The sequence below is a fragment of the Brassica napus genome, chromosome C6, assembly GCF_020379485.1.
Source record: "Brassica napus cultivar Da-Ae chromosome C6, Da-Ae, whole genome shotgun sequence".
Taxonomy (NCBI): Eukaryota; Viridiplantae; Streptophyta; class Magnoliopsida; order Brassicales; family Brassicaceae; genus Brassica; species Brassica napus.
The window spans coordinates 34,234,384-34,364,090 of NC_063449.1; the positions used below are offsets into that span (position 1 = coordinate 34,234,384).

At 38.3% G+C, this 129,707-nt stretch overlaps 15 protein-coding genes, 1 long non-coding RNA gene and 1 other non-coding gene across 22 annotated transcripts in view; 9 read left to right on the top strand and 8 right to left on the bottom strand.

Annotated features, from left to right (window-relative positions):
- Positions 1-2,635, top strand: part of LOC106403770 (protein STRICTOSIDINE SYNTHASE-LIKE 12-like) — a 3,863-nt gene extending 1,228 nt beyond the window's left edge. The window contains exons 2-3 of the mRNA XM_013844560.3: positions 1-104; positions 486-2,635. The exon at positions 1-104 is cut by the window's left edge and continues 166 nt beyond it. Of these exons, the coding sequence (XP_013700014.2) occupies positions 1-104; positions 486-954 (573 nt within the window). The 3' untranslated portion in view covers positions 955-2,635. The remainder of the gene's footprint in view (positions 105-485) is intronic.
- Positions 2,636-6,317: 3,682 nt separating this feature from the next.
- On the bottom strand, positions 6,318-7,517 carry LOC106404977. Its single transcript, XR_001281206.3, has 4 exons — positions 7,183-7,517; positions 7,077-7,112; positions 6,928-7,002; positions 6,318-6,618 (listed from the first exon to the last, which is right to left on the bottom strand). It is a non-coding gene; the product is annotated as an uncharacterized LOC106404977 (long non-coding RNA).
- A 28,992-nt stretch (positions 7,518-36,509) lies between these two features.
- On the top strand, positions 36,510-37,464 carry BNACNNG41560D. Its single transcript, XM_013844561.2, has 2 exons — positions 36,510-36,761; positions 36,904-37,464. Exons 1-2 carry the CDS (start codon positions 36,510-36,512, stop codon positions 37,129-37,131), a joined length of 480 nt encoding a protein of 159 aa, XP_013700015.1. The 3' UTR covers positions 37,132-37,464.
- A 15,460-nt stretch (positions 37,465-52,924) lies between these two features.
- On the top strand, positions 52,925-54,896 carry LOC106403773 (protein STRICTOSIDINE SYNTHASE-LIKE 12-like). The gene is made up of 2 exons (XM_048760025.1): positions 52,925-53,218; positions 53,392-54,896. The coding sequence occupies exon 2, from the start codon at positions 53,471-53,473 to the stop codon at positions 53,876-53,878; it is 408 nt and encodes a 135-aa protein (XP_048615982.1). The 5' UTR covers positions 52,925-53,218; positions 53,392-53,470; the 3' UTR covers positions 53,879-54,896.
- Positions 54,897-61,720: 6,824 nt separating this feature from the next.
- On the bottom strand, positions 61,721-65,309 carry LOC106406362 (lipase member M). Of its 2 annotated transcripts, none has more exons than XM_013846997.3 (8): positions 64,792-65,309; positions 64,452-64,625; positions 63,684-64,373; positions 63,536-63,604; positions 63,385-63,441; positions 63,165-63,217; positions 63,010-63,085; positions 61,721-62,863 (listed from the first exon to the last, which is right to left on the bottom strand). In XM_013846997.3, the coding sequence occupies exons 1-8, from the start codon at positions 64,830-64,832 to the stop codon at positions 61,906-61,908; spliced, it is 2,118 nt and encodes a 705-aa protein (XP_013702451.2). In that variant the 5' UTR covers positions 64,833-65,309; the 3' UTR covers positions 61,721-61,905. The 2 variants fall into 2 exon arrangements, with proteins under 2 accessions (XP_013702451.2, XP_013702453.2); XM_013846999.3 differs by having other exon boundaries at positions 64,452-64,630; positions 64,792-65,308.
- A 3,572-nt stretch (positions 65,310-68,881) lies between these two features.
- TRNAD-GUC lies at positions 68,882-68,953 on the bottom strand. The gene has a single exon. It is a non-coding gene; the product is annotated as a tRNA-Asp (tRNA).
- Positions 68,954-69,880: 927 nt separating this feature from the next.
- On the bottom strand, positions 69,881-70,719 carry BNAC06G23320D. The gene is made up of 2 exons (XM_013847273.3): positions 70,257-70,719; positions 69,881-70,179 (listed from the first exon to the last, which is right to left on the bottom strand). Exons 1-2 carry the CDS (start codon positions 70,710-70,712, stop codon positions 70,003-70,005), a joined length of 633 nt encoding a protein of 210 aa, XP_013702727.1. The 5' UTR covers positions 70,713-70,719; the 3' UTR covers positions 69,881-70,002.
- LOC106402610 (flavonol 3-O-glucosyltransferase UGT89B1) lies at positions 69,881-73,291 on the bottom strand. The gene is made up of 2 exons (XM_048760026.1): positions 70,257-73,291; positions 69,881-70,179 (listed from the first exon to the last, which is right to left on the bottom strand). The coding sequence occupies exon 1, from the start codon at positions 72,881-72,883 to the stop codon at positions 71,465-71,467; it is 1,419 nt and encodes a 472-aa protein (XP_048615983.1). The 5' UTR covers positions 72,884-73,291; the 3' UTR covers positions 69,881-70,179; positions 70,257-71,464.
- Positions 73,292-73,815: 524 nt separating this feature from the next.
- On the bottom strand, positions 73,816-80,585 carry LOC111209432. The gene has a single exon (XM_048760027.1). It carries the CDS (start codon positions 80,583-80,585, stop codon positions 76,905-76,907), a length of 3,681 nt encoding a protein of 1,226 aa, XP_048615984.1. The 3' UTR covers positions 73,816-76,904.
- Positions 75,038-75,793, top strand: LOC125588583. 2 transcript variants are annotated; one of them, XM_048760030.1, is made up of 2 exons: positions 75,038-75,587; positions 75,675-75,793. In XM_048760030.1, the coding sequence occupies exons 1-2, from the start codon at positions 75,038-75,040 to the stop codon at positions 75,764-75,766; spliced, it is 642 nt and encodes a 213-aa protein (XP_048615987.1). In that variant the 3' UTR covers positions 75,767-75,793. The 2 variants fall into 2 exon arrangements, with proteins under 2 accessions (XP_048615987.1, XP_048615986.1); XM_048760029.1 differs by having other exon boundaries at positions 75,669-75,766.
- Positions 80,586-84,234: 3,649 nt separating the features above from the next.
- LOC125588584 (formin-like protein 20) lies at positions 84,235-85,772 on the top strand. Of its 2 annotated transcripts, none has more exons than XM_048760032.1 (3): positions 84,235-85,206; positions 85,243-85,351; positions 85,453-85,772. In XM_048760032.1, the coding sequence occupies exons 1-3, from the start codon at positions 84,993-84,995 to the stop codon at positions 85,508-85,510; spliced, it is 381 nt and encodes a 126-aa protein (XP_048615989.1). In that variant the 5' UTR covers positions 84,235-84,992; the 3' UTR covers positions 85,511-85,772. The 2 variants fall into 2 exon arrangements, with proteins under 2 accessions (XP_048615989.1, XP_048615988.1); XM_048760031.1 differs by having other exon boundaries at positions 84,252-85,206; positions 85,445-85,772.
- A 507-nt stretch (positions 85,773-86,279) lies between these two features.
- On the top strand, positions 86,280-92,197 carry LOC111212480 (kinesin-like protein KIN-14P). The gene is made up of 20 exons (XM_048760028.1): positions 86,280-86,423; positions 87,090-87,380; positions 87,464-87,591; positions 87,675-87,758; positions 87,840-87,917; positions 87,994-88,086; positions 88,196-88,225; positions 88,293-88,463; positions 88,538-89,068; positions 89,144-89,225; positions 89,315-89,410; positions 89,514-89,693; positions 89,814-89,920; positions 90,015-90,193; positions 90,278-90,442; positions 90,531-90,784; positions 90,868-91,031; positions 91,250-91,569; positions 91,655-91,773; positions 91,879-92,197. Exons 2-20 carry the CDS (start codon positions 87,158-87,160, stop codon positions 91,935-91,937), a joined length of 3,063 nt encoding a protein of 1,020 aa, XP_048615985.1. The 5' UTR covers positions 86,280-86,423; positions 87,090-87,157; the 3' UTR covers positions 91,938-92,197.
- A 547-nt stretch (positions 92,198-92,744) lies between these two features.
- LOC106402545 (proline-rich protein 2) lies at positions 92,745-95,212 on the top strand. Of its 2 annotated transcripts, none has more exons than XM_013843310.3 (7): positions 92,745-92,950; positions 93,034-93,111; positions 93,294-93,332; positions 93,419-93,973; positions 94,063-94,143; positions 94,470-94,655; positions 94,861-95,212. In XM_013843310.3, exons 1-7 carry the CDS (start codon positions 92,855-92,857, stop codon positions 94,984-94,986), a joined length of 1,161 nt encoding a protein of 386 aa, XP_013698764.1. In that variant the 5' UTR covers positions 92,745-92,854; the 3' UTR covers positions 94,987-95,212. The 2 variants fall into 2 exon arrangements, with proteins under 2 accessions (XP_013698764.1, XP_013698765.1); XM_013843311.3 differs by having other exon boundaries at positions 93,294-93,329.
- Positions 95,213-95,625: 413 nt separating this feature from the next.
- On the top strand, positions 95,626-97,198 carry LOC111210033 (RNA polymerase II subunit A C-terminal domain phosphatase SSU72-like). Its single transcript, XM_022710289.2, has 4 exons — positions 95,626-95,947; positions 96,116-96,261; positions 96,580-96,698; positions 96,855-97,198. Exons 1-4 carry the CDS (start codon positions 95,733-95,735, stop codon positions 96,954-96,956), a joined length of 582 nt encoding a protein of 193 aa, XP_022566010.2. The 5' UTR covers positions 95,626-95,732; the 3' UTR covers positions 96,957-97,198.
- Positions 97,199-109,114: 11,916 nt separating this feature from the next.
- LOC106382953 (protein SAR DEFICIENT 1-like) lies at positions 109,115-113,015 on the top strand. 2 transcript variants are annotated; one of them, XM_013823053.3, is made up of 7 exons: positions 109,115-109,404; positions 109,652-109,727; positions 110,525-111,080; positions 111,902-112,062; positions 112,190-112,378; positions 112,467-112,563; positions 112,657-113,015. In XM_013823053.3, the coding sequence occupies exons 1-7, from the start codon at positions 109,316-109,318 to the stop codon at positions 112,881-112,883; spliced, it is 1,395 nt and encodes a 464-aa protein (XP_013678507.2). In that variant the 5' UTR covers positions 109,115-109,315; the 3' UTR covers positions 112,884-113,015. The 2 variants fall into 2 exon arrangements, with proteins under 2 accessions (XP_013678507.2, XP_022560332.2); XM_022704611.2 differs by having other exon boundaries at positions 109,377-109,404; positions 110,513-111,080.
- Positions 113,016-114,996: 1,981 nt separating this feature from the next.
- LOC106385034 (mitotic-spindle organizing protein 1B) lies at positions 114,997-115,336 on the bottom strand. Its single transcript, XM_022705118.2, has one exon. The coding sequence runs from the start codon at positions 115,329-115,331 to the stop codon at positions 115,137-115,139; it is 195 nt and encodes a 64-aa protein (XP_022560839.1). The 5' UTR covers positions 115,332-115,336; the 3' UTR covers positions 114,997-115,136.
- Positions 115,337-116,129: 793 nt separating this feature from the next.
- On the bottom strand, positions 116,130-116,543 carry LOC125588497. Its single transcript, XM_048759866.1, has one exon. The coding sequence runs from the start codon at positions 116,541-116,543 to the stop codon at positions 116,130-116,132; it is 414 nt and encodes a 137-aa protein (XP_048615823.1).
- Positions 116,544-129,707: the final 13,164 nt, after the last annotated feature.

Genomic DNA, 129,707 nt, shown 5'->3' on the forward strand with positions numbered 1-129,707 from the left:
GACGGTGTTGATGGAAAGGCCTTCGAGTCTCTCAATGGTCTTGACGTTGATCCAACAACTGGTATCGTCTACTTCACTTCCTTGAGCTCACAGTTCAGCGCATAGTAAAGTTTCTTCTTCTCTTCTTCTATATATGTACTAATTGTTTCGATCATCATTTAATTAAAAAGTGTGGCGAATGGATTTTTATTCTTACATAAACTAGTTTTAGGGTTACAGATGATATAAAATTATAATCTTTGCAACTTTTTTTAACAATATTTAAAAAGCAAACAATTCTAATAAAATGGATATATCCGAATAAATTACAACGTAATTATTGATGAACTTTTTTTTAATAGTAATAATTAAGAAAAAACCATTCCAAAATATTAACCTATAATGATTTAAATTGGGTAAAAAAAGTACTTACTCAAATATATCTTGCTTTTTCGGATACATTTGTTTCTTACTTCATATACGTGACTATTTTGCTATGTATGTAGCCAAATGCATCTTCTATTGCGTCTGAATGACGCCACAGGAAAACTCTACAAGTACGACCCATCAACTAAGGTTGTCACCGTATTGATGGAAGGTCTAGGCGGCGCAGCTGGTTGTACCGTAAGCTCGGATGGTTCTTTCGTGTTGGTTAGTCAGTTTACAAAGTATAATATCATAAGGTATTGGATAAAAGGACCTAAAGCTGGCTCTTCTGAAAACTTCAGCAATTCGCCATCACGTTTACACCCTAGCAGTATCAAAAGAATCGGTTCTACTGGAAACTTTTGGATCGCTGCCGTGCAGAGGGTTACCAACGAAACAGCAGTCGCCAAAGTCGACTCTAACGGTGAAGTGCTTCAGAGAATTTATCTTCCTCTTCTATATGATTTTCTTAGCGAAGTTAACGAGTTCGACGGTAGTCTATACTTCGGGAGTCTCACTGAACGATATGTTGGAACTCTTAAGCTTTGAAACCTTGAATGGAACCCAAGGGTGAACGAAACACAATGGGATAAATTACCTTTAATTTTCAGTTCAATAATATTTGTATTTTATAATAAATAAAAATAATCAACATGTAATGATATGCATATGGTTTTAATTTCCTGGAAAATGGTTCAACCTCTTAAATACAATATTTCATACACAAACTAATATTATTACCATAGTAACAAAATGTTTATCATGTTTTTTCCCAAATTAAATTGTAAAATATGCTGAAAATGTAAAATAGTATATATTTTGGATTCAAACATATATAGTAATACAAAATATTTTATACCGCTTGATTAGCTTGTTCTCTTTGAACTTTACATCTGGCCAAAAATATGAGTTTCATACTAAAGGTCATAACCGTATATTGATCTTGCTGATTTTATATGAAAAATAATATGTTTATATTTCTTTAGTTAACTAGTATAATATGGTAAACTGAAAGTAGAAAATATTGGTTATGTTCGTTTCAATAATTATTGTTTGCAAATCTGTTTGATTTTCTAACAAAGGTAAACTTATAGATTACAATGAACAATTCAAATTATAAATTTATTTTTTTGGGCACCATTCAAATTAAAACTATCATCTAATATGTCTAATTAATTAACTAAAATATCATATCCTATTAATTGGATATGTATATATATAATATATATTATTTTCTTCCTTACCAGGAGATAAATTACTAAAGCTGTTAAAAGTCTCACATTATAATTTTGTATAAATGGTTCAAAACATTTATTATGAAATATATAAATAATCATAAATCATATGAATAGAAAACCTCATTAAATATATCTTCAAATTTATATATATATTTATATTAATATCATCAAATAAATTATATACCATTTAAAATCAATAACTATAAGAATTTGTGTCATAAGTGTTTTGGTTGTAGCTATAAATTTACTAAAGTAGATTTGTTTGTAGAAATTTTTTTCTGTAGTTATGATAACTGTAGCTTTAAACCATTGGCTGTAGTTTTTTTAAATAAAACATGATTGGTTAGATCTGTTGTAATATTTTGGTTATAGTTATTTTAATATAACATGTAAATAAGTTATATGTTCTTAAAAATAATAATAAATAGAATTATCCAAATAGAAAGATCATCTAAAATAAAATAAAACAAAAACCATAATCTGAATAGTAAAAATTTTATCTACGAGAATTCTATAAATAAATTGCAATTCATCTAGATAGTCTTCTAGTGTTGTCGAGAATCGACTATTTGGACATCTTCTTGGTCTCCAATCTCCTCATCTAATGTTGTTTGATGGCTGCCACGTTGCCCCTAATTTGCTTCAAAATCAAAGATTTGGTATTCTTCATTTTTGTATAAAAGTTATCTTTTGATTTTTCTCCTTTTCATCCTTAATTGGAAAGTAAACAAATCGTTTTTTTATCTTTTCCATATTGTTTATAATTACAATTTAATGTATTAGTATTTTTCTATGGCCAAATAATAAGGAAGTATGAATTTTTTTTTAAACAAATAGAAAAAAAAGAAATTTTTATCGTTTTTTGTATCATGAAAAAATAAAGCTGCATTTTGATTGGAAAAGATTTGTAAAATTTTTCTGTAACTTTTAACTTTAAAAATAAAGGTACAACATAATTGGTTAGGATTAGTGATTTTAAAAAAAAAAATAAAGCTAAAATACTAAGTTAAAGCCTAACCAATCATCACCAATATTTTAGATCGCTGCCGTGCAGAGGGTTACCAACCAAACAGCAGTCGCCAAAGTCGACTCTAACGGTGAAGTGATTCAGAGAATTTTTGTTCCTCTTCTATATAATTTTCTTAGCGAAGTTAACGAGTTCGACGGTAGACTATACTTCGGGAGTCTCACTGAGCGCTATGTTGGAATTCTTAAGCTTATTTAAAACCTTGCATGGAACCCAAGGGATATATAAACTACCTTTAATTTTCAGTTCAATAATATTTGTGTATTACAATAAATAAAAATAATAAACATGAAATGGTATGCATATGGTTTTAATTCCTTGGAAAATGGTTGCACTTCTTAAATACAATATTTCATAAACAAACTAAATATTTATATTACCATTGTGACAAAATGTTTAGCGAGTTTTTTCTCCAAATTAAATTGTAAAATATGCTGGAATTTATAAAATAGTACATAATTTGAATCAAATATAGTAATACAAAATATTTTATACCTCTTGATCAGCTTGTTTTCTATGAACTTTACATCTGGTCAAAAATATGAATTTGATATTAACGGTCACTAGATTTTGACATGCGCTTTCAAAGCACGGAATTATTTTTAAAAAAAACCAAATTTGTATGATATAAATTAGTATTTTTGATTGCATATGAAAATTTAAATGTTGCACATGAAGCGTTATATTCATTTTTCTGAAACCCGACCCGGACCCGCGGTAAAACGTCGGTGACCCTATATGTAATCTGGTTTGGTTTTCAAAAAAAAATGCAATTTAAAAATTCTATAAAATCCGCAAAAACTCCCTAAAACCTGGGACCTAGCGTAATGAATCAATATTTGAGAGGATGCATAGTAAAATAGAAATAGATTTTAGCATCAACGATTCGTATACGGTTATTACAATTTAGTGATTTAAGTTTGAAATAAATATAATCATTTATTTACTTATTTAGTTTACTTTTATTGTTCACATGTTATTAATTTTTTCTATTTTTTGTTTTTGGTTTATTTTTAATTTTAACTTTAATTTCATTAATCATATTAGAAATTTAAATATTAATAAATTTTATTTTTGTTATATATTTTTATTATATATCTAATAATAATTTTTATTATTACATTTTGACCCGCGCTTTAAAGCGCGAGATTAATTAAAATTCAAAAACTTATTTACTCAAAACAAGAAATCTTATACATATGTATTTTTTATAAAAACATTTTTAAAGTGTATATAATTAAATTAAATTTAAATCAATATAGTTTTATGAAAATAAGATAATTCATTTATATAACCCGCCTCGTATCAATTTCACTTATATTTTTAAACTTTAAAATTTTAGTAAAAATTTATTATTAATTTTTATATTGGTAACTGTTTAGTTTATTATTATAATTCCGCATTATTATATCTACTAACTATTTTCATTCAACCTGTTTCATACTTGATAAATATATTGAATTATTTTTAATATTCTAATTTAAATATATATATATATATTAAAATATGAAATTATTTATTAGTTTATATATATCTTACTTTGATATTTGTTTCAATAAGTTGAGGTATGTTGTAAAATTCATGAATATATTTTATTCTGTTATTTTATAATTTATAAAATAGTTAATAAATGGATTAACTTATATTCATTAATTTGTGTAGTAATTTAATTATGAATATATATTATGTATATATAAATATTATAGAAATTTCATCTCTTATTTAATAAATGAAAAATGAATTAATAATTGTTTTTATTTACATTTTATATTATTTATGATTTTTATTATTTAAAAGTAAATATTAAAAGAAATGTATATTTACATTTTAAGTAAAAGATATTAAAAATATTATTAAAATGTAATCTTAGAAAATGATACTTAAGAATATATTTTTAGATATGTTATTTTGAAAAATATTAAAATAATTGGTTAGATATGGTATATATTTAATAACAAGTAAGTTAGTTGTATGAGAAATTATAGGAAGTTAAATAAGTGTAATGGTCCGACCTACACTATTTGTAAGTAGATAAAAAGTGTTTCTGTTTTAATAGTATTGATAATTAAACATATATTGATCTTGCTGATTTTATTTGGCAACAACAATATGTTTATATTTATTTAGTTTAATCGTTTAATTTGGTAAATTGAAAGTATATAATATTGATTGTGTTCGTTTTAAATTATAGTTTTGCAAATATGTTTATTTTTCTAACAAAATATAAACTTATAGATTACAATGAACAATTCAAATTATAAACTATCATCTAATATATATGTCTAAATTAACTAAAATATTATATTCCTCTTAATTAGACATATATATATATATATATATGTATTTTTTCTTGCCAGGAGATATATTGTTAGAACAAAGAGACGTAATATAATACAATTAGTGTAGTCCTATTCTGTAATTTTCTCTAAATATTTATTCACTCCCATATTTATATGTTAAAGCTAGAATTATAATGAGTAAACCAAATTTCTGAGAAACATAAAAAGAAAGAGAGAGCTAAATAAACCCATAAAACAGAAATACAAACAAATAACAAAAAAAACCAACAATAATAATGGAAGCCAAGACCCATACCCAAAACAGTGAGACAAAAGATAAGTCAAGATACATCGAAGTCGAGGGCCAAAACATGACTAAGAGTTTGCGCCTTAACTTCTATAATTTGTACGTAGCATCCTCTGTTCAAATCCATTGCAACTAAAGAGCCCATCGCTAGCAATGTAAATTTGGTATCTTAGACCATGATTATCGCTACACGGTTTCATAGGTCGATTTTTAATTTTTTTTTTTTTTTTTTGCTGATTAAAAAAAAAATTAAAAATCGAACCAATCGCGGGCCGCCACGTGTCAGTGGGGCCCGCAAACAGTGCAAGAATTGCACCAAAGTCGATCCTTATTTAACCTCTTCTATCACCGTTTTTAACACAAAATGTGGGACCCCCAACTTAAAAACCCCACTTATATGCTCCGATAATCCTGCCCTTACATCTTATGTGACACTAGTGCTATTGCATATCAGCACATAACTTTCACCCCGAGGGATTTTATTTGGAAATGGTATCCAGTACTTACACTACAAGAAATTCTGGTTTTAGCCACGAAAAATGTTGCGGCTATCGACTAATTTTTGTGGCTATTAAACGCTTAGCCACGAATCGTCACAAAAAAAATTCGTTGACTATGAGCTTGTGGCAATCGGATGATTGTTGCTATTTGTTGCTGTACTTCTACGACTTAGCCACAAATGATTTTTGTGGCCGATAGCTACAAATAGCGCTAACTAGGGTTTGTTGCAATTTTAGCTACAAAAAGTCACATTCTAAACTGTAGAAAATATTTTACAAATAGCTACAAAACTAATCGTGGATTTGATACACAAATAGCCACAATAATTTTGTGGTTTTATTAGCCACAACTCGTGCCACTTTAAAATCATGGCTTTTTCTACAAATATCAACAATTTATCAAGTCAAAATTTGTGGTTTTAATTTACAAATTGCCACAAATTTATGTGCTTTCCGTGGCTTTATTATTTATTTTAAGTTTATCTTTAAACTGTGTTTTATTAATAATGTGAATTCTAATTTAAATCATTAAACAAAATTATGATATTAAAAGCATAATAATTAATTGAAACATTCAAATACCATTAAAATTATAAGTTTTTTACAAAAGACATCTAATGATGTTCAATAGTTACAAAAGACATCTAATGCTGTTAGAGTTTAACTTAGTATAAACACAAAAGACACCAAGATCAGATGGAGGAGTTAGTGTACGGGAGAATTTTGATCAAGTTCTTGGCTTGATTGGGGAGTTGGAACAGAGGCATCACTCTCACGCTGAATAGGTTCAAAGGTAACAGGATCCACTCCATTTATCTTCATCAGCAAAACATCTTTCCGGATGCAGTCGTCTATCCCAAACCTATGAAAAAACCACCAAAACGTTTTGTTAGATGAGGCAAAGACCAATGTAATCCCAAAGCATTACAATAGCCCTTATACTTAGACCTAGTACAAGATTACTGTCTGAACTCATAACCCAAGCACAAAACTTATCAAATAAATCAAACACTCAAACACCTAAAAAAAAAACCAAACAATCGTTTTTAACAGACGTAATCAAATCAACAAATCACATTTATCCTTTAGTTCCTGTCTGAACTAATAACTCAAAGACAGAGCTTAAAAAATAACTCAAACAACAAACAAATAACTGAAACACTGAACTTACCACCACCTTTGCTCACAAACGCCTCCACTGCTCACGAACGCCTTATATGCCTCCTCCTCCACCTTCAAGCTTCTTCTGCATTTATTACAAAAAAAAAAATTCAGATTCAGAATAGAGAGACTGAGATACATAGATACAAGAGGATGTACCATTTTCTTCTCCAGCCTCTCATGCGTGAATCGATCCTACAAACAAAACAAACAAAATCAGATTCATACTGATAGAGAGAGACAGAGAGAGAGAGATAGGTCGAACCGTAGTAGTGTGGTGGTGTGGATATTGACGGAGACAGGGAGGATATGGAGACAGCAGGGCTAGAGCTCAACAGCGGCGGGGCTAGAGCTCGGCAGCGGCGAGGTAGAGCTTTCCATCTCTTCTGACTAAGAGAACCTCAATAATCAAGATTAGATCTGCTGGAAATAAAGAGATCTAGATAATCTCTGAAAGAAAAAAAATGTGAAATCTGTAATCTGAGAGATAAGTTAGAAAGAAAACGGGAGAGAGAGAGAGACCAGATGAGATCCTTGTCTTGGGGGAACAAGCACGGAGATAACTAAAAGTTTCAATGCATTTTTGTCCATTGGATGTAATTTAATCAACGGTTGTGATTAAAATATAGTGCAATCCTAGTCCTTGTACATTATTGGTCACTTTATTTTGACCAATCATATTTTTGTAACTATTTCTTATTCTATTTTTGTTTCAACACACAAAATATTACTGGTAAATTTTAATGTACAAAAATATTTTAAGAAAAAATTCAAAGAATTAGATTTCACAATTTAAAATTTTAATTTTAGATTTGATATTAAATTTTAAATTTTGTTATTGATGTTTGGGGTATATGTATGTAAGGTTTAGAGTTTAGATATATAAAATAAAAAGTTAAGATTTAAAATTTTAAAATAAACTTTTGTAAGTAATGGATAGTGTAAGATTAGGATCTTTTAAATTTAAGAATTAATGTTAAAAATATTAGATTAGATTAGTGACTTTGTATGTTGGATTTATGTCTGGGGTTTTAGAGTATTAAATTTAAAGTATAGGTTTAGATTTAGTGTTTGAGGTTTGGATTTTAAATTTGAGATTAGATTTTTTTTAAATGATTTAATTTGATTTTAAGTTTGAGATTTATATTATAAGTTTGAAAATGTTAGATGGAAGGTTTAACTTTGGGGTTTAGGGTATTAGATTTAGGGTGTAGATTTAAGATTTAGTGTTTGAGGTTTATAATTTAGATTTGAGATTATATTTTAAAAATGATATTATGATAGTGTTTGATCTTGTCGTAGCTATTGTGGTATAAGATATCAATCGTAGCATATAATGTTATCTAGCAATGTAAAGGAAGAAGCAATACCTTGGTATTTGAGGTTTAGATTAAGTTTGGCCTGAGTTTTAAGATTTGGGGTTTGGGAATAGGGTTGGATTTGGAGTTTAGATTTATGAATTTAAGTTGAGTACATATGATTGTTAAATTTTATGATTTGGAATATAGAGATTAGGTTTAGAGTTTTGGGTTTCAAATATAGTGTTTGGATTTAGTTTTAAGATTTGGGGTTCGGGTAGAGTTTAGAGTTTAGATATAGGGTTTGGAATTTAAATTTTACATTTATGGTTTATAAATATAGTGTTTGGATTTAGTTTTGATTTCTCATTTATTGTTTTGTGTAATAATAACCTATTATGAAACATTTAATCAAACTTTTAAAAACCATGTTTAAGTATAACTTAGGAACAGAAGTTGAAAATAATAGATTTATCTCTGGTAGTGTTGTGTTGAAGCATTAATTTTTCTGCCTCCAAAATATTTGATGTCGTTTGCACGGTTATAATGTTGAACCTATACATTGTGGCATAAAGTTATTCTTTGAACTTCTATTTTTTTGTACTAAGAACATCTACTACAATAGTTATAATGTTGGCAATACATAAATTATTTTTTCATGTCTTTTGTTTTCTTTTTTCTTTTTAAGTTCCAATCTAAAGTAGGCGAATTTAAAATTTGATCAGTCTATAGCCTAAAAAATTGATACCAAATAGTTTGTCTAAAACTAAATAGCATAATGAATATATAATATAACAAACCACAATCTTAAATATTTAATGTAACTAAATGGCATAGCAGTACATAATGCATATATAGTGTCTCGATATTATAGAACTTGATTCGATTATATTACTATCTTAAAAAGTGATTTTAACATTCCAAAGAACATTGTAAATGTTATAAAAATTTGGTATTACATATATATTATAATTTTTTTAGGAGTGATAAGTTACATGTTACACTATTTGCTACGAATAGCCACAATTTTTTTTTGCAGCCACGTATTTTAAGTACCCACAAATAACCACAACTAAGTTTGTAATTATTTTAATATTTTAAAACATTATTGCTCTGAATAGCTACGGACACTGTTGTGGGTATATTGGCTACAAATTATATTGTAGAATTTTGTGGTTATTTACTTCCACAATTTATATTGTAGCTAAATTGTGGTTTTACGTCTTCGGACAACCACAAATAATATTTTGTAGCTAAATAGCCACAAAAAACTACATAATAACCACAAATTTGTGTTGTAGCTATTTTGCGGATATTTTGTGGCTATATTTTTGTCGCCACAAAATGTGTGTGGCTGGGTCGTGGCTATATACTAGTTTTCTTGTAGTGTAATTAAAGTTAAAAAAAAACTTAAAATTATTGTTTTTTATAACATTAATTGGGCCGAAATTAGTCTACTGAGCTTTTATTTTGGAAATATCAAAAGCAAAAGCGATAGACCTAACTCATTGAGTTATTTTCACTTTAAGGCAGTTTTTATGTTTTTATGTCATAAAAAAGCATTTTCCACTACTGGAGCAGTTTTCATGTGAAAAGACCCAACTTGTCCCTTAGAAAGACCTAACCAGCCGGTCCCTTTTGTTATTTCTTAGTTTGGTTTTTGAATTTCGAAATTTTAAATCTGGGTGGTGGGCTCATAGGGAAAAGGAAGGAAATTCACCATAATTAATATTAAATCACAAAGACGGATCTGAAGGAAAAATTATTCACTTTCATCTTCGCTTTTACCGAGACCAGAAGGAGTAAACGAAGAGGCGATTTCGGGGTAAAAATCGACGGCGCGGCGCGACGACGTTAAACTGGATGTCTCGACGGCGGAGTCTGCGGGGGAAAGAGATAGCTGACGGTTAGTAAAATGCATTCCCCCTCTCTGTACACGTAGTTTGATTAACTATTTGTGTTTATTGCCCCCTGATTATCGTTGTTTGTTATTTTGATTGGACCAGCGGAGGCAGAGGATGTACAGGCGAGGCTACCGAAGAGGTTATTTGCTACGGATCGCTACCCATGCAAGAGGAACAACATGTACTCGACTATAGATAATCTACTGTGCGTTAGAGACGCACTAAACGGCACCAAGGAGATGGGGATATTGTTGAGGTCTTGCTTTGGAAGCCTTTTTAGGTTGCCGGTTAGGAGGTTGCTGATGGGGAAAGTGATACACGGGATGTTGACTAGGTAGGTTTTAACGAAGAAGAAATATGAGTTGTGGCCGGTTTTTGGTGGAAACCCCTTCAGATTTTCTTTGGTGGAGTTTGGGGAGGTGACTGGGTTGCCCTGTGGGGAGTTCGAAGAGGGTTATAGCATCGACTACGAATTGCAGCCGACGGAGGAGAACTACGCGTACTAGGAGAGGTTGATTGGTCCTGACCGGGATGTGACAATCGAAGAGCTTGTGGTGATGGTTTTAGGCGATACGGTGATGCCAGCCTCGCGCAAGTTGAGGTTGTGTTTAATAATAATTGTTGATGGGGTGCTAGTGCCTACATTCCAAAAACCGAAGCCGAGTCTGAAACATGTGAATCTTGTGAAAAACCTCAAGAAGTTCTTTGCTTTTCAGTGGGGTAGGGAGTCGTTTTTGTGGGCAATAAGGACGATGAAGCCAGGTCCAAAAGAGATGGGTAAGTGCGAGGATCCAAATGGAGATTTATGTAAGATGCTGAGGCAGAAGACTATTAAGATTTTGGGTTTTCCGCTGGCGCTGCAGTTGGTTGCGTTTGAACTTATTCCCCAGTTGCTCAAACAAGCACGCGGTGATGATAGCATTACTTTGCTTACTTTCCCGGGGCAGGTTTTGCCACAGCATGCAGGGTTGAATGTTGTTGATTTGCGCAAAGCGGAGCATAATCCGAGGGTAAGGACTTTGTTTTATGTTTCTTTGTTTTAGATGTTGACTAGTTATTGTACTTTGGTACAATAAAGTAGTGTACATGGACACGCGTGTGTGACAGTGTACATGTTTAATAGATGTACGCTAAAACTTGTAGTGTGTACAAAACAAAGCGTGTATGTTTAGTTGTCCACGTGTACGGATAATTTACTGAACGGGTTTTATACGATGTGCCTTTTGCAGTTGGCTGTGCTGTCCATGATGGAGATCAGTGGTACACATGACGACCGATGGGCAGCCTGGGATAATGAGAAGTATGACAAAAAGGTGGACAATTTGCTTGGGCTTATAAAAAGCGGGCATGTGTTTAGCAAGGGTGATTGGGGCGGCGGCGATGGAGGGGAGCCAATTTTTGTGTACCGTGACAAAGTGAATGGTAAGAAGCAGAAGGGCGCAGCGCACTGTGGAGTTACCGAAGCACCAGTTTTAAAGCAGAGACGTGTTAGTGGTTATTTCAGACGTGGAGCCATGGTGGATGTAGAGCAGTACAGGAGGATGGAAGCGCGTGTGCAAGAACTGGTGTTAGAAGTTCAGCAGCTCAAAGACGTGGTGGAGAAACAAGGTAGGAAGTTTGAGAAATGGAAGACCTTTGTTAAGGGGAAGAGCGCAATCAAAAAACAAGGGAGTGTGAAGAGTAGGGGCAAGAGAAGAACCGTAGAGGGAAGGAAAGGAATGGAACTACGTTCCCAGGACGACGAGGCAGAGGACGACGACGACCGTGTGGAGGATGATGTTCCAGAGTTTAGCGCCGGTGGCACGCAGGGCGAAGGGGACGAGAGAACACCTGAACAAAGTTCTCGGTCAATATCAGAGGAAAGGCCGTCTTTGTTAGTCAGGTTGCCAGCGGGTGACGGTGTGCCTTTGCAATGGGTTGAACCAGGGACTGGGGACAAAGTGGTTTATCGTGCCTTGCACAGTCAAACTTTCTTTGTGAGTGAGGATGAGGTTCGTTTCGTGACTGTGTGTTAATAAAATTAAGAGGATTATCAAGGGACTAATTTGTTTGCGATGCTGTGCAGGGTAACAGCGTTGGTGGAGGGAGCCGGGATCAGGGCAGATCAGGTGACGGACTGGACGCGAGTGTAAGTAATTTGTAACACATTAGGGTGCGTGTTTTGGGTGTGTAATCAATGAAGGGATTGAATTTGATGTGTTATAATGCGTTTTCAGGCAATGACTGATTTGGATGCTTTAGTGTTGGCTGCTTCAGGAGATATGGCTGGTGGCAGGCAATCAGAGGTAAGAGAGATCTTTGGCTATTAATATATAGAGAAAAAGACAAAAATAGCACTAAATCAAGTTTATGTTCCCAAACTAGCACTCAAGGTCAAAAGTCACAAAAATAGCACTTAATGTTTTATCAAAAGTCACAAACTTAGGGTTTAGAGTTAAAGGGTGGGGTTTAGGATTTAGGGTTTAGGGTTTAGAGTTTAGAGTTTAGGGTTTAGGGTTTAGGGTTTAGATTTTAGGGTTTAGGGTTTAGGGTTTAGAGTTTAGGGTTTAGGGTTTATGGTTTAGGGTTTAGGGTTTATGGTTTAGGGTTTAGGTTTAGAGTTGAGAAATGAGGTTTTGGGGATAAGATTTCAAATTTTGAAAAAGAAAAAAATTAAAATTTTCAAATGATAAACTTAGAAATGTGCTATTTTGGTCATTTTAGTTTTTGAGTGCTATTTTTGTGATATAAACTTAGAAATGTGCTATTTTGGAGATTTGCCCTAATATATATCCGTTTTTGATATTTATATCAATGTTATTTATGGTGGTTAACTTTTTCTTAGGGGACCACTGCCGAGGTTGCTGATGTGAGTGGAAAGGTTGTAGATGTAGAGGTTGGTGCACCTGGTGTCCTTTTAGAGCAAAGTATGATGTCGTTTGAGAATGAAGCGAAGGTAAGTTTACATCACAAAATCTTTTAGTTGCAATCTTTGGCTGGATAAATAAGTGGGCAACTTAGTTGTGGTGGATGTGGGGGTGTAGGAGGGCGTGACCGTAGGACCTCATAGACTGGGGTCGCAAATGAAGGGTTCCCGGGGAAGTGAGGGCGAGGTATATTGTTGTGTTGCACAAAACTTTTTTAGATGTTTTGGTTTTCAGTATATGTTTATGTTTTTGTTGCACTGACGCTGTGAAATAACTTTGTGATGCACAAGGGGACCACGATGTTGTGCCCCTTGGGGGGGGGGGGGGGGGGGGGGGGGGGGGGGGGGAAAATGGGGTGGGAACAGAAGCAGAGAAGAAGGTATGTTTTGACTTGTTATAAGACTATTTGAGTGTACACATGTACTAAGTAACTTTGTGTGTACGCGTTTGCGAAAAAACAAATGTATGTACACGTGGACAGTATAGTAAAGGTTGTTTTATTTTTGGGCGATGCGCAGGAGGAGAAGCCCGATGGAGCTGAGGAAATGGGTGAGCAACTGAGTGTGGATGAGGCTGGCAGATTTCAGGTACCATTCTGTGGCAAAGTAATCTAGGCAGACTGTTGTATGCGACTGTGGGGTCTATAGCTGAGTTAGATTGATGTATTTGTTTCTGCAGGAGGGTAAGAGTGGTTGGACTGATGGATTGGGTGAGCAAGGTCGCGACGTTATTGAAAGCGAAAGACATGTATTGTCGCATCCCTGTCCCGGGTTCTTGACATAGGGCCTAGACGTTTCGATAGAAACGAGACTGCCTTTGTTCAAATCAAGAGAATTGATCGTGAACAAGGTGGGATGAGTGAAATGAACAGAATGGATCATGAGAAAACACAGTCTATGTCAATAAATGGATCAAAGGACTTAGACGGATTGAATAGGATGAGGAGAACAAGTTGGGAGAGTTGTACAATATCTGGAAGATGTAGACGGGTAGCTCGATTAGCTAAACAAAGCTCGATCAAGTGCCGTCTAGCTCGGTCCAAGTTATGTCAGCTCAACTAGCTGAGCTACTAGCTCACTCAGCTGGGTCAGCTGAGATTCAGCTCAACTCAGCTGGACTGAGTGTTCGAGTCTCGGGCAGTTGGGCCGGGTCCGAACTATGGTCGGGCCATATGGTCGACCCAAGGTGGCTACGGGCCGGTGGCTCTTGTGGTCGGGCCATGGGCTTGGGATATCAGTTTGGCTTGGCTTTGACATGCCTAGATGTTGTTGGACGTGCCTAGATGTATCTGGAAACCTCCAAGATCCAACAGATGCAATATGGACCTTTGATTGTAATTGATGGCCAAGATCTGTTCCGAAAGGATGCTTGGAAGAGATGTGTTCCTTCGCACATGCCCTTTGGTTTTTTATATAAAGGGAGGACGTCCAGGGATAAATTCATTCAGACTCATTCTGTCTGAGACAAAGGACACACGTCCTAAACAAAGGGATCCCCCAATGAGAACCGAGGATCCAAGCCGGAAGGGCAGGATCCGGGATCAAAGCCATAAGGCACGATCCGGTTCATGGTGAGTATGGCTTTAGCCATATGTGGCCGTGGCTTATAGAAGCCACTGAGGCCAATAGGAAGACCTATTATTGGAGGGAAATAGGCGCAAAGGACCAAGGGTCCAAGGGCGGTTAGCCGAGAGACGAACTGACCGATCGGTAAGGGCTATAGCGGTTGTGAGTGGTTCTATCTCTGTTTCTTTATATTATTATGTCTATATGATATATATATATATGGAACGTGATAGTTAACCATGTTACCACGTCATAGACCCTGGTGTCATGGTTGGTTACGTTGATCGCTAACCATAGCCGAGAGGTTGGATCAAAAGGGTACTAGTCGCCAAAGGTTGCGTGTTGCCAAGGGTCATGAGTTACCAAAGGTTGTGAGATACCAAAGGATGCAAGTAACCAAAAGGTACGAGATACCAAGGGTTGCAAATATCAAAAGGTACGAGGACCAAAAGGTACCAATGACCAAAGGGTGCATCGTGATCCCAAGGATGCAATGTATCGTGATCCAAGATCTGCGATCATGTCGTGATCCAAGAGGTACAAACGTGTCGTGATCCAAGAGGCACGAACGTGTCATGATCCAAGAGGTACGAACGTATCATGATCCATGGGATGTGAACGGGTCGTGACCGAAAGGGTATGAACGGGTCGGGACTGAAAGGGTACGAACGGATCGGGACCGAAAAGGGTACGAGTGATTCGATGGTTAAAAGGACACCACATGCATTATGTTGGGCATGGACCACATGATGGCAATGGGTTGTCAGTTAGGTCAATAGATGAGTGTAGGGAAATAGCGAAGGCCTTAAGGGCTAGTGCAATCCGTACAACATGATTGATGTATGAACCATAATCCATGGTTAGTGGTTGGATGGTTCTAGCCGCAAAGGCTAAGTAGGATATCTTACAATAAACTTCGGGTTGGTGAGTAGGATAGGCGCCATATGCCTTATGTAGGGCGTAGACCCACATGATGGCAATGGAAGGCCGGTTATGTCAATACCTGCTAAGTAGACGATGGCTTATCAAGTCTAGTGGTCGGATCATGTTTCATGACGATGGTTCAATGGCCGAGCACTAGTATGGATAGTCACGTTGCTGGAGTAAGAGTAGTGATGTGATGCTTCTAGATATCAACCTTGGTGTTGGTAGCTTCGAGATTGGCTAAGAGTCATGACGAAGTGTATGGTTAGTACTATGTGTCGTAGACCATAAGTATTGAGCCTAAGTATGATTGTTCAAGGAAGACCGTGTAAGATCTGATCATGGTTGAGTATGGACGACCTGACCTCTGGATGATGGTTCAAGGTGTCAGAACTAATCTGATTAATGAATGCATCGGTTGGTATGAACAAATCATATCTTTTGTCTGGGTTAAGTCCCAAGGCCGGTCAGGCCAGATGATGACTCATCAGTTCCAAGTCATGTGAGGATGGTTGGTTGATTGACTTAGGATCTAATGAGCTTTGTCAGTTCAGAAGATGGACTGGGTACTACTGCCTATAAGGCAAAAGGGTTTCGGAGTGTGCATGAGCCGAGAAAGGCCAGATGTATATCCTTATCCTTTCAATGACTTCTCAAAGGTTACTTATGTCTGTGGGGATGGTTGGTTGAATGACTAAGTACCTAGGGGAGTTGTTTAATGCAGGAACAAAGATAAAGACCAATAAGAGACTCAATGAGTTGAATGGTTAGTTCGAGTCAATGGAGGACCGATGAGCTAGTGAGCTCCGTAGATGTGGCAAAGGTAAGATCTTGCAATACCTGCATAGATCTAGAAATAATGGTTTAGGGGAAAGGAACCTCAAAATCGTATGACTTGGGTTGGGTTTAGGATTGACCTTTAAGCTAATCGGTAGTTGTGTAAACTGACCAAGGCTAAGGTGATTTGACCAGACAAGTGTTAGATTGGTTTTAGACCAATGGTTAATTAGAGAATAATCCGCTGCGTATCTGTTGAAAGGATCTAGGCTATAAATGACTAAGAAAGTCTTTAGCTAAGATCTAAGATAGCCCTCGCCAATGGGCGATATTAAAATTAAAGGGCGAAAATTAAGAGGTTCGGCCAGGAAGTGGACCGAGCGACGTAAGGCTTCGACCGCGGCCTAGTCGGCCGGATCGGGGTGTTACAAGTTGGTATCAGAGCATGCTTGATCCTGTTTAGGACAGCGCTCAAAGATGTTGAGTTCCAAACCGAAATTATTTCTGAAAACTATGATGACTATGAAACCTTAGTTGGGATGAGCCAAGAGGGAGCTGAGGTAAGGGGTATCATGCTTGTGAACGGAGTAGTTTCAAGATGAGCCAGCTTAACCAAGATGAACTCTCAAAGGGCAAGATCCTAAAAACAGAAAGGTTGGTTGATCTAGTTATTTAGAAGTAATAGACGGGTTGGAAGGGATAGAAGCAATGCGAGATTTATCTATGGATGACCTGGACAACGGAAGTAACATGGACCAGAGAGTGGCTTAGGTTGAAATAAACGTGCAGCACTCTACTGAAGACAAGTGTTATTCCTTAGTGGCCGTTCATAATAAGTGAGCATATGCAATGTTAAATCTGACTCAAGGGAAACACTACGTGACAAGTACACGAGTGGACTTGTGATCAGATGGATCAGCTAGGACTCGGTACAAGTCAAGGTTGGTTTCCTTAAATCTAGTTGGATGGAATGAACCAATTCCAATCTGAATCCGTCCAAGGAAAGAATGAGGAAACTCAAGATGTTCGTTTCAATCAATGAAAGAACATGATGTTAAGTATCTTAGTATGATGGGGATTCAGGTATATTATAATTGCTCTTGTGAATGGTGTCAGCATTCGCAAAAGTAATACGCTTTGGAGAATAGTATGGGACGTTTTCCAAATGTGTGATCAAACCGAAATCCTACTCATCTAGGTACCCACTGGAAGTGGAAGTATTGAAGTTATTGGCAATGCAATGAGGGATGTTATGGGACGTCCTTCGTGGTATGGTCATGAACCAAAGTATTTTCCATGAGACAGTGGTATATGATTACAACAAGATGTTGTTAATCATTCTAAGGTAGTTTATGTTTACGGTTGAGTGGTCTGGGGAACAAGGCAGTCCACTAAAGCTTGGTCGCTTAGGGATTTGCAGGAGTTTACCAGGACTCAACAGAGATAAGCATTACTCCTTAAGGATCCATATGGGATCAGATAGGGCTCGACCAGTATGGCGAGTGACCTAGCGGATGGACCAAGGTGGTATGCAATCGAGTCCAGAGATGGACCAGGGTTGGCTTACCTGAACGAGTTCATATCTCTGCTAGGGCCCTTAAGCAGAAATGCTTGGTCTGGAACCTAGAATTGTCTAGGGGATTCTGATGAGGGGTCTCTGATAGGAACCCTCATGATTGGTGGTGTAAAAACCCACGTACTTTCCGACACAGGGGCTACACATAGGTTTTGTAAGTCCAAGAACTGGTCGGAAAGGGTCTGTTTTGTCTGGACGCTGGTGATAATTTTGGGATAGTGAGGGCAGCCAGTGGGCAAGCCAGGAACTCATTAGGTCTCATGTCGAATATCCCAATGTCAATTCAGGGAAAGGTATTCCCTGTGAATCTGTCTGTGTCCACCTAAAGAATCACGAAGTGATCCTAGGTGTGGACTGGTTGGGAAAGTATCGGGCCACTCTCGATTGCCATAAAGGTCGTGTGCAATTGGAGACTGAGCTTCATCCGATCCAGTACCAATGTATGTGTCCGGCTCAAGAGAAAGTAGTGGTTTCAGCAGTTCGAGCGATTCGGATGCTGGAACAGGGTTGTCAGTCCTTTTTGGCTACAATTACAACTACAGAGCCTGGCAGTTCTGTCTGTCTGAAAGACCTTTTAGAGGATTCGTTGGTGTCTAAGTTCCCAGATGTGTTCCAGTCGCTACAGGGTGTCCCCCCTGATAGGTCAGATCCATTTATGATTGAACTAGAGCCAGGGACAGCTCCGCTGTCCAAGAGTCTGTTTTTGTCGGCTCCCGCCGAGATGGCAGAGACGAAGTTGACCATGTCCGGGAGAGGACCATGGTCGCAGTACAACCAAGTCGGAGTTTGACCTAAGGTTGAGAATGATCAAGTCCAGTAAAGGACGAGGATCAGGCCACGACCTATTCGGAGATGGACCTATGGTCGGGGTGAAACGGTCGAGTCCCTGAGTGGACCAGGACCGGAATACGATCACGTCCGTTAATGGACCAGGATCTAATTATGACAAAGTCCAGTGAAGGACAGAAGTCAAGTCTGAGGCGTTTTTAGTCTGGAGGGACTAAGATCGCAATGTGGCCAAGCCTGAAAAGGTTTTGGCTAATTAAGGGGATGATCCAGTACGTTGTGGCTGAGGTCATGAGCCTTATTGTCCATGAAGGACAAAAGAATCATAACAATCTGTTAGGACTCGTTGAAGGACGAGCAGCCTAAAGATTGGAACGAGTTCATGAGGAATTGACTGGTACATCAATGGTCAAAGAGATTCAATCATTGGAGAGTTCATTTGGTTCTTAAAGAATCAAGTTGTTCTGTTCAAAACGAGACTAAGTTCAGTTGGGACATTTTGTCATGAGACAAGGTATAACCACCACTGGATTCAAGGACGAATCCATCTCAAGTGGGGGAGACTTGCCGCATCCCCGTCCCGGGTTCTTGACACAGGGCCTAGACGTTTCGATAGAAACGAGACTGCCTTTGTTCAAATCAAGAGAATTGATCATGAACAAGGTGGGATGAGTGAAATGATCAGAATGGATCATGAGAAAACACAGTCTATGTCAATAAATGGATCAAAGGACTTAGACGGATTGAATAGGATGAGGAGAACAAGTTGGGAGAGTTGTACAATAGCTGGAAGATGTAGACGGGTAGCTCGATCAGCTAAACAAAGCTCGATCAAGTGTCGTCTAGCTCGGTCCAAGTTATGTCAGCTCAACTAGCTGAGCTACTAGCTCACTCAGCTGGGTCAGCTGAGATTCAGCTCAACTCAGCTGGACTGAGTGTTCGGGTTTCGGGCAGTTGGGCCGGGTCCAGACTATGGTCGGGCCATATGGTCGCCCCAAGGTGGCTACTGGCCGGTGGGCTATTGTGGTCGGGCCATGGGCTTGGGATATCAGTTTGGGCTTGGCTTTGACATGCCTAGATATTGTTGGACGTGCCTAGATGTATCTGGAAACCTCCAAGATCCAACAGGTGCAATCTGGACCGTTGATTGTAATCGACGGCCAAGATATGTTCCGAAAGGATGCTTGGAAGGGATGTGTTCCTTCGCACATGCCCTTTGGTTTTCTATATAAAGGGAGGACGTCCAGGGATAAATTCATTCAGTCATATTCAGTCTCATTCTGTCTGAGACAAAGGACACACGTCCTAAACAAAGGGATCCCCCAATGAGAACCGAGGATCCAAGCCGGAAGGGCAGGATCCGGGATCAAAGCCATAAGGCACGATCCGGTTCATGGTGAGTATGGCTTTAGCCATATGAGACAGTGGCTTATAGAAGCCACTGAGGCCAATAGGAAGACCTATTCCTGGAGGGAAATAGGCGCAAAGGATCAAGGGTCCAAGGGCGGTTAGTCGAGAGACGAACTGACTGATCGGTAAGGGCTATAGTGGTTGTGAGTGGTTTTATCTCTGTTTCTTTATATTATTATGTCTATATGATATATATATATATATATGGAACGTGATAGTTAACCATGTTACCACGTCATAGACCCTGGTGTCACGGTTGGTTACGTTGATCGCTAACCATAGCCGAGAGGTTGGATCAAAAGGGTACTAGTCGCCAAAGGTTGCGTGTTGCCAAGGGTCATGAGTTACCGAAGGTTGTGAGATACCAAAGGATGCAAGTAACCAAAAGGTATGAGATACCAAGGGTTGCAAGTATCAAAAGGTACGAGGACCAAAAGGTACCAATGACCAAAGGGTGCATCGTGATCCCAAGGATGTAATGTATCGTGATCCAAGATCTGAGATCATGTCGTGATCCAAGAGGTACGAACGTGTCGTGATCCAAGAGGTACGAACGTGTCGTGATCCAAGAGGTACGAACGTAACATGATCCATGGGATGTGAACGGGTCGTGACCGAAAGGGTACGAACGGGTCGTGACCGAAAGGGTACGAACGGGTCGTGACCGAAAGGGTACGAACGGGTCGGGACCGAAAGGGTACGAACGGATCGGGACCGAAAAGGGTACGAGTGATTCGATGGTTAAAAGGACACCACATGCATTATGTTGGGCATGGACCACATGATGGCAATGGGTTGTCAGTTAGGTCAATACATGAGTGTAGGGAAATAACGAAGGCCTTAAGGGCTAGTGCAATCCGTACAGCATGATTGATGTATGAACCATAATCCATGGTTAGTGGTTGGATGGTTCTAGCCGCAAAGGCTAAGTAGGATATCTTACAATCAACTTTGGGTTGGTGAGTAGGATAGGCGCCATATGCCTTATGTAGGGCGTAGACCCACATGATGGCAATGGAAGGCCGGTTATGTCAATACATGCTAAGTAGACGATGGCTTATCAAGTCTAGTGGTCGGATCATGTTTCATGACGATGGTTCGATGGCCGAGCACTAGTATGGATTGTCACGTTGCTGGAGTAAGAGTAGTGATGTGATGCTTCTAGATATCAACCTTGGTGTTGGTAGCTTCGAGATTGGCTAAGAGTCATGACAAAGTGTATGGTTAGTACTATGTGTCGTAGACCATAAGTATTGAGCCTAAGTATGATTGTTCAAGGAAGACCGTGTAAGATCTGATCATGGTTGAGTATGGACGACCTGACCTCTGGATGATGGTTCAAGGTGCCGGAACTAATCAGATTAATGAATGCATCGGTTGGTATGAACAAATCATATATGTTGTCTGGGTTAAGTCCCAAGGCCGGTCAGGCCAGATGATGACTCATCAGTTCCAAGTCTTGTGGGGATGGTTGGTTGAATGACTAAGTACCTAGGGGAGTTGTTTAATGCAGGAACAAAGATAAAGACCAATAAGAGACTCAATGAGTTGAATGGCTAGTTTGAGTCAATGGAGGACCGATGAGCTAGTGAGCTTCGTAGATGTGGCAAAGGTAAGATCTTGCAATACATGCATAGATCTAGATAGAATGGTTTAGGGGAAAGGAACCTCAGAATCGTATGACTTGGTTTGGGTTTAGGATTGACCTTTAAGCTAATCGGTAGTTGTGTAAACTGACCAAGGCTAAGGTGATTCGACCAGACAAGTGTTAGATTGGTTTTAGACCAATGGTTAATTAGAGAATAATCCGCTGCGTATATGTTGAAAGGATCTAGGCTATAAATGACTAAGAAAGTCTTTAGCTAAGATCTATGATAGCCCTCGCCAATGGGCGATATTATAATTAAAGGGCGAAAATTAAGAGTTTCGGCCAGGAAGTGGACCGAGCGACGTAAGGCTTCGACCGCGGCCAAGTCGGCCGGATCGGGGTGTTACATGTATAGTTCTGTGAACAACAAACATGGTCTGCGTAACGTATTTGAGATTGTTGGTGTTTTGGTCGTACTAACGGTTTCAGATGTTTAGGATGTTCTTGAGAATGTTGGGGCAGTGTTTGGGCTGGGTGAGCCTAATAAGGTGGTAATAGAGACGGAGGCAAAGGTATTTTTGCTTGCTTTCCGTAAATTTCATTGTCCACATGTACACAAAAAATTGTGTGTACATATTCCTTAAAGTTATTGAGTTGTCCACGTGGACGTTATAGTTTAATGTTGATGTTTTTGGGCGATGCGCAGGAGGGTAAGGCTGGTGGCGCTGAAGAAATGGGTGAGAAACTTAGTGTGGAAAACGAGAATGATTGGGACAAGGACGATGGATCTCAGGTAGCAATTTATTGTACAATTCTTCTTGGTAGTCGGTTGTGTGTGCTGGCAGTATGTTTTGAAGGGAGGTTGAATAATGAATGTGTTTGTGCAGGAGGGGAAGAGTGCTGATGGATTGGGTGAGGACGGCAGGGACGTGGATGAAAGCGATAGCCAGGTTTAGTTTTGTGTATACCAAACCTTGGCTAGTTGTACACGTTCTTGAGTACACGTGTGGGTAAGTGAATCTTGCTTTTTTGTTGATGGCAGGTGGGTGATTCGGAGGATGCAGACATAACAGGGGTGGCTTCGAAAATGGCTGTTTTGGATGTAAGTGATACATCAGATGAGGGCCGAACTGCAAGGGACGAGCCAATTGAACAGGAAGGGGAGTTGGCAGCAGTGTTGCTGGCAAAGGATCAGTACATTAGACCGGCTATTGTCCCTACGGCTGATGCCAACCTGAAAGTGTAAGCGATGATTATATATTTTAATTTGTACTCAAATATAAGCACAATTTTTAAATGTGGTTAGTGGATGTTTTACTTGCAAGATGCATATTAATGCGAGTGGATATGATCTGGACAACGAGTTTTTCATAGACCTGGCGACACCATGCAAATGGGTTAGTAGCACGGTATGTATTTTCTCCAACGCTTTGTGTTCAGTGGTACTATGAACTCTGCTACTTGGGTTTGATTCTTCTACATAATGTTTGCCTTGATTAGCATATGGATGTGCTGGCCGACTACGTTGGAAGATTGCACGCGGAGGACTTGAGAGGAAACCGGGCGATGTTGGTTGCCCCGTGGTTCTCAGCACACTTGCAAGTGAAGGAGAGATCTTTCAAAGTGGCGAGACACAAAACCCGCATTGCAACTGATTTGAAGCTAACGAAGTTCCTTACAATGGAGGGGAAAAAGTGGGGTGTTGACGTGGACACGTTGTACGCCCCAATGATTGGGGGGGGGGACCATTGGGTGGGACTTTGCATGAGGCTCGCGACGTGGGATATTTTGGTATTTTATCCGAACCCACGTTTGAAGACTGAGGACCAAGTTGCTTCGATGATGTAGCCTGTTGCGGCAATCCTGCCTTACCTTGCAAAGAAAGTGTGTCCACCGCATGCTGTTGGGGATCATCAGCTGGCACCGTTCCATGTTGAGAGGGTAGCTGGTTTGTATGAAAACCGGCGGAGCGGGGACTGTGGGCCTTTGGCCATAAAATTTCTGGAAATGCACGCGACAGGGAATGAGCAACCAACGATGGCTGGCCTGACAGATGACCTGTGTTGGGGTCAAAAACGGTTACGACGAAGTTAACGTCTAAATCCCCGAAGAATAAAAAACGTAGAAAAATTCTTCGACAAATATATTTTCGAAATAGATTCTTCTTTACAAAAAACCTTTACGGAAGAAACGCGAATCATCGAACAAGAGCTCGAGAAGGATCGTTACGCAGCGACCAAACGCGTGCTCCGCTCGGTCGCTACGTAGCGACCGAGTTCGAGCCAAAGCTCAGTCGCTACATAGCGACCAAACGCCCATTTCGCTCGGTCGCTAAAGTTCGGTCTTCCGAAACGTCGATACGACACCAGTCCATGCATTCTCGTCTACCCTTCGATGCTATCTCCTGAACACCGTAGCGAACCCATCTCACGTTCCCCGCCATTTCTAAGTTATCAATCAAACTTTACCGTAAAAAACGCGGAAAGTTCATTCTTTATCGAAAGATGCCGTAATAAATTCTTCGAGTCGAAAGACGGCCCAAAGGGACCTAAGACACGACTCGAGGCCCAACTTACGATTTCTTAACCAACAGCCCGTAAACCACATGTCGGTTTACGCTTGGTCCGCAAGGGAAGACAAATGTCAAGTTTCCGCGGATAAATACGAAATTTTGAAGATAATTACGAAGATCGGAAAAAATAGAATATCCCCATTTTTATGCTATGGCGGCTTAAGGGCAGAAGAGGAAGGGCGTAAACCAACCGTGGAGCCAGTATATAAGGGGTCCTAGGCGAGAGGCATGAGGGGGATATTTTTTTAGAGCAAACTTAGCACTTAGAGCAATTAGGCATATTTCCGTTTTTGTTATTCGAGCTGCGACTAACCTAGGTTATTGCCGTCTTAGGGTTTTAGAACTAGGAATCTCGCCGACAGCTTTCGTAGCCCAGGCTCTTACCTTGTTGTAACGCTCAAACGCGAATTCGGAATAAGATCTACTTTGCTCTCTTTTCGATTTCTTATACTTTATCGTTGTCATTATTGTTGTTCTGGTTGCTTGGCGTGTGGTATTAGCAGATATCCGGGACCTCTGCGAAGTTAGAGTTTTCCTAGTTTCCTTATTTAAACGGAAATCGACAGTGCAAATTTCGGTTCCCACAGTTTGGCGCTAGAAGGAGGGGGGGTACGGATCAATCTAACCCTCAACCACATCACGCTCAACTAGACATGTCAACTGACGACACGGATAATGTGCAGACTCCTCTTAACGGAGGCTGCGGCACTGATCTCCACACTCCCGCAGCGGACGTATCCGTGGCCAACGCACCAGCCAACGCCGCGGCGCTCGAGGAGTTTAAAAATATGTTTCCACCTACGAAAAAAGGTCGGAAGAACAGGATAAGCTCGTGAGCACCTTGACCAAACAAGTTGAAACTTTAACGGCAAGGACTTGAGCAATCCGCCCCCGTGGAACCACGAAAGTCCGCGGGAAAAGACTTGACTTTGCGACCCCACTCAACAGGCCTGGAGCCGCCCAGGAACGACCTTCGGGTCAAAACCCTAGCGAGAAGTCTCCTGTCGAAAAGGGAAATTCCGAAAGCCCTCCGCCTCCCGCGAAGGCTTCAGAGGACAACGGAGCCGAGCAAATCGACCTGGATCCTAGCGATGTCTCCAATAATACTGATGAGGACACCGACAGATATCCAAGAAGGACCAGAAGCCGATTCACTCGGGAAAGCTCTCCGTTCGACAAACCAATGACAGAAGAGGAGGAAATCCTCTATTGGAACGAACAGGAAGAGCTGGCTGAAAAACAAACCGAGCTCACTCGCAGTAATCGCCGACAGGCGCGGAAAACTGCTGATGAGACATCGGATATACGCGATCTTCGCGACTATATCACCAAGACTGCGGCAGAAGTAAGAGCCGTAAAATCTCAAATCCATCATGCTACGAGCGCGGCCCCCGAGATCGACAGATTGCTGGAAGGGGCTCGGAAGACCCCTTTCACCGCTCGCATCTCAGATACGAGGGTATCCGATCCAGGAAAAATCAAAGTACCAAAATATGATGGTACAACCGATCCGAGAGCGCACGTTCAGGCTTTCCACATCACGATGGGAAGAGCGAGGCTGAAGGACGGCGAGAGAGATGCCGGCTACTGCCGCCTGTTCGTCGAGAATCTAGAAGGAGCAGCCCTCGAATGGTTCGTGCGCCTTAAACGAAACTCTATCGGGAGTTTCTGACAGCTCGCATCGGAATTTCTCAAGCAATACTCTATGTTCATAGATAGGGAAACTTCCGATGTCGATCTCTGGAGTCTGTCCCAGAGGGAAGAGGAACCCCTTCGCGAGTTCATCAGCCGGTTCAAGTTGGTGATGTCTAGGGTCAGCGGGATAAGCGACAAGGTGGCCATCGACGCGCTCAGGAAGGCGCTCTGGTACAAGTCAAAATTCAGAAAATGGATATCCCTCGAAAAACCGCGGATGATCCAAGACGCCCTCCATAAGGCGACGGACTACATCATGATCGAGAAAGAAACTAAAATCTTATCGCAGAAGCATAAGTCGGCAAGATCGTCCTCGAAAGATGTAGACCCGAAAACAAGGAAGAAGAACCCTCGAAACGAAAAGTATGTCCATCACGAGGGGGAAGAACTCCAAGGAGCACATAATTACGCGATCGGCTCAGACCAGGGCCAAACCACGGGTAATACGTAGACTCGCAACCAAGGATATGACGAAAACACCTTCTGCGAGTTCCACCAATCCCGAGGACACTCCACGACTAACTGCAAGGTCTTGGGAGCGAGGCTGGCCCCGAAGCTACTAGCCGGAGAACTCTCGGAAGTAACCAGCGTGAAAGATCTCATCCTCGAGACCGATCGCCCCCAAAAGCCGGACAGAAATCCCCCCGCGGAGAGATCTCCCCAAAGAAACCAATCCGGGGATAAACGCGGCAGGAAGCCAGACGACAAGGGAACGATAACAATCGTCGTAGAGTCAACATGATCATCGGAGGATCGTAGTTCTGCAACGATACGGTCTCCGCCATCAAGGCTTACCAGCGGAAGGCGGAGTCGAGCGCAAACTGGCCTACATGGTCTCCAACCAAAGATGATCAGAACTGCTCAATCACCTTCACAAAGGAGGAAGCCAGCGGGATTGATCAGCCTCACTGCGATCCGCTCGTCATAGACCTCGTCATACGAGATCTGGAAGTCGGAAGAGTACTCATTGACACGGGGAGCACAGTAAATGTAATCTTCCGCGACACTCTCAATCGGATGAGCATTGAACTCGGAGAAGTAACTCCAACTCCGAAACCGCTCACAGGCTTTTCTAGCAAAGTATCGATGACCCTCGGATCGATTCAGCTACCTGTCATGGCCAAGGAGGTCACAAAAATCGTAGAGTTCGCGGTAGTCGATCATCCGGCCATCTACAACGTGATCATGGGAACCCCGTGGCTCAACGCTATGCAAGCCGTTCCGTCGACATACCACCTGGGCGTCAAATTCTCGACCCCAAACGGAGTCGCAGCTATCTGGGGATGTCAGAAACAGTCGCGACTGTGCTTCCTCACAGAACACAAGTTAAGACAGATGACAACCTCTGCAACGGCAAATCGCAAACGCACGAAGATCGATAAATCTTCAGCCAACAACGTTTCGAGAAAAGACGATTTCACATCGTCTGCCGACGGAGACGCTTTGAGCGTCGAAACTCAACATGAGGCCGGAGCCGACACTACAATTCAACCGGAACATCCGAAAGAGAACACTGACCCTGCCACAATCATCTCGTTCAAGGCGGTCAGCACAGCGACAACCGCCGAGTAAAAACGCTCGCGGCATAATACATAACTACGAGATTGCTTGATCCTCTAAAGGGGTACGTAGGCAGCTCATAGAAGGACGAGTTCAGCTATCCCCCTCTCCAAAAAGGGGGGGGGGGAGTGGGTGCGTATACTCGTATAATCCCACATAGGAAAAGATGCGTTATTGTAATCGAATTCTATCAAGATTTCAAAAAATTTTACGAAGTATTCGTCGCTCTTTTTAAGACAAAACCGCAAAACAATCTCACTTCAGCAATATACGTATAGTCTTCGAAATAACTGCGAGACGTCGCCAAGTTAAAAATCGAGATGATACGAACAAATTGTCCGAACGCGACCACTACAAATCTTACACTCCGTTCCTCGATTGGCCCCGGCGAACACATCAGCCGTCTTAAACAAATGCAACCTGATCACTCTTTTGATCTTCAAACGTCCAACACAAGGACGAAAGCGCGCTACAAAAAAATCGGAAATTTTGGTCTAGCACTTCTAGTTGGCTTAAAAATTGTCTCTGGAAAGATGCTCGATTCGTACCATACAAGTCGTATAAGCCAAGAACCTATCGCGGACTTTAAATCGGTACGAATCAGGTAGAAATCGCAACAGGAAAACCGATAGCCGGCTAGTCACCGCACAAACCTTAAAACCGAGAGTAAACCTAGGTCTTGCCCTAAACCCATCGCATTGGTCTCAAACATCTCAAAGACATGATATCTAAACGATACGAGATTCCTAAAACATGTCTCTTCGTTCATAACTCAACGTTCCCGAAAAATCGTAAATTATTTCTACGAAACTCACCTCTCGAACAAACTAACAGATTGAACGCCTCAACGAAGATAAATATGAGACGACAACTCATGTTCACTTCAAACCCACTCTAAACAAAGTAAACCCAAACAGACATCCATTATATAAACCGCATAGCGGTAGGGGTTCAAGGCCACACTCGACCAAACATATATGAACAAAGGCCACACTTGGCCGCTAAATACTAGATAAAGGGAAAAACTCATTCCCGCCAAAACACTCACAGGTCAAAGTTAAAACTCCCGGACAAGGAAGCCCCGAATGCATCCGCGGGAAAGTTCACTTCCTCGTCATCACCAGCAAAATCAGCCGTAGTCTCAACGGTATCAGGGGAAACCGGGATGGGATCCCAGAATCCCTGGATCTTCCCGTCGATCGGAGGAATGGTCGCCTCAGCATGAGCATGATCCTTCATGCCACCCTTCATTAACTCCATCTCCCTCTCAAAAACGTAGTCATCTTCCTGCGTCTTCCAAAGGCTCCCGACAGAGCCGCGACACTCACGGAAGTCGCCCAGCGAGTTGAAAGCACCCTTAAGATTCCCGTACTCAACCTGAAATTTGGAAGCGCGAGTCTTCATCACCTCGACAATTTCCCTCTTGCCCATCCATTCTGCCCTACGAACAGCCCTGGCATGATCACGAGCGAGTTGAGTGTCTCGCGCCAACATCTCGTCTCGCATGCGAGCAAGATCCTTTTCCGCCTTCTCCGCTTTAAAGCGATAGATCATGGCCTCTCTATGGCTCGCCTCAATGGCCTATCCAAGCAAGTTCAAACCCTGTAAAACCGATTGACACGTTATAAGCAAAAAATAATAATAACGATCGTCGGAATTCTTAAAAATTATACCCCGTTAATGATGCGAGATCCTTCCGCAACGACTCTCGGCCTCCCTGACTCGCTCGTGGCCTGAGGAACGTCAAAACCCGACGGAAGACCAGCAAAGAAATCGTCGAAGTCTGGAATACGGACCTCGCTCGTACCACTTCCATCGCCGAAAGCAAGGTTCGGATCCCATCCTGGAAGCATGCAATCGTCCACCAAAAACTCCAGGTCACCGAGATCAATATCTTTCCCCTTCGAAGAATTTGGCCCCGTCACAATAGTGGGAGCGGCGTTGGGACCGGCGTTGGGACCTTGGTCTTCAGGTTCGGAATCACTCCTTGTTTCTCCGCACGAAGCAGGACCAGGATGCACAAACCTCAACGCCTTACGAACTCTCTTCGGCGTAAAAGAAGTCTTGAAAAAAGGATCATTCCTGAGCAGATCCCTCATCGCAATAATGTCCTCAGGAAACGGAGCAAGAGGGTTGATAGAGGGACGATCGTTCGGCAACCTCCGAAGCAGTGGAATACAACTCTCCTCAACGGACGCTGTGTCTACACGAACGAAGAAGAAAAACTTCCTCCACGAGTTGAAGTTAGAAGTGAACCCCTTTACCACTGACATGAACTTCTGAGGAACCAGCCTGTACGTGTCCGTTTCCCGAATGATATGTAATCGAAGAAGCGTTTCGAAGTGATCAACGGTGAGAGAAAGACCATGCTCGTAGCTCAGGACCAGGATCCCTATGAGGTGCTGGATGCCAAGAGGATTCAGTTGGCTTATCGCCACCCCGAAGCGACCCAACACATGGACGATGATCTCGGGGATCAGAAACCATAAACGGCAACGCACTACAAATGCCTCGTAACAAGTAGAAAAGCCCTCAGGGGGACTACTAGCGCACTCTCCTTGACAAGGAATCCTGAATTCAACCGCGTCCGAAATATGGTAGAACGACCGCATGACCTCGAGAAATCCGCTAATGCTCCTACTCGGCGCACCTGCCTCCACAGGACGATGGTTCATGACCGGGAACAATTTTTCTATGGGAGGCGTGATCAAACCGTAACACGCCACCCACCATGCCTCGTTCTCGGCAGGGTCTACCGAATGAGGAACAAATTCCATCTTCGGCATTCGAAGCTCTTCAGAAACATTTGCGGGCAAAGACCCTTTCTTCGAACTCTTCTTCTTACTCGACATCTCGTGTTTTTCTTTTTTGAAAAAAATCAAGGAGGAAATGACATAGAAAAAGAGAAAGAGCTTTTCAAGAAAAACCTCTCTATGAGAATGAGTATGAGAATGAGTAAGTATGAAGGTTTTGAAGAAGTTACCTCCCTTCTTATAGGCATGAGAAATTTCTATTTACTTGCGGATTTTTGGACACGAAATTCGCACAAATACATCAATCTCGTCCAAACTCACCATACCACGCATTGGGACCTCGCTAGAAATCCACGTTCCCAATGTGCTGGGGGCTAACTGTTGGGGTCAAAAACGGTTACGACGAAGTTAACGTCCAAATCCCCGAAGAAGAAAAAACGTAGAAAAATTCTTCGACAAATATATTTTCGAAATAGATTCTTCTTTACAAAAAACCTTTGCGGAAGAAACACGAATCATCAGACAAGAGCTCGAGAAGGATCGTTACGCAGCGACCAAACGCGTGCTCCGCTCAGTCGCAACGTGGCGACCGAGTTCGAGCCAAAGCTCAGTCGCTACATAGCGACCAAACGCCCATTCCGCTCGGTCGCTACGTAGCGACCGAGCTCGAACCAAAGTTCGGTCGCTACGTAGCGATCGAGCTCTTCCGAAACGTCGATACGACACCAGTCCATGCATTCTCGTCTACCCTTCGATGCTATCGTCCGAATACCGTAGCGAACCCATCTCACGTTCCCCGCCATTTCTAAGTTATCAATCAAACTTTACCGTAAAAACCGCGGAAAGTTCATTCTTTATCGAAAGAAGCCGTAATAAACGCTTCGAGTCGAAAGACGGCCCAAAAGAACCTAAGACACGACTCGATGCCCAACTTACGATTTCTTAACCAATAGCCCGTAAACCGCATTGGTCCGCAAGGGAAGATAAATGTCAAGTTTCCGCGGATAAATACGAAATTTTGAAGATAATTACGAAGATCGGAAAAAATGGAATATCCTCATTTTTATGCTATGGCGGCTTAAGGACAGAAGAGGAAAGGCGTAAACCGACCTTGGAGCCAGTATATAAGGGGTCCTAGGCGAGAGGCATGAGGGGGATATTTTTTTAGAGCAAACTTAGCACTTAGATCAATTAAGCATATTTTCGTTTTTGTTATTCGAGCTGCGACTCAACTAGGTTATTGCCGTCTTAGGGTTTTAGAACTAGGAATCTCGCCGACAGCTCTCGTAGCCCAGGCTCTTACCTTGTTGTAACGCTCAAACGCAAATTCGGAATAAGATTTACTTTGCTCTCTTTTCGATTTCTTATACTTTATCGTTGTCATTATTGTGTTATGGTTGCTTGGCGTGTGGTATTAGCAGATATCCGGGACCTCTGGAAAGTTAGGGTTTTCCTAGTTTCCTTATTTAAACGGAAATCGACAGTGCGGATTTCGGTTCCCACAACTTGGTGGATATATTCCGGAAGCAGTATGCGATGGAGATTTACAAAGATTGGGTAGTGCCTTTGTACTTGTGATGGTTGTGGAGGGAGGGTTTATTTTGTGTTGTTGTGACATTGTAGAACGGGGAGGACTTATTTTGTTTTTTGGTACTATTTGTGTTTGAAGAACATGTTATGTCAGGACGGATTTTGTAGTATCGGCTATGTTTGGACGATAAGGAAAAAAAATCTGATCTATGTACTTATTGTTGCATTATTGTTTGGTCGAAGGGCAGCAAGTTGATCTACATCTGAATTGGTCTATGTGTTGTGCGAAGTAGGGGGGAGGAACCGGTAGATGAAAGTGTGCATGAGGAAAGAAGATGTGAAACCAGGAGGTATGTAAAAGAATGTACATTTGGGGGTGTATGTAAAAGAATGTACACATGTACACTGGAACGGGTACATGTACACACGAACGATTATGTAGGTGGCGGTATGTGTACATGTGTACACTGGAACGGGTACATGTTCGGGGGGTTGACTCCAATGTGTACATGTGTAAATTGAAAACGAACAAAGGATTCGTAAATGCGGAGATGAATTTTTTGGACATCTGTTGGGGTGTAAACACTAAACTGAAAGCGTCTTAGAAAAGTAAAATTAATGTATGTACTTACTGTCCAATGTGTACATGTGTACATCAGTATTGTTCTGTGTGTCATGTGGAGTAGGGGGAGGAACCGTTTGCTGAGAGTGTGCATGACGAAAGAACATGTAAAACCACGATGTGTGGAAAAAGTGTGTACACTAATACTTGTAAACGTGTACTTAAATGTATTTGTACGTGAAAGCATGTATGGGTGTGTACTTGTACACTGAATACGAAATAGGGATTCGTAAATGCCGAAATTAATATTTTAGATCTCTGTTGGGGTGGACACAAAATACTAAAAGCGTCTTGAAAACAGCTCATACATGTTCATAATTGTTTAGACATGCAACAAAACAAAAAAAATCCCAAAAAAACTGAGAAGTGAGCTGATGAAAGGTGAAGGCGCTATCCAAATGTGGGACCTTGTGGATATAGAATTCACCCGTCGTTACATGGGGACCTTGCAATTGGTCCTGTTGTGGCCAGAAACACCACAACGACCACACCTGTTGAGCTTGGTTTTTTTGGGAACCTGAGGAGATGAGAAGATGAACTTCCTATCAGTTTGGTGTCGTGTTAAAAAGAACAAAAGAAGAAAGAGGAGTTTGGTAACCTGTATTTCTCCTGTGGAAGGGATGTGTTTGTCCTTGGGACGCCCAGAGGGGCGACGGGTTTTGGGAGGCTGGAGGGTGAGGCTTTCAATAGCTAGAGGCACAGGGTGGTCCCCTAAAAGGGCTTCGGGGTAGATGACGCCGGAATATGTTTCCCTCCATGTTTGTGTTTTATAGCAGTCTCCAAAAAGTTGGGAATGTGGGAAACCGATGGAATCAACAGCCAACAAAGCATGTCCGCAAGGGATTTTGAGGTGTTGGAAAACTTGGCATGTGCAAACTTTGTTATCAAGAGAAACAGTGTTGGTATGACCAAATACCCCTTTGACTTGATAGCTCCAACAAGTAATATTTGAGATTTTGCTACCTTTGGTAAGCCTAATGTGTGTCTGCATAACATCATCAACCTCCCGTGTTACAGCCCCCTTGTGTTTAGCTGATTTGGTTCTCCTAGGTGAACACCAACGAGTCAACATCCTTTGGATGAACATGAACAACTCTACAGTAGGTGAAGACCTCGACTTGGATAATGCATTGTTGAGTTGTATCGGTTCCCTGGGAAATATGTTCTCATCCATTTTGCAGTCCCAATGTATTCTAGGTATTTTGCGCACGCTTCATTAGCTTGTCTAATTTTGCCGAAGTTGTCATTAAAATCTTTGCGTCTATAAGAGAAGGCTGCTGTGCACACCATTTTTGCCAGACCCTTGTTCTTGTAACGTGAGACAACATTCCGCATGATGTGAACAATGCAGGCCCCGTGGTGTGCCTTGGGGAATACGATCTCCTTAGCTTTAAGGAGGGAGCTGTGGCGGTCAGATATGATGGTGAGAGCGTTGGAATCTGCAATAATCCTTTCGACATTAGTTAGGAACCAGTGCCATGATTCGTCAGTCTCCCCATCAACGACGGCGAAAGCCAAGGGGAAAACCTTGAAACGTGTTGAAAATAAGGTGTGTTAATAAATGTACACGTGGCCGTGTGGCCGGGAACATGTAAAACATGTACATGTATAGATAGCGTGCACGTGTACATGGGAGATATGACTTTGTGCACGGGCTCGAAGTCATGGCAATTTTTCCGATCAACAATGCAAGAGGGGATACCCCCTTGTATTTCCCAGAGAGATGTGTCATGTGTGCCGTCCACAATGAGGACAGGGCGTACACGGCGGAAACCCCAGATGGAAGCTCCGAAAGAGAGGAAGGCATAAAGAAAACAGGTCTGGCCGAAATCATCTAATTCTGTCTCGATGGCAGTTATGGTGCCGGGGTTAGTGGCTTTTAGTCTCTCAAAGTATGAGGCGAGCTCCAGTTAGGAATCCTCTGTGTTGCCCGTGGTGGCTTCGGTGGCTTTTTCCTTTGCCCTGTGGCATTTCATGTATGAGGCAGAGACTCGAAGATATTCCAAAACCATCTGTTGCAGCTAGGATGATTTGGGTCCAGCGTTTGGTTCACCATGTCGGGAACAATAAACATGGGCGATGACTTTTGAGGTGGCTCTTCTTTTGTAAAGGTCACGAGTCTCGAAGGGGCAAATGTGTGCAAGGTTAGCCTTTTTGATAGTGTAGTAGCAACAATTGGTGAGTTCTTGTGCTAAGATCCTCCAGTCACAATGAGTATCGTGGCAACTAAGAACAAATGAATGCCTTGTGGTGCGGGTTTGCCTAAAGTGGAAATGTTCCTTTATTGTGTAGATAGCGCATGCAATTTGACAGTCTTCCTTGGATGCATGTAGCTTCCCCACTGTTGGTTCCCCGTTGGGGTCGTCGAAATTGAGGTCAGAGACATCATTAGCCTGGTATGAGATATCGTCAAACATAGGGAGTACGTCGAATTCCTCGTCGCTAATCTCAGATAGTGGCCGCGTCTCGCGAACTAGCGGAGTGGGGGGGGGCTTGCTGATAACGACCATGGGACATCGTATTAGGTGTACGCGTGGACGACTCGGGTTGTTGAGTACCCGTGGACGAACAGGATGATTGTCCACCCGTACGTTCCCTCTGATGTACACCGAGAAAATCTAGATCTTTCTTCCAGTCAGTTAGATCTTCGCCCGATAAACGGACTGTATGATCGAAGGCATTGCCGTTTCCAGTTGTACAGTGGATGACGGAAGGCATTGGCAGGGAGGCTGTTTTGGAACTTTTTTGCCAGCCATAACCTCAACTGCATCAGACCCACCAAGGTGTTCCTCTAACAAAGGATCCCAAAAATCATGTTCATATCCAGCAGGCGGGACTCCATCAGTGTCTTGAGGTTGCGAGCTTTCTGAGGCAGCCTCCTCGTCGTCATCAACTAACCAACTGTCAGGGATGTTGTCGGGGTCTTCCTTGAACATTTGTTCAAGCATCTCATCTCCGCAAAAAAGAGTTTCTTCGTGAAGGGAATATCGGTTTATTTTGGGGACTCAAGGGGAAGAGGGGAAAGTACTGGGAGAATGTAGGGAGTTGTTGGCATCAACAGGATGGTGAGTTGAGAAATCATGTAGGAGGTCATCATCTCCAAAAAGGGAGAATGATGTGATTTTGGAGGAGGCTGTAGAAGGGGGTCGAAACTGGTTGAGGTTGTGTTTTATAGGTTGATTTGGTGTGGTAAAGGGTAAGGGATTCTCATCCACTTGACTAGGTTGCTGGGTGACGGCTTTGGCTTGGAAAGTGACAAACAAATTCATTCCCAGGTGAGCTTCCAGGTGGAGAAAGAAATAGCCAAGAGCCCTGTCGTTTGTCATTATAACTGGCGGTGTTGTTAGCCCGGTGACAAGCTCTTTTGTGTTAGGAGGCCAGTAACTCAGTACAGGGAGTGGCGCGGTCTCCGTTGAAGTAAAGAACTCCTTCGTAACGTTGCATTCTAACTCTGACAATGTCATGCCAGGGCGTACAGGGACAATCCTGGACATCTTATCCTTATCGATGGCGAAGTTCCAACCACTGTCGCCGGAAGAGCAGGCGCCAGGTATAACCATGCAGTGAGTCGACATGGAGGACCCTGCAGAGTGAAAAATTACTTAATCTAACAGTTAACATGGATTAATTTGTTAATTAAAAGTTATAAAACTAACCACAAGTTTAGCGGAAGATATTTGTGGCCAAATAGATACAAAAGTGTTGATAGCGGTGACAGTTCTTTCTGAAACAAAAAAATAGAAAGAAAACGAGGAAGATGAAGACGTTGGAGAGTAGATAAAATCTGAACCGCAGAAATAAAAAGTCAAATGGTCAATCTAAGGGTTGATAATTTAGACAGATATCTGTCTTGTCATATATGGCAGAATCATTATGGTACGTCGGATGGGGAGGGAGATGTGCGGTGGTGAGCGGTTCCCACCCTTATACTTGTTGGGTCTTTCCCAAGAGTAGTTACGGATGAACTATATTAGTTAGGAACAAGTGGAGAAAGGGGAGCTCGTTAGAAGAAACTGCCCCAGTAGCTGAAAGTGGTCCATAGTGTTATTAGAACCTTGGAAACTGCCTTAGAGTGTAATTTTCTCTAACTCATTCGGGCCGAACGAAATCTGAGAAAGTGACGAGAATGTGGTTCACCGGCGGAGGAGGAGGAGGAGGACTAAGGGAGCTTTGTAGAGCCTCCGCGGCTGTTTTAGAGAACAAGATGAGCTATAACTCTCTGTTGGTGCGATACATGTCGAGAGAACGAGCTGTAAACGTCCGAAAGATAAACCCAAAGGTTTCGATCCAAAAAGCTCACATCATCTCCACTTCTCTCTACGATGTCTTCAAGAAACATGGTCCTCTCTCCGTTCCCAACACTTGGCTCCGCGCTCAGGTTTGTCTACCCCTCTCATTTCTTGATTCAGACCAGATGTTTTACTTGAATGTTGCCTGGTCTTGTCTGTTTGGCTTAGGGATTGAAATGGTCTGAATAGTATTGATATAGAAACATGTTCACTGTATTAATATAATAACAGGAAGCTGGGGTTAGTGAAATAAACAGCAAAACTCATATGAAGCTGTTGCTGAAATGGATGAGAGGGAGAAAGATGCTCAAGTTAATCTGTAATCAAGTTGGTTCCTCTAAGAAGTTTTTTCACACGATTTTACCTGAAGATCGTCAACAAGAGACACCACCTCCTGCTGCTGCTGCTGCTGCGCCAACTGAGAACAAGAAACAAACCTTCAAGGGAAGAAGCAAATAAGGATATGAACAAGAAACAAACCTTCGTGCTCTCGTCTATTTTGCAAGAATATAGGCACATACATTAAAGTTTATTTTTCATTTCCTATCGGTTATCGGTTGATCCGGTTGGTCTCAGAAAGAACGCATATAATGCTATAGAGTAGAGCAGGGCTTGGGCCCTGTGCTGATTAAAAAAATTTCTAAGCTAATCAAATATGTAAAGCAAGATTTTAACTATTAGTGTATTATGCATGTGATTTAATAATTTAGGATCCTTATTCCTTAAGAAAATTGGACAAAAAATAGTGGATCCAGTGCAAATGCACTGTCAGCATTGGATCAGAGCCGGTACTGGAGTAGAGTAGTTTGATAGCGTACCACACTGCATGATCCGAATTTAAAATATTTTCCGACTCGTACATTAAAGTTAAGGAGATACAACATAGCCTAAAAGCTATAAAATGCTTCCTAAACTCATAATTGTAGGCAAATTCCGTCTTGAAGATGGTTGAGGATTTAAAGTTATAAACATCAAATCTCATTACCAAAATTGCCAATGAACAAGATGTAGTGAGATAATTTGTTTGTTCTAACCTAAAGTGTAAAAGAGAAACGCATTAGCCGAACCTGTTAATGGGCCTAAACGGTAGGCCCCCATAGAGTCTAATGTGATATGTAGTGTAGAAGCCGGATAACCAGACTGAATAAACGAAATAATAAAAGCGATATGTTAAGAAAATAAACGATCGTAAAGAGCGAATACAAGAACGATAAAAAATCGTATTCGCAAATGAACATGGAGTCGAGATATAATATCTTTCCTTAACTCTAAATATTCGCTCCGTTAGTGAGACGGTACTGTACGAATATCGAGTCCCAGGATACAACCATGGCAGACGAATCACGCTTCACTCGTGATCGCCCTATCGAACTATAAACTCTACGAAACACTCTCGTTTTGTGACTTACGCTAAGGGAATTTTTTCTGTTGGTTTCGATGTGAAAAAGTTGAGAAATGAAGGAAGAGGAGAGGCGATATTTAAAGAGACGGAGAAGACCCACTTTCCGCAACAGCTGCTGCACGTGGACGAGAATCTCGCGGAGATCGAGGAAAGTTCAGTTCTGAAACTTATTCTCCAAGACTCGCTCTTATCTCGTTTAAAACTTTCGAGAGGATAAAATGCATGACGTTTTTATTTTCTAAACAAACTACTTGTCGTTTTAAATAAAATTGCATGCTGTTTTTTCCCGAAATAAATGGCAAAACGTTGAGCTTAACTTGGTCCAAAAAGAATATTCTTATCGGGCCGGAGGCCTTCCACCCAAGTCCAATCCCACGCCGAGCCGGCCGGACGGCGGCGGCGGCGCGCGCGTGGGGAGCCATCTCTTCCTCTAAGCCGTTTGAAACAAGGTAAGTGTAATAGCTTATATATACAACTCATCCTCAGCTCTTGTAAGCGATGTGGAATGTTTCCCAATCCTTCACTAACTTATGCCATTCGGCATTGATTACATTGGCCCATTGGCCCATTTCTTTTCACACTTTAATTAAACCCATTTGGTTTAAATTGATCCAACAATCCCCCACATGAATAGAAATGACTCTTCTAAACATATGCAAACTAAATGCAGACTCGATATACTCTATAAACTATACTTATTCTAATCCTGACTAGACTAGACAGACTTATCGAGAGTGTTTGCGAAAAATTCACTGTGTTTGATTTGATGGCATTTTTAAGCCTTGAACCACTCATAGTTAATATCTTTCGGGTTTACTTTACCAGAAGGTGAACATGATGTCTTGAACCAACCGGTGTTTTATGTAAACCGAGACAACAGGCATAACGCAACTTCATTTTCTCGTAGAACTTAGTTTTCTATTGTGTTCATTGTGGCACTGAACTATTCCTGGTTTTCATGAGTGAACTTAGAGAATATAGCCTTGCATTCATTCTCCTAGAAACGGCCCCATTTCACACTCATTAGGTGATTGACCATGAAAAGTATTGAGTGATACTCCGCTTAGAAGCTATGGAATCATTAAAAGCTTATGTTTATCTTTCACACATTCGTTAGCACTTTTATCATCTTATGAGCTGGGAAGAGACTACTTTGTCTCAAGTGCTTTGGTTAGATTCTGTTTGATTTTGTTTTCCCTTTGAACCTACGTCTTGGGATCTCCAGTCATGATAGGTAGGGTTGCAATCAAGCATCCTCATTTGTTATAGGCTTTAAACCCATTCCTTTTGATGATTTAGCAACAACATCTCGTGGCAAACCTTTAGTAAATGGATTCGCTAGGTTGTCAGCCGATTTGATGTAGTCTATTGTGATTACACCAGTTGAGATAAGTTGTCTAGTGGTTTTATGTCGTCTTCTGATGTGACGAGATTTACCATTGTAGAGATTAATCTGAGCCTGAACTATTGTTGATTGACTACCACAATGTATGCGTATAGCTGGCACAGGTTTCTCCCGCATAGGAATATCTTCCAAAAAAATTCTAAGCCATTCAGCTTCTTCTGCTGCTTTGTCTAAGGCTATGAACTCAGATTCCATGGTTGATCTGGCTAACACTGTTTGTTTGGTAGATTTCCATGATATAGCTTCTCCTCCTAGTGTAAATACATATCCACTCGTGGAATTTGAGTTTTTCGAGTCTGATATCCAGTTAGCATCATTGTATCCTTCTAAAACTGTTGGTTCTTTACCATAGTGAAGCCCAAAATCTTTGGTGTAGCGCAAGTAATTGAGTACACTCGTTTTAGCTTTCCAGTGTGTATGACCTGGATTACTTGTATATCGACTAAGTACGTTTACTGCATGCGCCAGATCTGGTCTAGTACAATTGGTCAAGTACATGAGACTTCCGATCACACGTGGATACTCGTTTTGTAAAACCGCTTCACCTGAATTCTTTGTCAAGTGCATTCGGGGATCTAACGGAGTTTTTGCCGTACTATTAGAGTAATTTTTAAATCTCTCTAATATTGTTTGAGCATAATGAGATTGGGTTAAGATAATTCCATTTGAATTTCTTGTGACTTTAACCCCGAGAATTACATCTACTAATCCCAAGTCTTTCATCTCAAATGTCCCTTTGAGCATGTTCTTTGTTTGATTGATAATGTCTTTATTGCTTCCAATAATGAGCATATCATCTACATATAGACATAGCAAAACATACGCATTTTCGGTTGTTTTGTAGTATATGCATTTGTCACATTCATTTATTTTGAAATCATTTGACATCATTGTTTTGTCAAATTTTTTGTGCCATTGTTTAGGAGTTTGTTTAAGCCCATAAAGTGACTTTACAAGTCGACATACTTTGTCTTCCTGTCCGGGAATGACAAAACCTTCAGGTTATTTAATGTAAATTTTCTCCTCTAAATCACCATTTAGAAAAGCAGTTTTTGCATCCATTTGATGGATTTCTAAGTCTCTTAAGGCTGCGATTGCTATCATCAGTCTTATTGATGTTATTCTCGTCACTGGAGAATATGTATCAAAATAGTCAAGGCCTTCCTTTTATCGGAATCCTTGAACTACAAGCCTAGACTTGTATTTTCCACCAAGTTTTCGTGTCATTATCCATTTATTCCCTAAAGCTTTGCAGCCAGGTGGTAAATCCGTTATGTAATAAGTATAATTTTGCATGATCGAATCAAATTCACTCCTGATAGCTTCGTTCCAAAATGGAGCTTCTGGTGAACCAATGGCTTCTGCCAAAGTTTTTGGAACATTTTCTACTAAAAATGCCATTAGGAAATCTTCTCCAAAAGATTTTTCCTTTCGAACTCTTTTGCTCCTTCGAGGTTCATCTTTTTCTTCATTTTTTGAAATATCATTTATAGAAATCTCGATGTTTGTCTCAGTTTTTGAGTTTTTTTCATTGTCTCTTTCTTCTCGAGTTCGTTTTGAACCTTGTTTTTCCTTATATGGAAAAATATTTTCGAAGAAAGATGCATTTTTTGATTCCATGACTGTATTTTCATGAATGTCTGATATTTCAAATTTATGTACCAGAAATCGATAAGCATTACTGTTATGTGCATATCCGATGAAGATGCAATCCACTGTTTTAGGTCCAATAGTGACCTTTTTGGTGGTGGTACCACAATTTTTGCCAAGCACCCCCACACTTTGAGGTATTGATACGAAGGTAAATTACCTTTCCATAATTCATATGGAGTTTTTCCAGAAACTTTGTGTGGAATTTTGTTGAGGATATAATTAGTGGTAAACAACGCTTCCCCCCCCCCCCCCCCACATGTTCTGGAGTAACTCAGATTCCTGCAACATTGCATTCATCATCTCTTTTAGAGTTCGATTTTTGCGTTCAACAACTCCATTAGATTCTGGTGAGTAAGGAGCTGTAGTTTGATGAATTATTCAATGTTCTTTACAGAATGCATTGAATGGACCATCATACTCGCCTCCTCTGTCGCTTCTAACTACTTTAATAGTTGTTTTAAGCTGATTTTCGACCTCGAGTTTAAATTCTTTAAATTTTTCTAAGGTTTCGTCTTTGCTATGTAATAAATATACATAGCAATATTTTGTGCAGTCATCTATGAAGGTCACAAAGTACTTTTTCCCACCTCTAGTTTGTATGTATTTTAAATCACATAAATCGGTGCGAATTAAATCTAGAAGTTTAATAGTTCTTTCAACACGAGGTGATGGCGTTTTTGTGAGCTTAGCCTGTACGCATACTTCACATTTTTGTTTACTAGTTTTGCATTTAGGAATTAGATTTAAATTCATTAATCTTTGTATAGATTTGTAGTTTACATGGCCTAATCTTTCATGCCATATATTAAAAGACTCAACCAAATAAGCAACTGGCTCTTTCTTATTCATTGAAACTTTTAAAGCTACAACTTTCGGAGGGACTGTCATTACATTCAACTTGACAAGTCCACCCTTAACATACCCTCTTCCCAAATACATCTCATTCTTCCTAATCACGAGCTTGTCTCCTCAAAACTTATGGTGAATCCATTCTTGCTGAGCAAGGTTCCCGAGACCAGGTTCTTCCTCATGTCAGGAACATGCTTCACATTCGTCAGAGTGACCTCACGTCCAGATGTCATCTTCAAAATCACATTGCCGCGTCCTTCAATCTTGGAGAGTGCAGTGCTTCCCATCCTGAGCTTCTCCTGAGTCTCGCTTTTCTGATAGGTGTTGAACATCGCCCTATCGGTGCAAATGTGGGTGGTTGCACCAGTGCCATACCACCATTCCTTGGGGTTGTTGCTTTCAACCATGTTGGCTTCAGTCACCACAGCAACGAGATCCTCCTTAGTGAGATTTTCCTGAGCCTTCTCATCCTTGATCTTTTTGCGACACTCAATAGTCTTGTGCCCCACTTTGTGGCAGTAGTGACATTTTCCCTTGAACTTCTCCACATTCGTATTGATCTCAATACCTTTGTTCTTGAAGTTTTTTCCAGAAGCCTTCAAGGCTGCAGCAGTTTTAGAAGGCTTGGCAGGAGAATTAGCGTGTGCCTTTCCTTTGCTTTTGTGCTCAGCCATGTTGACACTGTGCTCCTTAGCAGTGACCTTGTCAGCAGTTTGGTTTTTGGATTCCATATGAAGCCTCATGATGAGCTCCTCGAGCCTCATCTTCTTCTTCTTGTGCTTCAAGTAGTTCTTGAAATCTGCATAGCTTGGAGGAAGCTTTTCAATGAAGCTGAGAGTTGTGAATGTCTCGCAGATGGACATTCCTTCAGTAGCGATTTCATGGAAAATGAGCTGAAGCGCTTCCACCTGATCCATGATGGGTTTTGAATCCACCATTTTGAAGTCGTGGAATTTTGAGACCACATACTTCTGGCAGCCAGCGTCCTCACCTCTGTACTTCTTGTCCAGTGATCTCCATAGCTCTTTCGCCGTGGGGACCTCACAGTAGACACGGTACAATGGGTCAATGAGACGACCCAAAATGTAACCTTTGCAGATGAAGTCGGAATGCACCTATATGTTAACAGTTGCGAGACTGTGAACATCATCAATCCCGTAAGGCATAAGGGGCTTGTCCTCCTGGATGAACTTCTCCAGCTTCATCGTTGTCAGGAAGAACATCATCTTCTTCTGCCACGTTTTGAAGCCTTTGCCATCAAACTTGTCTGGCATCAGTCCTTGAGTGAACACACTAGGGACAGCCGGAGGAGTTTGAACTGCCACCGGACCACTTGCAGTTGCTGAAACTGAACCCGTCTGATAAAGACCAGCACCGAATAGGCTACGGAAATTGGTTTCATCAGCAGCATTTCCCGCAAGGAGGATAGTGCTTGTTGTTGCTGCAGCGGTTGACGCTGTGATGTTTCCAGCGGTTGTCACAGTTGCATCAGTGGCTGCAACGTTGAGTGGAGTTGTTGTGACATCACTGGTGTCAATGGGGGTGTTGTTATCGTTCGTCATTTTTCTGTAGAGAAAACATGAAGACGGATTAGTACTCCAATCAACAAATAACATATTATTTTTAAGCAAAAAATAATAGTCTAAAATCGATTTTCATTTTTGGTGTTTGAACCAAATCATATCGATATAAGTCTTGAGAAAAACGTTTTGCAAACTCGTTTAAAAGCGTTCGCAGAAATCGTTTTGTATAGACTTAGAATGTTTCACAAACTCGCTTAAGAAAGCGGTTTTTGAAAACGATTCATGTAAATAACATTTTGATAATGTATCAAAAACGTTTCGCGATAATGCCAGAAAGCAATCCGCAAAGCGTTATGAAACAAATAAGAAACGTTTCGCGGAAGGGCTATAAAGCAAATCGCAAACTCGTTTTCAAAAGAACATAGAAACATTTCGCGGATAAGCATATAGCAAATCGCAACCATCGTTTGAATGAAACCATAACAGGTTTGTATGAATCGTATATGAATAAACATTTTTCGGTAGTGCTACAGAGCAAAACGCAAACCGTTTATGAGATAAATTACAAACGTTTCGCGGAAGTGCTATAAAGCAAATCGCAAACACGGTTCCAAAACCCGTTTTTATAGATCGTTCTTCAATCCGATCAAACGCTTTAGATAGAAAGCGTATTTAGAGTTAAGATTGTAGAAGCCAGATAACCAGACTGAATAAACGAAATAATAAAAGCGATATGTTAAGGAAATAAACGATCGTAAAGAGAAAATATAAGAACAATAAGAAATCGTATTTGCAAATGAACATGGAGTCTAGATATAATCTCTTTCCTTAACTCTAAATATTCGCTCCGTTAGTGAGACAGTAATGTACGAATATCGAGTCCCAGGATACAACCATGGCAGACGAATCACGCTTCACTTGTGTTCGCCCTATCGAACTATGAACTCTACGAAACACTCTCGTTTTGTGACTTACGCTAAGGGAATTTTTGTTGTAGGTTTCGATGTGAAAAAGTTGAGAAATGAAGGAAGAGGAGAGGCGATATTTAAAGAGACGGAGAAGACCCACTTCCCGCAACAGCTGCTGCACGTGGGCGAGAATTTCGCGGAGATCGAGGGAAGTTCAGTTCCGAAACTTATTCCCCAAGACTCTCTCTTATCTCGTTTAAAACTTTCGAGAGGATAAAATGCATGACGTTTTTATTTTCTAGAGAAACTACTTGTCGTTTTAAATAAAATTGCATGCTGTTTTTTCCCGAAATAAATGGCAAAACGTTGAGCTTAACTATGGCAAAACGACGCCTGAGCTGGAGCCGGCCGGACGGCAACGGCGCGCGCGTAGAGAGCCATCTCTTCCTCTAAACCGTTTGAAACAAGGTAAGTGTAATAGCTTGTATATACAACTCATGCTCAGCTCTTGTAAGCGATGTGGGATGTTTCCCAATCCTTCACTAACTTATGCCATTAGGCTTTGATTACATTGGCCCATTGGCCCATTGGCCCATTTCTTTTCACACTTTAATTAAACCCATTTGGTTTAAATTGATCCAACATGTAGTAGCTGAATTGCACTCAAATATTTTGTGATACCTTTTTCGTTAAATGTATGTGATAGATGTGACCTCGTCGAATCACAGCTTTAGAACAAGTTTAAAGAGAAACATAATAAAACACACAAACTTTTTGGCAAATAATTCTTGCGTCTTTTTGGCTTTTCGTTGATTTATATAGAAACAAATACATGAGGAAGGTGGAGACATCTTCTCCATGCAAGTACGTGAAAATGGGTAAGTGGAGAAGTTGGTTCCTTAACGTAAGGAAGGCACATTCTCATTATTTATCTGAAACAAAACTTAAATAAATAAAAAGAACAGAAGATCGGTTCTGTTATGGTTCATACTTTCAGTTTGAGATGATTGTCCCGGTTGACTTCCTTCGGTTTGGTATATGTGACTCATCATTATGTCATCCAACACCTTGTGTGTAATTTAGAGAAAGACAGAACATGAATGGATTTAAAGAAGCGTCTCTGTTCTTGTCTTCGATGTGGTGATTCGATATAAAGAAAATGCTTTGAAGCTGCTCGTGTTAATAGTGATCTAGCATTTCGAGCTTAAGATTCATCTTTTTCTTCAGGAAAGCAAACCCCACCAAATCTGAGATAGCTAGAGAACTCTTTTGCATGCTTTTGATGAATCTTCTTTACTGGGCAAGTACTTATAAATGATGATGAAGATCCCAAAACTGGAAACTTTCTTTGATGATAGGTAATTGTATGGTTATGTGCTTAATAGACAGAGACATGATGAGAGGTTGAAAAGAGGAGGTGATAGAAGTCTGTGGTAACAAAAGATCTTCTAAATATTATTAAATGAAAAGTTAGATTGTTCAAGCGAAGCAAACATTAATCATTAATTTCATCAAAAGCAAAATTTTACTAACATGTTCCCGTAGCTTAGCGCGTGTACCTAATACTTTTCAATTCTTCAAAATTTGAAGTAGGCTTAAGCGTTTTTCCCAAATCGAAATTTCGGCCTTAATCTGGACCGAAAAGCCCGATGCGTCTTCCGAATGCACGTTGACCCGTATCCCTGAGTTTTCGGCAAATGTACATGATTACACCTATTTAACATTTTAATACTCGTTCAAAAATCTGTCAATCGCCAGAGAAAGATATGTAGTCTCCGAAAAATATAATTAAATAAAAATAAGAATGTAACATGTGCGTCAATGTTAACATAAAAAGAATATCAAAAACCCTATAAATAGACATACATCTTATATATTAAAACAGAAGTCACAACCTTGATTCATGTGTGATTTTTTTTTTAAAATGGACCTAATGGATCTATTTCTAGAAAGTCATGTTACATTTAATCTCTAATTTTATTATTTAAATTTTGGACCTAACATAAATTTTTATTGGGCTATCAATAATTGGATTTAAACAATAGATGATTCATTGGATTTATAGATAGTATAAATTAAATAGATATAATTTAATGTTGTAATATTATACCTCCATATGTTAATTATTAATTATAAAGATTTTTTTAAAATAACAAAAATCATATTATCTAACAATGATTAATCTTTACTACTTTAAACCAATGAAAACAAATTTTAAACTATATAGTTTATTTTAAAAATTAAACAAAAACTAAATGTTTAATTATTTACTCGATAATATAAATCTATGAAGCGAAAAGTTTAATTTTTAAAAAAAATTAAATTTGTGAATTGTTACAATATTTTTGAATATGACAATAAAACAATATTTTACTAATCTTTATATATACATTTACGATTTTAATAATGAAATTATAATCCGAAAATATATATAGAAGAAGATACAAATACATGTGAAAGTTTGAAACAATCTATTCAATAAAAAAATATACCGTAAACTTACTATGTTTTTAAAATTGATAGACACATATATGATAATATATGCGTTATCATATGCCAATTTAGAATTGAAAACAAAATGTTTATATAAAAATAAATGAAAACAAAAATCCGCGCAGTCGCGCGGGTCGAGATAGCCTCATGAAACAGAAAAAAAAAAAAACTAAAGAAACGATATGATATCATCTTTATCCACAATTTCTCTTCTTCTTTCTCTTTGTTCGGCAGTTATCTCGGTTGACGCGTTTTTCCAAAAACTTCTGCTACCGGGAGATGTGTCAGGCCCTCGATCTATAGCCTTTGATTCCACCGGAAAAGGATTCTACACTGGAGTCTACGGTGGTAAAATCTGTTGGAACTGTTTTTTGGACAAATGGCTATGGCCAATATTCCGGTGAATTTTTCGAGCAATTTGATTGTCGAAATGACCGGATTGTGGAATCGTAGGATTCATTGTTATGAGCACTATGGTATAGTGTAATCATATATCAAAAACGAAGTTCGTTTGAATGAGAAATGAAAGTCTAAAATAGATTATTTGTAAAATATCTATATTAGAATTATGAGGTAAGAAACCTCTTGTGTTTAAAATGGAGAAGTTATAACAAAGTTATAAAAAACTTTGTAAACAATTTGGTGTGTTAAGAAAAGAGATGTTTGGGCTGGACTGAGATTTATTTGCTTAGCCCAAAGTCTATTGCTAATTATCTTACAAATAATAAAGCAAAAGATCTCTTTGTCTCTCGTCTTTGACTAACGTCTTTGACCAATAATGAATTTGATTTTGGATTCAATGCTGTAACATATGGAGAATCAATACAGCCCATGATTTCATAATCATGATAGAATCAAAATTAAAATCTCCATTTAGTGCTTTGTGATGCACGTTATTTTATGAGGCTATATAAAGCCATGCTCTTCTCATTCTAGATATATCGAATAAAAACAAAACCACTTTCTCCTATTTTTTCTTTTTGTGTCTGAGAGTATAACATAGAAATAGGTTCGACAGGCTTTGGTTCTCAAGTGCTGTGAGACTGAAGATATAGGCAGTTGTATCCTGGGATTCTTAAACGTATCAAACCGGCACACTACGGGCGTTTAAAGGATTAAGGAAAGAGATCTAATCTCGACTCTGCTTCAACCTAGTTCTTTTCAAACTACGGTATTATTTTGTTGTATTTTTTATTCATGTTATTTGTAAATTTTTTGCTTTACATATCAAATATGCCTATCTAGTAAATTTGGTGCATACAGTCTTAATCCTTTAAATTTCATATTGCCTTCTTGCGCTAATGAAATATTTGATTGTGAAGCAATTACATTTAACGGTGCCGTGGAGAAAGCTTAACGCTTTGGATACTCTTTGATTTAACAATTCTGTTTTGCAGGACATGAGCGTTTTGCATATTATATTCTTAATATTATTTTCTGCAGAATCTGATTCGTTTATTGTTTTCCGCTCGTGATTCTAATTTTTAGTTAATTCGCTCATGGATTCGTTCTGTTGCCGTATTGATTTATTACGTCTGCTGCTGTTATTTCAAACAAATTTTCATTAGATAATAGTTTATCTATAGAAAATGATTTGGTTGGTAATCGTTTAGTTGACTTGTTCAATAGTTCATATTGTTTATGTTTATTGGTTAAGCAGATTTGTTAGATTCATTATTATTTTTCCTTGCACGAACTTTTTAGTGTCGTCTGCGGGATTATATAATATTTTTTTTTCCTTCCTATTTACCTTTAATCTTTATTTTGGTTAAGGTTTTTTGGAAAGAAAAAAATAAAATAAAATATAAATTAATTTGTTCTTTAATTAAATTAAAACTGCATCGGTTTAGAATCATGGTTTGATTAATAATAGAGAATTCTTTTACCGTTCTTGTCGAATTGATGTATACGGTTTATTTGAATTTATAATCGAATCTGTTAACATGCTGCTACTCGTTAAAATATGGAAATATGATTTGTCTATTCAATTGATTTTAACGTTAGTGAGCTTGATTAGTTTGACTAGTAAATTTGTTTCAATCCGGTTGATAATTGCTAGACTCATTTTAACGTTTTCTATTTATTAGATAGAATATTGATAAACGTTAATGTCGCTTGATTCTAGTAACTGATTATATATTTTTTTTTTTTAATATTGTCTTTGCATTTACCGCATAGTACCGTTTCAGTTTTAATACTGATTTGCTATTAATATATTTATTCTCATAATTTATATATTGCAACTGAACTTCTATTTATTGGTTTAAAATTAGTATATTAATTCATTTTGTTCTTGTGAACAGATTTGAATTCAATATGACTAACGACAACCAAACTTCGATCGATGGGCAAAACAAAAGTGCGATCGATGCTGGAACCGTTGGTGGTGGTCTTAATGGAAATGGTTCAAGTGAGTCGATGCTCCAAACTCAGTTTGGAAGTGGTCTTCCACATGGAAACCAATCAGTGCCTGGCGCTGCAAGCGTAGGACTGTTGCCCGAAAAGTTCGGTGGGAATGGGTTCAAAACTTGGCATCAAAAGATGCAATTCTTTTTGACCAATTTGAATTTGGATAAGTGTCTCAAAGAAGATCCACCCATTCTTCCATCTGGAAACACAGATCCAATGGTTTTTGCCAGTGTGGATTCGTGGAACCATTCGGACTTTGTGTGCAAAGGTTGGATTTTAAGCCGCTTGATTGACCCGCTGTATGCTGTATACTGTGAGGTGAAAACTTCCAAGCAGCTTTGGACTGCTTTGGCAAAGAAATACAAGTCCGAGGATGCTGGCTGTCAGAAATATGCTACGGCAAAATTTCACAACTTCAAAATGGTGGATTCAAAACCCATCATGGAACAAGTTGAAGCCTTCCAATTGATTACGCATGAGATAGCGGCTGAAGGGATGTCGATTTGTGAAATTTTCACGGTCAATTCCTTCATTGAGAAGCTCCCTCCTAGTTGGTTGGACTTCAAGAACTATCTCACACATAAGCGTAAGGCAATTTCCCTCGAGGACTTGATTGTCAAGCTGCGAGTTGAATCCAGAAACCGTGAAGCCGATGCTGTTCTCATTCGCAAGAATGATGTAAACTTGGCTGAGCACAAGAATAAGGGGAAAGGAAAAGTTCCTCCAAAAAGCACCACAAGCTTTAAGAAGCCAATGGAACATGTGAAGTTCACTGGAACTTGTCGCAAGTGTGGCAAGGTGGGCCATAAAGCTCATGTTTGCCGGAGCAAGGCTGGTTCAAGCTATGACAAGGGGAAGTCTCAAGCTAATTTGACTGAAGATGACATGTGTGCTGTGGTCACTGAAGTCAACAATGTTGAGGACAACCCAAGAACTTGGTGGTATGACACAGGTGCCACCATTCATGTGTGCATTGATAAGGACATGTTTTCCACTTATCAAAAATGCAATGGTGAGGAGCGACTCTTAATGGGTAACACTGGCTCGTCCAAGATTGAAGGCAAAGGTGAAGTGAAGCTTCAGATGACCTCAGGAAAAGAGATAACTCTTAAGAATGTGAAGCATGTACCAGATATGCGGAAGAATCTGATTTCTGGTTCACTTTTGAGCAAAGCTGGATTTGCTATAACCTTTGATTCTGATAAGGTTGTACTCAAGAAACATGGGGTTTACTTGGGAAAGGGGTTTGTTGAAGGTGGACTTGTCAAAATGTGTGTTAAGACAGTCCTACCTTAAAATATGTAAGGGATGTTTCTCATTTGTTTTCCCATTTCAATTCAATAAAGAATAATGCAGTTTTTTCTTATTTGATTGACTTTTTTCTTCAACAATTGTTTGTTCATGGAAAAACATTGTGTATGGAAAAAAAAAAAGGAAAACAAATGTATAAAGAAAAAAAAAACCCCCCATCTTCTCTTGGAGAGAAAACGAACATTTTGAATTAAATCACTATATTTGTGTGCTTTAAAATATGTTCAAAATACGAGACTTGAAAATATAATTTCTAAGTTAATTCAGAAAATGTGGGGGTGAGTAAATCTAACCACACAAGTAATTCAGTTAAATAAATACTGAAAAGCTATAACTATAGTATTGAGTTATATACTTAAAAGTTATGGGCTGCTTTCAACAATTGATCTCGACTAATCTCAAGAGATTATGTTCACTATGATGACAACCTAGGATCCTTTTTTATTATAGGTGTGTCATGAGATCAAATTGTTATATCATCAAAAGGAATGGGTCGCCTGTGAATTAAGACAAGGTTTCGCGGTAACTCTACCTAACTGACTGGAGATCCCAAGAAATAGGTTCAAGGAGACAACTAAGTGAAACTAAGTCTGCCCAAAGCACTGTAAGACTTCGGTCTATACCCAGTTCCTATGCTGATTAAACAGTGCTACATGTAAGGAATACAGGATAAGCATTAGCTTTTAATGATTTGTGACCATTGTTTTGAAATATGAATGGAGTAGTACATGATACTCCTCTAAACAAAACTATTGGCAAATCACCTTGTGAGTGTGAAATGGGGCCGTTTCTAGGAGAATGAAGGAAAGGCTATATTCTCCAAGTTCACTCATGATTACCAGGACTGTTCACGGCCAAAATGAACACAATAGAGAACCTAATCTATGAAAAAATGAAGCTGTGTTTTGGCTATTGTCTAGGTTTACACCAAAGCCCGGGAGGTTCAAGACATCATGGCCACCTCCTGGCCGAGTAAATCCGATAGTTATTAACAATGACTGGTTCAAGGCTGAAAAATTGCTACCAACTCATCATGCAGTGGATTTTTTGTTTATACTCTCAAAAGGTGTTTTTTATCGAGTTTTTTTTTTTTTGAGTCTTGTCGAGTCTTGTCTAGGTAGTCAAGTCTGTCAAGTCTATCGAGTCGTCTAGTGTTTAGAGTCATTTCTATTCATGTGGGGGATTGTTGGAACTGTTTTTTGGACAAATGGCTATGGCCAATATTCCGGTGAATTTTTCGAGCAATTTGATTGTCGAAATGACCGGATTGTGGAATCGTAGGATTCATTGTTATGAGCACTATGGTATAGTGTAATCATATATCAAAAACGAAGTTCGTTTGAATGAGAAATGAAAGTCTAAAATAGATTATTTGTAAAATATCTATATTAGAATTATGAGGTAAGAAACCTCTTGTGTTTAAAATGGAGAAGTTATAACAAAGTTATAAAAAACTTTGTAAACAATTTGGTGTGTTAAGAAAAGAGATGTTTGGGCTGGACTGAGATTTATTTGCTTAGCCCAAAGTCTATTGCTAATTATCTTACAAATAATAAAGCAAAAGATCTCTTTGTCTCTCGTCTTTGACTAACGTCTTTGACCAATAATGAATTTGATTTTGGATTCAATGCTGTAACATATGGAGAATCAATACAGCCCATGATTTCATAATCATGATAGAATCAAAATTAAAATCTCCATTTAGTGCTTTGTGATGCACGTTATTTTATGAGGCTATATAAAGCCATGCTCTTCTCATTCTAGATATATCGAATAAAAACAAAACCACTTTCTCCTATTTTTTCTTTTTGTGTCTGAGAGTATAACATAGAAATAGGTTCGACAGGCTTTGGTTCTCAAGTGCTGTGAGACTGAAGATATAGGCAGTTGTATCCTGGGATTCTTAAACGTATCAAACCGGCACACTACGGGCGTTTAAAGGATTAAGGAAAGAGATCTAATCTCGACTCTGCTTCAACCTAGTTCTTTTCAAACTACGGTATTATTTTGTTGTATTTTTTATTCATGTTATTTGTAAATTTTTTGCTTTACATATCAAATATGCCTATCTAGTAAATTTGGTGCATACAAAATCCTCAAGTATACTCCCGAGACGGGTTTTGTCGATTTTGTATACATGACGACATTATCGTAAGTTATTTTCATCTTCAGGATCATAACTTTTGATGCTTATTATGCTTCTGGGTTTTGTTGAAATTGTTATCTAACGTCAGTAACACACACACAAGCAAAACTAAGAGATACTGTCATAATTTATATATATTTTATTCACTGGTTTGTATTGTTCATTATTACAATTCAGGAAGTCTTCTTTGTGCCATGGAATAGTTGGACCGCTTTTGTTAGGCTTTTGCGGCCGGCCGGCAGGGATAGCCTTGAATGAGAAAACAGGTGATCTCTACGTAGCCGATGCTGCATTGGGTCTTCACGTTGTTTCTCCCGCAGGTGGTTTGGCAGTGAAGATCGCCGATAGTGTTGATGGAAAGCCAATCAAGAATCTCGATGGTCTTGACGTTGATCCAACTACTGGTGTCGTCTACTTCACTTCCTTAACCTCAAACTCGTACCCAGTGTAAAGTTTCTTCTTCCTCTTCTTCTACTATTCATGTATTTATTGTTTTTATTATCATTTAATCAAGAAAGTGTGGCAGATAGATTATTTTTTGTAATTAAATATTCAAATAATTTTGTTTTGAAACATTATTTCTTGCTAAATATTTGTAATTTTTTTTGTTATGTATGTAGCAATCGAGATTGGCCATTGGAGGATGTGACCGGAACACTCTACAAGTACGATCCATCAACTAAGGTTGTCACAATAGTGATGGAAGGTCTATTTCGCTCAACTGGCTGTGCCGTGAGCTCGAACGGCTCGTTTGTGCTGGTGAGTCAGTTGGCAGGGCATGACATCAAGAGGTATTGGATCAAAGGACCTAAAGCTGGTTCTTCTGAAGACTTCAACATTCTAATAAATAGCCCTGAGAGTATCAGAAGAATCGGTTCTACTGAAAAGTTTTGGGTCGTTTCGGCCATGTCATACTCCTACGGCGTGAACCAATCAGCAGTAGTGCTCGACTCTAATGGGAGAGAGTCTAGAGACCTCCAGGGAGTGAGCATATGGGAAGAAAATGGGGATAATCTGGTTAGCGAAGTTAACGAATCCAACGGTAGTCTATATATTGGGACTTTCACTGGAAATTATGTTGGAATTTATAAGCTTTGTAAGCCTTGAATGGAAGGCAGTTCCAAAAAGTGACTGAAAACTCAGTGGGATGGATCGCATTTAATTCTCTATTAGATTATTTATTGAACGTTGTAATAAGAGATTTGTTGTATAGTTTTTAATGGGGATGGACATATGTCCGCTCGGATTCAGTTAATTTATTCAGATTTTGGATTTTTAGAGTTAGAAATTTAAATCGTATTCGGATATTTACAAAATTTAGTTTGGATTTGGTTCGAATCATTGCGGGTTCGGATTCGAGTTCGATTACCCATTTTAATTATGTATTTTTAACAAAAATCCAAATATACTTAAAACTTCAAAATCCAAAAATAAAATAATATAAAATATTAAATTTTGAATAACGTAAGACCAAATATTCTGGGCTTATTAACATACATAATTATTCGACCATACTACAAGAATACCAGTAAAATTATTGGGCGTCGTGTCAATATTGTTGGGCATGTTGCAAAATGGACGTAGTCTATAAACCAATAACGTGTATTTTCTTATAAAACGTTTTTGGTAAATATAATAAAAACACGATACAATCGATTGAAAAGTGTTAGAGTTGCATAGAAAATAATGTGAACTCTTCACTCGGCACCTGAATTCTATTTTTCAATCGATTTCACGTATTTTCCTTTTCTTAAAAACTTTTATGATTTCTGATTCTTTTAGCAATATGATTATGTTTCTAATTCTTGGTATGATATAAAAGCTCCGTAAAGAAAAGCAATATTCGGCTAGACTAAAGATCTGATTTTTTGTGTGGTGTTTTTTACTTCTTTTTCCTTAAATTCATAACCAATAACAATTATTTATCTTCTTTGTGTACAGAAGCCTCAACCATGGTTAAGTTCGGCAAGATACAAAATTTTCAATTTCTAAGAATATTCTCATTCCAGCATTTTAGTTGATACGAATCTTATGATTTTATAATTTCTTTCTTTGAAAATGATATTATTCAGTAGTTGTATGTATATAATTTCAATTCACTAATACAAAGGTTAAAAATATAGGAACTAAAAATGAGCTGATTAAAAAAATTTAGTGTGAACACATTAAATTGTCGGCGGTGGAATTAAAAAAAAAATAGTATGTGAACACATTAATTGTTAAACGATTGTGAAACCGACATGTCAGCATACTTAAATTGAAATCGATACGAAGCAGCCCCGTAGCGAATATAGTGTGAATACATTAATAATGCATTACTTTTAAATTATAAGGGATTCAATAATACTTGTGTATTACAATAAATAATCAACGGCAAAATGATCTTCACACTGTTTTAAGAAAGAACTAGATCTCGATCCGCGCAACCGCGCGGATTTTTGTTTTCATTTATTTTTATATAAATATTTTGTTTTCAATTCTAAATTGGTATATATTATAATATATGTGTCTATCAATTTTTAAAACATAATAAGTGTACGGTATATTTTTTAATTGAATAGATTGTTTTAAACTTTCACATGTATTTGTATCTTCTTCTATATATATTTTCGGATTATTATTTCATTATTAAAATCGAAACTATATATATAAGATTAGTAAAATATTGTTTTATTGTCATATTCAAAGATATTGTAACATTTCAAAAATTAAGAAAGTTTTTTAAAAAAATTAAACTTTTCGCTTCATAGATTTATATTATCGAGTAAATAATTAAACATTTAGTCTTTGTTTAATTTTTAAAATAAACTATATATTTTAAAATTTGTTTATATTGGTTTAAGGTAGTACAGATTAATCATTGTTAGATAACATGATTTTTTTTATTTTAAAAAAAATCTTTTTAATTTTAAAAGTTAACATCGACAAATATTTAAATATTTAACATAAGGAGGTATATTATTACAACATTAAATTATATCTATTTAATTTATACTATCTATAAATCCAAAGAATCATCTATTCTTTAAATACAATTATTGATAGCCAAATAAAAATTTCTGGTAGGCCCAAATTTAAATGATAAGATTAGAGATTAAATGTAACATGATTTTATAGGAATAGATTCATTAGGTCCATTTTTTAAAAAAAAATTACACATGAATCAAGGTTGTGACTTTTGTTTTAATATATAAGATTACACTCAAAAATAGTTTTAAGTTATTTATAACACAATAAGGCAGTTTCTGCTACAGACACAATTTTCTCTAACTTCATCACATATCGTTCAATTTTTCAAGTTAAAACAAAACTATATTGTAAGCAGTAGGATCCACTTTCATCTCTCTCTCTTATCTTCTTTATCCGCTTTCATCTCTCTTTTAACTTTTTTGTTTCTCTGAAACTTTCTCATCTTCTTCATTTCAAAACCTTTGACTTCCAATCTTTTTTTTTCAAAAGATTATCTTTGCAAAATTCAGATTGAGCCACGAATTCAGCTCATAGTGAATGATTTACCGTGATAGACCATAGATATCATGATTGATATCAGTCGACAAGTTTTCCACCGCAATTCACAGGTACGACGAGCTCCACTACCATCTCCTTTCTTCTACACAGATCTTCTCTTCTGCAGTATCTCAAGTCTGATGGGAAGCCTCAACGTCGTTCCCTCAGCCTCTCTTCCACGGTGTCCCAAGAGGTCTTCGTGGTTACCTCAGCCTCTCTTCGTGCCTCTGATGGACCATGAAGGGAAGCCGCCGTCGCCATTGTCGAACCTTGAAATTAAGTTTTTTTAATTTTTTTTCTTTTAGGTTTTTTAAAAAAAAAGTTTTTTTAATTTTCATATGTGGTCCTTTTTGTATGTGGTCCTTCTAATTTTAAATATTTTCACTATTGCCATAAAATTTTCAGATTTACAAAAGTCCTCTTCAGTTAACCTAAAACTTCTAAATTTGCATTTTATACCCTATCGAATGAAATGAAGAAATAAATTTAATAAAAACCTCTAAATACATCTTTTTATCAACTATACTCAAAATCATTAAAATTATTTAATATCATAATTTGAGAAATGTATAAATGAATTGGTGTACATGTATCGTTTAGTATAATATTGTACACAGGGACATTATAATATATGTGTACACGTTCACGATATGTGACACACTGAGTATCTTTCAAGTATCATTCAAAATGTGATTTTAAGTTTTTGGGTTCTTAACCAGACAATGAGATTTGCGGTTTAGTGGAAAAACATGATATATAATTGTGATCTAAGCAGATAATATTATTTTAATTGTGATATTCTATGCAATTGTGATGCATTTTGTTTATATCTAACGAACATATGTAGTGTACACATGTACACTTTGAAGTTGATGTACATATGTACACTATGAAATAGATATACGTGTACAATATGAGTACTTAGATGTTATTATTGCATCTTAATTAGTTAATTTAGATTATTTAAGTAGTATTTAATTGTTAATATTGTATTTGCATACATAACTGCATAATCAGGGTCTGGAATGCATACATGTGTAAATTTGTACATGTTTATACGTGTATATGTGTATATGTGTACATATGTACATGTGTACATTTGTACATGTTTATATGTGTTTACTAGGGCAGGTCCGCGCGAATCGCGCGGAATTCAATTTATCGTTTTTTTATAAAATATATAATTTTGTGTAAATTTTCTTCTATGTTCAGTTGGTTGTAATTGTGATTATGTTAAGAGAATGAGATTGAGTTTTCAATTACCATAATTCTTTTATTATGTCAGAGTATCTAATACTCTGGAAAATAAAGTTTTAACTTTGAGGTAATCTTAGTCACTAAAAATTAATTTTGTAGTTGTTTAGGACAATGTCATTGCTACTATTAGTACTTGTTGTTTTTTTTTATATTTATGTTATATTTGTGGATTTATTTTTGTTTTATGTTATGACAGTAATTTTCTTGAGATATACTAAAGCAAATGTAAAACACACCAAATAAACCGAGAAATAATATGCTTTGATGATTATATATTTATACTTATATAAAATTTTAATCTGGCTATAGGATATATGCACAAACAGAACTTATACGACCATATATTTATTATGTACAAAAATATTATAAATCAGCAAAATACATATTAAACTAACTATTATTTTAAAATTATTTTATTACGATATAGTACAACTTAGTTAATAGAATAACTATATATACTTTTCGATATTTGTATTAAAACTATTTGTAAATCTAAAATATGAATATATTAACATCTCAAATTGATAGTAAAAGAAGACATTTCTTATAAATTATTTCATCTAATCTTTAAATATTAAAATTAAGAATATATTTATAAAATAGTGATAATAATATTTCTGACGTTCAAAACATAACTTTTAAAAAATTAAGTAAAATAATTAATGTACACAGATTTAAATTTTTTTATAAAACTTAAATTATCTAGTTTGTGGATATAAATATAATTTCTATCTAAATATTTTTTTTGAGGATAATATTGCACTCTAAACTAAACCCGGTTAATATGAATTGCACTCACATCCAAAATGTGCAATTTTCCTATATATTTGTTTTAGTTTCAAAATCATAATAATCTCCGTATAATACACTACATCTATTTATTATTATTTTTTTTTTCCTTCAAACTAAAAACTAAAACATATTATAAGCACATTTTTTTCTTTTTAGTCTAATCCACTATTACAATATGTAACAGAAATCGAGTACTATTTTGTATCTGTAAACATACTTGTTTAATATATATGCCTAAACATCCTATACAATCAATACTAACAAACATATAATCTCTGAATAAGAATACTTTTCAATGATCCAAAAAAAACAACTTTTGGATGTTTTAAAGATACATAAGCAGAACGAACCCGATGTCAGACGGCGTTGGTAATGTTAGATGCGCTTGTGACTGAGCAAGGACGACGACGTCTTATGTTACTCCATTATCTGCCTGCAAGTCCAGTCTTTCCTCTGTTTTATCTCTTAACCATAACTAAAAGTTGTTTTAAAAAGATCTTATAGTATTGTCAAGATATGTAGTGGTTGCGTGTAGTGGTTGCGATGGATTTCTTTATATACATATAAGTGCTTACTGATGTGCATTAAAGTGTCAGTTACATACTACTGTATGTATGGAAATGCGAAGAGATATATTCATTTAACAAAGTGATGTGTTTTGAATTCAGGGACACGTGGCGCGACGACAGCCTTCGACTTTCTAATGTGGCATCCTATGTGGATGGTCTAGAAGTGAAGAGAACTCTTCTTTATATATATAGATAGATGTGCACATCTTCACTTGTGTACATTGTATATCATTAAAACAAGTACTGTACAATCATGTTTTTCCACTAAAACCGCAAATCACATCGGCTAGTTAAAAACTCAAAACCTAAAATCACATTTTGAATGATACTTGAAAGCTACTCAGTGTGTCCAATATTCTCAACGTGTACACATATATTCTATTGTCCACGCGTACAATATTATACAAAATGATACATGTACTCCGATTCATTTGTACATTTCTCAATTTATGACATTTAATAATTTTGTGTACATATATGTTATATTATATTTTAAATTCATATTTACATATTGTAAGGACTGGATTAAATAATTAAAAGTTTTTGGACAGTTAAAAGGGATGTATCTAAGAATTTGATAGTTTAGGCCAAATTAATAATAGTCTAAAAAATAAAGGACCAAATGTAAAAATATGGAAAAAACTTCATTGTTGCCCGAGCTTCACCGTGTCGCACCGTAGTGGATTCCGACCATCACACCCACCACGACATACTGTCACAGCGCGAGGCGGATGAGTTGCGGGGTATGACGTGGAGGAGGAAGCTTGGTCGTGTTGATTCATGGCGAAAGAAAAGACGAACCGCAATCGAACCGGGGTTCATCAGAGTCACGGATGAGGACCATGAAGCACGGCGAAAAGAAGCTGTGAAAAAAAAAAGATGAGATTGTGTTTTTATTTTATGAACTGAAAAAAAAACAAGATCTGAGAAAAAAGAGTAGAAAACAAAGATAAAAAATTAGTGAGTCCTATAAATTATATTCTAGTTATACTTTAGTTAGTAATGAATGAAATATGTTAAGAAAAGTTAAGAAAAAGTGTACTAGGAGCAGAAACTGTTTTATTGCGTTATAAAAAACTTAAAATTGTTTTTAAGTGTAAATAACCCCCTGTTTTAATCTATATTATTAAAAGAGAAGTACTCATTTGAAAATGTTCTTACTTTATTAATTAAATTTCCTTTTTTTTTGCTTGTCTTTTTCAGTTGCATTTATAAAATATCCTAAAACGAATAAAACTGCCTAATTTATTACTTGTCTTTTCAGTTACATTAATGAAATATGCTTAAATGAATTTAAACTTCCTATTTTATTGTTTGTCTTTTTCAGTTACCTTAATGAAATATCCTTAAATAAATTTGGACATAATGTCATTTAATCAACCAAAAAAACTCATGAGTTATCCTTACGTGCATAATTTTAATAATGGAGATTTTTAAAAACGTACATCATTAAAATGTTACCTAAAACATGCTCACTAATATATAACATGCATCAATAAAACTAGAATTTGACTCACACAATTGTACGGATATTATTTTCAGTTGATTAAATTTAAAAATAATTATTTATTCAAAAAATATTTAAGAATGGCTATGTTTTTAAAAATTATATGGTATTATTTGCTCATAACTCATTTGTCATTTGATAAATTGTTAGAAAGAAAATTTTAGCATGATATAACTCAGTTGTCATTTGCTAAATTTATAGTTTTTATTTATATTTTTTATTATTTAATTATAATATTTTCATTTTATATTTGAAAGATAAATGAATTTTCTTTCAAACAATATTTTTGTAAATGTATTTTTTTAAAAATAATCAATTAAAATTGTTATTATCATTGAATATCATTATTTTTGACATAATTTGAGTCTTCGTTTACATCAAAACTTATCATATTTTAGGATAATTTTAATTTAAAATGTAATTTTCATATTTTTCAAACAAATTCTAAAAATATTTTTTAAATATTTTGTTATAATTGTTAAAAAAATATTGAGTTGCATTTCAAATAAAAAAGTAAAGATATTAAAAATATTCTAATTAAAATATGTAAAATTTAATATAGTTTTAAGAAAATGGTCAAAAAAAAATTACACATAAAATAATCATGATTTTTGTTAACTGGGCGGATCATTATTTATATGATATCGCATACGAAGAAAAATTTCTGTTTTTAAAATTATCTAATGAACTCTATACTCATTTTTTTATATTTTTTATATGATATCACACATTCGTAAAAAAATAGATAGTTTAAGATGCAAAAAATAATATTTACTTAATGAATATAATATGAACGAATATTACAAATACATCATTTAATAAAATAAATAATTAAAAACTGAAAATTCATATCCGCGAATGGTCTAGTTACTTTTATATTGATGTCCTTTTAAACTAAAAGGAAACACGATAAACAAGACACAATATGAATCGATCGTTCATAACGGAGTTCGCCTTCGGTTCCATTTCCTTCAGAACCGTCCATGTTCTTGTATCCGATGTGGTGATTCGATTAAAAGAAAGGCTATATTAAGAGCTGCTCAATGGCCGGTGTTGATCTGATTTAGCATTTTTTCTTTTTTTTTTCTTTTTTTCCTTCAAGGTCTCCGTAATATCTGATATCCCTCATGTTGACTCAGTCGGAACCCCTGCTCCTAACTCAAACCGTATACCATTTTCAAGTACGACGGCTGGTAGATTATCTGGTAAAGCTGAAGGATTATGCGTTCAACAGCTTTCGTTAAGAAGGTTCTCTCCTACAAATTTTCTATATGCAGTAAAACTCACGCCAGACTGTTGAGCTCGCCACCGCCATCATATTATAAACAAATATTATATTCCTGAAAAAAACATCTCTGACAACAAGATCATTTCATCAAGCGATCACAGTTTACACTATGTACACTATTACAGGGGGAGATCAACGGAAACACACATGAAGCTCAAACACACAACATCACAATACAATGACACCGGACTCTACACTGGCCATGGTTTGGTTTCTAGCTACTTACACTACTGATACCTTCCTTTTTCTTCTTCTTCAGTTTCATACCTTTCTGGCTGCTCTGCCTCTGCTCACTTGGGGTCACTTCCACAAGCAGAAGCCTCGACATCACATACGTCAAAAGCTCTTCCCGGTGAGAGAATGTGAAATCAAGGTGAGCATACTCAAACTCATTAAACGATACATCAACCCCTGCATCTCTCATCACCTTGTAGTGTTTCCTCACCATGGAAGGCCGAATCACCTTGTCTTTCTTCCCCGCCACTAAATCCACAGGCACATCGATGAACTCGTAAGACTCCCCTAGATCAAGCGGTTCAGGAGAGCCGTAAACCTCCATGTTAGCTGTCCTGCTCCCGTAATCAAACATCTTGAACTTACCAGTGTGTTTGATCTGAGCAAGATGTTTCGCAACGCCGAAGGATACAGCTGGCATATCGTTCATGTTGTAGTGAGGCGTCCCTAATACTCCAACCCAGTTCGAGCTGTCTCCACCAACTACATAACTCATCAGGGTTTGGACCAGTCCACCAAGAGCAGGATAGTTGTGGAAGTCACGTGCTAGCTTGTTTAGAAGCATCCTGAAGAACCTTGTCGGTATGTAAAAGGCAGGCACGATGTGAGCCAATACAGGACTCACAAAAAGGAATATGTACTCAACAATTGTGAAACCTAAGTTGGAGTCTTCGTGAAATCCAGCAGGTGAAAGTAGGATCAGTCGTGAGAGTCGATGTGGCTTCTCCTTGATTTTGCGAGTGATGACGTACATGAGAATTGCAGCACCGCCTAGGCTATGACAGATGGCACAGAGCTTATAAGGCTCCTCCTGGTTGATTTCCTCGTCGATATTAGGCTGGCTGAGCTTCAGTTCTGAAGTTTTGATTTCGTGGATTTTTTCTATCATCGCTGGGATATCCTCAGTACCATGCTCGTTAATGGAGTATCGCCAGTATCTGCATTTTGATCAACACCAATCAACACTAGGTTGCAAGCATATATCTCAGGCATAACAGTTCTTTTCCCCAGTCTCTACTATCATAAGGAAACTAGCCAGAGCAAGTAGACAATATATGAAGCTAAACTGAAATAAAGAACTCACTCTTTCGAGGATATGTTCTTGTTCACATGATCTCTTGACACTAAACCCCGAAAGTTCCCCAAGAAAACATCATAGCCTGTGAAGTAAAAGAGTGTAAGCAGTTGGTATGTGAACTGATTTACAAGATTGGATTATGAAAAATATGAAGCTTGAACCTTGGTCATACGCCGCAAAAGCTGGAGATCCGACAACTCCATTAGATACCCATCTGAAGAAGAACGCACAGATAAAAATAAATAAAAGAACGAGGAGAACAAATTATGCAAAGAATTTCATGTAACGTGGATATAGAAAACAATACTTCCTCAACCATTCAGCTTAATGAAGTTTGCGACTTTTACAAGTGATCTAAGATGAAGACACCATGAGACTCACCCCATTGAAGAATCCAATATACCATGCTGTAGATAAACAGCTTTCCTTGCATCACGTCTGCAAAGACCAGAAAAACAGTCAGGGATCACATGCTTAAGGTAGAGAAAGGATGCACACAAGTGAGCGTACTATATCAAAAATAAAGTTATACCTTGGTATCCTTTCCAAAAGAAGAACATATCCATCAGATGTAACAACACGAATAGCTTCGTAAGGATACCTATTAAATGTAAGAGATAAATTAATTAAACGAGAGAGGAAAAAAAAAAGAGATTAAGACATCTAAGCTGCCCCGTTACCCCAGCTCTGTTATGACATCTTGACATGTTCGAGTATCCGTGTTCATAGAGCTGTATAAGCGCGTGGGCCTTTCCGTAAGAGATGGATCAGTATCTCCTAAAGTAGCAGTCTGCACAGGTTCATCATCTAAAACATCATCATGACTTTCTTTCCGACTGTTACTGCGAGAAGAGAACCATGACGACATTTTCGCAAAAGCTTCCGAGGGAGAAAGGATCATATGTGTAGCCCTGTGGAAAAAATCAAAAATAGCTTCTATACAGATCTCAATAGCAAGATGAAGATCCTCAATGACTCCGCGTCTTCTATCAGTAGCACGGTTGGGCACATCATGGTCTTTGCTCGACATAGTCTTGCTAACACGAGGCCTAGGTGAACAACGTTGGTTCCTTCTTGGACTCGTAGGAGCTCTTGTACTACTTCGCTTATAGAACAAACGAAGAAAGTACTGCGGTATCCATACCAAGATCCGTAAAGGGAATATCAACCACCAGAGAAGGAAGGTAACCCACTCAGTCCAGTGGCTTTCAGGATTTGCAGAAGCACTGGCCCAAGAAAGGCGTGAGCTTTGAGAAGAAGGTGAAGCAGGGAGGGCGCCATCACTCTCTTCTCCGGAGGAATAGTCCGAGCTCGAAGTATCGGAATCCACAGAGAGCTCATGAACGAATTGATTGAAAGAAGAAACCCCACTGCCATCAAAAGTCGAGTTAAATTAGAATCATCATCATCATCATCATAAGCACAAGATTGAGAAATGATTGTGGTACTTGTGCATCCAGCGTGGCAAGCGTGGTCCACGGAAAGTGGGCCTGAGCTCCCAGCCATGGAGACCTTCGAGAATATTAGCCTTCCCGGGGAGAAGCGTCAAGAGAAGAGCGGAGACTCCGTTAATGCATCTAGCAATGTTGTTCAAAGACTCATATGTAACAGTTTTCACTGACCTGCACTACAAGACAAATACATAATCATCCATCAACAAATGTGACTGAACATAATCTAGCAATGAAATTTCTAATGAGAAATCGGATTAGAAAGCTCCTCCGATTACGAGATATTTAAACAATATAACGAACTCAGAGATGGTCACAATAAGAGAAATGGACTCACTCTTTGGTGACAGCGAGGGCGTTATCTACGATCCGTTGCATCACTTTTATTTATAAATCCTAACTCAGATTTTAGAGAAAAAATAATCTGATTCGGCGATTTCTCTCCGATATCCGCCAAAATTTTCCAGGAAAACGACAACGAGAAAAGTTATATCCACCTGAATAGAAATTCCGATGGATTCGTTGTTGATTCGAGAGACTTTGACCAAATCGCAATGGAAAATCAGATTAAAAAAAGGAAAACACAGAGACCCAGGAACCGAGATTCAAACAAATCCAAAAATAAACAAATACATTGGGAGAATCCGATATTTTAGGGGCACGTCGGCGATTCTTGCCGTCCAGAGGATGAGAGAAGAGACCGGATTGATGACACGTGGATAACCGTTATTGGATAATATCGAATGTGACAAACTACTACTACACGTTTTCATCTAACGTTTGGGAGACGGAGAAGGTCGATTTACCAAACACGCACACGCTCAAATAGAGAGCAACGAGTAAATTGCCTGAGATCAATAACTGCTTCTGTAAGATATTTTTATAATGTCGACAAAAAAAAGAAGAATATATTTTTTTAAAGGAGAATTTGGTTTATATACAAAACACAAAGGGAAATGAAGAATATACTGGTGATTTTGACATAATTAAGTCGATGACAATTAGCCCAATAAATGTCCAATTTTGCCCTTTTTAAGTACAAGTTTCCTGTCGGTGAAGCGAGATGACGTCTGTGTTTCACATGGTATAGTCATCTCCTCTGCGTTTCAGATGGTAAATACATGTATAGATGTATACTATTTACTAGAAGATATATTACATAAGACACGCTACAGTTCTAATAATCGCATATGGTTTCACAGTATTCAATAAAAACATGTGGAAACTAGTTGATACAAATATTCCATTTTCACCAAATCACGTGTTTAAATTCCCTGGTATGGACATGAGTGGCCTATAAACTATTTACCATCAAATCATCAGCAGAAGGTAACGTCACCAATTTATTTACCATATGCAGAAAAAGACAACACACTTTCAAACAGAATGGAAAACAAATATACAGTATAATAAGTAACTTCAAATAGAACATAATCCTATAGATAATGCAAATATAATATTAGATGTAACACAACATACGTAAATAATGAATCACCGAACCCTCCTATACCCAAATCCCTACTTAGTAAATCTAAACCCTAGGTAGGATCCTGTAAACCCAAATAAAATCTATAAATTACATTTGAAATCACATTTATTTGTTCAATAAATAATACCTAGTATGGATCTTATATAAAATAGTATATAAATATATGTTCTATTTACGTTAGTAGAGCATCATACGTAAAATAGTATAAAAAAAAATAAGAGCATTTGTTGATGAAAATAACATCTTTGAACTACATATGATCCTAACATTCATACATAACATCTTCTAACATTGGAACAAAACAAATTTTATATCCCAAGAAAAAATACAAAAAATGACATAGAAGAGAAACAAAACCGATTGTTTAATTTAAAAGAAATAATATAGAAATACGTAAAAAACATAATACTGTATATTAAATAGTATAGTAACTTTACATAGAAAGTTACAGTACTAAACAAAATATACTATACTATAGTTTTTTTATACCCAATATAGTATAGTCTATGAACTCATCTTCTTTATCTTTTCCTCTTTTCAGAAGTAGTGACACTCATTCGCCAGCTCACTGTCATTATTACTTACTACCATATATTGTTGGCAAGCTATCTTCTTCATCTCTTATTCTTTTTCTGATCAGTTGATCTGCATCCGGTTCATCATCGTTAACCTTCACCACCATTAGATCTGAATAATAGTTGAAATCAGCCTGATGCAATCATATTTCCAATTTTGCTTACAAAAGCAAAACCATAATAAAAAAATCAAAAATATGTTTGCGAGAATCAAAGATTCGAGAGGAGAAAAAAATTAATGGAAGAAAAGAGAAAAAAAAAACACAAAACGATTGCATCGGTGACTCTAAAAAGATATTTTGGCAAATATGATAGAAAATATGTTGAATATCATGGTCAACATATTTTTTAGTTAGATGGTGAATTATAATTTTTTTGTTTATTATACAGTGCAATTTCCTTTTTTTAATAAGATTCTTCAAATTATAAACACTTTTTTAAAAAATTCCTTCAAAAACAAATAGGAAAAATTCCTCTAGTTGCACATGGAAACTTTTGCACATGGAAACTTTTCTCTTCCAGTCATTTGTTTTTGGAGATAACCTTTTGCTTAACGCATGTGATTAAATTATTTAACAACCAACCGAATTAAATTGGTCGTGGCAACTATTGTACTTAGTTTATAGTGTTATTATTTATTAGTATATGCTATAAGAGAAGTACTTTTTTTACGACAGAACAGAAAAATAGGACTAGTTGAAAACCTAACCATAAAAAAACTATATACAATGCCCAAGCAAATTCAAGAGGTTCACATAAAGAGGTGGTTTTTCTAGTTAAATATATGCATAGGCTCGCCTGAATAATAAAAACTAGATTAAGATCTGCGCCTTACGCGAAATAAATATTATATATAAAAATTATTTTATGTATTATATGTTCTTACATATTATGAAATAATAAATATATATTGAATAATTAAAAGTCAGTAACTATTACATATATAATTAAATTGGTGCGAACGTATAAATCAATTTTATTAATCCAAACAATTTTTTAAAAAATTTGATAGGATAGGTAATTAAATTTAAATGATATTAACATACATAGTATATTTTTAATATTAATGTCTATTAAATGATGCTTTCTACTCATATGTTTTTTTGATCATATGTATCTTTAATAGCAAAAACTTTAAATTACTGATAACAAAATTTTCATTGTGCGATTAATAATTTTAGTAATTTATAATTTAAAAAAAAAATTATCAATGTTAGTTCAAAACTTTAATCAAAAAAAATTATTCAAAGTAAATTTTGAAATTAAAATATTTATTTATTCAATATAGTTTATAGTTTAATTTAGAATTATATATATACATATATATTTTAAATCTTAATGATTAATTAAATTAAACTTTTATTTATATGATTTTGTAATCATTTGTATTTTGTCATAACAAAAATTTTAAACCATGGATCGCAAAATTTGAATGTGAGACTTTTAACAGTTTTAGTAATTTATAGTCATTTTTTAAAATTCAAAATATAACATATAAAGAAAAATATAAATTTTTATAATATGGTTATTGTGATTTTTTTAATTATTTTAATAGTTTAAAATTAAACAAATTTGATAGAAGATACATTATTTTTTTATCAGATCTTTATTATTCAAAATCATTAATTGTCATATACATTTTAGCCACATTAAGCAATTCCGTAATCTTTATTTAAAGAAATAATAAATGACATTAATAATGAATTTATGATTAGTTTAATAAAAAGTTTATTATATAATTAGATGGACCAACATATTTCTCTAATAGTTCTAAGAATGATGACACGCGGTTACGAAAATAAGTCGTAATGTTTCACAAATAATATATAGGGGATCACAAACCTAACCTTCTGACTGTCTCCAAAGGTTCTTATCATCTTGGCCATGGAATACGCACCATGGGAATCAGCTTTTAAGAGCATTCCTCTGGATATAACTTATAAGAAGCTCCATGCTCTTCATACCTGATTACCTGTCAAGTACCAACAAAAGAAAAAAAGACTTAAACCCGAGCAAGGAGAAGAAATTGTTTATGTGTGAGTGTGAGTCAAGATAACTATAGAACAATCCAATGAATTGCTTACTAAATCAAGACTTTGAGCGAGAGGTTTTAGGGAGCGAGAAAGGGAACTGACCTCCACCCTACATTGATTCATAGAATGTGAGAGGCGGAGAGGTTTCCAACCGGATATTCCCCGGAGGGTTTAAGAACGGAGCGGAAGTAACTTTGAAGCGGGTTGTGTTTGTCGGAATTTACTTTATCTGGGCTTCGGTTGTGAATATAAGGAAGAAAGGGACTAAAAGTCTAAAACACTACAAACCTGAAAATTGATGGACTGAAAACAAAAAAAATACAAAAGTTACGCCGTTGCCGGGGATCGAACCCGGGTCACCCGCGTGACAGGCGGGAATACTCACCACTATACTACAACGACTTGGTTGAATGTTTTATTTTTATCATCATTTGTGAATAAAGTGGGAAACACTGAACGAGACACGAACATGAAGAAATAAAGTATTGCAACAAGAGTAACACATATCATCTGAGCAATAACAATACATTTCCACAGTCTCACACTCACACCAAACCAATTGATTCCGACCTTTAATACTCAAAAGAACCACTACTTTCTCTCCAACAAAAGAAGAAAGAAACTTATTCTCCAAGCAAAATGGCTTCTTCTATTCTCTTTTCACTCTCTTAATCTCTTGATCCAGTCTTTCTACAACTGCTTCTCGCTCAAGTCCCAGGAACCACAGCTACTACACGTGCCTCCATTCTTCTTTCCTTGGCTCCGTGTGGTCCATTCGTGCAAGGCTTGTCCAGCTCCCCGCTAACCCTTGTTGTGACGGCTTAAACAAGATCTATAGCCATGAACCAACTTGTCTCTGTCTCTTGATCTACAGCTGCCAAGCTTTGCAACATTCCAGCCAATTCATCCTCTTGCTCCTCCTCCCCGGGTACATAATTTCCTCACAAAAAATAACTCTGGCTCAACAGGTTCTCAAGTCTCGCCAGGTGCAAAGAACAACTCTGTTGCGAATAAGCCACTTTCCCCCAAAGTTTTCACCATCTGCACCTAAACTAAACATAAAAGGCATAACATATCAACAAGAATTGCCACTGATCTCGTTTTACTTCATCAGCAAACCCAGTGGCTCAAGTAGCATCAAGACACACCAGCTTCATGGGGGCTAGGTTATGGTCTGAGATTCAGCTAATCATCCCAGCACTCGCAACGATCCTACCTGGATCTCTCCTCATCTGAAACTACCATCTTAATTACATTTTACTATAGATTTTTTTGCTATGTTTCTTAACGTTTACAGTTCTTGAAATGAAATCAAGAAAACAAAACAACTAAAAACACAACATTCTTATTTAATAATCGCTTTTTTTCGCTTTGATTCTGTAACATTATATGAACACAAGAAGCTCATGATCAACTTCGAATTATAGCTTTAACAAAACACTGAACTAAAACTACTCCAAACTAGGCGCGACTTCTGTCGGATTGGACTCAAACACATCTTCCGAGTTCGAACCCTCTGCTTCGTCAAGAAGGTCACGAGACTCCATCGCCTCCTTGTAAACAGGCGTCTCCTTGAAGTCCGTCGCACCTTCGTTATACGTCCCCGCCGCAATTCCACCGGAGATTAACTGTAACGACAATTTAAAACGTTACAACCGCTTTAAACGAAATTACAATCTCGAGAATTCGAGCGGTTGAAATATACCGCGAAAACGATGCCGAAAGCCCACAAGTACTGAACGAAGAAACCTAAACCATCCCACTGAGGACCTTCGAATGGATCAGGTTCAAGCCCGGGAAGATCCTTTATCGAGAACTTGGGAGCGTCTTTGGGATCGCCTCTGAAGCGTGTATTCACCGCAAACCTATCTTCGTCGTCGGCAAATTCGATCTGAGACGGTGCTGTGTCGTCGTCGTTGATGCTTTCTTCCGGCTGTTCCTTGGTTGTTGTTGTCGGGACGAGGGTTCGGCGCTTTTTGCTGTCGAACCGACCGGTTTGGGAGGAGGCTTTTTTGGAGGCGGAGACCACGTGAAGACGAGTTCTTGATGGATAAGGGAAGTTTATGAGTTTGAAGGTGGAGAAGGGATTACGGTAAGAATCGGTGAGGTCTATGGAGTGGAGCCTAGAGACTCCGCCACCGCTGCTCACGGTGAGAGTCATTTATTTTTGTTGTGTGGATGTGTGATAGAGGGAAGGGAATGTTAAGAGAATCGAAGAAGATAAGGAAACGAACAACGTCATTCTTTTTCGGGTCGAATTATACTTGACCCGACACGATCAACCCCCGTCCAGTTTGACCCACTTCTTTTAGCTATTCAAATTTTTGGATTTCAAGTTTAGTTTTCATTTGAGTTTCATATGTTGGGATTGGGTTCGATTAATGATACTTTTATAATTAAAAGTAAAATTTATAATTTTTCTAACCAAAATTATTATAGGGTTTGTTAAAGTATTTAAAATTTGGATACTTTTTGTTTCAAAATAAATATAAAACTGACTATTCAATGTAATTAATTAGGTTTATAATACTCATTCACGGGTACTAATTCAATCAAACAATTTTGAAAATTTTAAGTTTTTTCCATATCTGTTTAAAATTTTAAAAATATATGATGTTGAAATATTATTCTAAAATTTAACTCAGATAGTTTTACATCTCTAATAATATATAAATTTGGATTTTAACTTAATTTTTTAAAAAATATTAATATTATATTCAGAAATGCAAGATATGAGAATACATATATTTAACTGGCGTGTATAGGACTGTTAGAGAAAATGGCTAGTGGGTGTTACGGTTTTTTTTGGTTATAGGCTCCAATTTTCCTTTTATTATCATCTTACGACAATTAAACAGAGTACACTTCGACAAAAAAAAAAAAAAAAAACAGAGTACACTCTCATAGATTGCATCATTTCTTTTGTCCTAAGCTAACGATTTGTTCGATGAATCCATCCATATCCTTAACCGAGCTTCCACGTTCTTGGTTAACGATCGCATCCAACGCTGCTTCCCTCAGCTTCATGGCTCGTATCCTCTGCGTTTGCTTCCCGGGGACGGAATCAACAAAAACTCTAGCTAACTCCACCGGGTCAGGCACTGTGTCTGGTCCTTCACAGGCACGAACGCCCACTTTCAACTCGTCCACCACCAGAGTCGCGTCTGTATACTGGTCCGCTCGCATCGGCCACGTCAGCATCAGAACGCCGGCGACAACCGCCTCCACCACTGAGTTCCAACCGCAATGCGTTAGAAACGCTCCCACGGCTCTGTGCTGTAGGACAGCCACTTGTGGGGCCCATCCTCTGATCACCAGACCCCTCCCAGCCACACGATCTTCAAAACCATCCAGGATGTTGCCACGTGACGAATCTCTCTCCACGGGCTCCTTGACGGCCCAAACGAAATGCACGCCGCTTTTCTCAAGCGCAGAAGCGAGAGCGAGAGTCTGCTCTTCAGTCAACAGAACTTGACTTCCGAAGCACACATAAACCACGTTGTTATCCGCACGTGCGTCTAGCCACGACATCATGTGATCGACAGAAACTGATGTCCGACCACCACGATCACCCAGGGACACCGGAAGAACTGGGCCTACGGCCCATACACGATCATGGCCCATCTCTTTCTTCAGGTGTGCGAGGTAAACACTTTCCATGTCGGCGAAAGAGTTCACGACGAGTCCCCAACTCGCCGCGTTGTCTCTGAACGAGTCTCTTATGAACTCCCAAGCTTTGTCTCCATCAACATAGCTTAGGTAGATCGAAGAGATCTGAGACCAAGAGTATCTCCAAGAGTTCGGGATCTTGGTAAACTCGAGAATCTCATCATCGCCTCCGATGGTTGGCATCTCGATCCAAAGAGTGTTGAGGATGCAGCAAGTGACGGCGGCGGAAGGAGAGAACTCGACACGAGGGATCCCGAGGTGTTGAGTCCATCCTAGGAAGAAGTCAGAGACGATGGCTACAGGAGGAGAAGGGTGAGTCGTGATCCAAGAGAGAAGCGGCGCGTGGAGACCACCGAGCGCGTGGATCATGGTGGGGAAGCCGGAAGGAGGTAGGTCTTGGACGTTTTCGATGCCGGAGGGGATTGAAGGGTGAGAGGGGAAAGGGAGGGTGAGAGCTTCGATGTTGAGACCGGCGGAGAGGAGAGGAGAGAGGAAAGGAAGGTTCTTTGGAGTGACTAAGACGGTGATTTTTAAGGCGGAGCCGCCGCGGATAGCGAGACGGTGGGTGAGGTCGAAGAGGGGAATCATGTGACCTTGTGCCGGAAATGGGAAGATCAAGACATGCGTTCTTGTCGGAATGATGTTTTCTGCGTTGACTGTCATAACGATCTTTTTCTTTTTTTCTTGTCGGAATGTTGATGAAGCCAAAGAGAACACAGAGAGTGATTTAAATAGATGCGTTACCCAATGTTGCTCATACACATGGAGAAAATGCTTACGACTCTGTTTGAGAGTACCGTGTGGTCTTTCACTTAATCTAGCATCAGATGACACTGGAAATGAGCTTAATTGGGAATGAACTGATCGAAAAAAATTTTACGTAACGTCTCTTACATCAGTTACTTATTGTAGGAAAATGGGTTATAGCTTCTGATAGGTACACGTCCTGAAACATAAACGTTTGGTATATTAACTTTAACAGAACATTTGGTAAAGGTGGTTGAGTTAGGTACTAATTAGTACTTACCAATAAAAGCGTGTGTGTATTAGTAATCAAAAAAAAAAAAAAAAAAAAACTGTTTATGTTCCTTTGGTTATTTTTTCTATTTGTCAGGTACGGAAGATTTAACTTAGTTTTCCTGTAAGGCAAATTTCCACTATTTTCCATTCATCCAGCCAAGTTTCCAGACTGAAAAGACTTATTCGTAAATCAAATACCTCAAGAAGTAGAGAACAAGAAACGAATACGCACAGGAACTTCAGTATATGCACTGTTTTAAGCTTTAGTTAATGTTGGACATGAGTAGTTGCTTGACCACCAGTTGCAAGCTGTAGTTCGTCTTGGCTCTATTCATTGGTTTGTGATGCACTGAAAAACGGGAAATTTATTTACTTGGGACTAAACTGATATAACAGGAGAGAAATAAGTGATCTTATCAGTTCATCAGATGAACAGAAAAGGCAATCAGAGCAACCAAGCATTTTGACGAATTTCCAATTACCTAAATGCATAATGGTGTTTCTATATGAACTCTCCTTTGTATCAAGTTCAGACTGACCAGAAATTTCCCTGGATCATGGAGTTGTGTATCCAACTGTCCAGAATGAAAAAAAAAAGAATAAATAGAGTTCACTTCACCTTCTGCACACTTTACCAGAGGGAGGGTGTTCCCTCTCAACAGTTCAAATGGCTAGATTCCTAACTTCCAAGTTCCAACCACACACAAAATAAACCTAAATGGAAATATGTATGAACTTACTGTTTCTCTTTCAAGAATATAGAAAAACCATCACTTTCTTCTTGGCCAGAAAAAAAAAACCCATCACTTTTAGAAATTCAAAAAATTAGCACCGAACTGTAGACAACATTGTGTCGTTTTTGTGAGAGACAAGGTTTCACTTCTTAGATTTAGGTTAGGTCAAGAGAGATGAATGAGAATCGTGGGCTGAATCCCGTAAATAAACTTGAAGAATGAATATGATTTTATTGATGAGTTGAAAGATGATGAATACAAAGGAATATATCTTGTGATGATTAAAGAATACGTAATGCTTTTAATCTAGTACAAAAGTTGATATATGGAAAGAGATGGCTTGTCTTTTATCTTCTCCGTCTTTATATAGTCTAGGTTTCGTTGGCAACCCTTCAACTGTTCTCCTAGATCTTTGGCTTCAATTACGGAGCTCGCTTTAGGCTCCTCTTGACCGAGTCCCTTAAGGTGTTAGCTCACTTTCTGTCGTGACCTCTGCTATGATGTCTCCCAGGTCCAGTCGTCAGCTCGGCTTTCAGCTCCCTTTGTTATGATGGGCTTATCGCAACCCACATGCTAGCTCACGCTTATCGGTACCTCACCTGAGGGTCATATTCGGGTCCAACAGTTGCCCCCAGCTTCCGAATAAAATCCTTTGTCTCGGAAGCTAGAATCTAGCTATCGATCTTATCTTTTCGTTAAGATAATGATTAGTTCTTATCCTATTTAGATTCAGCTTACTCGATCTAACGGTCTTTATTACGTTTGGCAGAATCTATGGTTCAGATGGAGAGGGTTTGAAATGACTTTTCCGAATCTCGAGAGGTGATGGGATATAAAGCGGTGAACATTAACTGCTAGCCTTCCACTTTCTCCACGCCTCCGTTCGGTTTTCAAGGTAACTTCTCTCTCTTTATTTGTTTACATTCTTTGGAGACGATGATATACATATATATTTTCTTTGGATTTATTGCAGTTGGTTGGGGCTGTTAACAGGGCCCAGCTCAGGTTTGAGAATGCTCTGTGTGCTGCCCCCAATGCTGGTGAACTTGCTGAGGTTACCGAGATGGTTAAGGCAGCCAAAACCGATCTTGACCAAGCCCGGGTTCGAATTTCTGAACTCGAAGCCGAAGTGACGAGGCTAGGCTCGAAGGCCGATGCTCAGCAAGGAGAGATCGAGAGTCAAAAGCTCGATATCCAGGTGAAGAGCAGGAGGATCAATGATTTAGAGGCTGCTCGAAAGATAGCTGAGCATCAAGTACGTGAGCTCATTGCCTCATCCCGTGATAGCCAGAAGAACAAGGAAGCTGAAGTCAAGCTGGCTGTCAGGGAAGGGAAGAAAGAAGTCGCCGAAGCTTACGGCAAGATCCTGGTCTGTGTTAAGGAGAAGTTTGCTAGGAAGAAAGATGAGTTCGACGCTTTGGTGTACGCTCAGGAGCTCCAAGCTAATGTCGACCTCTTGAAGGATATCCTGAACAACAAGATCCAAAGCGTTGAAGAGGAGTACAACCAATTGGTGGCCTTATTACCAGAAGCGACAACTGCGTATGAGAAGGCTCAAGTCTCTGACTTCTCGGTCAGCAAGCTTCCTCTTCCCCAGATCTCGGAGAGTTCAGGTACTTTCGAGATTAACATGTTTAATCCATCCTTTTCTGGGGAGTATGGCTCTAATTTGGGTTTGATGGCTCCTGACTTAGCTCCAGTCGAGGCAGCAATAGGAGGTGACGGCAATGTGATCGATGAGGGAGTTCCTGCCGGTGCTGGTGATCCGATTCAGGAAGAGAAGGAAGATTGAGAGCTACGGCTCTTTTAACTTTATGTTTTGTGTTTTTAAGACTTCGGCCTAAGGGCTTTGTTTCGTTATGTTTCGTGACTTAGTGCCTGAGGAGGCCTTTAAACCTTAACGCTTGCTGGATTTCAATAGCCTGGGGAGGTTTTTAAACCCTTTCTTATGTTTAAATCGTGGCTATTATTTCTGTTTTAAGTTTTTGAACTTAACCTCGTTTCATTTAATTATAGTGATTGCGAATCTCAGATGAGTTGTGTGCCGTCATCGTTGAGTCGGATTAGGACCTTTAGTCTTTATTTATGATAAGCATTTAGCTTAATGGATATTCGGTCGTGATAATCTTAAAGAGGAGTTCTTGATTTTAGCTCGGGGACCTGAGTCCGATTCGTAAGGTTCTGGGACCTGGTTGTTCAGGTTCGTAGGAACCTTTATTTAGATTCATAGGGACCTGAGTTAATTCGAAGGACTTCGAGGCCTTTGAAGTTTAACGGATGGAATTGAGGAATTTCGGGATTTTCCTGATTCTTTAGGATTTTAAGACTTTTCGATTTTGATAAGGGTTTCAAGACCTTCTGGTTTTGATTAGGATTTTAGGACCTGGTTGATTGTTAAGGATTTTAGGACCTTGCTGATTGTTAAGGATTTTAAGACCTTGCTGATTGTTAAGGATTTTAAGACCTTAGTTTATGTTAAGGATTTTAAGACCTTGCTGATTGTTAAGGATTTTAAGACCTTGCTGATTGTTAAGGATTTTAAGACCTTAGTTTATGTTAAGGATTTTAAGACCTCTGGGTGTATTAAGGATTTTAAGACCTTAGGTTCAGGTTTTCAGGGACCTGAATGTATTCGAGATTGTTGAGCTTAGGTCCCGATTTAGGGGGACCTAAATTTTCTTGGAGGGTTTTAAGACCTTTGATGTTTATGAAACTGAATCAATCGTTTTATTAATATCAGATATCAGAGAATACATGATTCAGATTATTTACACAGTAACTATTTTTAGGCTAAGTGTTCTTGGTAACACCTGCCCCTTTGGCTTAGGTGAGGAGGTTGGTGAGAAGAGGTTGGGGCTGCACTCATGACGGAGCTGCCTACGTACCCAGTCAAGGGATCAAGCCAAACGTAGTTCAGGGGTTTTAGGTACCTAATGATAGTATCTTTTGAGGTTCGTGGCATTCCACGATCGGATTTCAGGTACCCCGGTTCGTACCTTCTGGAGTTTGTAAACTCCGGGTCGTACTATGTGGATAATTCGGTAGGGTCCTTCCCAGTTGGTTCCTAACTTTCCAGCTCCCGGTTCCTTTGTTCCTTCGAACACTTTCCTAAGCACTAGGTCCCCTACGGCGAACTGTCGGGGCCTTACTTTGGAATTGTAGTGTCGTGCCATTGCTTGCTGATAATTTTGAATGCGAAGCAAGGCTTGGTCTCGTCTTTCCTCGATCAAGTCGAGGCTATCCATCAGGAGCTGGTTATTAGCTGCGGGATTTGAGGTGCAGAGCTCCCGTCTGAGGCTACCTGCGGTGGTTTCTGCTGGGACGACAGCCTCCATCCCATAAGCTAAGGAGAAGGGAGTTTCCTCTGTAGCTTTTCGTGGGGTGGTTCGGCAGGCCCATAGTACTTCGGGTAGTTTTTCCGACCAAAGCTCCTTTTGGGCTCCTAGGCGTTTCTTGAGGTTTGCTAAAACTGATTTGTTGGCAGCCTCCGCCTGTCCGTTCCCTTGAGGTCGCCGAGGTGATGAGAAGGTGAGGCGGATGTTCCATTTATCGCAAAAACTTTTGAAGTCGTGGGATATGAACTGTCCTCCATTGTCGGTTACGATTTCGTATGGGACGCCATGCCTGCATACGATGTTTTTCCAAACAAATCCTTCGACCTCGAATCTGTTTATTTGTTGGAAAGCTTCAGCTTCAATCCATTTCGTGAAGTAGTCGGTTAGGACCAGGAGGTTTAGTAACTTCTTTCCTTTCCCTGAAGGTACTAATGGACCTATAATGTCCATAGACCACCTCATGAATGGGTAGGGAGCTGATATGTTAGACAGCTTTTCCGCTGGTTGGTGTATGATCGGTGCATGCCTTTGGCATTTGTCGCACGATGAGGAGTAGACCTCACAATCTGCGATAATGGTAGGCCAGAAGTAGCCTTGCCTTTTTATTCGGATGGCTAAGGCTCTGCCTCCGGAATGGTTTCCACAGGAACCGTCGTGCATTTCCTTCATGAGTTTCATAGCTACTAGGCCGTGAACGCATTTTAGGTAAGGTCCGGAGACACTTCGTTTGTGGAGGGCTGACTCGATTATACAGTATCTTGCTGCTAAAGCTTTGAGTTTTCGAGCCTCCCACTTGTTGGGTGGAATTTTTCCCTCTAGGATGTAATCCATGATCGGTATTCTCCAGTCTTCTCTTCCTACAACTTTGTTGTGAAGAGAGGAGGGAGATTCCTGTTCGGGACCTGGTGCCGTGGTGCCCCCGGAGATATTTGTTGGAGTAGGTTCTGGGTTCTGAGGAATATCTCCAATTTCCTCGTTATCCCCTGTGGTTTGTGTAGCGTTCCTAGATGCGTTTTTAAGAGCGGTGCGGCTTCTTGTTTGGATTTTATAGACAAGTGGCTCCGAGGTCTGGATGGTGCCCCCGGAGGTACTCGTAGAGTTAGGCTCTAGGGAGTCTGAACTTCGGTGAGTACCTTCACTTTTGTCGTTGTTTTCCGGGTTCTGGGTTGCTTTCCTGGAGGTGTGCTTTCTGAAGCTGCGTGTTCTAGTTTTCGGGAACCAGAATGTCGTGAAAACTTGGGTAGCTACCGTCGGGAGGCTGTTATCCTCTATTTTTTCCTTTGGTTTGCTATCCATCTCAGCCTTGGTAGCTATGTCGATACTTGGCTTCTCGATTCCTTCCACGGGTATAATTCGTTTTACGAGAGGGTCGGATGTGGAAGCTAATGCGGCGAGCGCGTCTGCTGAGGAGTTCTCCCCTCGTGGGATCCTCGTTAGCTCGAACTTGTCAAACTGCTTTGTGAGGTTTAGGACGACCTCGAGGTATGCCCCCATTCTTTCGTCCCTTGTTTCGTATTCCCCGTGAAACTGGCTAGCTACCAGCTGCGAGTCGCTGTAGGCGTTTAGCTCCCGAATTCCGAGGCTCAGGGCGAGCTTTAATCCAGCGATTAGTGCTTCGTACTCGGCCTCGTTGTTGGAAGCGTTAAATCCAAGTCTATAGGATTGTTCGATGGTTTCTCCGGCTGAGGAGGTTAGTCTTAAACCGACACCGGAGCCTTGCCTTGACGAGGCTCCGTCCACGTATAGGCTCCATTTCGGAGCCTCTGTTTCCTGGTCTAGATGTCCGGATGCTAGCTCAATAACGAAATCGGCGAGGACCTGAGCTTTTGCTGCTGCTCGGGGTCTGTACTCGATGTCGTACTCGCTGAGCTCTATAGCCCATTTTGCTAATCGTCCGGATTGGCTAGGACTATGCAGAATCGTCCGTAATGGTTGTGAGGTCATTACGATGATCGAGTGCGATTGGAAATAAGGTCGCAGCTTCCTGGCGGCTGTCACGACTGCTAGGGCTAGTTTTTCCATGGTGGGATATCTCGTCTCGGCGTCTATTAAGCTTTTGCTAGTATAATAGACAGGTCTCTGTTCGTTTTGTTCCTCTCGTACTAGCACTCCGCTGACTGCAGCTGCCGACACGGCGAGGTACAGGTACAGTGGTTCTCCTACTACAGGTTTGGATAGTATCGGAGGTTCCGAGAGGTAAGCCTTCAGCTGTCTGAAGGCTTCTTCGCACTTTTCATCCCATAAGAACTTCTTATTATTTTTCAGAAGTTTATAGAATGGAAGGCATTTATCGGTGGACCTGGAGATGAATCGATTTAGTGCTGCGATCCGTCCGGTCAATCTTTGTACCTCTCTGGTCGTTTTAGGTGATGGCATTTCTAGGAATGTCGCTATTTGTTTCGGGTTGGCTTCGATGCCTCTTTCGGTTACGAGGTAACCTAGGAATTCGCCGGAAGGTACTCCGAAGGTACACTTAGCTGGGTTTAGCTTCATGTCGTATTTGTTGAGGATTTCGAAACATTCTCTTAGATGGGAGATGTGGTCCTCCCCCTTTGAGGATTTGACTAACATGTCGTCGATGTAGACTTCCATGGTTTTTCCGAGTTGTCCAGCGAACATTTTATTTACTAACCTTTGATAGGTAGCTCCCGCGTTTTTCAAACCAAACGGCATGACCTTGTAACAATAGGTTCCTCGTTCAGTTATGAATGCGGTTTTCTCTTGATCCTCAGGATCCATCATAATCTGGTTATATCCTGAAAAGGCATCCATAAAGGACAAGAGCTGGTGTCCAGCCGTTGCTTCGACCAAACGATCGATATGAGGTAACGGGAAGCTGTCCTTAGGACAGGCTTTGTTTAAATCGGTGAAGTCTACACAGATTCTCCATTTCCCATTCTTCTTTTTTACTACCACTGGGTTAGCTAGCCAATCGGGGTATTGTACCTCTCGGATGGACCCGGCCTTTGTTAGTCGATCGACCTCGTCGTTGACAGCTTGGGCTTTTTCTAGACCTAGCTTACGACGTTTCTGTTTGATCGGTTTAAAAGTAGGGTCTACATTGAGCTTATGAGTGGTGACATTTGCATCTATGCCTTTCATGTCGCTGGTGGTCCATGCGAAAGTTTTGATATTCTGTTTTAGGAATTCGACGAGCTCCTTTTTGGTTTCGAGAGGTAGCTCGGATCCGATGCTCACCTGTTTCTCAGGGTTTGAGTCGTCGATGCTAACTTTTTCGGTGAGGTTCTTAGGGGGACCTCGGATATTTCGTTGCATTTCGCGACTCTCCTGGATCTGTAATTGCTATTGGGGGGATTCTTTTATGATTTCGAATCCTCCCAGGTAACAGATCCTTGAAATCTTTTGGCTACCGTGTATGGTAGCTATTCCGTTGGTTGTTGGAAATTTCACGCATTGGTGATAAGTTGAAGCTACTGCTTTCATCTTATGAATCCAAGGCCTTCCGAGGATTGCGTGGAAAGGGGATGGTTTGTCGACAATTATGAAGTTGGTCATTTTCATGACTCCGCCAGCTATAATTGGGAGCTTAATTGTTCCCAATGAGGTGGCTGTTTCACCTGAGAAACCTACGAGGTTGGATTTCTGGTCGACAATTTCGTAGTCGTCTATTTCCATTCCCTTTAGTGCGTTGTAGAAAATAAGATCGACGGAGCTTCCGGTGTCGATCATGAGCTTAGGTACCTCGTACCCTGCTATATTTAATGTTATGACAAGGGCATCGTCGTGAGGTCTATCGAGGTCTAATGTCTCGCTCTCCCAGAAAGAGATCTTAGTGTTAGACTCAGGCTTGGTCGGTTTGGACTGAGTGTTTGACACAGCTTTCCGTACGTGACTTTTAATAGAGTTAACGGAGTCTTGACACACACCGGACCCTCCAAGGATGTAATCGATCCTTGAGCCAGGGCTCGATTGGGGAGGTGGTTTACTCAAGAGGGCCTCGATTTGTAGGCTTTTTCCTTGTGGAAACTTTCCAAGGATCATCTCGACTCTCTTTTTGGGAGCTGGGGGTGGTGAGTCTGTTTCTTTTTCAGGTGACCTCTCGCGTTTCGGAGAGCTATCTCTGGGACCTCTCTTCTGATAAGGTTGTGGCTTTTTGAGGTCCACATCTTTTATTTCTCCGGCTGCGAATTTAGCAGCCAGTTGTCGTTGGAGGTCCCAACATTCTTCGGTTGAATGTCCCTTTCGATCGTGGTAAGAGCAATGTTTGCTCTCGTCATAACCTTTGGACCAGGGGGCTTTAGCTGTCGCGGCGACAGGTTTTTCTTCCTTGTCTTCCTCGACTACGTAAGAATGTTCTCCCTGGGTCTGATTATTTCGGGAGCTACCTCTTTTGTGAGGTCCCTTTCCATCGGAGGCTTCGCCTTTCGGGTGACTCTGGGGTTTTCTGTGGAGCTTATCTAATGCTGCCATTTCCTCCTCCAAGGTAATGTATCTAGAGGCCTTATGGAGGGCGTCATCGATGGTTGGAGGGGGATTTAGCGTTAGCTCCGAGAAGAAACCTGATTTATACCAGAGACCTCTCCTAAGAGCCTCAATGGCTACCTGATCGTTGGGATTCGAGAGTTTAGTTCTTACTGCTCTGAACTTTTCGATGTAGACTCGCAGTGAGTCTTCCAGTCCTTGTCTGATCTTCCAGAGGTCAGCCTCAGACGCTTGTTTCAGGATGTGAGTTGAATATTGCTTCATAAAGGCGTTAGCCAATTGATCGAAACTGTCTATAGAGTTCGGCTCGAGGCTGGAGAACCATTCGAGGGCTGTTCCGATCAGGTTTTCGGCAAATGTTCTGCAATATCCTGCATCACACTCTTCCTTTGTGAAGTGAGCTTTAACGATAGCTAATCGGAAGGCTCTTAAATAGGCCTTTGGGTCTGCGTTCCCATCGTATTCAGGAATTTTAATTTTTCGAGTATCTCTTATGTAAGAGTTGGCAATTCTATCGGTGAACGGAGTTCCACGAGTCTCCTCAATTAAGCTCTCGATTTCGGGAGCTGAGCTCGTTACCTTGTGAACTTGAGCTCCCAATTTCTGGAGAGCTGCGTGGGTTCGCTCCATGTACCTGCGAATTGCGTCAGGTCCCTCGAAGGGAAGGACATTTGGGTCATTATCAGATACTCGGCGAGCAGGTTCCTGGTGAGACCGAGCTCGGTCGTCTTCCCAGCTAGCTGGCGAAATAGGTCGCTCATTGGTCCTTAGGCTCCGAGCGAGGTTAGTGCGGAGAGCTGCAGGATCAGCATCCGTTCTTTGGTATTCGTCTGTGCTTGGGGTTGAAACCCTAGCTTGAAACACTGAAGCTGATGTTCTGGCCCCGGACGGTATGTTGGTTCCTGCTCCAGACCCGGAAGGAGGTGGCGGTGGAGGCAAACGGGTGCTCCCACCGGTGTTTCGATCAGGCATGGAGCTAGTTGTAGCTACATTGCTCCCCATGGTGCTGGTGATAGGAGGGGTAAACGCAGGAGCTGTCCTAGCGCGAGGCGTTCGGAAAGCAGGTTCCTGCCCTTCTGCACCTGGGCTATCAGGGGAGAAGTTCAGGCGCTCTCTAGGGAAGGAAGGGTCGGCTAACCGTTCATGGAAAGTGACTCCTCTTCCCTGGTGGACGGACGGTTGGGTCGTTGCGGATTGAGATCTGGTTATCTCTTCGAACTGTTGCTGCCGTTCGGCTAACTGTTGCACCGTTCGCTCGGTCTCTTGAGCTTTGTCCACTAACTGGAGCATCATCCGACGGATCTCAGAAAGCTGATCTTCCGTTTGGTTCGGAGCGGATTGATGCGATGGGTTATTGAGGGCTGAGGACCCAAAGTTGGTCCCTCCGGAGGCTCTCGGGTTATTTGCCCCCGGAGCAGTGCGGTTCGGTGAGCTATTGCTCTGGTTCGATTGATCGGGGTTAGATGGATTCGTTCCATCTAATGGATTCATCCTTTAAGCTTTAGAGAAAGGGATTCGATTATTTGTCCCCACAGACGGCGCCAATTGTGAGAGACAAGGTTTCACTTCTTAGATTTAGGTTAGGTCAAGAGAGATGAATGAGAATCGTGGGCTGAATCCCGTAAATAAACTTGAAGAATGAATATGATTTTATTGATGAGTTGAAAGATGATGAATACAAAGGAATATATCTTGTGATGATTAAAGAATACGTAATGCTTTTAATCTAGTACAAAAGTTGATATATGGAAAGAGATGGCTTGTCTTTTATCTTCTCCGTCTTTATATAGTCTAGGTTTCGTTGGCAACCCTTCAACTGTTCTCCTAGATCTTTGGCTTCAATTACGGAGCTCGCTTTAGGCTCCTCTTGACCGAGTCCCTTAAGGTGTTAGCTCACTTTCTGTCGTGACCTCTGCTATGATGTCTCCCAGGTCCAGTCGTCAGCTCGGCTTTCAGCTCCCTTTGTTATGATGGGCTTATCGCAACCCACATGCTAGCTCACGCTTATCGGTACCTCACCTGAGGGTCATATTCTGGTCCAACAGTTTTGACTCATACATACCTTGTGAACACCTCGAAATCCCCTATTCTTAAGAAGTCCATCTAGATCATCAAAGCGATCAACTTCCTGCAGTGAGATTGAATGAAAAAAACATGATAATGGAGCCAGACAAACGTCTCCTTCTACACACATACACAGTTAGATATAACTAGAATTAAAAGAAGTTCGTCAGCATAGTGTAGCACTAGTCCGTTACCCTGTTTCTTCATTAATGAAAAGAAGCCATTTTAACCATGATAGTAATCCTCAAATGAACCATAACATAACCAAGCAAGCATTCAATAAGAGACAAAAATAGCTTGTTGTAATACTAAGACCGTGACCAAGATAGAATAAACCTCGGAACTTGCTTGAAGACATAAGATGCTAGGATTATAGCGACTAATCTCCTTGCATATGAGGTGCTTCCGTCTATTCCACTCTAAGTGTTGCGGCGGAATATTTGTAATATAAGTCCATGTTGTTCGACGCATTGTCAACTCTAAGTACACTGTACGAACAAAAAGTAGTTTATCTGAGAAATGAACAAAGATTTTTCTTCAGACGCAAGTAAAGATAGAGATTACAGATTACACAAGAAAATGGTGTGAGTTTTAGCCTAGGGTTTGGGATCCCAGTATATGCTTTGTTGAGCCTTTCACCATTCTTTTGGTTGGGACTTGGGAGTTTAAATTACTTACTTATTTGCTCACCCAAACGGCCGAACCAGTTATCTTAATGTTATCTTGGTACGCTACCGGTTTAGTTTGGATATTACTACACGGTGTATACCAATCAGAGCCTGTATTTTTTCCTTTTCTAAACTTCAGGTTCAAGAAATGTTTTTTTTAATAAAGTTTCAAGAAATGTTTCCGATTTCATTTTTGATCGAGTAAATAATAGATGTTGGAAAATATATCATCAAGACACACACGTTGACATTGTTTCAAACAGTCTTTTTCTCCAAAGTCAACTGCGTTTTTTCAGAAGTCTCTGTGACTTGAGGTTCTCTCTTGTACTTTTGGGAAAAATTTCATCCTATTCTCTAGTTTATATGAAGATCGTTCATCCAAACTGGTGAAGATCAGAGCAATCAAGAATCATCTTTTGATTCTGTTTTGGTCATCTCAATCGTATGTTTTGGTAAGTTCGTGATCCCAAGTTGTTGTTCCGACAGTTCTTGACATCTTGTACACAAAATGTGTGGCACATCACCACCTCCACCTCCTCCTCTTCCCCCTCCACCCCTGCCGATGCGTGGAAGAGGAGTCTCACTGTCACCACCTCACCTTCCTCCGAAACATGGAAGCGGTGGGACTGATCCTCCTCCTCATCCTCCTCTATATGGAAGAGCACCACCACCTCCACTTTATCTGAATAGTAAAAGAGCCGTACCAACTGTTCTGCCTCCGGGTGATGGTGCTCCTCCCTACACAGTTTATCCTAAAGGTGTAGGGAGATGCCATGGTCTTGCACTTCCTCGTTCGAGAGTTTCTTATGTGATGAAATTAGCAAGTGCCTTATGGAACGACGAACAGAGACGTAAAAAAGGACAATTGTACTAATCTAACTTGATTTTTTGGGTTTAAAATATTTAAATTAAATGTTACTCTCTCTCGTTTATTAACTAATTCATCTTGTTTTCTCCTAGCGAACCAGGACCTCTTGCATCAGAAATAGAGACACTTTTGCTTCCAAAAGTGAAGAAGCCGGTTAATAACTCCGGATATGAACAAGGTATGCTATGATTTGCCAAGAATATGAGTGCCTCCCGCATACTTTGTAAAATTTATAAATGCTGTAATAATAAGAGGGTCTGTATATATGAGCCCCCATTGCATGTATTTATGCATTTGCGATTCAATATTTTATGCAAGTCCTTCAGAACATGTGTGTAGCTATCCTCTAGGATGCTGCTTTTGTTTTGACAAGAAGTTGTAGTTCAGACGCTTCAAATGTTGTTCAGTGATATGACTGTGGAATCATTAGGTTTTATGACATTAAACTGCTAACTGAATGGTGATATGGCCATATGGAATCAACCTCAGTTTCGAAACAATAAGATCAATATATTTGTCGCCACGATTTTGTTTGTTAATCTATGGTTTTAATTATACAGTACCGTATTCTCTTTAATATTGTGCAGATAGAAGATATAAACACTAGAGCTACAACCCGAACGTTATAAAATATTAGCCAGAACTCGACGTGGTATGGTGTCTAAACACACACATATTAAATGCGTCCTTTGGTCGTCATTCCACAAGACCATATTATATAAACTAACCGTTAAATAAAATATTACTATTTCTGTTAACATTCTTTATAATTGATTTTCCTCCAATTTTAGCCAAGATTTGTCATAAAATTGTAACTTTTTCCCTACGTTCGCGCTCCCTCCCTCTGTACACGAACCTAAATAAAGTACAAAACAACAAAAAATCTTTAATTTTGGTTTGTAATTGTAATTATCAAAAAAGTAATTAATCTAGTTTTTATTACCACTAATCAAATCAACCAACATTCCCATCACGTCTCATTCCTCCGTCTCATTGTTTTCTCTCAGGTTGGACTTTCTCCACGCGTGCGTCCGAAGTTTTCACCAGAAAACTTCGCCTGGATTTTTCTAGGTAAGCAGACAAATGATCGCTTTCATTAATCCTCCTCGTATCTTCATTGCCATGATATTTTGCTGATCACGACTTTAATTATCAACCATGTTTTGACTTCTTCCATTGGCTATTTTTTTTTTCTCTTTTGTTCCACCAAAGTGATCATCTATCTCCCCATCTCCTGGTAGTTTTGTTTGTAAAATGTTATGTTCTCGTTAGCTTTGTCTCTTCATATCTTTATAATTGCGATTCTAAAAGGTTATGTTTGTCTCTAACATGGTTATCTCCTGGTAATTTTGTCTGCAAAACGTTATGTTTTATTCTTGCTAGCATTCTCGGAAGTTTCCAGTAGTTGAACATGTTCTTATTAGGTTTGTCTCTCCATATCTTTACTGCCTTTCTAAAAGGTTAGCTAGGTTTTTTCATGATCAGTCTGGACAAAGTGTAATGAAACATTTACAAATTGTAAAAGAAAATATGTTCAATTTATTTTGAATGGTTAGCTAGGTTTTTCCTAAATCGCACGATCGGCTATGGGTTTATCTCTAAAAGGTTATCTCCTGTTAGCTTTCTGGTGCCATTTGATCCTGTTCTAATTTTTCTTATTATATTATATGGATATAATTTATAGAATCTAATCATCAAGTCTTTTTTTTTTTGTTTGTTGAATCAATCATGTCTCAGGAGTTGAATGATCCAGTTTTGGGTTTATCAAGTGTTTCCACAAGTTTGCTTACGAGGTCGACGCATAAATGAATCCTATGCGTGATCAATCAGGCAGCCCTTATGGAGATTCAACTCCTCGTAGTCCATTTTCTCCCTACTCCGGAGATGAAAGGCATAGAAACCTTGCAGATTCGAAAAGAGATACAACGACTCCTCGTAGTCCTTTCTCTCCATTTTCTCCATTATCTGGAGATGAAAGGCACAAAACTCTCGCAGAATCCAAATTCCAGCAAGCCCTCCCCTGTTCTGGTACATGTGTTGTAGTTACTAATGTCTGCCTGTGTTTGTCTATGTATAATCTTCTTGTTTACTGATTCTTTAAAGCCTTGTAGATCCATCATCCCCTGGATCAATGCATCATGGTGGACACAAGTTTCATGAGGTTTTCCAAATGAAACAAGGGCGTTATGATCTTCAAGCTTCAAAGATTTCTGAAATGATGAAATCAAGTAGCTTAGATGTACTTCTACTACCTCATCCAACATTTCCATACAATTAGTTTATTCTCTTTTTACAATGTTCTTTGGCTTATGTTTGATGCAGAATGCACCAACACAGTCACTACTAAGCGTTGTGAATGGGATTCTAGATGAAAGTATTGAAAGAAAGAATGGTGAAATCCCTCAGGTATTTTGAAGTCTAGCTATTAAGATCATACTGTGATTTACCGCTTGGGAAAGTTTTTGACAAAAGCTAACTAATGATCAGCGAGTGGCATGCCTTTTGAGAAAAGTTGTGCAAGAGATTGAGAGACGCATATCAACTCAAGCTGAGCATCTAAGAACGGTATGGTTTTTGTTTTATTGAAGAATATGTTTTCAGTTTCTAGTTTTGCTGAGTATATTTTTTTTTTCTGGTGCAGCAAAACAATATTTTCAAAACTCGAGAGGAGAAGTACCAGTCAAGGATCAACGTCCTAGAAGCCTTAGCATCAGGAACTGGTAAAGATAGTGAGGTATGTATCAATTTTTAACCAGTTTGGCCTCTAAGAGACTGTTTCCTGAATATCTTACCACATAGTGTGTTACATTCTCTCCTCTGCTGATGAACTGATTCTATGACAGATTGCTACACAACAGCTTAGACAAATTAAGGTAACATTATACTTTAGTAATAGTAGTATCTCTACATGTCTTTGACTTGATGTGCACTGTATGATAGACAGAGAAGTCAACCTGGGAAGAAAAGAAGAAGAACGGAGAAGAGGATATGCTTAAGCTGCTCAAAGAAAATTGTCAATACGACCTTGAAATCTCTGCGTTGAGGCAAGAGCTGGAGACAACTAAACGAGAATATAAACAACAATGCACGCAAATGGAAAGCCAAACCATGGTCAGTACGTTATTTTCTAAGTCAGGATGTTATCTTTTACTGTCCTGACATGAAGTTACTTTCAAATGAGATAGACAGAAAAGACAAAGTGGGAAGAACAGTGGAAGAACGAAGAGGAGGATATGGCCAAGTTATCAAAAGAAAACGATCAGTTCAACCTAGAAGTTTCAGCTTTAAGGAAAGAACTGGAGAAAACTAAGAAAGCATATGAACAGCAGTGCTCGCAAATGAAAAGCCAAACGATGCAAGCAACTACAGGACTTGAGATTAGGCTGAAGGAACTTGAGCAAGAGCGGAAAGAGGCAAACACTGTAAAAACTTCCCTTGAGGAAAGAGTCAACGAGCTCGAGAAGATGGGAGAAGAAGCACATACTGCTAAAGAAGCTCTTGAGGAAAAGATAAAAGAGCTTCACGAAATGGAGAATGAAACAAAAAGTGTTAATACAAGTCTTGAAGGAAAGATTCAAGAGCTTGAAGAGAATCTTGTAACTTGGAAGAATAAAGTCAAAAAAATGGATGAAATATCTGAGTCCAAACAACAAAGTTGGAGTCAGAAAGAAGTTTCCTATAAAAGGTTTATTGATTACCAGTCTCAGACACTAGAGGTATATATATATATATGTTTAGATCAACTGTTTTCTATAATCTATCTATAGTTGGCTAATTGTGCTGAATCTCAGGAGTTGAGGTTCTATTCAAGTTCCATCAAGCAAGAAATTCTGAAGGTTCAAGAGAACTATACAGAACAGTTCAGCCAATTAGGTAAGGGAATTTTCTAATAGATGCCAGATTTTTCATGACCTTGTAACTTTTTTTTTGTAGTTTTGATCAATCAGTATATGTCTCTTCAGGAAATAAACTGATTGAACTTAGCAATGCTGCCGAAAACTATCACGCTGTACTGACCGAAAACCGTAAGCTTTTCAATGAGCTTCAAGAGCTTAAAGGTATTAAGACGATCAAGCTAGAATCTCTCTTTTTAACCTTTGTTCAGATATGTAAATTTTCAAAATTTATGCAGCCTATAAGTTGTATACTTGTGACTTGCAGGAAACATCCGAGTGTTTTGCCGGGTGAGGCCTTTCCTTCCTGGACAAGGTGCACCAAACACTGTGGTCGAGTATGTTGGTGAGGATGGAGAACTAGTAGTTACCAATCCCACTAGGCCAGGGAAAGACGGTCTTCGCAAGTTTAGGTTCAATAAAGTTTATAGTCCAGCTGCTACTCAAGGTGTCATTCTTTTCTATTTTGCTAAACATTTCTTCCATTATCATTTATGTTATGGATGTTACATTGGACGCATCAAAGTATATTAATCAAAAGTTCATTTTTTATGTTGGATTCTTGCAGCTGAGGTCTTCACAGATATAAAACCTCTGGTTCGGTCTGTGCTTGATGGTTTCAATGTTTGTATCTTCGCATATGGACAGACAGGATCAGGGAAAACTTATACAATGGTATGTATGTTTTCACTGTTAATTTATTAAATGAAATGTTCTTTCTAAGTGGCCCAAGCAAATCATTCTTGTACCTTCCTTCTTGATCTTTCAGACTGGTCCAGATGGAGCAAGTGAAGAGGACTGGGGAGTTAACTATCGTGCACTCAATGATCTCTTTAAAATATCTCAATCTAGAAAGGGAAACATAAACTATGAAGTTGGAGTGCAAATGGTTGAGATATACAATGAACAAGTGCTGGATTTGCTCTCTGATGACAGTTCTCAAAAGAAATATCCTTTTTGTTTCAACTTCTTGCTCTTATACTCTCTTTCTTTCTTTACTAGTTGTTTTAAGTTTACTTTGACCTTGCACACACTAGGGATCTTGTCTACAACTTCACAAAATGGTTTAGCTGTGCCTGATGCAAGCATGTATCCCGTGAAATCAACCTCAGATGTAATTACATTGATGGACATTGGACTGCAGAATCGTTCTGTTGGTGCTACTGCCATGAATGAACGAAGTAGTCGCTCTCACAGGTTATTACTTCATATTTGATCTCCATGAAACAAAACATGTGTGTTTTTAACAGGTCCTTAACACTGAAATATATGGTTTCTGATGCAGCATTGTCACTGTTCACGTATGTGGTAAAGATATGAAGACCGGTTCTGTGTTATATGGAAATCTTCATTTGGTGGATCTGGCTGGAAGTGAGAGAGTAGATCGTTCTGAAGTTAAAGGAGACAGACTTAGAGAAGCACAACATATAAACAAATCGCTTTCCTCTCTTGGAGATGTGATATTCTCTTTGGCTTCAAAGAGTTCTCATATACCATACAGAAACAGCAAGCTAACACAATTACTCCAAAGCTCTCTTGGTTAGTACTGATGCTCTAGTTTCTGAATTTAACTGATCTAATCATAAACATAACATTGTATACTTGGTGATGTTGGAGAATAGGAGGACAAGCAAAGACCCTAATGTTTGTGCAACTCAATCCTGATGCTATTTCATATTCAGAGTCCATGAGTACATTAAAATTCGCAGAACGTGTCTCTGGAGTTGAACTTGGTGCTGCAAAGAGCAGTAAAGATGGTAAAGATGTTCGAGACCTAATGGAACAGGTAAGGTGGAGACTTATAATCTTTTTTTCCGTCCTGAATTTTTGGAGGCTGTACAAAATTAGCAGAGATTTTAGTTTAACAAAATTGGGAGCTTATGTTTATTATACATTACCTCTTAAAATTTTAGACGCCATAAGCCAATGTGTTTCATTTGGTTATGCTTAGAACCGGTTCTTGTTACCATTCACAATTACATGAATTATTTGTTTTGTTTACAGTTAGCGTCGCTTAAGGACACAATAGCAAGGAAAGATGAAGAGATAGAGAGGCTTCATTCGGCAAAGGACATTCATCATCCTCATAGACCTCAGAAACCAATGGTGAGGATAAAGAGCTTAGGACAAACCGATGACATAAACTCAGAAACTGGAGAGTATTCATCACACTCAAGACACGCAGTTACTGACGGCGAGAGTTTAGCCTCCTCCGTCGAAGCAGAGTCTGAGGAGAGATTGAGCGAAGTGACATCTGATGCTGCCTCTAACGGAACTCAAGGATCACCTGATGTTGCTAAGAGACCACCCAAGATTTCAGACAGGTTAAGACTCAAACTTATGACATGTTGTGGTTCCTAAGAGATTGTTTTCTTGTGTCTGACGTTCTAATGGTACATGAAATTACAGAGCAAAGTCAACGACTTCAAGGTCCTCGGCTGTAACACGACCACTTGATAAGCTTCGGAAAGTAGCTACAAGAACAACATCGACCGTTTCTAAGGTTGCATCGGGCTTGACGTCATCGAGTAAGCAAAACTGAGAACCTATACATAAGTATTAATTTTTGTGTTTAGTTTTCTAATTTTGAGATTAATTGCAACGAACTTTTGTTTAATTGATATGATTTCTAGGCAGCAAGAAGACAAGCAACGCTTCTAGTTTGTCAAAATCTTCTAAACGGTGGGCGTAATTGACGCTTTAACTCCTAGCCGTAGCCGACCGACATTCCTTACACGCAACACTGCATATACCACTCTTTTTTGGTTCGGAAAACCTTACGTACGGTTTTTCATTTTCCTTTAATATATGGCTTCGACTGGGACTATAAAGTACAAACTATACCCATATTTTATGTGATTTACGTATCAAATATTGTAAATACATACATCTTAGACCATGTTTATCCATGGATCCTAAGTGGGTTTTTAAGCAAAATAACCTATTTTATTATTTCACAGATTTTTTTTTTTGTAAACCAAAGAAAAATAGCTTATCACATTTTTCAGGGTACTACGTACGTACTGGTAATTTCATGCATGTGGTTATATAATTGAAATATATAAATTTAGCGATATTGCGTTCTTTCACCTATTCAATGTTATATATTAATTTATTATTATTTTGTAATATCACCAAACGTAACTGATAAAATTATAGAGTCAATTAGCTAAAAAATCACAAAAAGTTAGAAATTATGTAAATACACATGATGTGACAAGTTGTGTGTCTATGAACAAATATACCATGGTGTGTGATTCATGGTATTGAGTTAATTGTGGAAAAAATTGTGTATATGGGATGCAATTTCACTGAATTATATCTGAAGTATGAAACATGTAATTCGGTTTTCTTCCTTCCATTAAAAAGTCACTCAAACTCAAATTACAATACTCAAAATTGAAAATTCAATTCCTGTAAATTACAATATCTAATAACACCTCAAAAGGAATTGATCATGGGCCGATCCTAAACGAATAAAGCAAATCTGTATAAGCCCCTAATGTGCGAGGCCCAAGTTTGTTTTCACGTACTGTTGCTGTGTCGCGTGTCAAAGCGCACCCGGGAATAATACTCAAGTTGTCACGGTTGCGAGTACCGACGAAGACAATGGCGGGGAAGCAAATCGGCGCAGAGGGCGGTGTGCCAGAGAATCTCGCCGGAATGACCAAAAGCCAGCTTTACGATATCATGTCTCAGATGAAGGTTGTCTTCTCTCTACTCGTCGATTATCGGCTACAACACTTTCCCGAATCTTGTTTTGTGATTGATTGAATCTGATGACGCAGACGCTGATCGATCAAAACCACGAGCAAGCGAGAGAGATTCTGATCCGGAACCCTCTTTTGACCAAGGCTCTTTTCCAGGTGAGCTTCTTACTCGATTGTACTGCTTTGATTAAATGTTTAAGTTAAAAAATTAGGGTTTGTGATTTTGTGACATGAACAACGTGTTGATGGCTAGGCACTAAAAATCATCTACATATAGATTTACAAAAATTAGGGTTTTTGGGATGTTGTATATGATGTTATATGTTGGTGAATGTCAGGCACAGATCATGCTTGGTATGGTTCAGCCTCCTCAGGTGGTATTTGCTTGAATCCCTTCAAAGAAAAAATTGCTTAAGTCAATTCATTTTCATGCGCTTTTTAATTAACAACTCTGTTCATCTAGGTTCCAAAAGTGGATCCTCTAGTCGCGGCACAGCCTCAACAGTCCCGTCAATCGATCCCGACAAAGCCAAACGTTAACGCTCATGTTTCATCTGTTCAAGGCGGAGAGCCAGCAGCTACAATGCAACCACAAGCACCTATTAGAAAACATCCAATGCAACAACAACAGCCAATGCCTATGCCTCCTCCACCTTCTGTCTCTGCAACCAGTAATGCTCCATCACAGCCTCGTTTTTCCCTTCCCCAGCGTCATGGACATCTGAATCCTGCTGGCAGTTCTTTGTCCCATCCACAGTCTTCTCAAGTTCAAAACGCGCCTCCTCTAGCTCCCCATCATCCAACATCCCAACAACCTCAGTTTCATCATCTTGATATACCAGCCTCCTCTACTCAGTTGCAACAACAGCAGCCAATGCACTCTGTTGGGGGTTCTCATTTAGCTCAACAACAGCCTAGACCATATCATCATCAGTTTGGACCATCCCAGCCTGGTCCCAACGCTGCGTTTCAACACCATGGCGCCCCTCCTCAGCATCATTCTCAACCCATGTTTCATGTGAGTTTTATTGAGTAGCTTATTATCCGTTTTCTTTTGTTTCATGGTTTTGACTGACTAAAGCTTTGTTTATTTGAACCAATTCATAGTCAGGCAACAGACCCCCGGCTTCTGGTGGACCGCAGTTCCCTCAGGGACAGCCACATCTGCCTAGTCAGCCACCATATCAGGTACTCTATACTCTTACTCTCTTATACCTTTAGGCAGTATGTTTGGTTGTTTTGCAGATTGATTATGCAATTTATCTTTGTGCTCCTTCAGTGAGTAGGATTCACCCTTTAATAAGTATTCTTTCCGACATTTTTCATTGTTCTTAATCAGATATGGGAAATTTCCAGCAATAATTCTTCTCATCTTTGTTCTTCGTCATCTAGTTTCTAATTTTCTGCTTCTGTTTGCGTAAAATCCTGTTCTCGCTTAAAACAATAATTAACCTGAATAAAAATTGTGCAGGTTTTAGTTATGCTTTTGAATCTAACTGCTTGTATTCTTCCAGGGTGGAGGACAATTTCGTGGGGACTACAATAATAACCAATTGGGAGGTCCGATGGCTGCAGAGAGAGGTCCTTGGATGGCTAGCCAACCAGAGAGCTCAAACATTACTCATCTCCCAGGATTAGGACCGGCTCCTCCACCAAGCCAAGTTGGGCCTGGAGGCGGACCACCACCTCGCCCTGCACCGGTAATTGACCTTCTCATATTGCAACTGAAAGAACCAGCCATTGATCCGATAATATATCATGTCCATGGTTGTGTGGTTCTGTCATTTTAACATTCCGTTTCCAGTAGTTTGCGTCCTTAGCCGGAGTTCTAAATGACTTTTGAGCAAAAAGAGGCTTGTGTTCATTTGTTAATGATTATTGTCTGTTTTCTTTTTTCTTGTGCAGATATCTGCAGATATGGAGAAGGCATTGCTTCAACAGGTGATGAGTCTGACCCCAGAGCAGATCAATTTACTGCCACCAGAACAGAGAAATCAAGTCCTTCAGCTCCAACAGATTCTCCGACAGTGAAGCTCATTGATAGAAATCACTTGGTCTCCATTAGCAGAGACGGCTTTTGGTTTGAATGTAAGGTCCGAGACAAGTTTGAGATGATTTGTCATTGTGTTGAAAAAAGAAGTAATTAATTGTACTTTTTTAAGTTCAAGTATCATTTAATACTTTGCTCATAGGCCCCCAGGAAAATGATGTGTTCTCTCACTTCTGACTTTAAAAGTTTCGTTCTTGTTTATGGTTATGATCAGTCTTTCAAGTCCTAACACTGCCTGCGGAAATGAACCGAACTCGCCAAACCCAACCGATTTCTTTTTGTTTACGCTTCAAATTCGGTTCAGTTTAGTTTTTTTTTTTTTTTTTTTTGGTTATCGGTTATATTTAACCATACCGAAATTATATTCAAATTTCAACCCAATTTTTTAAATAGTTATAATCGAATCAACCTTATAAAATCTGGATTCAATTCAGTAGAATTTCCAAACAAATCAATGATTGTTAAACGGTTAAACCAAACCGAACAGTCGGTAAGATTTTGTACAGACTTAAACTTAGTAAACCAATTCGCAGGCCTGACTGTGGTTTAACGTTGGCAGTCAAAAACACACTAACAGACATGTTTAAAAAGCCCGGCCCAGGCCCAACCAAATTCAATAACATAACATTTACCTCTGAAATCGACAACTCGTAAACTGCTCCGGCCACCAACGCCATCAGTCGCCGGGGAACCCAATCGCAGATTCGCTCGTCGCGGCGTCTTCGCCATGAGGTTCCGGTACGCCATGGTCTGCTCCTCGAATCAGAACCGGAGCATGGAGGCTCACTTCCTCCTCAAGAGGCAAGGTCTCGACGTAGCTTCGTACGGGACAGGGTCTCACGTGAAACTACCTGGACCATCCGCCAGAGAGCCTAACGTCTACGACTTCGGAACTCCGTACAAGCAGATGTTCGATGAACTCAGGCGCAAGGATCCTGAGCTGTATCCTATCTTGATTTGTTCCTTAAGCTTCGAATCCCTAATTGCTGTGATAATCTCAGAGATGCTTTGTTTTTTTTTTGTTTTTTTTGTAGTTAGAACATTGTTTAGTGAACTGTTTGAGCCTTTGTAAGCTTGAGGTTTTGGTAACAACCTTGACGGTTTATTCAGTTACAAGAGGAATGGGATCTTGCAGATGCTTAAGAGGAACCTAAACGTGAAGCTTGCTCCTCAGAGATGGCAAGATAATGCTGGTGATGGCGTGTTTGATGTTGTCATGACGTTTGAAGAAAAGGTTTTCGATTCTGTTCTTGAAGGTAATCAAGATTCTTCATCTCAGTCAGTTCTTGAACGGCAGTTGATATATAGTTGTTCCTCCTGCTTCTCCTATTTGAACAAGGTCGAAATGTTGTGGCTTTTTACCTAATCTATGCGCAGTGTTTTCCCAATAATCTTGTTATGTGGTGATTTTAGCTCGAACTAGTTAGGTTTAAGATGTTTAAATATGAATTGTTGATGTTGATGAGCATCGAGCAGAAGTTGCTCTTGTGGAGATGAAAGTAATTATAACAGTCTTTGTGTGTGTCTTTACTATCTTGATCTCATCGATTTATTTGTTATTTACCAATCTGCAGATCTTAATAACAGAGAGCAGTCACTGATGAAAACCATACTTGTGATGAACTTGGAGGTTAAAGATAACCACGAGGAAGCAGCTATAGGTGGCCGTCTTGCCTCGGAACTCTGTCAAGAGGTCAGTAATCAAATAAAGAAATATATATATATCCATTCAATTGTTGTCAATTAGTCAGTTTTTTTCCATCACTCATGTAGTTGCAGCCTTTTGATAAAAGTTTATATTGGTGTGATACCTCCTGATATTAGATATATTATTGTTTGTGGGTTTTAGATTGAAGGGAATGAAACATGGGAAGATACAATAGATGACATTGTCGCTGGCTTTGAAAAACAGCAAAGGCGGAAACTTGTCTATAGCATCTCATTCTACTGAAGATACCATTGTCATCAGTTGCAGTTATCTGTCAATGTCAGCTTTTCTTTCCTCCTTAGATTATGTAGAATGCTGTTTTGTGGCCCGAACCTTGGCGATGGTTAATCGTTTTGGTATGCTTAAGGTTATATTGTCTTCCAAACGCGTTCCTCTGTTTGTTTCTATTTACTTGAAAGCTGAAACAGAACCATGATGAGCAGATGCTACAAGAAAACAAATATGTTTTACTTTTTTTGTTGAAATTTCAAGAAAAACGTAATATGAAAGTTACAAAATGGATAACAGATATGTGACACTACTTGTCCTTTGCCCCAGCAATAATTCTTTTTGTATTCAGATTCAACTTCCACATAAGAAACGTTTCTTTTAGTCCCCAACTATTTCGTCATCTTCACCAAAACAGCTAGAAAAAATCATTTTAGTAAAAGAAGCGGTTTGGTCCCTGATGATGATGAATGGGAATGGCAGAAGAATCGTTCTGTGGTGGAACCGGAGAACGTGATGCATTACATGACGGAGAGAGAACTCATGTGGCGAGCAACGAAGATTCAAGAAACGCCGTTGAGGACGACAGAGAAAGTGGCGTTTATGTTATTGACGAGAGGGAAGCTTCCTATGTTCGTTTATGTTGCTCAAAAAAAGGGAAGCTTCCTTGCTAAACTGTGGAGAGATTTTTCCAAGTCTATCTAAAATTACAAAACTTTGTTAATTTACTATGTATTTACAAACTAGACGAAATATTTCAAACATGACTTTACGATCAACAATTATATTTGTCTTATGACAATTCTCGTCCGTCTTTAAAAACTTCATGCCTAAAATTTCTATATACAAATATTTGAAAAAATTATAAGCTTTTTTATTATTCTGTATAGTTTTTTTCTCCGAGAGTTCGAAACCTTGAACTTCATAAATTTTTAGTTAAACTACTAAACTAAAGAAACTTTAACAAAACCTTGTTCACATATTTTTATTATAATGTAGATACCAGGACCGAAGCATAACTAATCTTTAAAAAGGCAATACCAACCACTATTTTGATTTCGGATTTTCCGAGACCACATGACAATATTAAAGTCCCACATCGCGCAGTGACATAGTCCTTAGAAAATATATATTTTCTAATAAATGCATGGATAATATTCCAATTTTGAACTAGAGCTTGTGGTACGTGTTAGGGTCATCAATAATATGATAATCATTATCAAAGCCTATAGTTCGCTCAACATATGATTTCTCACGTAAACAGTTTTCTACTTGTGTTACCTGTAAAAATAACTCATATTATTATGGTATTTTTGAGATGTTGGGTTTGGGCTGTTTCCTTTAAACCGTTTTCTACCTATATCTCGAGAGGGCCTATTAAAATCTCACATCGTGTGGTAACATGTTCCTTGGGCAATATATAAATATATGGACAATCCTCCATTCTTTAGCTAATTTTTGGGCGTGAGTTAAGTTCATCGCTAATATGGTATCATAGTCCATGGTAAAAACTCAGCATATGATTTCTCACATAAATAGTTTCCTACATGTTTAGCATGTACAAGTGGCTCATGTTGTTGTGGTATTCCGAGATGTTGGGCTTAGGATGTTTCCTATGGATCGTTTCCCACCCACATCTCGAGAGGGCTTTTAACATCTCACACTGTGGATGTGTAGTGCCCTTGGGCAATATACATGTAATGTGATAATCCTCCACTCTTGAGCTATAGTTTTTGGGTGTTAATTAGGCACATCACTAATATGGTATTGGAGTCTAGGGTTTGACCCAGCATATGATTTCCTATTTCTACTTGTGTAGCATGTAAAAGTGGTCCTATTAAAGTCTCACATCGTGTGGTGACATGATCTTTCGACAATATATAAGTGTATAAACAATCCTATACTCTTGAGTTAGCTTTTGGGTGTAAGTTAGACTCATGACTAATAGACATAATCCCATCTTCTTCTAATCAAACACTAGTAACTTAATTCGTGATAAAACTGAAATCAGAACGACATATTTATATCTTATCTCTATTTTTTTTTTCCTTTTATCACCATGCTATACTGTTTGGCTAAACACATTGCATTCTTTCGTTTGCTTTGTATGAAAAATGTTGTTGAAATCAAGCTAATTAATAATATTTTACTGTATAACTTCAACTAGGCATGGGCGTTCGGGTCGGGTATTTCGGATTTTAGTTCTTTTTTATAACACCACCTAGGTCCCATTCAAGTAAATTTACAAGTACGGGTCGGATTCGAATATAACACATCGGGTTCGGGTCGGTTCTGTATCACATCATAGAACCCATAAAGTAACCATATATCATTCGGATTCGGGTTATATCGGATCGGTTCGGATATACCCGATATAAAATCTAAAATTTAAAAGCAGAACATAAGAAATATATACTTATGTATATATAATTAAGTATTTAAAGTAGTTATTTAAATTTTAAATACTTATTGTTAGATACCATATCAAAATAAATATGAAATTGAATATTTGAAGTATATGATGTTTCATATAACTATATTGTATATTAGTTTGGACATTCGGAACGGTTTCTTCGGATATCTTTTCGGATTTTTTAGTTTTTTCGGTTTTTCGGGTTACCCGTTCGGGTTCGGTTAATAACACTTCGGGTTCGGATATGTTTTGTACCACCTTACAAGATGCATTCAGGTATTTTTTACATTTCGGACCCGGTACAGATCGGATTTTTTGGTTCGGGTTCGGTTTGGATTTCGGATTATGGATTTTATGCTCAGGCCTAACTTCAACCATGTGGATCCACTACAAGAAAACATAAGCTTAACGAGGACGGTTTTCCTCGTGAGTTCGTCGTAAAAGAGGCTTTACGACGAATTAGCGAGGAAACACGTTTTCTCGTTACTCATCCGTCGTAACACATATTTCCACGCCAATTCGTCGTAAAGACGAAGTACATCATTTCGTCGTAAAGACCACGTAAATATTCCACGTAAGGAGGTCACTATATTTCCTCGTAAATACCTCGAAACGAGTTCCTCGTAAACTACACGTAAATACCTCAAAAGTGTTTTCTCGCAAAATACACGTAACTACCACGAAAGTATTTCTTCGTAAAATACTCGTTTATCTTTCCTTGTCATTTCCTCGTAAATGTTTTCTCGTAAAATACTCGTTTATTTTTTCTCGTCATTTCCTCGTAAAGTTTTCACGTAAATAGATCGTACATTAGCTACGAATTTACTTCGTTTTTATTATTTTACAGAATTTCAAAATATAATTGAAAAATAATTAAAATTATTTAATTTATTAATAAAATTATAATTTAAAATATAAATAAATCAATACGAAAATATTTTATATATAAATAAGTTTTGAATTTATAATACAACAACCGGAAAAAAAAGAACTAAGGGTCGTTCATTGCCTGGTAGAATTCATCACTCCTCCTCGCAGCATCTGCCTCGTTATGTGTGTCGGATGACTCGCCTCCAATAGGATGTTGTTGTCGCATGTTCCTCAACATGGACTCACATTCCGGATTTGTGGCCGCTATAACGTCCAAGAAGCCCTCGACTCCACCCATACGAGGTTTTGTCGCGGCCAACTCGTTACGCAGCTCAGTGACTTCATCATCCCGTCGCTGACCATAAGACGATATCGCTCTCGGAACATCGTTGACGAAACCAATCCCCAACGTCCGTCCTTTTTTTTTATGGACAACCTTAAAAACAAAAAAATAAATATTGTTAGTAAAAATTTAAAGTTAAATTAAACAAATAATAAAAAATTAAAATTTCAAAAAATTTACCTCCTCGTAAATCTTATCTACCTCAAGTGTGGATAAGGTGACGGGTAATCCGTCGGTAGACTGCTGGGTCAGCTGGGTCTGGCGGTCTTCAACCCGAGCAACCACGTCGTTGTAGATTTGCTCGGACTTGCCATCTACAAATACGCTCGCCTTGTTCTTGTGGGTCCCCTTGTAAAGTTCCATAAGAGACGGGAGATGTCCCGTCTCTTTGGCCTAAAAAACATTTAAGAAAGTTAGAATAAAAATATATATATTAAAAAAATTATTTAATAAAATATTTAATTACCATTTCCAAATGTGAAGCATAGGCCTGTTTCAGTGCTCATCGGCGTGGGATTTTTGGCCCGTAGTGTGAAACATCGGCCCGTTTCCGTGCTCATCGGCCGTGTTACGGGAGTTAGAGCAAGACTGGACGATTCTAATGGAATCAGGAAGACGCCAACAACGGATGAGGCCATCCCACACATCTGTGGTGAGCGTAAATCATGAAAAAATTAAAGTATATATAATTAATTAATAGAAACTTACAGCGTAAATTTTGAACCACACCTTTCTGACGTAGTGAGGCGTCTTACTCCAGTTCGGATGTGCCACGGAGAAGTAATCTTTGATCGTGTCGGTTACGTCCGATGCAAGACATCCGTCAATCCCCAACCTGGAAAGTAAAAATTTAAAATATAAATTATTTTTTAATGTTATAAAAGAATTTTAAACGAATTAAAAAAAAAATTAATGCAACATACCACAAAGTTCCGTCCGGTTGGTCGGGGTCGATGACTAGTAAATCTTCTCTGCCTGGCAGACGGAGATGTCCTCTACAGTGTACTGCAAGTTAGGAGCACTCGGAGGCACCATCAAATTGGGATGAATATCAGCGGGCATCGGAGGTGCCATCAGAGGAGGCACAGGAGGAGGCATCGTCGGATGAGCTATCGGGGAAGGCACATGAGGAGCCGATGGTGCACTAGAAGAAGTAGACCCAGAGACTCTCTGAGTGTACTGAGTCTCGGGGACAGTCTCCTGACCCGAAGAACCGGGAGCTGAAGAAGATGGGTCTAAATAACTATCCGGCTCACCGAACATCTCTTTGTAATGAGCAGTAAGTCTGCTTTTTCGAACCTGGGAAAAAAATTTAATTTTTAAAATTAACATCAACACTATATTTCCCAACATTATCCACCTAATCAACACTAAATAACATAAAATCCGTAAACCTATCTAAATTCCCTATACTAACCACCTAATCTATATACTAACCACCTAATATATCCTAAACTAACCAAATTAGAGAGGAATTAGAGAGGCTTACCATTGCCACGAAATGGAGAGGAAGTGGAGAGGAAGTAGAGAGGAAAGGAAGAGTGAGCGCTCGGAGGTATATATAAGATTACATATCATCGCAATTTTCTTGTAAGGTTACAGCGAAATAGCGAGCAATTACAAAGGCCCACGTTTTATACTACAAGGAAATAGCGAGGAATTACAAAAGCCCGCGTTTTTATATACGAGGTATTAACGATGATTTTATTATCGTTGCAAATTCCTCGTAAGGTTACGACGAAATAGCGAGCAATTCTTCGAGGAAATAGCGAGGAATTACAAGGGCCCGCGTTTTTATATACTAGGTATTAACGAGCCGCGCTTTCCTATAAATATACCCACAACTCTCCTTCTCAAACCACACACAAACTCCCAAATCACACTCCTCAGCAAAATCCTATACAAATTATAAATATTTGAAAAAAAAAGGAAGAGAAGAAGATATTAGAATTCATGTGGGCGAGACTTACGTATTATAATTGTTGGAAAACTTGCCACATGTGAATCTGGTATTTTTCTTCTTTTTCTTTTTTTCTAGTTTTTACATTACGAGGTATTTACGACGATTTCGTCCTACGTGGAATTAATGAGGACCGTGTTCTTTATTTATTTTACGAGGTGTTTACGACGATTTCGTCTTACGTGGAATTAACGAGGCCCGTGTTCTTTATTTATTTTACAAGGTGTTTACGACGATTTCGTCCTACGTGGATTTAACGGGGGTCGCTTTCTTTATCTATTTTACGAGTCCTTTACGGCGATTCTCTCTTACGTGGAATTAACGAGGCATTCGTCGTAAGTTCGATGTCGCTTTACGAGGAATAACGAGTTTTATGTTTAAATCCCTAAAATCCGAAACCCCAAACCCCAAACCCCAAACCCCATATTCCTTATTTTCTACTTCATATATTCCAAACTCCATCGTTATTTCCATTCCAAACCATAATTCCCACATTTGCTTATTCATAAAACAAACTCCCACATTACCTTATTCATAAAACAAACTCCCACATCTTATTCATAAAACATCCTACACAAAATCAAATACATCAATCGGATACATCGACGTTCTCGTCATCACTGGAAACATCATCATTTTCATTAAACTCGTCTTCAACAGCTTCGTCTGTGGCATCATCGGTAAGATCTTCGTACTCGTGATTATGCGGATCAATGAGAAGGATGTCATCAATTTCTTGTTCAGGTTCCTCGACTTCATTTATCTGTTCTTCTTGCAATGGTGGTTCTTCTCCACTGATGATTCGTCCTCGAGGTGTAACTTTGATCACTGCTAATCAATTTATACCCGAATCTCTCATCCGAGGGTATGGAAGGAAGCTAACTTGGTCTTCTTGTGAAGCTAAGATGAAAGGCTCGAATTTGTTGTACCTTCGTCCACCGTTGACATCAACTACACCAAATTTGTTAGACCGAACACCTCTGTTGACGACGGGGTCAAACCATTCACATTTGAAGAGGACGCATTTCAGCTTCAGTATCCCTGGAAATTCGACTTCAATAATCTCCATCAAGATCCCGTAGAAATATGTTTCCCCTTTCACACATATTTCATAGTTACTGGTCGCCTGCTGTCTATCATACTCATATGTGTGAAAAGTATAGCCTCGTGTGAAATACATCTGTGATGTGGTGACCTTTACAAGTGGAGATTGAATTACTTCGTGTAACCACTTAGGATAATCTGCATCGTCGTCATAATCAACCTGCAAAAATAAAGAGAATGTTGAAATACAGATCATGTATGAAATTTCCAGCAATTATAGAACCTTCAACTTTGGCGAGATTCTTTGCTTTTCCCTTCAAATATTTTATGGCTCGCTCATACTGATACATACATCAGTAATGTACAGGTCCACGAAGAAATGCCTCATATGGGAGGTGGACAGCTAGATTCTCCATGACGTCAAAAAAGTCGGGAGGAAATATCTTCTCCAAGTTGCACAACAAGATGGGAATGTTCTCCTGAAGTTGTTCCACAACTTCTTTAAGAGTGCGTGTGCTCAGATCCCTGAAAAATGCTCCAATGCCTTTTATATTCCAAAAACAATTAAACACATTGTTAGTCATATATTATTTTGCAAATTAGACCGTTATAAAATTATTATGATATAATACACTACGTACCTGCAAGTGCTTCATGTACATTTGTTGGAAGTAGCTCCGCAAATGCAAAGGGCAGTAGTCGTTGCATAAAGACATGACAATCATGACTCTTCATCCCGGAGAACTTTTGACCCTTTTCAACACATCTAGAGAGATTCAAAACATACCCATCGGGGAACTTCACTTCTGATGCCACCTAGTTGAACAACACCGACTTTTTTTCTGAAGACAATCTGAATATCAGAACGGGAACTTGTCCATTGCTTTTAATATGTAACTCGCTTCTTGAGCAAATATCCGGCAAGTCCAACCTCGATTTTATGTTGTCTTTTGTCTTCCCTGGGACATTCAATATTGTATTCATGATGTTCTCAAAGAAATTCTTCTCTATATGCATCACATCGAGGTTGTGGCGCAAAAGAAGATCATTCCAATATGGGAACTCCCAAAATATACTCTTCTTATGCCAGTTGTGATGAACACCGTAAGAATCAGGCATATTACGAGGGACATGCCAATTACCACCCCAACGAACTGTTTCGTTAGCTCCGTAGTAGTCAATTTGCGCTTCAATTTCTTCTCCAGTTAGATATGGAGGAGGAGTGTCTCTCACAACCCTTTTGTGCCTAAACAAATTCTTGTTTCTTCGGTAAGGATGGCCAATGGGAAGAAATCGACGGTGACAATCAAACCAACTTGTCTTCCTACCATTCTTCAGTTGAAACGCATCTGTCGTTTCATTACGATATGGACAAGCTAATCTCCCATGTGTAGTCCATCTGGACAACATCCCATTGGCAGGAAACTCACTTATGGTCCACAAAAGCATCGCTCGCATCGTAAAATTCGTCTTCGTTGAACAGTCATACGTCCTCACCCCTGTTGACCACAAATCCTTCAACTCTTTTATCAGTGATTGTAGGAAAACATCCAGGGACCTTTTTGGATGGTTCGGACCAGGTATTAATATGGTCAAGAATAGCAACTCCTGTTGCATGCACATCTCCGGTGGCAGGTTGTATGGTGTAAGAAAGACTGGTCACAATGAATATTGTCTCCCTGACATTCTGAACGGACTAAATCTATATGTGCATAGTCCGAGATACACATTCTGGTTATTGCTAGCGAAATCCGGATGTACTTTGTTGAAATGTTTTCAGGCTCTTGCATCAGATGGATGAGTCCTCTCACCATTCGTCTGAGTATGCTCGGCATGCCATCTCATCTTTCCAGCAGTCTGCTATGATTGATACAATCTTTTCAATCTGTCTGTAATTGGTAGGTACCACATCCTTTGGTACGGTACCCTATTACGTACCCGTCCTTGCGGCTTGAATCGTGGCTTCTTGCAGAATCGACATTCTTCTAGCTTCTCATCATCTCCCCAATAGATCATGCAGCTGTCGATGCAAATATCTATCATTTCCGAACGCAACCCAAGACTATAAACTAGTTTCTGAATCTCATAATAAGAATTAGCAGACACATTGTCTTCCGGCAAATACTCTTTAAACAAGTATGCCCATTCGTTCATGCAACTTTCAGGTAGATTGTGATCAGTTTTAATATTCATCATTCTAGCAGCTAACGACATTTAGAGAGACCTTCTCTACAACCACTGTAAAGTGGTTGATTCGCCGTGTTTAACATTTCGTAAAACTTTTTTGCATCTATATTAGGTTCTTCATCTTCATCATGAGCTACGAATGCATCAGCTACCATATCATGAACCCTATCATAATCTACCATCTCTTCCTGATGGTAACTATGTTCTTTATGCAAATGATGATCAACCGGTTCTTTTTCCTGAAAATTGCTATTACTACTACTAGCTTCATTCTGATCATAGTTAAAACCTTCTCCATGTTGAAACCAGATATAATAATTTGGCGTGAAACCTCTATTTATTAAATGCTTCCAAACATTTTCACGGTTTGCCAGTTTCGAATTGTTGCATTTCCGACAATGACAGAACATCTTACCACTTTCTTGGGCGAGCGGTGTTGAATCTGCTTGATGCATAAATGTCTCCCACAAGGTATTCTTTCGTCACTCTCCCGTTAGCATCTCTATGCATATACATTCACTTCCGCAACTCGTAAATACTCCCGGGGTCAGCCATTTTTTTTCTTTCATGTTTTTTGTTGTTGGTGTGTTTAAAATGATGTTCAAACATCCATATTTATAGAAAATTTCGAATCTGGTAGTTGTAATTTTTCTATGAATTTACGACGAAAATTAATTAGGTGGCAAAAAGAAACATGTAACACCTACAAAGTTGGTGGATTCAAAATTTCCTCGCTAAATACACGTAAATTATTTCCTCGTAAATAACACGCGAATTTTACGTCGTATTTACGAGGAAATAGTATTTCCTTGTAAAAGACACGTCAAATTACATCGACTTTACGACGAAACGCTTTTGTCGTTACTTTACGAGGAAATAACGATGACATTATTTTCCACGTAAGTTTCTCGTAAAATCGACGTAAATTTACGAGGATTGTTTTTCTTCGTTAACTTTCCTCGTTAAGCATGTGTTTTCTTGTAGTGATCACCACAATACTAACAACTTGATGTATAACCATTTTATACTAACTGGATAATATACAGATTTATTTATAACCGTGGAGATCCTAAAAAAATTTTAGACTCAAAAACTAATTCAACGAAGCTTTGTATTCGGATACACAACTAATCTATCAATACGGCAAAGTTAGGTAGTCAAGATGAATCGAACACAAGACAGTGGAGAATGCACGATCAAACAAAAAACAATTATATGAGTTAAAAGAAATGATGTTGCTAGCTCATCTTTTGTTGTGATGTCCTACTTTTTCAAAAACAATCATGACATTCCTTTTACAAAATCCAAAACAAAAAGAAACTCCCAAATTCGTTGTTCAAATGAGTACCATATGATTGTCTAATAAATTATGGAGATCGTATAACTCAACGTATTTTTATAATGTTTTTTTAGTAATGTTAGACAGCTTAGAGTGAAACTCAAACTAATATTCAAAATTCAGCACAGATTTTTGGATAAATATTAACTTAAAATAACCTTATAAGTGGAAAGTTATACGTATCTTTAATTGTACTTATGAGGCTTTATAACTACATGTTTAAGATTTACAAATACAACGTCCATAATTAAAGTTACTTAATCAAAATAAATTATTACTTACACACTGTACATATATATTTTCAAAGCTTATATATAAAGAATGTGGCTTAGTAACAAAAATTACAAAGGGGAAAGGTAGATTCCAAAAAAGAAAGACAGTCTCATATATAGTTTCATTTAGACTCACGACAATTCCTCTTGGTTTTAATCTCATTTCAAAGCTAGAAAATGGAATATACTCAAAATCATAATAAATTAAAAGTTCAATTAGTATGAAAATGTCAAAATTAACAATCTACAGAGTTTTTTTTAATTAGCCACCCCAAAAGAGGATAGCAATTGAGAAATGGACTTCTCATCGATCACACTATATCAATTTCAATAAATGGTTATTGTTATGTACTCTGAGTAATGACTATCGTGACAAAGACTATGAAACAATACCATAAAGCTTATCATGCCATTCATTAACTATATAACGCCAATATTTTGAAGTTAAGAAGAAAATATAATAGTTCTGATAGAGACTTAACAGAGTCGACTGAAAGCTAAAAGAACGACAAGTTTTTTTAGGAAGATTTGACATATGAAACTGACCCGACAAGAAACTACCCGAGAAGAACAAATCAATTCAACGAACCTTCTTTGAAATGATTCACTTTACCCTTTACATATAGTTTAATGAACCCATAAGACTTGGATGATAAGATTTACTGACGCAAAACATTCTACACTAAAATGATTGCTAGTTACAAAATTTATGGTTTAATAGTAGATTATTAGGAGATATTGGGAAACCCCTACAAGATAGGTCGATGAAATTATTTCTGTATAAAAAAGAGGTTAATATATCCATATATTTATGACGAGACCAATCAGATCTAATAAGTTTATGTTATTGCAAACTTTGTTTTTGCCATAAAATAAGGAAGAAACAAATCTAAACCGAACCTGTCATTTTTTATAATTTTCATAATTTTCTGATTAAGTAATACATGAAATTACTAGATAACTGATTTATCGTATATATATGACATCTTGATTTATCATGAGTATCTTAACTTCTTTGAAAATGAAGAAGGGAACAAAAATGAAAAAGAAAAAAACAAACTCTTAAATAGTAATAAATTATGTTTTTAACAAAATTAGCACAAGAAGTAGATTTTTAATATCATTTATTAAAGATAAAAACAAATACATTTACATATTTGAATTTAGTATTTAGTGATTAGAGTTTAAAATTTTGTATTTATAGAGGATGAGAATGGGATTAAGGTATAGGAGTTAGAGCATTTTTAAAAAAATATTTTCTCCCAAAAAATTTTGTGCAGATTAAAAAAAAATACAAATATATATTTTTGGCACAACAAATATATCTTTATTTAATATACAATTAATTAATCAAAAATAAATTTAAAGAAAATTTTGTTAGTTATTCAAAAAAACAGAAAAAAAATTAAATATGTAAAGTAACATTAAAATTAGACTAACAATATTTTTGAAATATTAAAATAAACAGTGGAAGTAAATGTAGTTTTATAGATTTTTATCAGTTGGTGTTAGTTTTTGGATAAATTTTAGGAAGTGTAATTTTGAAAATTTGCCAAAAAAAAGTTCTTTAAAAAACGGACCTCGGATCTATCTGACACTCTCCACAAGTAGAAGTAATCAAACTTAATATCAACCGTTAGATATAAACCCCAAAAGTGGATGATCACAACCATCCACTTGTTAACGCATAACATTTTCTCTTTTCGGGTTGACGTCAAAAGTCTCCCTATATATGACGCTATTAAAAGAAATTTCGCTTCTACTTCATTATTTTGCCACTTGCCAGGTTCTTTCCTTTGTCGTTCTGCGAACTTTCTTTATTTCCATATAAACCAACCATATATATCATGTTGCCCCTTTAGATTATTATCAAACATTTCTATCAACAGAATAGATCAACCCTAGATTTGATCGAAGCTCTCTCTCTCTATCACCACACCTATCCCATGGCGGGGAAGAGATTAATCCAAGATCAAGAATCAGACCAAGAAAACATAACGGAGAAACGGATGAAATCACTACCACTCTTTGCCTCGTAAATTTCCTCAAAACTTCTTAAATATTTTCGTTCTTATATTGTATTATGACTAATCATATACAACCATAGTTTTAGCCAGGAAGATGTTCATTGTTCAATACATATATATATATAAGTATGCGTGTGTGCTTTTATTTTATGTATATAGTCTCTTCCTCTCTCTCTCTCTCTCTTGTTTTTTTCTTCTTCTATTGATTCATTTTCTGATAAGGTTTTTGTTACTTTTCCCCCCGCCAAATTCCAGTGTGTTTGGATCATTGAATACTGAGAACACCATGAAGAGCCTTTCGTTAGCCCTAGAGCCTGTTCTGAGAAAAGTTGTAAGTACACTTTAGGTTAACTTCTTTTTAATTATAAATACTTGTTTTCTGTTAATACAGAAATATGACATTATTGTATGTTAAGTAGCGTTAGGTTCATATGCATAACTATAGTTTAAAATTGATAATTCATAGATTTATGTAGATAGTAGAGAACTGGAGAATTTATCAGATTATCAAATTAAGAGTTAGAGGTACATATCTACCATGTTTAATCAAATTGAGACTTAAGTGTACAAGTATTCAATGCATCCATATATATGTACATATACAAATATACAGAAGTCTAGCATCAACAACGCCTAATATGCGAGTTGGAAGTTGATAAAATAAGAAAGATTTGATCTTCTGTCTAATCCGATACATTTATGTACAACACACACACACACATATATATATGCATACTAGCATACACTATTAATGTATCATAACTCCATGAAGATTTAAATAAATACTTTCAAAGTTAGAGATCTTTTTAGAATTAGTGACGAGATCTACATATATATAGGGCTACAAATTTTACATTACTTCCACTTTACAAATAATGTTTTAGAATTATGATTTTGTTACATGGGATTTTTTTATAGAAAAAATGCTTAGCAAGATCTTTTATATCTTTTTCAAGCTTCTCATGTACTAATACAGTAGAATATGTAGTGTAGTAAATCATAGTAACAACAGATATAATATAAACTTTTGTAATTTGTGTGAGGAAATATTAAACGGAAAATCTTCTATAAAACATATAAAAGCTCATCGTAAGAGTATTTTATAACTTGTTTTAGTGATGGAAACAGGTAAGACAAGAAGTAGAACATGGAATAAGTAAAAGACTTCGATCATTTTCTCGGTCACCGTCATTTTGTGTTGAAGCTCGGGAGAGTATTGCTCCGATATTAAAGCTAATGTTTGCAAAGAATCTAAAGAAACCAATATTCACGGGAAGTAAAATCATTGACGAGGACAACAATCCACTTCAGGTCATCCTTGTTGATGACTCAAACAATGATCATTCCATCGCTCCGGTGAATCTCGACCGGCCGATCAGACTAGACATCGTTGCCCTTCATGGAGATTTTCCCTCAGGTGATAAGTGGAGTAGTGATGAGTTTGATCGTAACATCGTCAAAGAAAGGGATGGTAAAAGGCCGTTACTTGCTGGAGATGTAACTGTGACCGTGAGAAACGGCGTTGGTACTATTGGAGATATTGAGTTTACCGATAACTCTAGTTGGATTCGTAGCCGAAAGTTTAAAATTGGCGTGAAAGTTGCGAAAGGGAGTAGCTGTCAAGGCGTTGCGGTTTGTGAAGCAATGACTGAAGCATTTAATGTTAGAGATCATCGTGGAGAATGTAAGTTCCTTTTCCTGATCTTTGCTAATTTACCCTATTTATAGTAATTAATAAATATAACAAATATATCTGTACATATAATTTTGCTTTTATAGATTCATTGATTAAAGCGCTCCACTAAACATGCGATAGTATACATATCACCACAATAAATATGTTTCCAGTATCTTTGACCTAACCATATATGATTACACTATCAATCACGCACCCTTAATATATAGATTCTATGCAACATATGTGCAATAGAAATACATTAAAATGATATTATTTTTTTGTCAAAACTTATTGTAATTGATATTTTAATTTTTTTTGTCACAAACTGTTATAGTATTATTCATCAAATACTAATCTTAGTTTTAATAACTAAAATATTATATTAAGAAATAGGTTACATCAAAGTTGCTGTCTTTGGTCGAATTATTTTGAAATTCTCTAGTTGTTGTAGTCATGATATATTTTCCTTGCAAATAGTCTGGTTGTTAATTTTGTCTCCACACAAACTTACTTTTAAAATTTTAATGTGTATGCCATTGACAAATTGAAGTTATTTGCAGTGGGGACCATAAGCAAACAAGTGTCTACTTTTTGTAAATGCAACAAGTATTGGTCAATGCTTACATTATATTCTGGTTATGAACCATTGCTTATATTAATACATCGTGAAATCTTATTTCGCGCAGCATAAGGGATATATAAAGTACATACATAGGGACAATCAAATAATGCAAGTTTAAATAAATTGTATATAATAGTTTTGTTTTTTACTACTTGGGGTTCTTGTATTAATAGTTTTTGTTTTGTACTACTTGGGTTTGGTGAAGTGTACAAGAAACATCACCCACCAATGTTAGAAGACGACGTGTGGCGACTAGAGAAGATAGGCAAAGATGGGGCCTTTCACAAGAAGCTCTCTGCTGAAAACATCAACACTGTTCAAGACTTTTTGAAGTTATCCGTCGTTGACCTGGACAGACTCCGTCAAGTAAAACTATTGATCATTTAATTTGTCCTAATCAGTGATAGAAAAGTGTTATCTCTATACCGGACATGTTTTTGTGTGAAATTTGATTGCCTGACTAATAATGGTTTGTTTGTTTGTCTGTTTACAGATTTTGGGCCAAGGAATGTCTGATAAAATGTGGGATGTCACATATAAACATGCTCGAGAGTGTACATTAGGAAATAACTTATACATTCACAGGGGACCTAATTTTTTGTTGACCTTGAATCCAATATGCGAAGTGAAGGAAGCGGAGATCAATAGTCAGGTGTTTTTTAGTGGAGAAGCGCTGAATCAGGTATATATCTTTCTACTTTGAATTAGAAGTCATCTTTTGAAAAAAATATATGTGTTTTTATTTCGTTAATGGTTACATATTGTTGCAGCTCTATATTAAGAGGCTAGCTCGACAAGCTTACTCACAGTGGGATTTGTTAGAAGTGGTTGAAAGAAAAGCGAACGAGGTTCCACTTTTGACACAAGGTAATTTGAAATACAGTTATTAGTAACATTATTAATGTACAACTATTTTTAAAAGTGGTCATAGTAAGTTATAATACAATTTTGGTCATATAGGTCATACTATGGACCAGCAATATGGTGCACACCACTACCACAACATTGAAATCAACAAATCGTATCAACAAAACGGATATGCTCTAGAGAGATCTCCTAACAATTTGGAGATGATAAACGAAGGGTATATTACGACCACTCCAATGGAATTCGGTGTATGTTTCAACGTTACTGGATCTTCGTCCCAAAGTCATCTGAACCCTTTCGAAAATCCTCATCTACGTTAGTATTGGAATAAGAAGCCTGTTGTGCCTTCGCACGATGGTTAGACTCTTTCCAAATAAGGGTGTAATTTACTATGTATACAATGGTAAAAACATGGATTATATATAATATATATATGTGGGAAAAAGTGTCAATTTCGAACCCAACAATTTCAGTCGTGCCAAATACGACCCGAACAATTGATCAGTACCAAATACAACCTCAACTCAATTATAATTAAAAAAAAACTACCTGAACTTCTTAAAACGTGCCTAAATATACATTGACTCTAACAGAAGTTAGTCAACAGTTAACAAGATAAAACGACGTCGTTTTGATATATGAGAAAAATTGTCAATTTCGATCCCAACACTCTCAGTCGTGCCAAATAAGACCCAAACAAATGATGAGTGCCAAAAACGACCTCAACTCAATTATAGTTTAAGAAAAAATACCCAAACTTTTTAAAACGTGTCTAAATCTACATTGACTCTAATATAAGTTAGTCAACCGTTAACAAGATAAGACGACGTCGTTTTGATATATATATATTTTTTAAAATATGTTCATTTCGGGACTCAAACCCGTGACGGGATATCCTTTTAAAGGGGCACACTAACATCTAAACTAAAGTAATTTTTTGAAATATTATTACCATTTGAAATTCCCCATTATATAAACTACTATTCTTCTTCATCTTATCCAATTTAAAACTTTGGTGATTACTTTATATAATCTAGTTATTTTTTAATATTTCTAATATTTTGTACAACATATCTTAGTGAAAGAAAGGTAAAAGGCCTCTTAACATTTTTGAACAAAATATCAAAATATATAATATTAACTTTGAAAAATAAAAAAATTTCAACTTAAGTTTAAAAATTACAAATAATTTATATAAGAAAATTTAATAAATAAATTAAAAGTTTTAAGTATATTTAAGATCGTATAATAATAAATATTTTATTATTTATATTTTAGTAAGATATAAGTTTATTAAATATATGATAAATAAAAACATGTTAATTTATTTATATAAATCAGAAACAATTGTCACCAAAATTTTAAATTGGATAAGATGAAGAATAATAGTAGTTTATATAATTTCAAATTTGTAATAGTATTTCAAAAAATTACTTTTATCTAGTTGCTAGTGTGCCCATTTAAAAAGGTATCACAACACAGTTTGAGTTCCGGAATGAACATATTTTAAAAAAAACTATATATATATATATATATATATATATATATATATCAAAACGGTGTCGTCTTATCTTGTTAACGGTTGACTAACTTCTGTTAGAGTCAAAGTAGATTTATGAACGTTTTAAGAAGTTCATGTAGTTTTTCTTAAATTATAATTAAATTGAGGTCGGTTTTGGCACTGACCATTTGTTCGGGTCCTATTTGGCACGACTGAGAGTGTTGGGGTCGAAATTGGCACTTTTCCACGTATATCAAAACGACGTCGTTTTATCTTGTTAACGGTTGACTAACTTCTGTTAGAGTCAATGTATATTTAGGCACGTGTTAAGAAGTTCGGGTAGTTTTTTTAATTATAATTGAGTTGAGGTTGTATTTGGCACTGATCAATTGTTCTGGTCGTATTTGGCACGACTGAAATTGTTGGAGTCGAAATTGACACTTTTCCCTATATATGTGTATCTATAGATCATTGTTAGGAATGTGTGAAATTTCAAAAAGAGTTTTTTTTTTTTTAGCTGAATGGTATTATAGTTGTTTACTTTTTTCATGTTTTGACAACATGATGCAGTTGTTTTTTAACCATTCAGAGTATAAATCAAAGTTTTACGTTTAATTTACTTGTCTGAAAAAATAACCATTCAGAACAAGTTATTACTATTTTTTCTCTCCCTCTATTCCTTCGGTCTACTAATTCATTCGGATACCATTTATCACACCAGTCACCTATTGAAATTTGATTAATAAAACATGAGAAATGTGTAATAGGCAACTAGTGGTGACACAAGAAAGAAATCAAGAACATGGGAGGGTAGCTTTGTGATTCAAGGAAGTCCCCTCAAAAGCATTGTGTAGTAGTAGTAGTAGGTAGCCTTTGGGTAAGCCGTAAGTGTGTGATAGTGTTCATATTTTTTTATAAGACTACAGCTCAAGAACACTCGATAAGACTATAATATATCTCAAGAACCACTCGATAGTTAATGGCAGAATGAAACCGAAACATACAGAAAAAAAAAAGAAATCGATCGCAGATGTTTTTTAGTATTGATACATCTTCCAAAGGATTTAAATTATTATCTTAAGCTTCTGCCAGATTCCTGCCGGAGCTCCTTGACAACAGCAGCTAGAGCCTCAGGGTTAAGACCAAGATCGCAGAGAGCTATAAGAACAGACAAGGTATGTCGATCGAGACCAGTGTCCAAGATGTTCGACATCCGAAACACAAGCTCCAGCGACTCCCTCGCAGTTTCAGCTGCCTCTTGATCCATTTACTCTTGACATAATCCAGAGAAAGAAAAAAAATCAATTTCATTTCCAAAATTTGCGAAAAGATTAAACTTTTTATATCATGCAACTTTTTATAGACCTCCAAATCGGAGATTATCGACTACTGACTGCTCAAGAGTTCAATTAGATCCCTATAGAGTCAAAGGAAATAAACGAAGAGAGAGATGAACAAACCGATTATGCAACGGCGACGAATCTGAGATCTCCAGTGCTCGAGAGTTGAGAGAGAAACGAGAAGGAGACGAAGTGAATGAGTAAACGGGTCTGATTTTTAAAAAGCCCATTGGGTCAGTTAAGAAAACCACATTCGTCTAAGTTATTAATCAAGACCTAGGGCCGATTAATTAGGGCCAATTTTGAAGGAAAAAAAAAATCTCGTATTTATTAGAAAAAATTAATTAGGGCCGATTAATCTTCGAGTTTTTCCGTAGCCACGTCTCATTCTTAGAAAAAATAAGTTCGTACATATAAACATAGACTATATTTTTTTAGTATTAAACTAACTATCACATTAGTTATTATTTTTTTGTCAATGAATACTTTTATTCAAGAATGACAAGATAAAGTCTTGACAAAAAGTACCCAACCAAATAAGAATGTAAAACCAATACAGCATAAACTGAAATAAAAGCATCGGTAGATGCCAAAGCAACAACCTTCATGACAAGGATAGATAGAGATAGTCACCCCACTACTATTCACTTCATCAACTTGAAGAGTAAGGGAGATTATGAAACCTGGCCTCCACCCCCAGCCTGGAACCTGATAGACGAAGACATTCATCTAGAACCACCATTAGCTATATAAGACTTATAGCGACGATCCTTTGTAACGCTTGTAGCGATCTCAACTGCGATATTATTAGTATCCTCATAAACCATCTCAATGTGACACTGATCAAACTGGTACGAGGATCGAATAATTATTGATATCTCGAACGCTAAGTGAGGAAAATTATGGGGTGAGGAGATAGCTTTCCATACCATTGCAGAGGAGAGTTCCACCACAACTTTCCCAACACGCAAGTCCTGCAAAGCTTCAACAACCCACATGAGAGAAGTCAAACTAGCTTCCAGTGATGATCTTATAGGTGCAAAGGCTCTCCTACTATGAAATATAGGTAGACCTTGCGAATCACACACCAACCAAGAAGCGCCAAAGTACTGATCATGATCCAACCAAGAAGTCGCCATATTACATTTGACTACATTAACCGGAGGTCTTTGTAATAACGAGAGATTTGGACTATTTATTATAAGTTTTCTGGTTTATCTTTTGATAAATCAAACAGTTCTTAGTTTATACATAGTTTACATATGCTAGAATGGTAAAATATTATATGTATTTTTTATTTGTATACTCTTAAGTAACTAAACCTCAAAAGCATAGTAGGCTAATAAAATAAGTAATTTGTTTTGTTGTTTTAGAGTTAGATGATTTTTAGATGGAACTCGTGAATATATACTAGACATACATTTATATTTCGAGTCTGCACTTATATTCCATAACAGCTTGATATATACTAGATTTGAACACTAACCTATTAATAGAATTTGCCGGTGATTTTCTTCAAAATTTTGATTCTTAGATATGTATCCGGAGTGAAACTAATTTTTACAGACGTCCATTTTTTTAAATTGACATTAATGTAATTCATAGAATTCATAGAAGAAGTTTAAAAAAAGAACTAAATTCATATCAATGAAATAGAGACGAGAACGGAAACACAATTTTATAGAAGTAAAAAATGAAATCACTTATGGAGAGTCAATAGTAAACAAATCGAGAGCAGAAAACCTAATCACCTTTCGTAATTATACAATCGATGTTGCATATTTGGTTTTGGTGATTTGTGTCAGCCGCAAAATTTAATTTTCTTTTGTGCATATGAAGTCTTAAAAATAATTAAAATGAGGTGTAATATGTTGACTCTTTTACAATAATGATACATTTAAGAGACCAATATTTTTATTAGTCATTTAACAATGGATAAAAATTGTAGTGTTGCAAAATATTAAAATTATTTAATGAACAAACATCCTCTATATATTAATTGAGGAAAATTTGAAAATATATAACTTTAAGTTTGTAATAATTAAAAAAAAAACATATTAAGACATGTTTAATACGTGGCAGCTTTAGATTCGATTGGAAAAAAGTAGGTCCAAAATCAATTGTGTATATTCGCTAGGGACATATAATATTAACTATACTATCTTCGAATAATCATAACCATATTAAGACATGTTTAATACGTACAAACCAAGAGATTTAAAAGATTCATAGTCGAAGTCCTTTATGTTTACTTTTAAAAAATATGAAGCATAAGAAGATTTATAAATTAATGATCGCTCTTACAAAAAGGACACAGTTTTGTGATGGATAGTATAGATTTATGTGATCAACTCTCTATAATCTGTTCCCGAAACCCTTTTTTCAAAATCAGAAGAAATCTTTTTGTTGATTTCTGGTCCAAGAAGATCTGGTTCGAGCCTGATGTTTGGTGATGAGCGACATGGATCCGGCGAAGGGGGGTGGTGGATCTCGGTGGAGAGGAGGTTTTCACGGCGGAGGCGTGAAATGGTTGCATGAACTTCTGGGTACTTCAGTAAGCGTTTTGTTTAAGGGCGGCGGACAGGCGTGAACAAGGATCCTGGAGGCGGCTAACTACGGCGACGACTTATGTCGACTTATATCAGCATATGTAAAAAAATATATATATATTAGGGAGAATTGCCAACTGTGACTCAAAACTTGGAGTAAAACCCAAAATAATACCCCAACTTGGGTCAAAGGCAAAAATAACCTAAAAGGCTATTGAAATTACAACTATCCCCTTGTGACCAAACAAAAAAACGGATTTTTTTTACGTTTCTACCCCTCGCAAGTCGTCTGTTTAGACGACTTGAAAATAAGTCGTCCAGACGACTTAACTGAAAGTCGTCTGGACAGTTAGTCTTAAACATAATTTAAAAAATTTGTAAAAAATATTTTGATAAGTGAAAAATGGGAATTATGTAATTAACATATGTCTTAGGAGGTATAAATTAAGATATAACAAATTTCAATTGTTTTCAGCATAGATGAGTGAAAATAGTGAGTCATGATATTCTTTAGTTTATGTTTTATCAACATATGTTTTAGTATTGTATGTGTTCTTAGGGTTAGATTTTGGAAAGCATTAAAACCGTTTTTGAAAATTTTTAAAATTACTTATGCGTGTTCATTTCTGTGTATAGTAAACACTATTTAAGTATAATTTGATTTTATAACGTGGTTAGTTAGTTAATCTAGTCATTTTAGTTTAGGGGTTCATTTTAGGGTCTAGGACGACTTAATATTTTGTCGTCTGAAAACAGACGACTAAATATTAAGTCGTCTGTTGTACATTATCAGCCAGAATAAGTCGTCTAAACCGGACCAAACCTTAAAGTTTACCAATGTACTTTTAAAGCTAACCGGATTATTTAGCCAATATATAAGGCGATTTTTTTTTTTCATTTTTCGCGAAATTCAGAAACCCTAACAGTTCTCTCTCAAAGGCGATTTCGAATTCCCACGATTTCCGAACAAACCATCGTTCTCAACGTCGGCTATCTATCTCACTTCATTCTCACCGTTGTCGCCGCAGCTTCTTCTAACCCTAGCGCCGCCGATTCCTCTAAACCCTAGCGCCGCCGATTCCTCTAAACCCTAGCGCCGCCGCTTCCACTATTTCCGAACAAACCGTCGCCCTCGCCACCGTGGTCACCAACGTTCTCACCGCCGCTTCCTCTAAACACTAGCGCCGCCGCTTCTTCTAAACCCTAGCGCCGCCGCTTCTTCTCTGTAAACCTTAGCGCCGTTTCTCTGTAAACCCTAACGCCGGTAAGTCATCAATCTCGAGGAAAAGATGAACATAAAACGTTGTCTCTATCAATTTACTCATTCTCACCGTTTCACGTTTATTTTTTCAGATCTATAACCGCAATGACGAGTACTCCAACTCCTTCTGCGACTAATCAGGTCCGCTTTGTACTGGAAGACTTGTAAGTAATTTAAGTCGTCTGGAAAGTCTTCCAACTGGACGACTTAGTAGATGACTTAAATATAAGTCGTCCATTTGGAAGACTTTCCAGACGACTTAATTATAAGTCGTCTACTAAGTCGTCTGGACTTATATTGTTGTCTTTGATTATTTTGCAGACAAAAAGGATGGATATTCCAGAACTCCCCCGTAGGTTATACACATCAGGGGAAGAGCCAGAAGCCCACAATAGCATTTCGTATCATACGGATCAGGCTACCCCTCAAGATAAACAGCCTACCCCTCTTGCCAAAGAAACTGGGGGTAGTAACAAACAGGCTACCCCTCATGCCAATGAAACCGTGGTTAGTAACCAGCCTCTTCCTCATCAAACCAAACAGCAGCCTCCTCCTCCTCAAAAGAAACAGCCTCCACCTCCTCCTCAAAAGAAACAGCCTCCTCCTCAAAAGAAACAGCCTCCTCAAATCAAAGAGGTTAGTATCAAATCCAGGGTTAACTAGTTATCCAGACGACTGTAAAAGTTGTCTGGACGACTAGTTGACCCTGGACTACTTAAACGTAAGTTGTCTGGACGACTAGTTGACCACGGAAGACTTAATTTTAAGTCGTCCAGGGTCAACTAGTCGTCCAGGCGATTTATATTTAAGTCGTCCAGGGTCAACTAGTCGTCCAGACAACTTTTATTTAAGTCGTCCAGGGTAAACTTGTGTGCAACTTTTATTGCAGAGATGGTTGCCGGAGGATACAGCAACCGAGGTGAACTCGGTATATAAGATCTTGCCGGAGGATAAAGCAGATGGTGTCACCTCCAAAGAGATTGTTGCTGTCACTTCCACTGATCACCAACCGAGCCTCGCTTCCACCGATCAACAACCGAGCCTCGCTTCCACCGATCAACAACCGAGCCTCGCTTCCACCAAGCCAAGCGATCCAGTTTCAGAACCGAGCCTGGTTGTATTGGACAAGCGTGCAAAGAGTAAATGAGCGAAGAAACCTGCTCCCACTGTGAGATCTCCTTATACGGCAGAGAAAAAAAAAAGATAAAGTGGCAGCCTATAATCCATTTCCGCCAGTAAACAAAGATAAGTTGAAGGAACTCGCTGATTGGTTGAAAACTGATCCGTAAGTGATTGCTTTACCCATAATAGCTTGATTTAGTCGTCCTTCACTGATTGCTTTTTTGTTTGCAGTCATTATTCAACTAAGACCGAGGACAAACCACGTACATCACCAACAAGGTGGTACCACTTCCTCCGGACAGCCAGAGAATGGCTGGAAGACTGCGTAAGTCTTCTGCACACGATTTAAGTCGTCTACAAAGTCGTCCAAGTAGACTACTTTCCAGACGACTTAAAGATAAATCGTCTGGAAAGTCGTCTACTTGGACGACCACGTAGACGACTTATATTTAAGTCGTCTGGTAACTTCTAACTTGTTATATTTAATATGCAGCATATAGATGCTTGGATTAATGTGCTAAGGCAGAGGTATCAGGAGAACCCACAAGCTTTCAGGAGCGGGCGAATGTGCTTCCTGGATCACAACTTTTCCCAGTCTTGGAGAGAGAGCAGTATCAGCTCTTCAAAACATCGGAACCTGATCACAAAGGTTTAGGAAGAGTTCTACCTGGTGGGGCGTCGAATTTTTATGACGGATCAATACCTTCATTTTGCCAATCAAACAAGAAGTGGGGGGGGGGGACATTGATGATATCTATGCGCCAGTGAACTTGAACGACAAGCATTGGGTTGCTATTTGGATATCGATCCCTAAGAGGCACATAGTCGTCTGGGACAAAATACCTTCATCTAGTGTACCAGACGCATGGGATGCGATAATGGAGCATTTTCTCCAGATGGTCCCTTATATGCTTGTTGAGTGCGCAGCCACCAACGAAATACGGGTCAAATACGGGTTGGAGCCATACACATATGAGAGACCGCTGAAAGGTGTACCCATGGCCAACAATGGTGATTGTGGCGTGTACGCTGTAAAGTACATTGAATGTCATGCTCTTGGGGTCTCCTTTGACCCTAAAGACTTTGCTAGGTGCAACGCGAAGAAAATGAGGGATAATATGGCGGTGGATATATGGAAGGAGCTTGTTGATCAGCATTTGAAAGAAAATGTGGATGGTGATAAGTTCGTGGGCATGTATGATTAGATTTGTGTTTGTATTTGAACTTGTCTTTGTATTTGAACATGATTTTTTAACGAGCGAAGTATTTGTATTTCAGCTTGTCTTTGTATAGATTTGTAAATATATAAGTTGTCTGGAAGAAATAAGTCGTCTGGAAGGTTTTCCAACTGGACGACTTACAAATAAGTCGTCTAGAAGGTTTGGACGACTTATTATAAGTCGTCTGGAAGGTTTTCCAACTGGATGACTTACAAATAATTCGTCTAGAAGGTTTGGACGACTTATTATAAGTCGTCTAGAAGGTTTTCCAACTGGACGACTTACAAATAAGTCGTCTAGAAGGTTTGGACGACTTATTATAAGTCGTCTGGAAGGTTTTCCAACTGGACGACTTACACTGGACTTCTAAAGATAAAATACACTGGACGACTTAGTAGAAGGTCGTCTAAAAATAAAATACACTGGACGACTAAAAATTTAGTCGTCTGGACGGGTAATCAAGACTGGACGACTTAAATTTAGGTCGTCTGGACAACTAGTCAACTGGTTGTGTACATTGTGGTTTCGTATGGCCAGTTTCCTTGCAGTTTGAGCATCTCCGTGCCCTGTGTTTCTTCCTGGGTTTGTGTCCTCTCATCCTAGATAGCTCCAACCAAGATTGCCATCTTGATTTCTTCGGTCTCCCCCGACCACTCTTTAGTTCTGGAGGAAAGCATTCTCGTTCCTCAATATGTTGTGACACGATAGGATATATATTCTCTGAGTATCCTGCATACAGATAATTCTTTGAGTACAGTGGACATACAAGTGTGGAGATATGCAAACCAGCATGTGTTCCAGCAGCTATAGCATGAGAGCAAGGTATTTTCTCCACTCCATAGACACCACAATCACACTTTGCATGTTCCAAATCAACCACACAGTCCATTTTGCCACCTTTGACAAAGAAATGCCATCCATCAATTGGTTCGACCGTCATCGTATCCGCTATCTCTTCTCGAACATCAAGCAAGTATTCAACACCCCGGCTATGTTCAGTTGTGAGATTCAAAGCATCTTGTCTCCTTTTCCAATACCATTTTCCTAACTTCTGCCTTATGAACTCCAGCAGGAACGTAATCGGAAATCCTCTTGCTCGCTTCAGTGCGGAATTAATAGATTCAGCAATGTTGCTTGTTTTTATGTTGAACTTGTTCCCCTTACAATAAACCCTTGATTATAGCCTGACGTCGGCTTTCTCCAAATACGTTGCAAGTTCCGGGTTTGCACTCCGTATCTCAGCCATGTACCGGTCAAAATCGTAAACCGTGTGAGCATAAGCAACCCCTTTCACCAAGTACATGAGATGTTTCCCTTTAAACTTTTTGACAATGTTATCTTGAAGGTGATGATAACATATTCCTCGGGTTGCCCAAGGAAACACCTTATCACACGCACTTTTAATGGCCTTGTGCCCGTCGGAGACTATCACCAGAGGCTTGTCATGAGATATACAACTAGCCAATTTTGTGAAAAACCATTCCCAAGAAGGTACATCTTCCTCATCCACGATTCCAAAAGCCAATGGGAATATCTGAAAATTGCCATCTTGTGCGGCTGCAACTAACATAGTTCCTCCATACTTTCCACTTAGGTGAGTTCCATCCACCACAATGACCCTTCTCTGATACTTAAAACCTTTGATAGAAGCTCCAAAAGAGAGAAATAGATACTTAAATCTTTTCATAGAATCAAGTTCTATCGCCGTGATAGAATCAGGATTTGCAATGGAGATTTGCTCGAGATATGATGCCAGACGCGAATACCCTTCTTCTGCTGATCCTCTCACCAATCTGTGTGCATATAACAGTGCTCTGTATGAAGTGGTGTAATCAAGCGCCATGCCAAACATGTTCCTCATTGCATCAGTGATATGTTGTGGAGTTATCCCATCAATGATTCCAACACGATCAATGAAAAGACTACCTACATACTTCGGAGTACAGTGTCTCCGCTAAGTGATTCGGTCTCCCACTGAGCATAAATGTTTTTCCACATACTTTGTTACCCAAAACGTGTTTGTCCCATGTTTGACACTCGCTCTGACCTTCCATCCACAATAGCTAACCCGACATGTTGCCACAACGAGAGTTTTCGTTGATTTGTATAATCTGAAAGAAAACTTACCCCTCACTGCTGCCAACCGCAGCTCTGAAAGCAGTGCACCCTTGCTAACAAAACTCTGGTTGACATAGATACTGGTACCATTCGATTTTCCTCCTTCAATAGCATTTGTCTTAGCATATGTCTTTTGGATTTCTTCAAAACAAATATTATCATCATCTTCCTCGTCCTCATCTGGAACCTTTCCATAAAGACTGTAATCCCCACCATTCTGATCCGTTTCACCAACAATAGAATTATCAGCATCCTCCTCCCCATTTTCCTCCTCCCCATCTTGATTTTCATCTTCAACAAACTTATTATCACCAACATCTTCAAAACATTCATCAGCTTCATCATCATCACCAACATCTTCTTCCCATTCACCAGCTTCATCATCATCACCAACATCTTCTTCCCATTCACCAGCTTCATCATTATCACCAACATCTTTTTCCCATTCACCAGCTTCATCAATATCCTTTTTCTCTGAAACCGTTTCGACCTTGCTGCGGCTTGATACACAAAGACATACTCTATGGGTTTTGAGTATCTCCAGCAAGTTTCGAACTTGTCTATCACTTGTAACATGAATGGGAAGACTGCCTGGAGCCATCATCATTTCTGCTGGTAATGAGTAGCTAATCTCCACACTCACTGTTCTCATGTCCAGGTTATAATCTTCTTGAGCCATTGCAACAAGTTCAGCATGTGTTGAATCTTCATTCAATAAAAATAATCTTGCTCCTTTGAGATCATCAACCACAAAATCCCAACGGAAATCTCTCAACAACCATTCTCCATACACTGCATGTAACTGAAAAATCATCTGCAAATATTCAAAATAAAACACATTAATAAACATAGAGAAAATGAAGAAGTTCAATAAACATTGCCGTAGACGACTTAGCATTAAGTCGTCCAGAAGACTTAAAGGTAAGTCGTCTAAAGAGGTCACTTTTGCAATTGAAAATTAAAAGGGACGACTTAATTCTAAGTCGTCCGGCTTTGTTTGTTAAGAAAAAAACTTCAGACGACTTATATATAAGTCGTCTACGAGAAACGGGCTAGTTTTGCATTTGACCGAATCGTGTCAGATCTTTGACTATTTCTGGACGACTTATAATTCAGTCGTCTCTGGGAAAGTTAAAATTTCAATATTTTATGAAAACTTGACGACTTACGTGTAAGTCGTCCTAGGTTAGTTTTGTAATTGAAAAATAAAACTTGAAATTTAAATTTCTCCAGACGACTTAGATGAAAGTCGTCCAGCTAAACGACTTAATTTAAGGTCGTCCGGGATAAGCAAGGTTTGACCAGAAAATTGGGAAAAATTCTGGACGACTTTGCTTTCCCCGGACGACTTTAAATTAAGTCTTCCGGAGGGACAACTTTATATTAAGTCGTCTGGTTAAAGTTAAATTATGAAGTTTTATTTTTCAATTACAAAACTAACTTAGGACGACTTACACGTAAGTCGTCAAGTTTTCATAAAATATTGAAATTTTAACTTTCCCAGAGACGACTGAATTATAAGTCGTCCAGAAATAGTCAAAGATCTGACACGATTCGGTCAAATGCAAAACTAGCCCGTTTCTCGTAGACGACTTATATATAAGTCGTCTAGAGTGTTTTTTTTTAACAAACAAAGCTGGACGACTTAATTTAAGTCGTCCGTTTGACCAGAAGACTCATCAGTAAGTCTTCTACATACAGATGACTTACTAGTAAGTCTTCTACGCGAACAGATCTTGAAAAAAAATTCAAATTTGTACCTTAAACTAGGTGAGATAACTTCGTTTGCACACAGGGTCTTCTCCAACCACTCAGAACCTCAAACGAAAGCAACCGTAAGTCAAAACGAAAGAAATATGGCTCTGTCAACCATAGCCCATATTTTGAATCAAAAGCTTGAGTTTTTTGGATGAATATAGAGAGAAAGTGAAAGAAATGTTGTTTTTAGTTCATAACAATTGAAACAGAGAGAGTGTAAAGAGATTTACGTGCATTAAAGGGCATTAAAAGCTCCAAACAGTTCGTACAAGGTTGTTGCCACTATTCATTGCAGTGGCAATATTGTAAATACTTGAAGAAGATGAGGTTGAGACAGTAAAGAAGCCATTTTCGAAAAAAAAAAATGTTAATGGCATTTTCGTAGTTAAAATGCAGGTGTGGGGTTAAAATCTCAAAAAAAAAGGAGTCAAAAGAAAATGTTAGTTTTCTCTTTGACTCCAAGTTTTGAGTCACTTTTGCAAAAAGTCCTATATATTATTGATGGAACTCTTTTTTTCAAAAAAAAATCCTTCACTTTATTCTCCAATATATATATTCTCTAAGTTAGGCATGGGCATTCGGGGTCCCAATCGGATTTCGGTTTAGTCCAATCGGGTTTCAGTTTTTCGGGTTTATCAAAATCAGCCCCATTCGGGTTATATGAAAATTTGGTTCGGGAGCGGTTCGGGTTCTATCGGGTTCGGGTCGGGGTTAGTAAATCTTCAAAGAACTGGTACAATCCGATGTACTTTCGGGCTCGGGTCCCAATCCGTTCTTTGGTTTAAATGTACCTGATTTATATCTACTTTGTAACCAAAAAGTAAGTAAATCGGTTATTCGGTTTTAAAATACTTGATTTGTACATATTTTGTAACCAAAACATAAATAAAATCGGTTAAAAAAAAAGAAACATCAAATGTGATTATTCAAAATCAAGTAAAAGGTAAACATAATTATTGATTGAAAGAAAACCAAATAAATGAAAGCAAAAAACGAAAACCAAGTTCGCATGAAATGAAAAACATTATTCAATGAAAACAAAACCAAAATCTAAAAACTTCAACCTTCAACGCCACCTTCAACCATCAATCTTCATATAATAGATAATTATTTTAGATGTTCAATATATTTTGAATACAAATTAGAAATTGAGATCATGTTTGGTAGAAGTTCTTTTTGGAAATTTTGAATGTTTCAGGTTCTATCGGGTATCCATTTAGGTTCGGGTTCGGTTCGGATAATACCCATAACCCGAAATACTATAAAACAAGACCTATTCGGTATTTAAACCCGGTTCGGATCAGTTCGGGTTCATTTTTATTGGATCGGGTTCGGTTCGGGTTTTCGGGTTTGGTTTATTTGCCCAGTCCTACTCTAAGTTGTTCGATCGGTCATCCCATTCCTAAGAAATATTAATTTTTTCGATTGGTTATCTTTTTTGCTACTCTCCGCAAAGATGTGTATTATTATGCATCCTTATGTGTATATGAGTTCACTTCTATTGCAAAAGAATTTCTTATGTTTATTGGGTAAAATAATTTCCTACGTTTATATACACTAACCTTCTTATGGGCAAAAGAATTTCTTACGTTTAGAATAAGTATGATTATTAATTGGGCTTTTTGCAAAAGTGACTCAAAACTTGGAATCAAACAGAAAACTAACATTTTCTTTTGACTCCTTTTTTTGAGATTTTAACCCCACACCTGCATTTTATCTACGAAAATGCCATTAACATTTTGTTTTTTTTTTCGAAAATGGCTTCTTTACTGTCTCAACCTCATCTTCTTCAAGTATTTACAATATTGCCACTGCAATGAATAGTGGCAACAACCTTGTACGAACTGTTTGGAGCTTTTAATGCCCTTTAATGCACGTAAATCTCTTTACACTCTCTCTGTTTCAATTGTTATGAACTAAAAACAACATTTCTTTCACTTTCTCTCTATATTCATCCAAAAAACTCAAGCTTTTGATTCAAAATATGGGATATGGTTGACAGAGCCATATTTCTTTCGTTTTTACTTACGGTTGCTTTCGTTTGAGGTTCTGGGTGGTTGGAGAAGACCCTGTGTGCAAACGAAGTCATCTCACCTAGTTTAAGGTACGAATTTGAATTTTTTTTCAAGATCTGTTCGCGTAGAAAACTTACTAGTAAGTCATCTGTATGTAGAAGACTTACTGATGAGTCTTCTGGTCAAACGGACGACTTAAATTAAGTCGTCCAGCTTTGTTTGTTAAAAAAAACACTCCAGACGACTTATATATACGTCGTCTACGAGAAACGGGCTAGTTTTGCATTTGACCGAATCGTGTCAGATCTTTGACTATTTCTGGACGACTTATAATTCAGTCGTCTCTGGGAAAGTTAAAATTTTAATATTTTATGAAAACTTGACGACTTACGTGTAAGTCGTCCTAGGTTAGTTTTGTAATTGAAAAATAAAACTTCATAATTTAACTTTAACCAGACGACTTAATATAAAGTCGTCCCTCCAGAAGACTTAATTTAAAGTCGTCCGGGGAAAGCAAAGTCGTCCAGAATTTTTCCCAATTTTCTGGTCAAACCTTGCTTATCCCGGACGACCTTAAATTAAGTCGTTTAGCTGGACGACTTTCATCTAAGTCGTCTGGAGAAAGTTAAATTTCAAGTTTTATTTTTCAATTACAAAACTAACCTTAGGACGACTTACACGTAAGTCGTCAAGTTTTCATAAAATATTGAAATTTTAACTTTCCCAGAGACGACTGAATTATAAGTCGTCCAGAAATAGTCAAAGATCTGACACGATTCGGTCAAATGCAAAACTAGCCCGTTTCTCGTAGACGACTTATATATAAGTAGTCTGAAGTTTTTTTTTTAACAAACAAAGCCGGACGACTTAGAATTAAGTCGTCCCTTTTAATTTTCAATTGCAAAAGTGACCTCTTTAGACGACTTACCTTTAAGTCTTCTGGACGACTTAATGCTAAGTCGTCTGCGGCAATGTTTATTGAACTTCTTCATTTTCTCTATGTTTACTAATGTGTTTTATTTTGAATATTTGCAGATGATTTTTCAGTTACATGCAGTGTATGGAGAATGGTTGTTGAGAGATTTCCGTTGGGATTTTGTGGTTGATGATCTCAAAGGAGCAAGATTGTTTTTATTGAATGAAGATTCAACACATGCTGAACTTGTTGCAATGGCTCAAGAAGATTATAACCTGGACATGAGAACAGTGAGTGTGGAGATTAGCTACTCATTACCAGCAGAAATGATGATGGCTCCACGCAGTCTTCCCATTCATGTTACAAGTGATAGACAAGTTCGAAACTTGCTGGAGATACTCAAAACCCATAGAGTATGTCTTTGTGTATCAAGCCGCAGCAAGGTCGAAACGGTTTCAGAGAAAAGGGATATTGATGAAGCTGGTGAATGGGAAAAAGATGTTGGTGATAATGATGAAGCTGGTGAATGGGAAGAACTGTCTGCTCTGGGACCACCAATACTAGCACCCAATTCCGGCATAGCTGTGTACGTCCAGACTTGAAGAACTTGTATAAACCCATCCACGGTGTAACAGCCAGCAATTTCTTTGTTCCACAAAGAGTCCATCAGCACCTTAAACGCGACTCTCCCCCAAGGATAATTCTCAAACCGTTCTAAATCCATCACTAGCCTTGCCAGAGTAGATCGTGTAGCGGTTGAAAACTTTCTCCCTTCAATGAATCCAGTGAAAATGGAGAGGTACGCGAGCCGCTTGCGATCTTCCCTGCACCAATCCCCGCATCTCTTCAGTGCTGCTATTATCTGATCAGTAGTTGGCCCAGCTTCCAGATGAACTCCCAGCATCCCCCAGAAAGAAACCATCTCTGGGGTAACGTCACATTTTGGTGTCTCAAGGTCCTCGATGTACTCGCAGTTTAGACCAGTGAGGTTTTCAAACTCTAACAGTGAAAACCTCAAAGGTTCTGGACCAACGAGAGACCACATCTCATACTTCTTCTTAATGTCCAGCTTGAAACTGAGCATGTAGTGAACCAGCCTTGAAGCCCAACCAAATCCCTGCTCCTTGAACTTGATGAAAACTCCCAAACTCGACTCCTTGAGCTCTTCAAATTCGTCATCAGTAAGAGCTTTCCTAAGAGCAGTATGCAACTTGCTGTTATCCGTATGATACGAAATGCTATTGTGGGCTTCTGGCTCTTCCCCTGATGTGTATAACCTACGGGGGAGTTCTGGAATATCCATCCTTTTTGTCTGCAAAATAATCAAAGACAACAATATAAGTC

Coding starts and splice junctions, on each gene's coding strand:
- LOC125588583 (XM_048760029.1), top strand. CDS start 75,038: ATGGTTAAGGCAGCCAAAACCGATCTTGACCAAGCCCGGGTTCGAATT. Junction 75,588..75,668: donor CCAGATCTCGGAGAGTTCAG/GTACTTTCGAGA, acceptor CTCCTGACTTAG/CTCCAGTCGAGGCAGCAATA.
- LOC106402610 (XM_048760026.1), bottom strand. CDS start 72,883: ATGACAGTCAACGCAGAAAACATCATTCCGACAAGAACGCATGTCTTG.
- LOC111209432 (XM_048760027.1), bottom strand. CDS start 80,585: ATGCAACGAAATATCCGAGGTCCCCCTAAGAACCTCACCGAAAAAGTT.
- BNACNNG41560D (XM_013844561.2), top strand. CDS start 36,510: ATGTGGTTCACCGGCGGAGGAGGAGGAGGAGGACTAAGGGAGCTTTGT. Junction 36,762..36,903: donor ACACTTGGCTCCGCGCTCAG/GTTTGTCTACCC, acceptor ATATAATAACAG/GAAGCTGGGGTTAGTGAAAT.
- LOC125588497 (XM_048759866.1), bottom strand. CDS start 116,543: ATGGCGACTTCTTGGTTGGATCATGATCAGTACTTTGGCGCTTCTTGG.
- LOC111212480 (XM_048760028.1), top strand. CDS start 87,158: ATGAATCCTATGCGTGATCAATCAGGCAGCCCTTATGGAGATTCAACT. Junction 90,443..90,530: donor CGAAGTAGTCGCTCTCACAG/GTTATTACTTCA, acceptor TTTCTGATGCAG/CATTGTCACTGTTCACGTAT. Junction 91,570..91,654: donor CCACCCAAGATTTCAGACAG/GTTAAGACTCAA, acceptor ATGAAATTACAG/AGCAAAGTCAACGACTTCAA.
- BNAC06G23320D (XM_013847273.3), bottom strand. CDS start 70,712: ATGACTCTCACCGTGAGCAGCGGTGGCGGAGTCTCTAGGCTCCACTCC. Junction 70,180..70,256: donor CTTTCGGCATCGTTTTCGCG/GTATATTTCAAC, acceptor TTGTCGTTACAG/TTAATCTCCGGTGGAATTGC.
- LOC106385034 (XM_022705118.2), bottom strand. CDS start 115,331: ATGGATCAAGAGGCAGCTGAAACTGCGAGGGAGTCGCTGGAGCTTGTG.
- LOC106402545 (XM_013843310.3), top strand. CDS start 92,855: ATGGCGGGGAAGCAAATCGGCGCAGAGGGCGGTGTGCCAGAGAATCTC. Junction 93,333..93,418: donor TGGTTCAGCCTCCTCAGGTG/GTATTTGCTTGA, acceptor CTGTTCATCTAG/GTTCCAAAAGTGGATCCTCT. Junction 93,974..94,062: donor ATTCTCAACCCATGTTTCAT/GTGAGTTTTATT, acceptor ACCAATTCATAG/TCAGGCAACAGACCCCCGGC.
- LOC106403773 (XM_048760025.1), top strand. CDS start 53,471: ATGGAAGGTCTATTTCGCTCAACTGGCTGTGCCGTGAGCTCGAACGGC.
- LOC106382953 (XM_013823053.3), top strand. CDS start 109,316: ATGGCGGGGAAGAGATTAATCCAAGATCAAGAATCAGACCAAGAAAAC. Junction 109,405..109,651: donor TCACTACCACTCTTTGCCTC/GTAAATTTCCTC, acceptor GCCAAATTCCAG/TGTGTTTGGATCATTGAATA. Junction 111,081..111,901: donor TAGAGATCATCGTGGAGAAT/GTAAGTTCCTTT, acceptor GGTTTGGTGAAG/TGTACAAGAAACATCACCCA.
- LOC106406362 (XM_013846997.3), bottom strand. CDS start 64,832: ATGCAACGGATCGTAGATAACGCCCTCGCTGTCACCAAAGA. Junction 63,605..63,683: donor GATGTCATAACAGAGCTGGG/GTAACGGGGCAG, acceptor TACATTTAATAG/GTATCCTTACGAAGCTATTC. Junction 63,442..63,535: donor CTTTTGGAAAGGATACCAAG/GTATAACTTTAT, acceptor TGGTCTTTGCAG/ACGTGATGCAAGGAAAGCTG.
- LOC111210033 (XM_022710289.2), top strand. CDS start 95,733: ATGAGGTTCCGGTACGCCATGGTCTGCTCCTCGAATCAGAACCGGAGC. Junction 95,948..96,115: donor AGGCGCAAGGATCCTGAGCT/GTATCCTATCTT, acceptor CGGTTTATTCAG/TTACAAGAGGAATGGGATCT. Junction 96,699..96,854: donor CCTCGGAACTCTGTCAAGAG/GTCAGTAATCAA, acceptor TGTGGGTTTTAG/ATTGAAGGGAATGAAACATG.
- LOC125588584 (XM_048760031.1), top strand. CDS start 84,993: ATGTGTGGCACATCACCACCTCCACCTCCTCCTCTTCCCCCTCCACCC. Junction 85,207..85,242: donor ACCAACTGTTCTGCCTCCGG/GTGATGGTGCTC, acceptor TTTATCCTAAAG/GTGTAGGGAGATGCCATGGT. Junction 85,352..85,444: donor AGACGTAAAAAAGGACAATT/GTACTAATCTAA, acceptor GTTTTCTCCTAG/CGAACCAGGACCTCTTGCAT.